Genomic DNA, 110966 nt, shown 5'->3' with positions numbered 1-110966 from the left:
AAAGGCACCATAAGGAGTGAGAGAGTGACAAGAGTAGACACGGAGCTTGGGAGGGGCAGCAAAGCATGAGAGGAAGAGAGATTTTCAGCGAGCAAACTTGCCATGGTGGGAGGGGGAGAGAGACTGGAGTGAGATCCTGCGAGACAAGAGACGCATCATGGGGAGGGCGGAGCGAAATTGGAGACGAAGGGGCAGGGAGATTGACGTGCAGATAGCTGTGAGGCAGAGAGACACAAGTGAGCCATGTGAAGAAAGATAGCTCCTGTGTCTGAAAGTAAGATGGGAGGGGAGACGAGTGAAAGGAAAGCAGCAGGGAGGGAGCAGCAGCGCAGGTGCTGTCTCTGTCTTATAATCAGCGCGTTCTGACGTAAGAACGCGCCGTTTATAAGGATATAATTTACAGTCTGGCCCATAGGGAATTAGCTGGTCTGTAGATTATATCCAAATAATCCACACTTTATAAAAATTATTTTCTTTTTTTTTCTGTAATAATAAAAAAGTACCTTGTACTTGACTTGAAGATATAATTAATCCTTATTGGAAGCATATCCAGCCTATAGGGTTTATTTAATGTTTATATGATTTTCTAGTAGACTTAAGGTATGAAGATCCAAATTATGGAAACATCTGTTATCCGGAAAACCCCAGGTCCCGAGCATTCTAGATAACAGGTCCCATACCTGCAGTTTACTTCAAATGATAAAGTATAGAGAGAAGTATACAGTTTGGCAGCTTGGACATTATGCACAAGTCTGTGATGCAGAATACTGAAAATTAAAGGGTTAGTAGCATTTGAAGAACAGCAATAGGCTGGCATTTCTCACTGACATTAATTTCACCACTCTAAATTTTTACAACCAAAACCTGTTTTCATTTTTTCTGAATAGAAAGATGAATCATAAAAAATAGCAATTACAATACTTTTGTAGTCTTACAGAGCATTTGTTTTTGGATGGGGGCAGTGTAGGGTTGTCTCCTGTTTGGTTTTGACCTGAACAGTTCAGTTGAGGGCCTTATCTTTCCGTTTGGTTTTCAGCGTTATGAAACCTAAACAATAATTTGGCCAATAAGGGCAGAGACACATGCTCAGATTCGGGGAGATTTAGACAGCCCGTGATAAATCTCCTCTTCTTTTCGGCGACTAATCTCCCCAAACTGCCTCCCGCCGGCTAGAATTTAAATCGCCGGAGGGATGGCACTCAGATCGCTTCATTTTACGAAGTTGCCCAAAGTTTCCTCGTGAGGCAACTTCGAAAAACTAAGCACACCCATTGCCATCCCCTTGGCGATTTACATTCTAGCCATCGAGAGGCAGTTTGGGGAGATTAGTCGCCGCGAACAAGAGGAGATTTGTCGCTGGGTGACCAATCTCCCCGAATCTGAACGTGTGTCTCTGCCCTTAATGAAAAACATTTAAATACTAAGATACTCACCTCAACATGGCTTAGTTATTATCAAGTGCAGTTATTTCTTATTATTACAGATACAAAAAAAGCAAATCAATCAAAAACAAGCATTTTAAAATAAATGAGCTTTGCTGTATTTCAGAGCTTTCTGGATAACTGATTTCTGTATAATAGATCTCACACCTGTAATTAAAGGATTTGGCTTACTCATCAAGCAGAATATAGAGAGATAGGGTTGCTGCTTTGTGGTTTTTGAACTGGATATCAAACCTTTTTTACCCTCAAAGCTTTCTGGTTTAAAACACTGTGAAAACTGGATAGAAATTCAGCCAGTTGCAATGACCTCACCCTTGTGTTTTGCCTACCTCTGATGTCGTCATGCCCGCCCCCACATCACTACCCCACCCCCAATACTATCTGCCCCACCCCCTGTGTTTGGGTTTAGCCAACAGCAAAGGTGGCAACCCATTTCAAAGCTAAAAGGTCAGAAGTCGTCAAATAATTAAAAAACTACAAAAAATACCTGCTTTATTAAGCACATCCTCCATTGCTCCCAAGTTTGCCTGGCAATTATTTTATTCCTTTTTTATGCTCTCACAAAACAATACGATCATTTTCAGAACAGTCTACAAGAACTTTCCCCCACTTTCTCAGCTATTTAGTAATTACAAAGGTAGTGGGTAATTTTTACCAGCAATTAAAGCCATACAAGTCATCTATTCATCAGTGGTCATTTTACATTATAAAGCTTTTTTCCCCCTATTTGAGGTGTCTGGAATAGAGTTGGTAAAATCTTGACCTACACACACAATAAAAGCTTTTGCTGTAGGATTTATTCAACAGACTGTAAAGCTGCAAGCTCTGCTGTGCCAAAGTCATACTGCATAGGATACCCTTTGGCCTTCTATAGAAGGCACCCTCTTATGCTAGCAATGCTTCATAGCAACTGAATGAAAAGGGCTGTTGCTAAACACTACAACAAGTAGCTACTTCCAAGATGAACATACTGCACTTGGGTATCTCCAGGGCCACCAACAGAATTATCTGGCCCTGTATGACTAATTTCCCCCCTACAAGTTAAATGAAACCATTGGTGGCCAGGGCCCCCTACAAGTAAAATAAAACCATAGATAGCCAGGCTCCCCCACAACTTAAAAAAAAACATTGGTGGCTAGCCCCCCCAATTTAAAAAATATTAAGGCCAGGCCCCCCAACAAATAAAACAAAAAACATCACTGGCCAGGGCCCCCATCACAAGTAAAAAAAATGGTGACCTGCCCCACATAAAAACATTCTTTTAAAGTTAAAAAAATGAGTGCCCAGGGGATTTAAAAAAAGCCCATTGGTGTTCAGTGGAACTTACCTTTCTTCTTCCTAAGCTCCTCTCGTTGGCGGCTTGGCCAAATGTTCCTGGGTGCCAAATAAGGACTGTTATTGGCTGTTTGGTAGCCAATGTGGACTGGCAGACTACAGGAGGCTCTGTTTGGCAGTACACTTCTTTTTTATGCAACCAAAACTTCTCTAAGCCAGTAATTCAAACATAAGCACCTGCTTTGAGGCCACTGGGAGCAACATCCAAAGGGCTGGCGAGCAACATGTAGCTGACAAACCACTGGTTCGGGACCACTGCTCTATACCAATAAATAAAAACAAACAGAGTTGTATAGGGCTGCTCACTGGTTTGGTAAAGGAGAAAAAAACAGCACATTATAAGCCATGTTAGCTGGAGTACAGCTGGAGTACAGCTGGAGGAAAAATACCCCACTGGATGCTTAAAGAACTGCAACTAGAGGAAGGGTCCAGGACTACATTCAAGACCAACATGGTTGAACACTTTGGCCAAGACTTTTAAAAAATATAGAAATCTCATCCCTTGCTGTACCCAAAGTGGGTATGTTTGAGGAGGTTGGGGTAGCTTATCTGTATGTTAGCCATACCTTTGAGAAGTCGTTTTGGGTTAGGACTCTCCCCTGTTACATTAGAGTCGGACAGTAGGCATTGCTGCCCCGTCTCCCCTTCTTTTTGCCCTAACCATTGAGCCCCTGGCAATCTCAATACAAGCTGATGGGAATATTATAACAAACAAGGCTCACCAATAATTTTTATTAAAGGGCACCTATCACAGCCAAAATCAAACACATATTAACAATCTGACCAGTACAAGCTAAACACGTTTAATCAAACTACATAAATAGTTTTTTGAAAAAACTGCAGGTTTTAAGAAAATCCCTAACTTTGTCAAATGGGTTCTTTCACTGAGGGAGGCCATATTGAGACTCTAACAGAGACTCTAATGTGCAAATTTCAGGAGCATGCTCAGATTGTAACACTGCTTTGAGTATTCTACCCAGAATGCCTTGTTTTAGTAAACTCCTCCACTAGAAGTATCCACTAGAAGTGCTGCCACCTGCTAACTTCCAGCAGGTGGCAGCACTACTGTACAGCAGCTAACACACAGGTTTGGCTGATTTGAAAATAGCTTAGAAGGGTCGATAAGCAAACAAGGAATTTGAACTGAGCATGTGCGAGATTTCAGAGCTACAGTTAGCTGGGAAGATATAGGTAGGAGGAGCCAGTGAAATCCAAGATGGCTGCCTCAGCTAGAACTGCAGTGGAGATAGGGGAGATCTTGCAAAAGGAATAGTGAGCTGATCATTTACATTATACAAACAATTCTAACTGTTTTAAAAATCGGATTTCTTGGACTTTCACATTGTGTATTTACTTAGTAAATGATTTTGGTCATGATTGGTGCCCTTTAAACCATTAAGTGGGAGTGCAATGAGGCTGTGACCACAAATAATAGCAATAGAATTTTTAATGAACTGGCCAGACCAGGGATGACTGACGTTATTGGCCAGCTTAAATATATTGCAATATATGGACAAACAAACCATGTTTTGTTTAAAGGGTAAGGCAATTTGTAGTAGCTTAATGGCTCAATGTCTTAAATATATTGATAATGGATTTACTGCAAAGGACCTCTTCTATTTGTTTGATGGGAATGTTGGGTTCCACTTACGGGATATATAAGAAGTTATCAATTTATGTAAATGACATGTTATGATAAATGCATTATTTTCCCTATTGATGGGTGGGGATAGAAATTAAATTCTCCCCTTGACAGCACCGAAGCTGCACCAAATCCGCCGAAGTCCCGAAGCGGTGAAAAGACCCTAAACCATGAAAGGAGTCAAAGTTGAAGTCCCAAAGCTGCAAAAAGACATGAAGCCACAAAAGAGTCCGGGACTGAAGCCGCAAAAGGAGCCGAAGTTTAAGTCCTGAAGCCACGAGTTCAGTTCTATTGAACACCAATGGGTTTTTTCATTTTATTAAACCCCTAGCCACCAATGTATAATGTTAATACTGCCACAAATGTTTTTGTAAAAAATATTCTCTGGGGCCCCAATGTTTCGTTTTAACTTGCAAGGGGGGGGGGGCCTGGCAGCAATTTGTTTTTTAACTTATGAGGTGGCCTGCCCACCAATGATTTTTAAAAAACTTTTATGGGGGGCCCTGGCGCCAATGTTTTTTTTAACTTATAGGTAGCCCTGGTCACCAATTATTTTTTTTTAATTTGTAGGGGGCCGCTGACCACCAATGTTTTTTTTTTACTTATAAGGGGGCCCTGACCATCAATGGCTTTTTATAGCTTGTGTATGGTGGGGTTTACCGTTGATGTCTGTGAGATCTTTTAACTGTGGGGTGGGTGGGTGGGATCTGGGATGGGGCTTGGGGCGGGTGGGCCCAGAAAATGTTGTTGTATGGGGCCCATGATTTCTAATGGCGGCCTTATATACATACAGAACTTCACTGTAACTTTTGATTAAACCTTGATGTCTTTAACAGACAATAGATATAAACAGAGACAGCATGGTCAGTACAAATTGTTCCAATTATATCTAACCAATTAAACCTAACTTTGCTCACCCTGATCTTTTGGTACCCAGTATATGCCATACTTAACTGCATAAAGCCAATAAAAGCTAATTGAGGATTTCACTATGTTGCTACATGTGTATGTAATGGGTTATTGATTATTGTCCTCATTCAACAATATTTGCATCTGGGACATATCTGTTCTCTACACTTCCCATTGGATTTTAGGGGTGCAGGGCTGGAGTAAGACAGCCTGTCCTTATCTCTGGCATCATGTTAATGGGATGCTTTTTATCAGGGACTGGGCATATTGAATAAATAAACAAAGAATGTATGGAAGAATACAGGGAAATAGGAAAAATTAATCTTAGGGGAAAGTTCATATTTTAGAAAGTCCCAAACACAAGACCAAAGTAACAGTAAAGCTGGTCAAGAACAAAAAGGTGAATGGTCTTTGTGCTACTACCAGGAATTACTTCAGCACAAGAGTGTAAAGCTTTAGCTATAGGTGCATCAAAAAAAAAAAAATTGCGGAGATGCATGTTTCATCCCCATAGGTTGCAGGCTTTATCAATGTGTTTATGCTCCTTTTCTACAAGTTCAACTGAACAGGGGATATAGTTCAGAGTACAATTATTTTCGTTTCTTTGAAGTATACATTATTCTTGTGTAGGATTTGTTAAACTCCGAGGACCAGTTGTTGGCCACATACAAGCAGTGTATGTAGGACATAGTTCAAGCAAATGTTCAATTTTGAGTTCTTGGCCAGTATAGGTGTATGCAGTACAGTGCAATACTCTTTATAAATTTACTGCCAACGTTTCATCATTCTGTATATCCCATTTTAAGCAGAGCATTAGAGCTGCCAAAGAGGCAGAGCAGCAGGTAACATAACCCAGCATACGTGTTATGGGCAAGCAGTAATCGCCAGTCCCAAACCAATAAAATGTGCACCTGCTATATATGACCACTAGGGTCTGGTGCTTCCTAAGAAGGTGTTGCATTATGGTCCTTTTATACTAGCACTGTAGGGTCTACGATCAAGGCAATACAAGGGCTAAAAAGAGATCATAATAAAGAGATCATGAGCTCTGTATAAACAAGTATCCTTCTCCTAGCTGCAGTCCGAGTTGCAGGCTTGCAGATAAAAAATAGTTCAGTATACTGGGGATTTATCTGGGAATGATAAATAATTAAGCGACTTCTCCTACGATTGTGCTAAAAGAATATAAACAGTTGATGGAGATTCTACACTTTCACTATTGGCAATGTTTACTTTAAGAAACAGTAACCATAGATATTAACCATAGATACAGGTACTTACCAGAAGATGCTTGGGGTTCAGTCAGATTTGGGGTATGTTTGGTTACAACTTGAAAAACCATTAGTTGTAAAATGTCCAGATATTCTAAATGGTATCATTCCAGATTTGAACTTTGCCACATCATTACATGACATCAATTCCACTTTAGAGACATGTTCATTTTTAGCTTATTAGTAGAAGCAAGTACGGTAAGTCTCATCTTTTATGGCAGCTACTGTATTGCAGCCTTCATATGGATGCGCAATTGCAATGTATAAAGCTAACAATGAAATCCCCTTTATAAATGAATAATACATTCTGTATATTCAAATCTGACTTCTTACGTTCTAGCTCAGTTGTGCTCTTTCTCGGTATCCTCCCTTCTCCTCTTCCGAAGTTGTGGAGAATTGTCTTTTACTTGATTTTTTACTAAACATCCACAATTCGCCCTTTAGTAAATGTGCCCCAATGTGTGAGCAGAGATTCTATGCACTATGCTCGTGACCTGGGGTTTTCATAATATGCCTCCTGCTAATCTCACAGTGTTGTCCATCAAATTAACACCAAATTAAACATTGGGTTATACCCTGTGATGGTTTAGGGAATCATGGTAAAATCCATTTGGAAAGTGATTGATAAGCACCAACGGAATGCAGTTTTCTTCTCTACATATGCAGTTTTCTTCTCTGCAAAAGTTCATAAAACTGTCTTGCCAAACAGACTTTTGCTTGGTCTTCTTTGCAAGTTGTGTGCATAAGGGAAGTCCAGCCAGTGGCCCTTCAGCTTTTTAACTGTAAGAACCACTGAGAACCAAGGTGCTTGAAGCATAATACACAACTTTGGGGCCGCTGTTTGCATGCCTCTGCTGTGGTCAGCAAACCCAACTTAACACAATATCCCCATGCCCAATTGTAGTACTTTCTGGAATAAGTGGCCTGGCTCCACCCCATCTTTAATGCAGATTAGTTACCATTATCCGAATATTTCTATCACTGGGTGAATTCCTCTTCACCAACTCAAATTTGAATTTGATGTGAGATTTATCACATCTCAACCCTGGAAACAATTCATACATTTCAACCCAGGAAACAGTTCTAATTCGAATATTCGCCACCTAAAACCTGCCGAGTTCATGAACAAGTCAATGGAAGATTCGTTGAGCCATTTGAAGATATTAATTGCCTTCCTGACATTCGAGTTATTTTTCAGAGGAAAACTTGATTTGAATTTCAAATTTGTTATTTTCGATCGAATATTAGACATTTGAGTTTTTTTCATAAATAACTTAAAAATTCAACCTTTGATAAATCTGCCTCCTAATATCACAATGGGTCTTTCTGTAATTTGGATCTTCATACCTTAAATCTAATAGAAAATCATGTAAACATTAAATAAACCCAATAGGCTGGTTCTGCTTTCAATAAAGATTAATTATATCTTAGTTGGGATCAAGTACAAGGAACTGTTTTATTATTACAGAGAAAAGGGAAATCATTTTAAAAAATATGATTATTTGGATAAAATGGAGTCTACGGCAGATGAACATCCCATAATTCAGAGCTTTCGGATAACGATTTCCGGATAATGGATCCCATACCTATATTGGGTTTATTTCATGTTTAAATGTTTTTTAGCAGGCTTAAAAGTATGTTGATCCAAATGACACCATGTAACTATACCAGGTAAAAAAAAAAAGGTCCCCAAGTATAGATTCTATACCTGTAGTTGTAAGTCTGTTGCTATCGTAAACAGACACAAAAACGCAATTCAGGCGTTTAAGTTTGAGACATTTCTGCTTGTGCCAATAAATGACTTGTGGATCCAGAGTCCAGTTTGACTAAAATGTTATACTTAAGTAATTAAATGCAAAATAGTCTTATAACTTATTTATTTATCAGATAATAGTACTTCTACACCACTGAACAAAATGCATCCACAATAGAGACACCGGTGGGAGGAGAACAGCTGTATATTTATACTCTCATCATTGGCACATTTTTCTAAAGGCACAAAAAAGGATGAACACATAGGAAGCCTTGTACTTACTGTCTATGGCAGATATCAAATACAGAGCTTCTGTGCACCTCTGCTTGCCTTATTAACCTTCAAAGGGTCTAATTTTACAAGAAAACCTGAAAGAAAGAGTTTATACATGGAGTTTTTGCATATTTATCACACTTTATCAAAAAATGTTTACACGCCAAAGCATGGTGGTGTGGTGTATTATCCCACCATTATTTACACAGCATAATAAATATGCCCCTTAGTGCTTGCAGGAAAACAATGCACCATTTTGTTGGTAGTGTGCCTATAGCTCAGCACTAGGTACTGTATATTCAACTGGAAGGGCAGCCTTAATATAATGCTAACTATTCATATCCTGGACCAAATCTATGCAACTGTGGTATGAAGAGCAAGGGATTGCCCTAGTTGTAAAGAGTAATGCTTGCAAGCTACAAATCAAAGTACAATTCAGACAAAGAAAACTTGCCAATTTATCTCAATTTTGTGCACTTTGCATATTACCCATCATGACATTTGCCCTATGATTCTTGGAAACATCTGCCTTGCCAGATACCTCAATAGATAACTAAAAGCAGAGACAAAGATGATGGTGTGGGAATCTGCTACCTTGGCCCAGTAGTTTATATATTGTAAAGAGGTGTGCTTAGTCATTGTAGGCGCAACACCCAGTAATTTTAACTTTAGTTCTCATTTTACTATAACTTATACTATTCTCACAAGCAGTAACTGGGAAGGCTATTAAGTTGCCTTTTTCTTTTACCCAAATATAGCCATAAAATAATCAAGAAAGACAACAACAAAAAAGTAACAGAAGTTTATTCATGTAAATGTAGCCGTGACATCTACTGTTGTCACAATACCCCAGATGTGATGCGGATACAATGTACCTAACATAATATGCCTCCTGCTAATCTCACAGTGTTCTCCATCAAATTAACACCAAATTAAACATTGGGTTATACCCTGTGATGGTTGAGGGAATCATGGTAAAATCCATTTGGAAAGTGATTGATAAGCACCAACCGAATGCAGTTTTCTTCTCTACATATTGCAAAAGTTCATAACACTGTCTTGCCAAACAGACTTTTGCTTAGTCTTCTTTGCAAGTTGTGTGCATAAGGGAAGTCCAGCCAGTGGCCCTTCATCTTTTTAACTGCAAGAACCACTAACACCTGAGAGCCAAGTAGCTTGAAGCATAATCCATAACTTTGGGGCCACTGTTTGCATGCCTCTGCTGTGGTCAGCAAACCCAACTTAACACAATATCCCCATGGCCAATTTTAGTACTTTCTGGGATAATGCAGATTAGTTACCATTATCCAAATATTTCTATCACTGGGTGAATTCCTCTTCATAAAACTAGGGGCAGATTTATTTAGGTTCCATTGGTAATTCACCAACTCAAATTTGAATTTGATGTGAGATTTATCACATCTCAACCCTGGAAATTCATACATTTCAACCCTGGAAACAGTTCTAATTCGAATATTCGCCACCTAAAACCTGCAGAGTTCATGAACAAGTCAATGGAAGATTCGTTGAGCCATTTGGAGATGTTAATTGCCTTCCTGACATTCGAGTTATTTTTCAGAGGAAAACTTGATTTGAATTTTCGGGTCGTTTGTATTCAATCGAATATTAGACATTTGAGTTTTTTCATAAATAACAAAAATTCAACCTTTGATAAATCTGCCTCTTAATATCACAGCAATATGTCTCTGGTGTGTGTTAATGGGCAGCACCAATACAATAAAGATGAAGCTTTTTATTTATAAACAGTGATCCTATTATAGCACTACATGGCCAAAGGTATCCAGATAACTGCCTGACCAACATATTTATCCAAGAGATATGAATATGAAGTTGTTCCTCTCTTTGTTGTTGTTATAAGAACCTGTGTTCTTTTGGGCTTTCCAAGAAAGGGTAGTGCATTGTCGGTAGAATCTGCTTCCACTGTCACAAAGAAGCACAGTATTGGCAAGAATGTCTTTGACCTGTAGCTTTAAGGTTTGCTTTCAATTGAACCACCAGCCCAACTCAATAAGTACAAGCAGCCCAAGCTCTTTATCCATCCTCTTCCAAACGGAACTATTGAAACTACAGATTCAAACAGGTAGCATTCTCCTGGCACCTGTGATACCCAAACTTGTGTGACTTCCAGATGCTTAAGCATGATCCATGACTCCAGAGAAGCATTTTAACTGGGGTTATGTCAAGATTGCAGCTATTGGAGGATTCTGACCATCCAATGAAACACTTGTTGAGATCCAAAGGAAAGGAAATCAACATAGAGTGTTTAACTAAAGACTTGGGGGCAGATTCACTAACTGGTCACCAGTGACCACTTCGCACCCATCGCTACACTTCACCAGACGAAAATTCGCTCAGACAACGATAATTCACTAAAATGCAGAGTTTTGTCGTGGGTGCTGAACGCTGGCGATTTTTCGCTAGCATTACTTCGGCAATGCGAGCAATTCAAAGCGAAGATGTGCTAGCGTTCATTTCTGCCTAGTGCAACTTCGCTAGAGGTCTTGCGCTCAGGTTAATTTGCATATGGCAGGAAATTTAAAGTTGAATGTACGTCTTTATGTTATATGTTGCTGCAAATACATTACATTTCCACTGTTAATTACACAGGTCCAGGGACCCTTATTAAAGAAAATAGAGTTGTTATAATGCCCTACACATGAACCCACTGTATAGTTAATTCTCCATATGTTAGAAAATGTATTGGGGAAACCGGTTACCCAAAAAAACTTTTTTTTAGGACTTTTGCAGCCTATCACTCTGGAAAATGGAAAAGACGCCAGCATTTTTTGAACTTTGATGCTTTTTTCACTCGCAGAATATGATGTAAGTAACAGAAGATTAAGGAAGATCTATGTACTCCATTGCACTTCGCCTGGTCTGAGCTGGCGAAGGCAAGTCTAGCGAAAGAGGTAACGTTCAGTAAAATCTGCATTTTAGTGAGTTTGTGGATTAATGTCCAAGCGCTAGCGCCTATCTCTGTCGCTAGCAAATTGGCGCCTGCGCCCATTAGTAAATCGCCGATGTCCCTGCGTCACCAGCATTTGCTGCTTTGCCCCCAATTTTTATGCACTGTATGCTTTAGTACATGGTTGTCCTGTGGAATAACACTTCCCGACTGAGGGGTTTTGGCCTCCTAGATGTTTGTTCTTCACAATTCATTCATCATTTAGCCAGGCCAGCTCTAGAAGAGCAGAACTGACTTTATAGAAAGGAAGCATCTCCTGATAGTACCACAATGAAAGTCACTGAGCTCTTTACAAACGACACATTCTGTTTGTTGCTGACAATTACGAGGAAACATCCGTGTTAGTAGCGAGTGTCTCTTAAATAGCAATTTACACTAATTTAAAGGGATGTCTGCATACTTTTGGCCATATAGAGTACACGTGATGGCAACGCGCCTCTTAGATTTGTGATCTTGGCGCTCAGTAAAGAATGATTACAATATGTCATGTATACATAGTAAACATATTTATACTTAGTCCACCAATCTAAACATAGAATTGTCAGATTATTGCTTTGCATGTTTAACAGCTAATTGATATGCAAACCAACAGTGCTTCATGAAAGTTGTGCTGCATACCTTTGGAAGGTCTTACATAAGTGGAAACTCTTTCAATGTCATTTGTGGGGTAAATGCTGCAGTTAAGCATTCTGTAATGACTGAAGTTCCGAGTCTGAAACAAATTATAACACTCAGATGCCAAAGAGGCAGCAGAACTCTCTCTGCAAGTACGTTTTGTTTTCTTTCCTGCTGTGTCCTGTTAAATGCTAAATGAAAGTATATATTAAGAAATTTAATATTTATTTTTTTCTTCCAAGCATATTGAAGGTGAGAAGTGTTGAGCATAATGGCTATGATAATTTTCCTCTTCCTGGCTTCTTGTTTCCAGTTGGGTCTTCACCCTTACTGCTCATTGTGATTTCTCAGGAATACCCAGTGCCAGTGAGCTCTATGTTGGAGAGGTTCTATACTGAATAGACGTGTGCTTTTCAAGTCTGCGTTCGACTCCGTATGTGCAATTGTTATTGTAAGAGGATGCAACAGTGAAGGTTATTCTGCAGCTATAAAATAAACACAAAAATCAAATTATAATAACAAAAAAAGCCAGACAGACAACACTCATCAAAATAAGAAATGTAATAACCCACGTTCTGTGACCATATAAAACACCTGTACCATGTGCAGACTGATTTCTGATTTCCCCCAATGTAAAAGTAAAATGTTGTTATTTCTATCCTTGAAAGACACCTGAGGAAGTCATTATTTTGGAAATTTTATTTTGATTTGTAAAGCTGCACTCTGTCTTTCTACATAAGCATTGTGGTTTTTTATTTAGATTTAATTTATTTTTTTATATACATTGCAAGACCTTTTGTGTTTTGTCATCTCCCACAGAACTCTGACATCCTTGTGGCTGCTTTTATTCTGGGGTCACCTTTGCACAGGTGCTTTATTAAGTTTTATACAGATTTTTTTCTGTGTTAATAGATCATAATCTTAATGACACTAATTCAGGTTTGGACTGGGATTCAAAACAGGCCCTGGCATTTCAACTACCCAGAGGCCCAAATCGCCCCTCCATCAGCTCACCAAATAGTGACGGTCTATGGCATCTAAAAGCAGCCCCTCTGGCATTTACCAATACCCACAGATTGCCAGTCCCTGCCTGCACTAATTAAACAATTACTAAATACTCATTTTTGCCACCAAACTCCAATTTGCCATTTGAACCACCATAAATTGCACTTTCAAGGTAAGTTGCAAAAGAAAGAAAAGAGGATCACCATTTTATACCTATCAGTTTCTTAACTTACCATCTCCCCAGCCTTCAGAAACCCCAGCCAAATCGTAATGCTTTTTCCGTAGCTCCCCCAGCTTCTCTCGCTCCTTTTGAAGTTCATTTTCAAGTTCCAGGACCCGCACCTGGCAAAAATACCATAAAAACTATAAGATAACAAGATAATGAGTAATCATGCAACTTACTACCAGCGGAAGCAACTATGTCCTTGCAAGAAGTGTAACTGGCTACTATTTTGCAAAACTATTTCCTTCAATGACCACCTACACTGTACCAAAAATGGTAAAGTTGTTTAAGAACCATCCAAATCTTTATTAGAGTTGCATGTAAAGAAAGGGTCAATACTATAGTTTCTGATTCTCATTGCTGGTCTTCCAACCAATTCCTTGATCTTGCAGAGCAATTTCAACCAGTTCTAGAGTATGACAGCTTCCTCTGTGCAGAATGTGTATTTACAGTGGTACACAGAGGACACAGTTCATGTTCATCTGTAAGTATCCATGTCAAGGTATTCACAAGAGCAGAAAAACTACATTAACTGAGTGAAAGCTCCCTACTGTCATTACCTGAGAATCCATCTCCTGTCGTTTAATCTGTGTCAGAGTCATGCTGGAGAAGTCCATAGTGTCTGTTGAGGGAAGTATTGTAAGTGTGGAATATTATATTTAGCTAATATGAGGACTATTACTATAGACTCATTAAACAACTTGCCTTTTTCCTCAATCTGAGACATAACACACTTCGTAGAAGCCACAACTCCGGCTGCATTTTGATTAACGACTTTGGAGGCCAGTTGGAGTCTAGAAAGGTTCCCACTGTTCTTCTCAGCTTTTACCTGCAGGCAACAATGATGGTTTCATAATGAAATCTACTGGTGACAAAATATGAACTAAACAGAAAACCTCCATGGTGTTCATAAGGGGCCCTGCTATGTAACTCTGGAAGGCTCCTGTGACATGGCTGAAAAGAATAACCAATGCTGATTCAATAAGGATTATTCATGTTATGCTGACATACCACTGCGTTAAAGAAAGAGCATCACAGCTATCATGTTCTTCCTAATCATACTGCGAAAGAATGGTAAATAGTCTTTTGATTTACTGGTACCAAATAGCAATTTGTGACCAATTAAAATGGTATTTGTGCTAATGCTCAGGCCTTCACAAATGTTTCCTTACATAGCATCTGTTAGCATTTTGGAATGTATTAATTACACATCACCCTTTTGCCCACCCTCTGCATGCTTTATATCTGCCTCTTCTCTCTCCCAGTGGTATTAAAGTTCTGCATTTGGCAAATAGCAATCTCAAGCATTTGTTCTGACTCTACCATTCTAACATTTATTGATTTGCTTAGAACTAAATTTGTTCATTTGCTTAAAACTAAATTTCCTTCTACTGCTTCCTGTGCAGCAGTGAAATTGTGGCTACTCTGGGCAAAGCAAAGCAAGATATTGCATGTACAGTCATTTGAAATAGTTTGGGAACCCCTCTCAGCCTGCATAATACTTTACTCCACTTTCAACAAAAACAGTGGTATGTCTTTCATTTCCCAGGAGTACTGGTTGTTTTCTGAACAAAGATTTTCAGTGAAGCAGTATTCAGTTGTATGAAATTAAATCAAATGTGGAAAACTGGCTGTGCAAAAATGTTGCTAATTTGAATGCATGTAACTGCTTCATATGACTGTATGTTCCTGTTCCTTCTATATCCTGTGGTAAAACCATAGGAAATGGAAATTGTCATTTGATCTAATCAGTTATACCTTGGAAGCTGCCACCAACTGGGCTGTACTTGCTGCAATTTCATGAGAACAGACAATGAGGTCTTCAAACTTTCCTTGGCCCTGGACCACAAGGTCTGCTGCATCTCTGTAAAGTTGCAAAAGATGAAGAGTACAAAATAAGAGTCAACGAGTTCTGATTAGAACATTTTTTTACTCAAACATTGAGCATGACATAAAATATGAGCAGACGTCTCCTGTAGTGTCATTATACATACTATGCTGGAAGTCACCCGTAAGAGGAAGCTAATTGGCCACTATTTCCCTAGCTACCTATATATACTAAGCCTGTGAGCCTCTCCACTTTATTGTTAGTAACATCTTTGCAAGCTAAAGAGACATAAAATCCAGACAGCTCAGAAAAGATGTTGCTCTTTAGGAACATGTAGAACAGAAATATTTGACCTTGACCTAAATAGAAATCAAAACCTAAACATGGTATGGGTATCCTCCATCCTAAAGTTAAAAAAAACCATGGAATTAGAATTATTATTATTTATTAACATAGGTACAAATGTGCACCGGTGTAACAACCCATAGGGGGTTATTTATCAATCCGAATTGATCTCAATATTTTCTGCTTCAAACTCCAATCAAATCCCCTCAGGGAAAATCAGATTTACACGCTTTTTTCTGATTTTTCATCTGCTTTTCACGTTTTTTTTTGGGGATTTTTCACTTGAAAACTTCAGGGTATTGCACGAAACCCAGTGCACATCAAAAAAATCATTGGGACGTCTCCCATTTACTTATATGCAACCTCGACAGGTCTGAGATGCGTACTCAGGGTTTAATAAATTCCGAAAAATTTGTGATTTTTTTTAAAAGTCCGATTTTATAAAAAAAAAAATCAAATTTTTTTTGTGATTTTTGCATTCAGAGTTTAGTAAATAACCTTTTTAGAGTCCAGACACCCTGATTAGTTAATTGCAATGTCTTATTATGCAGATGGTTCAGTTGAGTTTATACTTTGAAAGCAGAAATACTTACACCATAACTGTAGCTCCCCAGCCCACAGCTTTTGATGCTGAGATCAGCCCTTCTGTCCAGCGAGAATTCTTAGCATAAAATTCCTTTTGAGATGCTGCACCCTGCAGGACAATCTGCTTATTATTGTCACTTCATGAAATAGTTTTTTGTTAAGCTACCTAGTCTCTTTCTTCAGTTATCCACATTGCCTGTTTCTGGATTTACCAATTAAAAATGTACTCCAAATAAGAAGTGAAACATATCATCTAAATTCTTTTATTAGGCAGTACAAAACTGTTATCATGACAAGATATCCCTGCAAATTTTCTATCCTGAACTGATATTTTGTACAAAAGCAGTAACAATAATCACAGCTCCTTTTTCCCCACAAATGTGGTGCGAATAACAAAGTTGATCTTACCCTTCCACTTTCAACAATCTCTTTCTGTAGGTCTTTAGATGCCAATATCAAAGCTTGTATCCCCTGCATGAGATCTGTGCATGATCCCAGAATCCTACATGAGGGGGAAAAATATAAAACAGTTCTATATACAGTACGCCGGCTGTTCATGCAAACTTGAATACACTTTATATTAGGGATGCACAGAATCCAGGATTCGGTTTGGGATCCAGGCAGGATTCAGCCTTTTTCAGCAGGATTCGGGCAAATCCTTCTGTCTGGCCAACCCGAATCTGAATTTGCATTTGCAAATTAGGGAATGGGGAGGGAAATCATGTGACTTTTTGTCACAAAACAAGGAAGTAAAAAATGTTTTCCCATTCCCAATTTTTTTTCCTAAATTAGGATTTGGTTTGGTATTCGGCCGAATCTTTCGCAAAAGAATTCAGGGGTTCGCCTGAATCCAAAATATTGGAGATATATATATATCTCCATAGTCCGCGCACGCTATCTTAGTGCTAATCAATGTCGGGTGCTGTGCTGTGGTTGAAAAATTCACAGAAACAGAGGATAGCACTCACACCGATTCTCCTTTTCTCCAAAAAATTTATTTGAGTACCAAAAAGTTACATCTGGTTTACATCGACGTTTCGGTTGTGTTCTTCGGTCGATGTAAACCAGATGTAACTTTTTGTGCTCAAATAAATTTTTGTGAGAAAAGGAGAATCGGTGTGCGTGCTATCCTCTGTTCCTGTATATATAATATATATATATATATATATATATATATATATATATATATATATATATATATATATATATATATATATATAATCTTATTGAGAAATCCGACGTATATGCAAAACTTTGGACCGTGCACCCAGATTTAATTGAAAGATTCCGGATTAGAGTGCGGCTGCCACAAGTTGACTATATACATATATGAGCTATCAGAATATGACAATTTCATGGGATATCGACCCTGCAGCTGAGCACTTCAGCAAGTAAAGTCATAAGTTGAGTCAGAACTTTGAATCTTTAATTACACTCTTCTAACCCACTAAAACTGGTGCAAACTGGTCATTAACTTGAGTAACAAAACTAAATGCAATTATATTGTCAGCCTACATTGCAACAGCTAAAAGTCAAAACAGATGTGGCTGATATATATAACATACACACACTTCATCAAAAGTCCTGTTCTTACCTTTCATTTACTTGTAATTTTACTCCAGTATCATCAGTTCGGGATTTAGTTAACATTTCCTGTGAATCAAGTGAAAAAAAACACAATCAAGTCTCTGGTATAGTAGCGGTACCCTACAGCTGCCAGTACAGGTATGGGACCAGTTATCTAGAATGCTTCCAGGTAAGGGGTATTTTCATAATTTGGATTTCTATACCTTAAGGGGCAGATTTATCATGGGTCGAATTTCTAATTCATGGTAGTTTGTAAAAACTCCCAAAAACTCATATGAACGCGAAATTCGGAGAAAAAAATGATCAAAATTTTTTTAAAAAAATCAAATTTTTCAAATTCGGGTGAATGGGATTGACCCGCAAATTCGAATTTGAATCGAATTCGATTCAAGTTTTTTCTCAAAAAAAGGCTGCAAACATCTCCAAATTAATTCCAGGACGTCCCCCATAGGCTAAAACAGCAATTCAGCAGGTTTAAGGTGGCGAATAGTCGAATTCAAATTCTTAAAGGGCAAGTACATGATAAATTCCAAAAATCGAATTCGAATTTTTTTTAAAAACTCAAATCGAATTTGAACTATTCCCTAGTCGAATTCCACTTAAATTTTAACAGCCTCTGGGTTTAATAATAATAATTTAATCATGAAAAAATCTTTTTTCGTTTTTTCCCCTAAGAAAAAATTGTGTTTTTCCCTTTAAAACTCCGACCAAAAATGGACTTTAATAAATAACCCTCTACATACTTCACACTGTGGTTATACACTCGAAGTCAATATATTGTGTGCCATGTATGTCCCACTGGTGCTCCGTCCTCAGACCATCTATTCCATTAAGTACCATCAACGTGGGGGACAATTGCAGGATTACTGCTAATGTGCACGTTTATTGCAATTCACAGTGTGGATTGCAATAAACTTGCACATTAGCAGTAATCCTGTATTTAACCCCCTACATACTGTAAACTCAATAGGATTATTTTGCCTCTTATAAGGATTGATTATATCCTAATTAGGATAAGGTACAATTTTATTATTGTAGAAAAAAGGCATTTTTTAAATTCTGAGCTCTCTGGAAAACATGTTTCGTATAAAACTTGCTTTAATGGAAGGTTAACCCTCAGTTAAGTTCTATCATAATCACTGCCTTTAGCAAACAATGAAAGCGTATCTGTTTAGGCACCATTAAGATATAAGGCCAGATGGTGGTTACTGTTTAAATATAATGAAATGTAAGTGTTACACTGCACACCCGGAATCTACTCACTCTGCAGTAGTGGTTCTCCATTGACCCGGCAAGGTCCTTTAGCAACAGCAGCTTTTTGTTCACGGATGCGCACACACACAAATTTCTGCATTGGGGAAAGTGCCCCTTTTTTATTTATTTATATCACCAACATCAACGTTTCGGGGGGTACAACCACCCTTCATAAGGATCCTGATGAAGGGAGGTTGTACCCATGTAGGTGATATAAATCAATAAAGAGCACGCACTTTCCCCAATGCAGAAATTTGTGAGTGTGCGGATCCATGAACAAAAAGCTGCTACTGTTTAAATATGGTAGACAGCACAGATGGTGACAGATGTTCCTGCGCTGGCATATAGACGGTTAGGGACAGATTTATCAAGGATCAAAAAACTTCGAAATTCGAATTCAAAAAGACCAACCGAAATGAAGTCAAAGTTTTTTTTGGTCTAAATGGTCCGTTTTCCATCATACGAATCGAAGGAATATCGCATTTGATCAAATTCAATTCTAAGTTTTTCCCCAAAAAAAACCTTCGATGGTTCAAAGTCCACCAATTGACTCCAAATAGGTTCGACATCGAATTTTTAAAGAGACAGTACATGATAAATTTCGATATTCGAATTGCTTTCAAATTCAAATTGAATTTGGACTATTCCCTAGTCGAAGTACATAAAAAATAGCTCGAAATTCGAATTTTTTTCATTCGAAACTTTACCTGGACCTTTGATAAGTCTGCCCCTAAGTGTTCCATTAGTCTTATTTTAGATAGGGGCTTAATTAATTAAGAAACATTGCCCTTTCTGAAGGAAAGCTTTTATTGACAACTTATAGAATTGACTGACTGGCTCCTTCGTGTGGCCATTGAACTGAGAACATGAACAAGTGAAAGCACACTTAATAAGCTAAAGGAAACTTGTAGAATCGTATATCTCACTTCAATCCTAGTGGCAGCTGTCTCTACGGCTGCTGCAGTGGCAGCCATTTCTTTCTCTACAAGATCTCCCAGCTTTTCTTCTCTGATATCCAGCGAAGGAGGTCGCAGCTCCTACAAAAAATAGGAAGAAGACATTAGATTCTGAATTACTATTTAGCTTGCAGACAATGGGTTGATACCGGACTTAAAAGTTTAAAAGACAGTATACTCTCTATCCACGTTTGAGAGCTGCTTCATTCAAGGGTACACCATGGAACCGTTCTGCCCTTTCATGTCGATTTGGCAACTGGATAGAATTCTATGAAAAATATTTCATACATTACGTACTGTTTAGATAACTATGTATGGCAGTTCCCACTTAAAGAAGAAGGAAAGTCTAAATCACTGTGTGTGAGCACAACGGACCGATCCTCTTCTTTTTAAAGTAACAGTAACACCAGAAAATGTTTTAAAGTAATGGAAATATCATGTAGTGTTGCCCTGCATTGGTAAAACTGATCTGTTTGCTTCAGAAACACTACTATAGTTCATATAAACAAGCTGCTGTGTAGCAATGGCGTAAATTGAAAAAAGGCTATATGGCACAGGTTAAATAGTGGATAACAGATAACATTATGTTCTACAGAGCTTATCTGCTGTGTAACCTGAGCCTTTTCTCCTTTGAATGGCTGCCCCCATTGCTACACAGCAGCTTATTTATATAAACAATAGTAGTATTTCTGAGCGGTTTTACCAGTGCAGGGCAACACTGCATTATTTTTCTATTACTGTATTAAAACACTTTAATTTTTTGATGTTACTGATCCTTTAGTCCAATACCTCTAGGCATGAGCAGTAGAGTAAAATAGCTAGCTTTTTTGCTGAAATTCAGCTTTTAACATGTGCACACATGCAAACAAAGAATAAATGCAAAGAGGAAAGCTCTGTCTTGGTTGCACAGGCATGTCCTGGGAAAGTGCAGTTTTCTGCTAACAAGAGAACTGGGAATCAGGTATGTCATTACAACTACTGCTTAACATCTGACATTCCCCAGAGATGGTGAACTATTTGTGGCAGCATTTGCATATTCAATTATATGGTCAATCATAAGCACATATGTAAATATGGCAAGGGAACTGCTCTCCCTAATGTTAGCAACTATACAGTACCTTAAACTACAGACCTACCTATATTAAAACCATTTTACAATAAGTCAAGGGACCACCCATGTCACAAATAGTGAATTTTTTTATGGTTGGAGTGAGGGTGGGGTTAGTAATTTTCCTTCTGAAGAAGCGTGGCGCCCCACGTGAAAGGTGTTAAGGATCAGCAGCAATTTTAATTGTACAATTGTCAATTTCATGTTATTTTGTGAGTATGCCCAGTTGCTGGGGCACATTAATTTTAAATAAATACATCTGCACTATCATATATTTCTTCTTTTTATGAACATTGCGTGAATACTCAAGGACATCTTGGAGTCAGCACCAGTTTTCTTGATGTGTACATACTTCTGTTGAGTAGGCAATTTCACCAGAGGTGGGCTGATTTACCATCAGCACATGGCACTTTTTAAACAAGTTTCAAGTAATTAACACAGCACAGTGTGTTGCACTTGGCACTTTAATATACAAATTTAAGGTACTGCACCATAGTATCCATTCTGGTGCTTCCCTACAGAGATTTGTTTTGCAAATAAATAAGAATCTCTGTGCAGCACGCTGTATGGCAATATATTTCATTAAAGGAGAAGGAAAGGTTAAAACTAAGTAAGCCTTATCAGAAAGGTCCATCTAAATATACCAGTAAACCCCCAAAGTAATGCTGCTCTGAGTCCCCTGTCAAAAGAAATACTGCATTTCTTTCCTTCTATTGTGTACTCATGGGCTTCTGTATCAGACTTCCTGTTTTCAGTTTAAACCTCATTGCCCTGGGCAAAAGCATGCTCAGTTTGCTCCTCTCCCCCCACCCCTCCCTTCTCTACTGTAATCTGAGCCCAGAGCAGGGAGAGACTCAGGCAGGAAGTGATGTCACACCATGTTAATACTGCAGCTCCTATCCTAAACAAACAGAGATCTTCTAGAGCTTTTTACTCAGGTATGGTAAAATATTCTACAGAATAAATGTAGCATTTTAGCTTGCACTATTGCAGCTAATCTATTGGCAATAAAATGCCTCTGTAGCTTTCCTTCTCCTTTAAGCAAAATAATAACTTGCTAATGAATGGAGTATAAAATGATATTCATAACCAATTACTAATACCATAGCAAACAGGAGTCAGGGTCTGACCCTGTTGCCCAGATATAGCTAATAAGCACTGAAAAATGAATTGCTGCTCTGCAGGGGATAATGCAGAAATTCCCAGAGAAGACTAGAGAGAAATGTAATTGCGATCAAGATCTCTGGACCAGAACAGAATTGGGGAAAGTCTTCAGAGGGCTTTACTGTAATTACTTTTTTTTTATAATTGTACACATTTCTTCTTAAAATGAAACTACAACAGACATTCTACAACAGATTCCCTCCTCAGGGAAAACCTGGGATTGACTATAAAAGGATTAATGATTTGATCTCCTGCTTCCTCACTGGGGATACACATATTCATGTAACCTATATTAGTATGACTTGGGGTTGCCTATAGTAATGAATATATGGGGGGGCCTTATTTATCAAAATCTGAATTTTTCAGATTTTTTTGTTTATTAAAAAAACATCTGACCAAACTAGAATCCACGAGTGGACCTTATTTATTATTAAAAATTCCAGAAAAGCTTGAATTTTTCTGATTTTCGCCCACAAAAGTCCAAAATAGATTTTCAGGCTATTTCCAGCACAGAGCATAGGAACTTCCAAATAAGATAGGAACCTCTCCCATTGACTTATATACAACCTCCCTAGGTCTGAGAAGCCTGATTTTCAGATTCTGACTTTTTCCATCCCCAAGGTATAATAAATCTCGAAAAAATTTGTTTTTTTCCCACAAAAAATTCTGATTTTATAGTAAAAAAAATTGAATTTTTTGAGTTTTTGGCATTCGGACTTTAATAAATAACCCCCTTAATGTTGGGCTGCTGGAATATAATCCAATAATAATAAAACAGTACCACCAAATATATACAGTACTAAAATGATACTCAGTGGCTAATAAAAACATCTAAAGAAACAGTGCTGCTATTTTTCCTATGAGTGTGGACACAAAGCAATCTTTACTGATTTCTCAGGTATGCCTTCCAACAAGGACCATTCCTATGTGAAGTAACATCAGACAATCTACAATGTGTTGCATGAGAGCATACAAGGAAAGTGAACTCCAGGAAGTGAAGACATCTGCATGCTGTTCAGATATAAAGTACCCTGAGACAGTGAGTTTCTTACAGAAGAAGCAGGGTAAACAGTTGCCTCTCCCAGCCACATTTCTGCATGAGAATTCTATCACATAAAATAGCCCCATATTTAAAACAAATAAACACACACTATAGGGGTGCAAATTATATGGATATATCACACCAGAACAAAATTTCAATTGTGATGTTGGAAAAACAGGAATTGTCTGATGAGCTGCTTTAACCCATGACACTTTGTAATTTTTCCTACCTATAAATACATTTTAAAACAGTACATACAATGGGGCAGATTTACTAAAGGGCAAAGTGGCCGTCGGTAGCGAGAATTCACTAGAAATCGAATCTGCAGGGACATCCCCAATTTACTAACAGGCGTAGAGGACAATTCTCTAGTGAAAGAGACCGTTGCTAGCGTAGTTTTGCGCCCTATCGGCAGGTGAATTTTTGCTCAGGCAAAGGATAGTTACTCCGCAAATCTTACAGAACATTAACTCTTTCGCAAGAGTTTCTATCACCACCTTAGACCTGGCAAACTGATAAAATGAAACTATATCCTCCTCAATTTTATGTCAGTGACATCATATCCTGTATGCCGGAAAGTCATAAAAGTTCTAAAAAAATAGTGTTTTTTCACATTTTAAAGCGGGATTGGCTTCAAAAGTACTAACTATTAAACATTTTTGTGTTAATATTTTTTTCCAACCATTTGAGGGGCATGCCACATTTGTTTTAGGATGGACTCATGTCTTTTGTCTTTATTTTGCTTCTTTGGACATTTGTAATACTACAGAATGTGGCCACTTCAAGCATTTGCACCAACATCTCTTATATATGACCTGCAAGTACCTGCCCTAATCAAACTGACCTAAGCGTAAGAGTACTAACGAAGTTTCGCTAGGCAGAAATGAACGCTAGCAAAAGTTCACTATGAAATGCTCACACTGACGAATGAAAGCTAGCTAAACTTCGCCAGCGTTCGGCTACAGAGACGCAACTTCGCATTTTAATGAAGAAACTGCTTGAAGTTGCGCAGTTTGCAAGAACATTTTGTACCTTTCACGAATGTTTATGATATGTGAGAGGAAAGTTGATTTTGAAAAGCCAAAAGAAGCAATTTCTGTTTTCAGTTTTCATATTAAACATTTGCACAGTGGGGGGGAGTTTACATTTGGCAGTAATTTATGCTTAATGTGGAGTACTGAGCAAAATTACTTTCATCTGCTGCTACACAACTGCCCATGTACTATGAAATCTAAAGTTCTCCAGTATATGGAATGTTCCTTGTGCTTTAGCATAGAGCATGGTTATGCAACCTTATTAAACATGACCAGTGCCATCTACTGCTTCCTGAATACGTGTGCTCTGACAGGTATGGTGGAATTTCTCAGCTTACATACAGCGGATTTTGGTGCAAAAGTGAATACTTTAGCATGTGTGTGTGTGTGTGTCCCCTGGCAGGCTAAACCTATTCCTGACAGCAAACACACATTTAGCAGCAGAATGCAGCCAAAACAACCTATCTGCAATTTAACTTGCTCCCATGGGATTTGTTCAGCCTGCACTTTGCACTTTGTGTTACATTCACAAGCAGGTGGTAAGTACAAGGCCCCACTGCATTTTGATGCTTCAAGAGAAAGCCCAAGTACCACCCACACACCTGCCATTTATAAATACATTGATGATGTGCTGTATTTATGGGAGGGTACTGGACTTAGTTATCTTTGATCTAACCCTATGGTTGCTAATCGTGGGGGCAGGGTGCAAAGTGCAAAGAACATGGCATCTGTCTGTGAAGGTTCTCATTCATGCAGATTATGGTATATCTAGACAGAATAATAAGACAAATCAACTGTACTTGCTGTATTTTCTTTTTCCTTGAAGACGTTTCGCTAGTCACCTGACTGGCTTTCTCAATTCAAATTGACCTGTACAAAATTATTTGTGGTTCTATACCCTGGGCAGCATAATCTGTTTAGTAAACCCAGCACGGGGTCAGAGACCACATGGAGGTAAGAAACAAGGAATATATAAGAAAATAGAAAAAACAAGTTTGAACAGATACGGGGGAGGTCTTTGACCCGTGCTAGTTTAATAAAACATTGTATGCTGATTGGCGTAAGAATTCAGGTGATATATAACCACAAATGTTTTTGTTACAGGTCATTCTGAATTGAAAAAGCCAGTCGGATGACTAGCAAAACGTCTTCAAGGAAAAAGAAAATATAGCAACTCCAGCTGATTTGAGTTATTACTATAGATATAAAATGGAATCCGTTTTCCATGATATTCATTGCTTTGCGACCAAACCCATAGAATGGAAACCTCTGATTCTAAGTGTGAAAAAATAAAGCTGGTTTTATACAGTTCAACTTACAAGGCACAGGTATTATGATTCATAAGGTATATAGCATTATGTTTCTGTAGCAGGAGCTTAACATATTAATAAAAGCCTACCTGAGCAATCTCAGTTATATGTTTCAATGCTGCAGTTACTCTACTGCAGTCAACCTTTCCTTCGGTCTCATTCTTTCGAAGGCTGGAGAGGTAGCTAAGAGCTTCTGTACCACATGTCCGGCAGCCGTCACTCAACCCTGAAGGGAAATAGACTCATATGAAATAGAAGTGCTAATCTGCCTTTTAAACTGGAGTAAAAAAACAAGTAGTTTATGAAGGCAGATGGTGCTACATGGTATATGGAGCATTTTACACCCAGAAATACATTTACATAGGTAAGCATTGAAATCAGGAAAGCATGTCAGTAAAAGCTTATAGTCATTAACAAAACACCATAGGTGACATTGCCCTAAAAAAGAACTCAGTACTAGGGGTAGACAGAAGAGGCATGTGCCTAGGGAGCAATGGTGGTAGTGGGGTGCTAGGCATGTAATGGCCCCCTCTGCCTGCTCGTTGGTAATTCTCAGTGAATCTATGCATGCGCTAACAAACACTCTGGTATTCCCTTGAAGCAAATGTGAGCATGATGATCACGCTCGTTCACACATGCACACTGGGGAAAGGCATGGTGGTCCAGGCAGGCTTAGACCAGGGCTGAAATAATGAAGGGTCAAAGGCCTAGAGGCCCTAGACAAAGCAAAACAAGAAAATGCCATAGACAGTCACTATTTATTGGGAAAGGAATATTAGAGGAATAAAAAATAGATTTTATTCCTCTAGAACTTGACATGTGCTCCAGTTGTTCAATATACAGTATATAAATTATCTACAGTATGTAATGGCTATTTTCTATTAATCTCTTTTTTTTTTTTTGAAAAGTTTTTGAAAAGTTGGAAAGCCAAAGGGATCACTTTAGACCCCAATGTAAAATGATGGACTTATATATGAAAGCTAATTGTTTTGACTGCTTCTCTCTACAATAAAACTGGGATTTTATTTATCCTGCTACCTGATTTAAATGAATGAAAAATGGGCTGCCTTATGGCAGATGCTGCTGAGGTGAAGCAGACACTGTTCAAACATTCTGAAGGATGCCAAGTATCTGCAGACTGTCTCCTTCTAAGAGCAATGTGACACATAATGTGCAATAGTGTTATATCATGAAACCTCAAGTGGTGCATATTACTCCAGGAATAGACATTATTGATACTAGACAAATCTACACATGGCCGCTTAATAATTGTTTTCTTTATATGTGTATTTGGTGAATAGGCATATACCCTTATGACAAATGAGTGAAGTTGCCTTATTTATGTGCATGAGGCAGAAAATTATATACAATAAAGACATAAAAATAGGCATGCTGACAGGGCTGATCCTTGGTTATGGCAGCGAGAGAGCATTTACTTTGGGCCCCCAGCCTCAGAGGAGCCCTTTGATGGCCGCATGAATTATTACATCCTGTACATTAGGTTGCTCTATTTTGCCGGCTGTTAAACCACAACCTGCAGATATTCTCCAGCATCTGCAAGCAAAATGTACATTCCGCTATTTTACATTACTCACTGTCGAATGTTGTTGTCTGAGCTCCCTGAATAATGACATGACTTATCCGATGTGCAAACTGAACAAGAGGTAGAAGTAACAAGCTTATATCTGCATGAAAGGAAACAGAAAGCAGAGGAATATGGTTACGTTGTTTCTACCATTATAATGCCACTTATATATATAAATCTGCCTCTGTAATAAACAGCAAGTTGGTGTACAAATTGTATGCAGCAATGTAATGCTAAAGTTCCATATCCTAAGGACAAATGGTTTTACCTTGTGTGAGCTAAATAACAATGATTCCTGTAGTGTAATGAAAATGGTATTTAGGTCTGTTAGCCTTATTACTAATACGAATTTTAATTTAAATTTTATCTAAAATAGTGAACACTCTGTGCTTGAATCTTGTCACTTCTGGAGCTTGGTGTTAAAATGACTGCGTTCGATTCTTTAGACCCAAGTGCACTGCAGCGATTGACAAAGGCTGCTTTGGGAAATCACTTGCGTCAACAGGTGAACTGGACCTATTTCAGAACAGGAGGCAGGATGCATTGAGCACTGCTGAAATCAACTATATGTGCAAAGAGCACCTTTTGACACAAGTTCCTTGCGATGCGTTACTTTTGGGAAACTGCATTTAGAGGCCATACATGACCATTTGTGTGTTTTCTCCATTACTGGTAAAAAAATGTAGTGTTGTAGCTATTATACTTCTACATTTATTTTGGACCACAATTACCATTTTCCTGCCACTGAGATACTTGAAGCTTGAGTATAATAATCATGGAACAATGTAGCTGACTTATTTTATTCTCACGTATATTTCCATCCTTCTACCTTCCCACCAGATGGCTCAGCTTCTACTGTGAACAACAATATCCAGCATATCCTATCACCTGACAGCTAGACCTGTAGTTAAAAAAGATATATGTTTGCTGCCTCCGTTCTGCTAGGACTTATTAGCTGCTTTTATGTACCTGAAGGGTCTGCCATATGAGATTTCCAGGCTTCCTCCATTTTTTCTGTACTTTGCACTGCTGCCAGGGTTCTTGTGATGAGAAAATCTGCATTAAAAAAGGATAAAAAATATGGAGAGACATAATTTAGCAACTGTTATAATGAATTCCACACAGCACATAAAATACAGTTAGGGCAGTTAAAATGTATAGATAACAGATTATGGCTATCATTATCTCTAGATAACAGTCTCTGTTTTCTATGAATGCATGGCTTGCAGTAACAGTACCTTTAGAGGAGCAGAATGGCCTTAGAATTATTATTATGATTAACATGTGTTTATTAAAGCAGCAACATATTTTGCAGCACTGTACAACACAAGGGTGTATACATCATACATGCAAATAGTAATGGATACAGAAGATGGCCTTGCTGAATAAATATTACAGTCTAAAAATTATGGTAAAAATTATGTTTATAAAAGCAGAATAATACTTTCAGTTTACTGGGCTGCACTAGTGAGGTATGCTTACCTGTAGATATAGTTCCACTTGAATATTGGGGTTCATCTAATTGTCTCATCGATTCCTGAATAATGGACTCAGCTTCCTGCAGCACACGATCAATAACACTCTCCTTCAGCTCCATAACCCTTACCTGACCCTCCTGTAAGGCAGACATGTACGGTGGACATACAGTCTTAAAATATTACATTATATATTATAATAAAAATAACCATTACATTTCATATTGAATAGAAAATGTGCCTTATCAATTCTATCTTAGTGCTATGCCGGCAATTTGCCTTTCTCCTGGCCTCCCAAATGCAGAATCTTATTCATGCATGTGCAGTAAAGCAAACCCAGCACGTGGCTAACATAACGTCACTCTTGAGGGAAACAGGCTTTAACTATCTTTAAAATAATGAGATGAAAAACCCATAATATATAAGAAAGCAGAGACAATAAGGGTTGCTTATTTAGCAAGAGCACTAATGAGCACTAATGAGTGCAAGACTACAACCCTTACTACATATGTAGAGAGCACTTCTCTCTGAGTTCTGAATGACATGCGAGTTTGGGGATGTGCAGAAGAGACCTGCAGCAATTCATCTAGGCTGGAAGGCAGCATGCATAATGCAAGGAAATAGCAGCTTTTTTACAAATTGCACTTCGATTTTGTAAATGATCGCTAATAATTAGTTATGGGTGAATCTATGCCGTTTTGCCGAATTACTTGCGAAACACAATGAAGTCAATGGGCATCAAAACAATTTTGACGCAATCATCATTTTTTATACACACGACTTTTTTGTCCAAATGCATTAAAGTAAAAAAAATTTTGCTGGTGGCAAAACGCAGAAATTCACTGCAAATGTGTGCCTGGTGAATTTATTTGCCCATCACTACTAATAAAAAGTAATGATCTTGAAACATACTGTAATTTGATTAATAAGTGCAAGCATGATCATGAAATACAGCCTGCATTCATGTATTTCTTAACTACATACATCTCTATTATACATCTCCTTATCTAAGTTCTCAGGCCCGCATGTTGTCCAGCTAATCAAAACTAACCACACAGTTTCACTTATGTAAATGTAATGAGATGCACTTAATAATCAATAAACTCTGAACAGTCTTTGCTAAAGAATTGTGACAAGCTTGATAATGATTTACTTGCTTAGAGGCTTCTATGCTTGCTTTCAGAAGATGGACTTCTTGTTTTCTGTACTCCAGTGCCCCTTGTAGCTGATCCATCTCTTGTATTTGCTCGTGTGCCTATTTAGAGTAGAACCTTGTATTAGTCACACATTAGTCACAGCAAAATAATTCTATAACTTTAGCCTTTACAACCAATGAGTGTTCTTTAAATTGTTCTCTTGCAAAAATACATAAGGAAAGAAACTATACCTACAACTGAGCAGAGTATTCCTTCCTTCAACAATGGCACTTCTGCATGTGAGAGGATACTGCCTATTGTTGACCTCTGATGATGTATGTATAGAAGTGTGTATAAAGTGTCTGATATTTTCGTGAATAAAAGTTTTTTGATTATGATTCCTTACAAAAAAACTTTTCATTGTGGCTGCTTCTAAAGGACAGATTTTAATGAAGAACTAAAGGTAAAAGCACTAAGTAAGCCAGATTCGGGTAACTGGAATCAGTTGGGAGTCTACCAAATTGGTAACCCCCTGTGATTACCTTTACCTTAAGTTTAAAACATTGGAAGATGTTTCCTTCCCATTTTTCCCATTCAAACAACATGTACAGAGCAAAGGACCACCATACCCTATATATGGCCATCCATATAATTCCAATTCATCCTGTATAGACTTTAAACATCTCAACCCCACAAAAATCTCCTCTAGCTAAAAGGAATAAGTAGTACACATTGAAGATGCAACCTCCTCTCATCCACCATTGTGCTACAACAAGGAGATCTGTCAAAGCCGTAGGGGGATTTCTTTAAGCCAGGCTAATGAATTTACTTTATATTAGGATAATTTGCTGCACCATTAATTATGCCATTTTGTATTTCTAAGCAGTCATGCATGCTCATTTTCCCATAGTTAGTTACATAGACTTACAACTGACCATTTTGCTGTCACTGGAAGAGTGAATCATTTCCCCATCCAGATCTAATTCATATTAATATGCATGATATGCAGAGATTTAGAGAAACTGTTTATCTTTCACATTAGTCCCGGTCCAATTGAAGCTTATAACCAATGGTCCCTACATATATAGAACATACATTAGGCTAGTTAGTATTAAAAACAACATTGCATCATCTACTTATAAGATGTCTGAAGCAAGAAAATTCATGCTTATATTCACTTTTGTAATTGTTTCATCTTTTCTATTTTACTGGACAAATCGAAGATGTCAAAAACACAAATAATGTTACTTGGCAAAGAAACTTTATATGAGTTCCCCCCCTACCTTGAATTTCACAGGGGGAAAATGGTGTGGGAAAGGATATGTCAGTTATCCGCACTCACCTTCCTCTGAGTGTGTTCATTCACCCGCTGGTAAGAATCTTCTAGTTCTTTTTTGGAATGTTCCATGTCAACAAGGGCTTCGCGTGCCATGGTCACTTGCTTTGTTACTTCAGCATTCTAGTAATGAAAGAAACAAATAAGGAAACATCCTGGATTAATAGATTTTGGATATATATGAGAGGTATCGTGTTATGCCAAAAAGATCATAGCTTGAAAAAAAACATGGCCAGATTCCACTGTGATGTGCCCAGCGAAACAAGCAAATTTGTGCATCAATGATGCAGTAAAAATGCACATTGCAGCCTATATTCTCCATTTTGTTTCTGTGCCTACTACTAGAAATTACCTCAGCAAATGTGCACATTCCCTAAGCTATCCATGCTTCACAAATACAAGAACATTTTCTACATAAGCCCAGCAGAATGAGGTCCTGTCAAAAACAGGGTACACAAATATCACAAGAACGTGTAGGAGAATCAGAGAATTGGTCATGAGCCAGAATAATTTTAAAATCAGGGCACAGTTAAAGCAAATGTTAAATTATTCAGTCCTTGGCTAGTATATTTGTGTGTAATTCAGTGCAATACAAAGTACCTTCCTCAGGAGTTCTGCATGGCTCTGCACAAGTTCAGCATATTTCTCCTTCAGTTTTGTGTAGCGCTGCTCATTAGCAATAGACTTTCCTGTAATGTACAAGAAGTGAAAGTCACATATTTTATTCCTCAGTTACTGTTCATACACACTTCTCTACCAATGCCACCTGACAATTATTTTATTACATATTTGTTACAGTTTATATTGGTTGCATTTTTATATTTTACACAATACAGTGTATTTGCTTCACTTCTGCAACGCTTTTTAATTTTTTATTGCTAAAGCTATGAACTTTTCCCACCTTATTACACATCAGCAAGACCCCTTAGGTATTAGGGCCCCTTTCAGTATTAACGTTTAAGCAGAGAAGGCAGTAAGTTTAATAATATAGGTTACTACTACTACTTTGCTGAAGTTTCAGTAAATATAATTTAGTGGCCTCTTACGCTCTATCTCAGTCAAACTCTTTTGTGCTTTCTCTGTATCCTCTCTTTTCCTTTTTAGATCCTCCAACTCTGTGCGCAGAAATTCATTCTCATCCACTGCCTGTTCTCTGAGGTGCTTCTGCTCAGCTAATTCTGCCTCCAGCTCTTGAATCCGCCCTTTAAGGTTAGTGACCAAGCGATGGTTCTGAAACAGATATCAACTTCCAAAAATCAATTTTTTTCTTTATAAACTCTTTTCAGGACATGACCCCTGCAGATATGAGCTTTAATGCATTTGCACACCTGTTTATTACTAAATCTTTCCTGGTTATATCTGCTTGGTAATAATTCTTGACGTTTGTTATACAGGTATGGGATCCGTTATCCAGAAAGCTCCAAATTACAGGAAGGGCATCTCTTATAGACTCCATTTTATCCAAATAATCAAAATTTCTAAAAATGACTTTCGCTTTCTCTGTAGTAATAAAATAGTACCTTGTACTTAATCCAGACTAAAATATAAGCTAAACAACTCAGAAACCACAAATAATAAAAAATGAAAACCAATTGCAAATTGTATCAGAATATCACTCTCTACATCAAACTAAAAGTTAACTCAGTGGTGAACAACCCCTTTAAGGGTCACTGATTGTACAGATAAGGGACATGTTATCCAGAATGCTTGGGACCTGGGGTTTTCTTCATAAGGGGTCTTTCTGTAATGTGGTTCTCCATGCCTTAAATCTACTTAAATATCATTTAAACATTCAATTATACCCAATAGGCTGGTATTGCCTCCAACAATGATCAATTGTAATAAAATAGTACCTTGTACTTAATCCAGACTGGATTAAGTACAAGGTACTATTTTATTACAATTGATCATTGTTGGAGGCAATACCAGCCTATTGGGTATAATTGAATGTTTGGACTATTTTAGTCTGGATTAAGTACAAGGTACTATTTTATTACAATTGATCATTGTTGGAGGCAATACCAGCCTATTGGGTATAATTGAATGTTTAAATGATATTTAAGTAGATTTAAGGCATGGAGAACCACATTACAGAAAGACCCCTTATGAAGAAAACCCCAGGTCCCAAGCATTCTGGATAACATGTCCCTTATCTGTACAATCAGTGACCCTTAAAGGGGTTGTTCACCACTGAGTTAACTTTTAGTTTGATGTAGAGAGTGATATTCTGATACAATTTGCAATTGGTTTTCATTTTTTATTATTTGTGGTTTCTGAGTTGTTTAGCTTATTATTCACCAACTATCCAGTTTGAAATGTCATCTGTTCACCTTTGAGTTAACTTTTAGTATGATGTAGAGAGTGAAATTCAGATACAATTTGCAATTGGTTTTCATTTTTTATTATTTGTGGTTTTTGAGTTGTTTAGCTTATTATTCACCAATTATCCAGTTTGCAATTTCATCAATCTGGTTGCTAGGGTCCAAATTATCATAGCTACCGTGCATTGATTTGAATAAGAGATTGAAATATGAATAGGAGAGGCTTTTTAGATGGGATCAGTGACCACAATTTCAAAGCTGGAAAGAGTCAGAAGATGAAGAAGACAAATAATTGAAAAAAACTATATATGTACACACAAAGTTTTCTACTCCAGAAAGAAAAAGTTAAATCCCCATGGTTTTCATTAATTTGCACACAACAGTACAGAAGACACTTTTCCTACAATACAATGTACCACCCTGCATGTGATCTTATTTAGTAAAGTGGCTTACCTCTGATTTGAAGTTTCCCAGTTCATCTCTTAGCATTGCAATTTCTTTGTACAGCTGTTCTATAAGGTGGTCTCTGTGAAACACAACAGCTGGTTAGGGACTAATAGGCAGAATTTCAGATCTACAGATGCAATGCATCAATAAAGAATTACATCATGGAATTTTACGGTGGTTGCCAGTACCTCAGAAGTACAATGAGGCCAGACAGTTGCAGCCATCAGGGCCTACCCATGTGTCAGCTGTAATTATATGTCTTTGTGTATCCATATGCTTTTTTCCCCAACAGCTGTCCATATATGTGGCTGCATACACGGGAGTATTGATGCTTATCTGATTTCATTTAACTTAACATCATAAACATCCAGACAGGGGCCATGGAGGGACATTTGTCAATCATCAGAGCACACATGGTTGCTTCCAATCATACAGTAAACCACCTTGTGTAGAACACCTCCTTTGTTGGAACCATGAATACATGACCAAATACAATTTTTGTTTCATTAGTTTAACTAGGTTTTCTTCATCTACTTCATCTACTTTTAGGACTTGTTTGAAAATCAGATGATGTTTTAGGTCACATTCATATAAAAATATGGAAAATGTTAGGGTTAGGGTTAAAGCTTTCAAGCCCCACTGCATTGGTGTGCAGAGAACATTAGCTGATTTTATGAATACATGTCTGAGTTTAGGCATTCTCCATAAAGAACAAAAACAACAGTACAGTTTTGAGGGGGTTGATGCATATTTTGCAGTAGAAAAATCTAATTGGCAAAAATGTAAGTCCTAATTCACTTCAGAAATTCACCAATAATGGAAAAATGACATAAACCAAAAGCCACATTTTCCTCATGGAACTGAATCTGGGCCATTGTATTCAATTTAAAAAGTTTTGCGTGCAGTTTGGCTGATTTGGGAAATGTGAGGGATCATTTACCGTATATACTCGTGTATAAGCCGACCCGTGTATAAGCCGAGGTACCTAATTTACCTAAGAAAACTGGAAAAATGTATTGACTCGTGTATAAGCCTAGGTCATTTAAGCCTGGTGAGATTGTCATTGTTATTACTTTTTTGTTTGCTCTTTCAAATAGTAATAATGGAAAAGCTATTAGAACTAAACCATTATTAATTTCAGTTCAAATATCATTATCAATGACTTTGTCATTAAACTGCAAAGTGGGTGCTTTATATCTTACAGCCACTTACTTAGCTATAATGATGATCAGCAATTAAATGAAATAATGAAACTGGAAATCACTTTTGGGTATTGCTAGGAATGTGTGAATAGCCTGTGATTATATTGATTTCGGATGTGCAAATCAGGCCAGTTTGCCAGCAAATCATGCTAAAAGCAGATCTAGCTTGAGTGACACAAAATTGGCAAAAATGTCATGATTAGCAAAACAGCGACAACTGATGCAATTTCAAAACTGTGGGCATCTACTTTTCACTAATTACCGTAATTAATGATCCCTCTGTCACTGGAAAGTCTCACACAGTTTGCTATTAGTGATGGGCGCGTCCTTCCCTGCCTGTCTGTGACTGACTGTGTCGCCGCCCGGAGCAGGTCCAGGAGCTCCGGGCGGCGCGTCCTTCCCTGCCGGCGTTCGCTCCCAAAATGGCGGCGCCCATGGCCGCCACGTATTATATGTATTATACTTTGAGCCTAAATGGCCGCTAAATGGCCGCCACGTATTATATGTATTATACTTTGAGCCTATGGTGAGTTAAGAACTGGTCCCAGCAAGCAGATATAGACTATTATGGTTTCCTTTGAGTCTGTGGAATCTGGTATGTCTGTGCAAAAATAAAATTATTTTATATTTATTTCTGGATAGCATTTATGCAACTTTTTTCCATAAACCCAACTGAATGAGGTCATAAAAAAATGAAAAGTAAAACTTCAATACACACAGATGTTCATTTTACACATCAAAATGGCGGCGCCCATGGCCGCCACGTGGGTAGCGGCCGGCGCCGCTACCCACGTGGCGGCCATGGGCGCCGCCATTTTGGGAGCGAACGCCGGCAGGGAAGGACGCGCCGCCCGGAGCTCCTGGACCTGCTCCGGGCGGCGACACAGTCAGTCACAGACAGTCCTGCTGGGGCCGCGGAAGGAGGTATGACCCGCGTATAAGCCGAGTTTGAGTTTTTCAGCACATTTTGGGTGCTGAAAAACTCGGCTTATACGCGAGTATATACGGTAAGTGTTGCCTGTTGTGTACAAGTTGAATTCATGAGCAATTGAAGTACACACGTATGTCATACCAGTGCTTCATCCATTTCTTTTATAGGTGCAATTTAGTTACCAAGGAACTTGAGGAACTTGGCTATCCCGACATATTTTGCGCTGAGATGCCAATAAATATCACAAATAATAATAGCATATTTATCTTTCGGTGTGTGCCACTTACGGTTTGCATATGGTCTTGATACTCATAAAAGCATATATAAAGTATCACAATAATAAACGTGGACTCATTGAGCTTCTGATATTTGGTGCAAAATTCTATTGTGGCTTGCAAACTTACACTGGAATTCTAGGAACACATGCTGATTTTTGCACTTTACACTCCTTTAGTAAACAAGACCTATGATGTGTGCCAGATTAATCCAGTATTTGGCTGTCAAGACAAACAAATAAGGACAGAATAATAAGCAGTGGGGGGCACTGAGACATATGGGGCAAATTCACTAAGGCGCGAAGCGCCGAACGCTAGCGTTAATTCGCTAGCATTTGGCATTTTCGCTACTGCGCAAATTCACTAACGAACGCTGGCGTAGTTTCGCTAGTGTTACTTCGCAACCTTACGCAAATCTTCGCTAGCGACGAAACTACGCAAATTCACTAACTTGCGCAGTGTAGTGAACGCTACCTTTTACGCTAGACTTCCTTCGCCACCTCAGACCTGGTGAAGCGCAATAGAGTAGATAAGGATTGTTTCAAAAAAAGTCAAAATTTTTTCTAAGTCCCAAAAAACGCTGGCGTGTTTTCTACATGATGGCTGATAGGCTGAAAAAGATCTAAAATTTTTTGGGGCTCCCCTTCCTCCCCCCTACATTTCCTGACTCATGGCAACTTACCTAGACAGTGGGCACATGTGTAGGGCAAAATAAAATTTTTATTTGCAGATTTGAAGGTTTTCTAGGCATTTGTAGTGCAGATACGTGTTCCTCCATTGAAATTTGAATTTCGCGCCGTATGCAAATTAGCCTTTGCTAGCGCAACTTCGCGCCTGGCGCAACTTCGCATCTTAGTGAATTTGCCCCATAGAGAGGAATTTTTGGGATGTGTAAAATGAACATCTGTGTGTATTGAAGTTTTACTTTTCATTTTTTTATGACCTCATTCAGTTGGGTTTATGGAAAAAAGTTGCATAAATGCTATCCAGAAATAAATATAAAATAATTTTATTTTTGCACAGACATACCAGATTCCACAGACTCAAAGGAAACCATAATAGTCTATATCTGCTTGCTGGGACCAGTTCTTAACTCACCATAGGCTCAAAGTATAATACAACCCCTTCTTCACATTGTTCCATTGTGAATGATGAGATTCTGGAACATGAAGTCTCTCTACTTTCCAGAGAATCTATGCACCACCCATTAATGAAGAGGGACCTTACGTCCCAGAATCCTTACTTCATAATGGAACAAGGTGAGGAAGGGGTTGCATTACACTGCAAGCTAAAGGGGAGTGGAAGATTGGTCCATTGATGCAGTTTCAGGTACATCTGTGTAAAAAATATATTTATTTTTTGAAATTTTTAAAATAAATATAACTGAATGAGCGCATATAAAATGGGTATATTTAAAACTGCAAGTAGATTGGACAGATATGTGTGTGTGCATAAACACTAGACATGTCAGAATCTAAAAATATATATAAAACTGGTAGCATTTAACTGTTCTTGTTTATTTGGACAAACAGCAACAGTAAATTAGCTATAATATTTTTTTGTATTTTAATATACATACTTGTCATCCCTGCGCATGCCATTCTGGTTGCTGAAGTTAAAAGGGTCACTGCTGAAAGAGCTGCCAAATATATCATCAAATGTATTTTCAGACAGACTCTGGAACAAAAACAGAAAACAGTTTGAAGGGTTTTCCATGTTAGGCTAAGGCCACACTAGGCGATAGCGCCGCGATTTGACTCGCGGCGACTTTTCGCCGCGACTTTTAAGCCGCAATCGCTGGGGAAACTTTTGCGCTGGCGTCTATGGGGAATCGCGAAAAATCGCCAGCGTAAAAACACACGCGGCGATCTTTTTTCTATTGTCGCTCGAAATCGCCTAGCGAGGCAATTTCGAGCGACAGTAGAGAAAAGATCGCCGCGTGTGTTTTTACGCTGGCGATTTTTCGCGATTCCCCATAGACGCCAGCGCTATCGCCTAGTGTGGCCTTAGCCTTAGGCATAAACATGCAACTACTACTTCCTGAGAATGAGCAGAGGCAAAGGAATTCACATGGCTAATGAAAACATGCACAAAAGCTTACAAAAAAAAAAAAGCTTCCAGCTCCTCTCTAGAGCACATCAGGAGAGCCACCATCCAAATTCATCCATGGCTTCAGAAAATCCACCACAGGCTGCTGAAAATTAGAGTGAAGCATACCCACTTAATTATAGGAATACTAAACAATACAAATAGGTCTCACACCCCTTTCTAAAGACTATTAGCTCTTTTTTGAGCAAAGCCTTTCCCCTACTGACTTTGAACACTTTAGTTACATAGTTAAATCAGGTTGAAAAAAGACAAAGTCCATTAAGTTCAACCCCTCCGAATGAAACCCAGCATCCATACATACATCCATACATACATACGCTGACAATGACCCCTCCATACCTTCACATAAATTATATATTCCCATATCTATACTAACTATAAAATTTAGTATCACAATGGGCTTTGATATGTCTTTCCAAGAAACTATACGAATGCAACAGTAAGATGTCATTTGGGCAGAGTTACTAAAGGGCGAATTGTCGCCAGTGACCGTTTCGCACCAATCGCTGCACTTCACCAAGAGCAAATGCGCTCAGACTATGCTAATTCACTAAAATGCAGAGTTTCTTCATGGGCGCTGAGTGTAATGTGAGCATTTGATAGTAAAGATGTGCTAGCTTTCATTACTACCTAGAGAAACTTCGCTAGGGATCTTACGCTCAAGTCAATTTGCATAGTGCAGGAAATTTGAAGTTGTATGGACGTCTTTATATTAAATGTTGGTGCCTATACTTACAAATTCCACTTTTTAAAACACATGTCCAGGGAACCTTAATAAAGACAATAGAGTTATTCTAATGCCCTACACATGTGGCCACTGTAAAATTAATGTCCCATGTGTTTGCTAATGTATGGGGGAAACCGGTTACCCAAAAAAAAATTTCAGTTAGGTCTTTTGCAGGCTTTTAGGCTGAAAAAAGGAAAAGACGCCAGTGTTTTTTGGACTTTGATGCATTTTCAGCTCACAGAATATAATGTGACAGAAGATTGAGGAAGATCTAGCTATTTTAATGCACTTCGTCTGTTCTGAGGTGGTGAAGGCAACTCTGGCGAAATAGGAAACATTCAGTAAAAATCCGCATTTTATTGAATTTGAAGAGTAGCATCTGTTAACCAAAGCGAAAAGTTGCCTGATGATAGAGTGTGAATGACCATAGCGACGGTCTGTTCACTAGAGAATTGGCGCCTGCGTCTGTAAATTGGCGATGTCCCTGCGGGTGCCAATGCTGGCGAAAAGTCACTAGCGTTAGCCACTTCGTCCTTTAGTAAATCGACCCCATTGTTTGTAGATGTTAGCTGTTATGTATTGTTTTTGTATCCCCTTAAGCTGGCCATGGACGCAAAGATCTGATCATACAAATTGAGGATTCATACGATTTTCGGACCGTGTGTGAAGAGTCCTGACATTTTTCGTCTGGCGGAGATCAGTCGTTTGGTCGATCGGACAGGTTACAAGATTTCTGTCGGCTGCAGGTAATATCTCTGCATGTATTGCTGATCTTACGATTATCAGAGGGAGACTGTCACCAGCTTTTGTCGGACATAACTTTCATACGATTGCTGTCAGGGGGAGAACATCGGCTGATCTGTTCTTTTGTACTTTTTGATCGGAATGGTTAGTGGCAGGTCGGGAGATGGGAAAGTCCGATCGTATGTCTATGGCCAGCTTTAGTGACCCACGATGTCTGACAGCCTAAACATGTACTTTCACCAAACCTACTGTTTCCATGTAACCTTTCTGTTCACTACTCAACTAATTTTTCATTCTGATATCACTTGTCAGAGTGCTCGAAATAAACAAGCAAATCAAAATGCATGCCCTTGTCACAAAACCTGAAATAGTCTGTTCATATTTTGACAGGAAGCAAGTATATCAGCAAGTATATTGTCCCATGTTAGCCAGAAATGATCTGGTGCAAAGTGCAGAGTGCAGCATCAGGAGGGGAGCAGGTCATAAGGACAGGAAATGTTTTAAAAATTAGACACAAATACCAACTGGCTACAAACATTGTCTTACTGTACATTCTCCTCTGACAATGAACTTACTGGAAACACTATGGGGTTCTAGGGGCTTAGCTCTCCTGAACGGTGATTCTCTAAGTGCCAGTCTCATACAGGCCTGATGGCATGATGGGTGATCGTGGCTTTCATTGGGAAATGTAATAAAATGTGCAAAGTTTCCTGCTTGTCTAATCACCTATAGTAACCAATCATCAGAGAGTTCTTAATAGTTGTCTGTTTAAAAGCAAATACCTGTTTTTTTGTTTTGCTACGGCCTATTGCACCTGTGCAAATGTTTTTTATTACATAAGAGGGTTGGCCTCAGTATTATCAGTTTTATCGGTACGGTGTAGCTTAAGGCTTTCATCAACATCCTAACCACTGATATTTTTATGTAAGGAGTATAGTGGTATCCATTCCATCAATAATATTTAACATATACACTTATAAGGGATATACTAAGCAACTGTATATACCTAACAAGGTGTTTCTATGTTGTCCATCTTTGTGAGTTTCCACTAGAGGACTGACAGTTTCCTCCCACACTATAACAAAATATACGGGCAGGTTAACTTGTTCCCCAAGACATGGCCCACCACTGTGTTTGGGTTGTATAAATGAAATGCTTACCTTAAATTATAGTCTCCAGAAAGGCAGGGACTGACTGCATAATGTGTTAAAGCTATAAATAAAATAAATAATAACGATTCTCACCTGATGTGATAATGTATCCATCCCTACAAGATCTTCTGTCTCTATTAGGCTCTCACTGTCAGGAGGTGAGTTTTCACTTGGTATCAGAACCACAGGACTAATGTGCTCAGACAGTGCTGAAGCCCGCAAAAAGTTTGGCGGATTCTAAGAAATAATATCGAATTGTATCAACCAGACGGATGTAATTATCACATCTACAACTTATAACTCTGCCTATAGTAAAACAATATGTGTGTATGTCAAACCTTGAAAGTCAAATGAGATCGACAAAAGCTAGAAAACCTTTAATCTTATGCAATGGACTTATTGTACCAGACTAGTGGCACAGCGGTCTTATCACATATATGATTAACATCTTCAGAGTTGTTTCCAGTACTGCCCCATTCTTCTGATTTTGCTAGATCCTCTCCCTGAAGTCGGCAACACTTCACATGCTATGCTACATAGGTTGCTATAGAGAAGTTATGCATCGGCACATTTGCATTCAAAGTGGCAAACGTGCCAAGTTATTCCCTTTATTTATATTTCATGGCTAAATGATATCATGGTCTTACATGGCTAGATTGTGCTAGAAGGTTTCTATATATTATATACATTATATATTGCTGCCCAGTAATCTTTGGGTTGGATCAATATAAGCCAATGCCTAAAATAGTCATATTTAGATAAATCAGTTCATGCAAATAAACTGGATACAACTCCAGAGGTCTACTGCTGGCTATCGTGTAACTTTATAATAAAAAGACATATTTTTCTCTTTCAGTCTGAGGAAGTTTTAGCATGGAAAACAAAATCTATATCTAGATTCTTACCTCTGGTAGTTTGGGAATCTGTAAAAGGCGTTTGAAATATTGCAGGTTACTTGAACGGTAAAACAAATCTTTTAATCTGAATAGTGAGAGGAAAAATATTTATTATTAAAATGTCCTTTTGTGCTCTCATTGGAAATACATCAGCAAAAGGAAAAAGAAAATCAGTAGGCATAACATAACTCATGTAAATTATTGTTTAAAAATTATTGAAATTAACACAGTGATGTGAGACTGTGCTTGGTTATTTGTGGAGGGGCAATTCTGTATGTTTTGCAGCCCACTGAGCAGAAAATTATGTATATGGAAAAATGCAAAAAGACCTCTAGTGTCAGTGCTAAAATACAGAGCCAGAAACTTAACTTATCCGTGCTACAGACAGTTAAGTCATCTGAGGAAATCTGTTTGTCTTCTTGTCACTTTTTGTTTTTTTATTGTGTGTTGTGTGCCTGGTGTCTAGTAAGTCAGCACCACTACTGCAGGGCTGTGAATATAGTGAAAGTACAACTGTAATCTATACATTACTAAATAATAGTCTAGGCAAATTAAAGTGAACTGTGATAAAGGCATCTGTGTTAAACCATGTTATATATAAGGAGTACCAACTAGATTAAACCCCCCAAGAGTGGCCTGTAGCCATGTGACTGACAATAGTTGAGTATTTGCCCTTTTTTCACAATCAAAGTTGAAATATGTACAAACTGGTAAATATCTGGGTCTTAAAATAGTCCAGCAAAAACAAAAAACGTTTTTTGTGGGGGAAGGGTCTGGTGCAAACTGTCCCCCCAGACAGCAACCTCCTACCCATGGTTCACTCACTTTCTGCCAACTGCCTCAAGTTTAAGGTAGCAACAGGGCCTGGGGAGTGGAGACTACGGGGTCTGCTGTATTCTAGTTACACCAATGGGTCATAATATTAAAATAGTTATGAGCAGTAGGACAACAAAAGTCATTCTACATTGTGGTTGTTATACTGCTAGCATAAAAGAATGATATTCTTTAAAGGTCACCAATAGTATATTATCTTTTCCTACCCTGGCAAAATATGGCCTTGGATACCAGCACTCAACTGATTTAAGCCATTATTTTTTTCACTTCATTAACTTTCAACTTACAGTACATAGTAAGTAACCATCCTTATCACTCCCAGATGCTGAAAAGTGCTGCATGTTTAAGCATATTAATCAAGTGCCCCAAGCTAACATGCACATGCCAGATGCACCATTTTGCACAGGGGAAAGCTGCATAGAATCTGCATTTAAAGTGGCTTGGGGAACCGTCACCCAAAAAAATTATTCCAAATCCTATTTTATCATGTTAGTCACTTTAATTACACTGTATAAATTATTAGAATCTTGTTTCCATTGGTCTGAGAATTCATAACTATAGCAATCAGGCAGGAGCCATTTTGTGGTCATTAAGGCAAGCCTTCCTTCATCTCAAAATCTTGTTTGTGCACCAGAATGGGAGACCTGATGTCCATCCCCATGCCCTGACTACACAATTAAATGGTTAAGAGAACTGAGGGAATGTGGCGAGAGCAGTGACAACTAGGAAGTGCATAAAACATAGAGTAGGGCAGACAATATTTGATAGCTGAGATTTTTAAATGAGTTTACAACAGCTATGAACACGTTAATAAAAAAAAAGAATTTGGATTTCTTGTTTGATTTGAAAAGCTCTTTAATTATACAGCTTTTTATGTCTGGGTGACAAGTCTACTTTAAGTTAATTACTTTTAAAAGCACAGTACTGTCTCCAAGAACTGGACTGCAAGTGTCCACAGTGTTTAACTTGAATTGAGTACCAAAAGGTTGCAATTTAATCAAGCGTTTCAGTTTCCTTCCTTGTGATTAACAATTCACCCCCACTAGCAGGATTAGCCATTACTTACTTCTGGAACTGTTCCATGAAGCGATCTCGATGTCCCTGTAAGGTGTCTGTTGGAAGGCCTACAAATTGAAAAATGTCATTAAGATATTTAGTCCCATGCATACTTCCTTAATGGCAGCATTTATTTTAATTTCGGCTGCGAATGCAATTGTTAACTTGCATGTTTAAAGGAAAAAAAATTCACAGAAGTCACAGTGAGTGCTTAGAGTGATAACTACCAAATGATAAAGTTGTATTACTATAACTTTAAAAAAGGCCTGCATTATTTTTTTCCAAAATCCAACTAACCCAGTTATGGATAGGAACGTCAGTATTATTTAAATTAGGTGCATACATAGAAACCTTTCTTTGTGGTTCACAATTTATGTGAGCAGGCGCCCTAACTTGTATGTGGATGAACAAAATGACAAATTAAGGGATGATTTATTACGTCTGAATTCAAATTTTTGCAGTGATTACAACTTTTTGTGCTAAAACTCCTGAATTCAAATTATGCAAATACTTTTATACACAGAATTTATGAAGCACAAAAACTTGAATATGAAACTTTGATATTTAAAAGCAGCAGAGTTCAGGTAAGTCAATGGAAGTTGTCTATGGCAAATTTAAAGGTTTTTTTTTTTTCAGTGCAAGTTTTTTGAAATTGTGGATCTATTAAAAGCAATAAATAGTGCAAAAATTCTAGGTAATCAATTTTTTTTCACAAATATATTCAAACTAATTTTCTCTATATGGATTTTTTAATAAATAGGTAAACCTTTGAATTTGATAAAAGTTTAAATTTATTCAACATGACGCAAATTCAGATTCTGATAAACAGGCCCTCCCATAAAATAATTATTTGCACCATACTGTATATCTCCTGCATTTTGCCCTTCGAAAATTCCTCTGGTACCCAAGGGGCCAATTCTACTTAAGTCTGAACATTAGACCACACAGAAAGCAGACTACATGGCCTAAATACCCTGATTTGTTTTATAGACACAAGCTGAGATATAGTTAATGCCGAAGAAGTTAATATTGATTATAAAGATGTCTGAAAATTACCGGAAGGAATTTGCTTGTTGGTAAAAGTGAACAAAAGCCGCAAAGGCTGTGATTTATTCGCCATGGAGAACGTAGGGTAACACAGGGGAAAAAACCACACCAATGACCGTACTACCCAATTGCCTAGAGGCTCAAATCTCGGAACTTGGGTGAAGAACATCACATAAACCTGGTCAATAAGTCGCTCAGCGGAACATAAAAATAGTGCCGGGTACACCTGCTACCCATAGGCTTGTGGGGTACTCCTGCTACCCCATAGGTATACGGGTGCCACTCTGGGGGACAGGGAGAACTAGTAAGAAGAGAAAAGAAGAGAAAAAAAAGAGAAAAAAGAGAAAAAGGAATAAAACAAGAAAAGGGTAAAAGCAATGTCTGTGTATGCAGACAGAATACTGTGTAAGATGTTCGGTAGAGAGTGGTACAGTTAGTGCAGACCCGAGGGCCTGTTCCGAAAGAGTCAATACATAGCAAATATATACAATTATAGCTAATAAGTCTATATATATAGGGGCACTAGACCCCAACCTAACAGGCCCAGGATATAAGCTATGGGTTTTATCAACATGCTATAACAGCACTATCCAAGACCGGGAGGGGAGACCTGAAAGTAAATGATTATATAAAGCAACCAAGAGGAAGCGTTTCATTAAGTCCACGAGGGGCTACTGTGTCCAATTTGAAAATCCATCGTGCTTCCATCCTTAGTAGTGCTAAGTCTCTGTCGCCACCTCTGTCCAGGGTGGGTTGATGGTCAATGGCCATGCATCTAAGAGTCGGTAGTGAGTGACCTTTGACTAAAAAGTGTTTCGCCACTGGTTGCTGTGCTTTTCCTTCCTTCAAGGCTTTGCTGATAGCAGATCTGTGATTTGCAATCCGTTCTTTTAGAGTGGTGCTGGTCTTTCTTACATAGTACAAACCACACGGACAAGTTATGAAGTACACTACAAAAGAAGATGAACAGCTCAGGCGGTGTAGAATCTTGTATCTTTTTCCTGTGTGTGGATGGGGAAAATCAGGGCCAGTAAGCAGGCTGCGGCATGTCAAGCAATTCGGGCATTTAAAACACCCCAGTTTCTTTTGGCCAGTTAACCAGTTAGACTCAGTGCGGGAAGCACGAAAAAAGTCTGTACGAACAAGCAGGTCTCTGAGGTTCCTATCACGTCTATATCCCACCATGGGTTTGGGCATGTGGTGGAAAGTCAGTGAGTCGTCCATGTTAAGCATGGGCCAGTGGTTGTTAATAATTGTATTTAGGTTTAGGGATGATTTGGAATACATAGTAGAGAAAACTAATGGTGCATCCTTTTCTTTTTTAGTGTTTTTTACCGTCAGAAGGTCAGCCTGTGTAAATTTCAGTGCTCGTTCGAGTTGTTGGCATAGTAGATGCTCAGAGTATCCTCTCTGTAGGAATCGCTCAAACATTTCTCTTAGCTGGGTTATGGCAGTGGTTCGTGAACTGTTGTTTCTTATTACTCTGAGAAACTGTGAGTAGGGAATACCCCTAATCGTAGCCGGGGGATGGTTGCTGCTTGCTTGTAGAATAGAATTGCGGTCAGTGGGTTTTCTGAACAATCGGGTACCGATATTGAAGTTTTCTAGGTAGATATTTAGGTCAAGAAAGTCAATATTGTTGTTACTGCAGTTTATCGTGAGTTTGATAGGAGAATCAAGGCTGTTAAGGTGCTGGTGGAAGCAGTGCAGTTCTTCCTCTGTTCCAGTCCAGATCAGGAAGAGATCGTCTATATAACGGAAATAGGTCAGTATAGAATTCCCCAAGAGTGGATAGATGTAAGATGTTTCAAATTCAAACATAAATAAGTTGGCATATGAGGGTGCGAGGGGGCTACCCATAGCTGTCCCTGCCAACTGTAGATAGAATGATTTCTCAAATCTGAAAAAATTCCTTGTAAGAGTCAATTCCAATAGTTGGAGGAGGAATTCAATGGGGGGTGTGTGTGGTGGGTCAGACAATAGGGCTTTGCGGCATGCCCAAATTCCTTGCGTGTGTGGTATCACAGTGTATAAGCTCTTAACGTCCATTGTCACCAGCAAGCTTGTGGGGGGAAGATCATGTAGCTCAGAAAGACGTTTAATCACATGCCTAGAGTCCTGTGTGTATGAGTCCATATTGTGGACAAATGGTTGTAAGAAGTGGTCAATGTAAGTAGCTACAGGGTGAAATAGAGACCCTATAGCCGAAATAATAGGTCTTCAATTTAAGTACACATATACTCTCCCCTGGAGAGATTTCCCTGTTGTCTAAAGGCCTCTCCTATATCCCAAGCAACAAACATAATACTTTGGACACACTGATTGATGTCCACAAATTCCAACGTAAACTAAAGCTCAGAGAATACTTCAAGGACTCCCCTTCTCAACCGCCAACACCCTTCAAAAACAAAAGCTCCTTCGAGCCACCAAATACCCCGGCCCCCATCAAAACCTTCGGCAACATACTCAACAGGGAAGTCAGAAATATGAAGGACTCCTCTCCTGCCACTAATAACTTGTCCCAATCCGAGCGTAACGCCATTAAAACATTGAAGGATGATACTGACTTGGTCATACGCCCTGCGGACAAGGGGGGTGCCATTGTCCTTTTGGACTACACATTTTACAGAAAAGAACTTCTTGAGCAACTGGCAGACAACAACACGTACAAACTTCTTGATGGGGATCCCACTGTTAAATTCAAAAAGGAACTGGACTCCCTACTTATATTGGCCAAAGAGGCGGGATTGTTGGATCAGAACACATATCGCTTCCTGACCACACCATTTCCCCGGACTCCCATTATATACACCTTACCGAAGATCCACAAGTCCCTTTCCTCCCCACCAGGAAGAACTATTATTTCGGCTATAGGGTCTCTATTTCACCCTGTAGCTACTTACATTGACCACTTCTTACAACCATTTGTCCACAATATGGACTCATACACACAGGACTCTAGGCATGTGATTAGACGTCTTTCTGAGCTACTTGATCTTCCCCCCACAAGCTTGCTGGTGACAATGGACGTTAAGAGCTTATACACTGTGATACCACACACGCAAGGAATTTGGGCATGCCGCAAAGCCCTATTGTCTGACCCACCACACACACCCCCCATTGAATTCCTCCTCCAACTATTGGAATTGACTCTTACAAGGAATTTTTTCAGATTTGAGAAATCATTCTATCTACAGTTGGCAGGGACAGCTATGGGTAGCCCCCTCGCACCCTCATATGCCAACTTATTTATGTTTGAATTTGAAACATCTTACATCTATCCACTCTTGGGGAATTCTATACTGACCTATTTCCGTTATATAGACGATCTCTTCCTGATCTGGACTGGAACAGAGGAAGAACTGCACTGCTTCCACCAGCACCTTAACAGCCTTGATTCTCCTATCAAACTCACGATAAACTGCAGTAACAACAATATTGACTTTCTTGACCTAAATATCTACCTAGAAAACTCCAATATCGGTACCCGATTGTTCAGAAAACCCACTGACCGCAATTCTATTCTACAAGCAAGCAGCAACCATCCCCCGGCTACGATTAGGGGTATTCCCTACTCACAGTTTCTCCGAGTAATAAGAAACAACAGTTCACGAACCACTGCCATAACCCAGCTAAGAGAAATGTTCGAGCGATTCCTACAGAGAGGATACTCTGAGCATCTACTATGCCAACAACTCGAACGAGCACTGAAATTTACACAGGCTGACCTTCTGACGGTAAAAAACACTAAAAAAGAAAAGGATGCACCATTGGTTTTCTCTACTATGTATTCCAAATCATCCCTAAACCTAAATACAATTATTAACAACCACTGGCCCATGCTTAACATGGACGACTCACTGACTTTCCACCACATGCCCAAACCCATGGTGGGATATAGACGTGATAGGAACCTCAGAGACCTGCTTGTTCGTACAGACTTTTTTCGTGCTTCCCGCACTGAGTCTAACTGGTTAACTGGCCAAAAGAAACTGGGGTGTTTTAAATGCCCGAATTGCTTGACATGCCGCAGCCTGCTTACTGGCCCTGATTTTCCCCATCCACACACAGGAAAAAGATACAAGATTCTACACCGCCTGAGCTGTTCATCTTCTTTTGTAGTGTACTTCATAACTTGTCCGTGTGGTTTGTACTATGTAGGAAAGACCAGCACCACTCTAAAAGAACGGATTGCAAATCACAGATCTGCTATCAGCAAAGCCTTGAAGGAAGGAAAAGCACAGCAACCAGTGGCGAAACACTTTTTAGTCAAAGGTCACTCACTACCGACTCTTAGATGCATGGCCATTGACCATCAACCCACCCTGGACAGAGGTGGCGACAGAGACTTAGCACTACTAAGGATGGAAGCACGATGGATTTTCAAATTGGACACAGTAGCCCCTCGTGGACTTAATGAAACGCTTCCTCTTGGTTGCTTTATATAATCATTTACTTTCAGGTCTCCCCTCCCGGTCTTGGATAGTGCTGTTATAGCATGTTGATAAAACCCATAGCTTATATCCTGGGCCTGTTAGGTTGGGGTCTAGTGCCCCTATATATATAGACTTATTAGCTATAATTGTATATATTTGCTATGTATTGACTCTTTCGGAACAGGCCCTCGGGTCTGCACTAACTGTACCACTCTCTACCGAACATCTTACACAGTATTCTGTCTGCATACACAGACATTGCTTTTACCCTTTTCTTGTTTTATTCCTTTTTCTCTTTTTTCTCTTTTTTTCTCTTCTTTTCTCTTCTTACTAGTTCTCCCTGTCCCCCAGAGTGGCACCCGTATACCTATGGGGTAGCAGGAGTACCCCACAAGCCTATGGGTAGCAGGTGTACCCGGCACTATTTTTATGTTCCGCTGAGCGACTTATTGACCAGGTTTATGTGATGTGCGTCACCCAAGTTCCGAGATTTGAGCCTCTAGGCAATTGGGCAGTACGGTCATTGGTGCGGTTTTTCCCCCTGTGTTACCCTACGTTCTCCATGGCGAAACCATCCCACACCGTGGGTGCTCTGTACTAACGGTGCACGGGTGATCTTGCCGCCTCAGCTATCCCTCTGCATTTTCAACCACAAGTGAGAGCGCTATGTAAACCGAGTCTAGCCCTCAGCGCTATGCGCAGAGGTACTGATATAGGCTCCGTGCGTGTCTGATCCAATTCTGTATGCAGCTTGGGTAAACAGCTGGGGTTGCGTAGCAACCAGGACGCATAGCCCACGTGATCCGCCTGGCGCTGCAGCGCCGCTGTCTCACCGCAATAGGAACGGAGGACGGGTGCGCCCTCGTTTTCTGGTCTCTTTCTCCTCCAAGTTTGCCGCAAGAGGTGCGCATTCAGGTAAGGGTGGTTGCTGGTGGGACAGGGAGTCTACTCTGGTCTTCTCTTTGTTCTATACTCACCTCACTTCTCACTTTTTCTTGTCACTGGGTTGCTAAGGCCCCTTAGCAACGGATATTTGGCGCCATTTTGGGTATTTAAAATGGCAGTCTGTGTTTGGCACTCTCACCCTGACGAAGATACCTGTGTGGTATCGAAACGTTGGTCCACTTTAATAAACCTTTATGATTGACATCTACTGACCCAAGCGTGATTGATTCTGGAGTGCCGTCACTGGAGGGATTCTATATATATATATATATATATATATATATATATATATATATATATATATATATATATATATATATATATATATGTTACAGCTTTTAAATATGAGACACAGTAGTATTTCAAAGCTGGGACAAGCAATATTGGTCCTGCTGTTATTGTGTCGTTTAATTCATTTGTTGAATTAACTTGCTTTTACAGCTGACTTGATTTTACATTAGTCTATCTTGACAGCAGTGGCACACAAATAAATGTACTATTTATTAGGTCAAGTAAAGCTTGACCTGATTTATGTACCCATCCAGTCCACGAGCAAGGCTGCTTCTCTTTTTTCCAGTTCTAGTTGTTAGTGAGGGTGGTTTAATTAGTTTTTTTTCTAGTTATATGGAGGTAATATCCAGGCAGGGACCAGAACTACTGCTCAAATAAGCGAGGTCTGTGGGATGCCCCTACTAATCATTTTTATTTATTATGTAGAGCTACAGCTTAGACACTTAGCAGTTGGTACTTTTTGTCTTGGCAGTCTGTTCTACAGAGTCTTGAGCTGAATACTTGTTATATGGTACTAAGACATAGCTACTGTATGTATGAGAATTATACAAATTATAGCCAGCTGTAATACTTGGTGATAACTCTGTTATGGTATAGGCATAGGAACACATACAATTTTTTGAGAATGGTTATAACTATCATCGCAGAATTACAGGAAAGGCCATTTATAGCTGGGATTAAAGTTATTCTGTTGGCAAAATGCAACTCTTAATAAATACATATTTTTTGCAGTTTTCAACACTTTGCCTCTGCCTATAATAGTATTCTTGCTCAAACTGGCATAAACAGACCTTATGCCAATTATTGGATCATAATATGAGCCTATATAAGCACAACCAGCCAGATATCTGGCTACAGGTGTTTGCCCCCATACAAGGCCCAAGAAGCTACACACTAAGTCTGAAGGTACGGAGTTGACAGCTAATATTGACCTGTGTCACTGTTAAGTGTGACTGCACAGATGTACCAACTGTAGCTCAATCACATCTGACCATTACTTTAGAACATTAAATAAAATAATAGTCTCTATACTCACAGGAGTGCAGTTTAAAGAGCAGCTTGACAGTGTAGTCATACAAATGGCTGCAATCCAGGATGACTTGTATTAGAGGTGACAGTCGGCACTGGCCAGCAGCAGTAACAGAGACCGAGCGTGACATGTCCAGAGATTTAAATACTGTGAGAACAACAAGATCAGAGAACACATGAGCTATGTACATAAGTACCCTTTTTTGTCAGAAGTAAATAGTTACCCACCACAATTAGGGAGTTCATTTTCTTATTTATATTAAACCTAGGCCTCTTGCAGTGTATAATGTTTTACTAAATTTGTAACAAAACTTGCCCTTTCTGACACACAATTATATTAGTGCAAAAAAGTCAGAAGTTTAGCACTATAAGCAACTCCAAAGAATTACACCCCATTTTATACTTACTGGAGAAGGGCTTTTGAACTGTAAATGCAGGTTAAACAGGCATACACAAATAAACTATGCTGACTAACAAATAGAATTTATTACAACAGCAATATAAATAAATGGGCTTCTGGCCAACAATACTTATAAAGTGCCTTTTATGCACCTAAGCTATTGATTTGCCTTCAGGTCACGGCATATAAGCCTGTGTTCAAATTACTATATTTCAACAGCCCTGCACATGGCTTTCTAGCAACCAGATGTCGATTTTTTTTGTATTATTGTGCACTGGTGTTCAGTAATTTTAGGCCCTATATATACACTATACATACTTCGTTTTCACATTCAACAAACATCAGCCTGGTCACTAGATAAATTATTCCAATACCAGGAAAAAAAATAACACTAGTTTAAAGTTGTTTTATAACAGAATTTATTAACTTCTCCGCAATGCCAATCCCTGCCTAATCACAGCGTTAACTCATTTATTTAATCCCTCCCTCTCAACTGGAATCTTTCCTTTTCAACTAAAACATGCTCTTGTCACTCCCCCATTCTGAAAAAAACCCTCTCTTGATCATTCCAATCTCGATAACTTCCAACCTATCTCTCTACCTTTCATCTCAAAACTACTTGAACACCTAGGGGTAGATTCACTAATGGGAGAATTTTCGCTAGCGTCAACTTCGCACAGCTCGCACAAGTTCGCCAGGTGCAAATGCGCTACGACTACGCCAATTCATTAATATGCGGAGTTTGTCCTGGACTCCGAACGCTGGGGACTTTTTGCTAGAGTTACTTCAGCAGTGCGAGCATTTCTTAGCGAAGATGCGCCACCGTTTGTATGTGCCTAGCGAAATTCCGCTAGTGATCTTGAGCTCAGGTCAATTTGCATATGGAGGGTAATTTAAACTTGTATGGAGGTCTGAGGTGGAGAAGTCAACTCTGGCGAAAGCAGTAACGGGAAAATCCACACTTTACTGAATTTCCGAATAAACGACCTTTCGTCAAAGTGAAAAGTCGCCTGACGATAGAGTGTGAACTAACGATATTGGCTGTCTCTTTCGCTATCGAATTGACGCCTGTGCCTATTAGTGAATTGGCGATGTCCCTATGGGTGGCAACACTGGCGAATTGCCGCTAGCGTTAGCCACTTCGTCCTTTAGTGAATCTACCCCCTAGTCTAGAACCGACTAACGCTATTCCTCTCTGACAATAACCTGCTGGGCAACAACACTCCACTGAGACTACCCTAACTAATGACCTCTTAACAGCTAAAGCCAACAACCACTTCTCACTACTTATACTGCTTGATCTCTCAGCTGCATTTGACACTGTGGATCATCCTCTCCTCCTCCAGTCATAGTAAGTTAGATTGAAAAAAAGATCAAGTTCAACCTTTGAACTCTATTTTAACCTAACTGCTAGTTCATTCGATTGCCCTTCGCGTCAAGGCCCTGGTTCTCTTCTTACCTCACATATGTTTACTTCAGTGTCTCCTGCAATGGAGTACAGTGAAGTTCTCCCCTACCTCCATCTGTTGGAGTTCCTCAAAGCTCTGTCCTGGGCCCCTTATTATTCTCTCTATATACTTCCTCCCTCTGTAACTAATCAACTCATATGGTTTCCAATACCACCTTTATGCTGACGATACTCAGATCTTTCTCTCCTCTCCTGAACCCAGAGCTCTTAACTCGGATCTCTTCCTGCCTGTCTGCTATATCTACTTGGATGTCTCAACGCTACCATAAATTAAACCTCTCTAAAACAGAAATGGTTCTCTTTCCCTCAATTAACATCTGTAATATCCCAGAAGTATCTATCATACTTTTCCACTATCACCCTGTCTCCCCAGGCCCGGTGCCTTGTGATTATCCTAGATTCTACTCTGTCCTTCACTCCTCATATCCAACCACTTATTAAATCATGTCAATTTCACCTAAGGAACATATCCAAGATGCGGTCATTTCTCACCAAAGATGCCACCAAAATTCTTATTCACCCTGTCATCATATCAGTTCTAGACTACTGTACCTCTCTATTAATTGGCCTTTCCCACCAGAAAATGTCACCTCTCCAGCCCATAATGAAAAGTGTGGCCAGGCTTATACACCTCAGCAACCACTCCACCTCTGTCATGCCGCTCTGTCAATCTCTGCACTGGCTTCCACTAACTTTCAGAATAAAATTCAAACTAATGACCCTGACATTTAAAGCAGTTCATAACTCTGCCTCACCTAACCCAACTGCTTACTAAGCTCCTCTACTAACCTACTCCTCATCTCTTCTCTCATTACCTCTCACATGCCAACATTCAAGACTTTGCATGGGTTGCACCCCACCTATGGAATTCTCTCCCTTGGTCTGTCCTAGTCTCTCCCAAACTTTCTGCTTTCAAAATATCTCTTAAAACACACTTATTCAGAGAAACATACCCTCAACTCCTTAGATTGTAAGCTCTTTTGCACAGGGCATTCTTCGCCTTTTGTATCAGTTACTGGTTTGCTATGTATGTAATTCTGTATGTTCTTTATATAATTCTGTGTGTTGTTTGTTTATATATACATTTATTTTACAGCTCTGTGAAATATGTTGTTGCTCTAAAAAATACATGTTAATAATATACGAAATGCTAATTGTAAGGTGAACTTTTCCTTTAAAAGGAGGTTAATTAAAAGCCAATTTTTGTAAAATTGCTCAGAGTTCACAGCACAGCACATTTTTCTTGCTTCTGGTCAGCTGGGTTAAATTTATATCTGATCACTGATGATTAGCAAGAGAACTGTAAAGGCAAGCATCCGTAGATGCTTCCTGCATCAAACACTCAGCCCTCTGGCAGCCAGTCGGCCACCACAGCAGTAAAGCATTGCTGTTCAGAATCATGAATAGTAATACTGTTCATGAAAACTGTTCATGAACGGGATTTTGGAAGACTAAAGCGACACATAGGTTTTACCACCAGTTTAGCCCTTTGCAGAGGCAGAGATGTATCGCTGGCAATTAATCTCCTGATGTGCCATTGCTCTAACCATGTGTACTTTCAATTTGCTTCATTAGCTCCAGTTTTCCAACTAATGCCCTACTTTGATAAACAGCCTACTGATTTCTTTTCATCAGTAAGACTATGCACAGAAAATGTAACTGTACAAAGCACTGACAAGCAAAGCAGAAGCAGCGCTGGTTACCACAGAAATGTGGTTATTTCCTTAACCTGACCATTGTAGTTATTTTAAAACCTATTTCAGGAAGCTATTTTCTAAACTTTCATTTTGCATTGCTTGCCCTTAATTATTCTGCAAACTTTGAAATTGTATTTCATGTAAATCTAAACCAGCTGACTAGAAGCGAGAAAACTGTGCTGAGAAGAGAACTAAAAACAGACATAAATGTTTTTTTCAGTTCATAATAAAGAAAAAAAAATGCCCCTCACCTGTGTGAAATAAATTAAGCTCCCACTCCATGTAATCGAAAATTTCCACTGTTAACTGAAAACTGTAGGAAAAGAGATAAACACAGAGTAGGTTGTTTAATTGTACACATTATGAATGGAAAGAAGTTTACATTCATTTAAAAATGCACTGAATTACCAGTGACCTGCAATGAACACAAATTGTGTATAGACACTACCTCTTCACTGATGTTCAAATAAGTGACAACATCAGATTTGTGTCTTGACTGTCACATTAGTTTTATGAAGACAAAATTGACGGTTCGGGATGCACCGAAAGCCAGGATTTGGTTCGGGATACAGCCTTTTTCACCAGGATTCGGCCGAATCCTTCTGACCGGCCTAACCGAATGCGAATCCTAATTTGCATATGCAGGGACTGGGAGGGAAATCTCGTGACTTTTTGTCACAAAACAAGGAAGTAAAAATGTTTCCCCCTTCCCACCCATAATTTGCATATGCAAATTAGGATTCAGATTCGGTTCGGTCCAACATAGTGGATTCGGTGCATCCCTATTTAAAACACCCCAGTGTTCACACCTAAACTGTTCCCTAAGATAACCAGAGAGGCTAGCAGGTTATTCTTGCTTGAAAATGCGCCAATGTGTAAGTTCAAGAGAGACCCAACAGAGGCCAGTTGCGTGGGATGTAAAGTATCTACTGATACTGTTAGAAGAGGGGTTGCTGAAAGTCCCCTTTTATAATAGCCAGGGGACAAGCAAACATTTAAGCATTTCACCTCTTAAAATGTTCTTAATTATGAAAGGTACAGGGCTATACTGTGAGAGTATCTGACCACACTCCAATGATAACTGGCCCTGTCTCCACTCACTAAGCAACACTGACTGCTTCTGTAGAATTTCTTGAAAGTTTTCAGAGCAAGGGAAATCTTGCAACAACAATTTAATTCTACTTATATAATGTTTCTGTCAGATGTGGTAGGAAACGACATAGTACAGGAATTTGAATATGTGCACATAAACAGAATAGGTGGGGCAAGCTGTTTGTTTTTTTCTATATCTATTACATTACATAAGCACATGAATAAAATGTAAAAAAAAAGCTTTGTGGTATTTGAGTTAAGATGAAGGACGTTTTTATTTGTGGTTGTTCAAATCTGAAATTGCTCCAGTGCTAAAATCATCTGCAGTAGAACATCACACAGCATTTAAAGTAAATGCAAACCAGCCTCGCATAACTCATTATATGCCAGAATCCTTTTAAGCCAAAAGCCCTGTGTTGTGCCATACCTGCTGACTGTAATCGGAAAACATATATTCATAAGCCCAACATTTGTAAATACTTCCCCCCGGAATATTCTTTTTTACAACTTGGTAAGCAAAAATGAGTTTCCCAAGTTATAAAATGTAGCTGATTTGCATTCTTAAATAGAACAACAGTAATTGTGGTTTACTTTTGAGAAATAACGGAGAAAAAAACAAATATATATATATATTGGACAACTCTTTACCTAAGTGGCACATGAATAAAGGTCACTTGATGTAATGTAGGATGCTTTGGCACATTATATTAAAGGGATACTGTCATGGGAAAAATGTTTTTTTCAAAATGAATCAGTTATAGTGCTGCTCCAGCAGAATTCTGCACTGAAATCCATTTCTCAAAAGAGCAAACAGATTTTTTTATATTCAATTTTGAAATCTGACATGGAGCTAGCCATATTGTCAATTTCCCAACTGCCCCAAGTCATGTGACTTGTGCTCTGATAAACTTCAATCACTCTTTACTGCTGTACTGCAAGTTAGAGTGATATCACCCCCTCCTTTTTCCCCCCCAGCAGCCAAACAAAAGAACAATGGGAAGGTAACCAGATAGCAGCTGCCTGGCAGATCTAAGAACAGCACTCAATAGTAAAAACCCATGTCCCACTGAGACACATTCAGTTACATTGAGAAGGAAAAACAGCAGCCTGCCAGAAAGCATTTCTCTCTTAAAGTGCAGGCACAAGTCACATGACTGGGGGCAGCTGGGAAATTGACAAAATGTCTAGCCCCATGTCAGATTTTAAAATTGAATATAAAAAAATCTGTTTGCTCTTTTGAGAAATGGATTTCAGTGCAGTATCTGCTGGAGCAGCACTATTAACTGATGCGTTTTGGGAAAAAAAAGTTTTCCCATGACAGTATCCCTTTAAGATTCTAGTCCAGCAGCACACTGAGTTAGTGAAAAAAACACTGCTTTATTGTGCCACAATAAATACCCCTTTAGTAGTTAGGTGATGCACTTGGGGAGGCTGTGCAGAGCCACCAATGTGTTTAAAACAAGGTACTTTCTTAAATAAGACTAATAAAAGCAGACAAAATGATTGGCAACCTAACTTTATGAAGAAGAAGTAGCACCCAGGTATCAGCAATCAGTTCTGGAAGCCCTTCCCTAGTAAAACAGTGACTTTACAAACATACACAGGTTTGTTGGCAAAATATCATCCAAACAAGCATTCCAACGAAATCACTAACCACAATTTACTTTTAGGGTCATTCTTGCTACTGGATGTTACGGTGAATGAAGCTATGCTTAGATGTGCACTTACAAATTGTTTACATCATTCTCTCCAGCTTCATCCAGTTGCCGGTCAGTCATCTGAAGATTTCCAGGGAATCGTGGATTCTAAGGGCGGAAAACATTAAAACTACTAATTTGCTGTGTGTACAAATAGTGTGCGGGTCATGTTAACAGCATCACCTGAATGTTAAAGAAATTGCAGTTTTATACAGTGGAAGCCACTGCAATATTTTAATTTCTCACATACCCCTCTTACCTTTGTATGGAACTCCATCTTAATGATCAGAAGTTTGAGATAGATGCTGCACAGCTGCCCATATCCTTCACTAAGGTGGCCCTTAAAATTAAAGAATCAGTCCAGTATTTAGGAGAAATATGTTCACAGTTTACAGGCAAACTATACACTAACAATAAGGTCAAATTTTCTGTAAGACATATCTACAAAGATACATATGTGTACTGTATGTATTCTGCACAAAGAGCATTATTTAATTACAGGTGTTATACATAATATTCCATTATGGTTAGTTGGTTCAGATCTTTTATCTTCTCCTTGCCGTTGTGTAAAAGGGATTTATCCTACAACAACCAATATGTGGATACAGTATAGGTTTGATTGGAGCCAGTGAACTGGCTCACTGAGGATGAAACCAAGGAGACTGATATATGGAACTTGTGGTGAAAGAACATAAACTTAACAAAGAGTACAGTTAAAAATGCTGTATTGTATATAGTGAACCTTCAGTAACAACCCAAAGTTTCAGCAGCCCTTTAACTATAGTGATCAATGAAAGGTGACAACAGCTTCCCATCTTTTGATCTTGTTAAGCTATTTTTGGCCTGCTGGTGACACTGAACATACTCAATGTGCTCTGAAAAGCTTATTGGCTAACACCTATATTATATCTATAATAAAGGCTGATGCTACAGAGCTGATCAATTCTGATTCCTGCCTTGAAAAATATTTGCATTGAAGTACTCCATTGCTATGAAATAATTCAATGAATATGGTTGCATAGAGGGGCTTCCTGACAATCTTTTGAGTGGGTTTATCAAAAAAATAAAAAGATTGGCACCTAAAACCTGCAGAGCTTTTTGGATGCTGAAACCATATGTGAGTTTATGAACTTGTGAATGGTTTTAGGAACCAAATCTTTAAGTCTGGAGGATGAAAATTAATAAATCAGCCGCTGACTGTATTAAAGATGATTCTAAAGCAATCCCAAACAGTACAACTAGTAGATAATTAAAATTACATGAAACTTACCCACATTCGGCTCATATCAATAAGTTCATTTTTATAATGAAGAGAATCCCTTAGAACCTGTAGAAAAGGCCAATGTTATATCATTTGTAGAATTCAAGAGTTTAAACAAAGATTTTTAGTTAACTCACAAAATATTTGATAACCATATTGAATACAAGAAAATATATAAAAACTTTTGGTACATCGTATTCAAAGTCATACTGTTTAAAAGTTTCTTTTTCACTATTCACTGTATTGTGTTGTTCTGTGCACATTGTTAGTTTGCTATTCCACTGCACAGAATATAGTTTTCTTTATGATCAGTGTATAACTACTGTGCTATTAAATACTGTACAAGTTGGCCAATGTGAAAGATCAACACCTCTCCTACCATCCAATCTTGTTGGTCAGGAAACAAATAGATTTAAATATCCATTTGTTTGTCCATATCACTGAACAGGCAGGATTATTGTAATGGAGCCAGCAGCCACCTCTATTCTGAAAACCCACATTTTAGTTGCAGGTGTCCGCTGCAGAAGCATATACACACACCACAAGGCAACTCAGATACTACATTAACAGACATTAAGAGGATTATTTATCAAAGTCTGAAAATTTCTCACTATTTTGTTGAAACCACTCTGACCAATATACCCAGTGACTTTTTTTATCAATAAATTCTCATGAAAAATCTGGTGCTGGAAAAGATTCGATAAAATAGTAAAATTATCCAAATCGTATGTTTTTTTGGGTATTTAACGCTCAAAATCTTTTTGGTATTATTGCCTGAAAACCATGAGATCTTTGTATTATTGTACGAAACCCAGCACGGATCAGAATACCTTCCAATTGTAAACAGGACATCTGCCGATAACTTCTACATGACCTCGGCAGGTCTGAGTTTTTATTTCTCTGGAAAAATAGTGTTTTCCCCTTTAAAAGTCCGACCAGAAAAAATCTGACTTTAGTAAATAACCCCCTAAATGTTATTGTAATAGTAAAATTGATGACGGTACTAGATTACTTGGGTTAATATGTGTTCCTTATCTGTACTTACACTGGGATGGCCATCTCTCAGAAGCTTGTGAAAAACATGGCAGAATTTCCAGCACAGGACTGCATTACTGGACAAAGGCAGGCGGTTCACCGCCACCCAGAAAGTCTGTGCCCCCTTCTCATGGTGTGTTCCCAAGATGCAAGGTGAACATACAGGGTTAAGGACAAAGTAATCACACAAACCGAAAAACAATGACACATAGATGATGCTTAACTCTGTGATACTAACAGATGCAAATAACTGGTGCCATGACCAAGAATTAATGTGATGCAAATCAGGCTCAAAACCAATTTCACACATTTCTCATGCTCCAGTAACAAACATCTAAAATCCATGATTTATTTAACAAAGAAAATGCATTGAAGTCAAAATAATGTATATTCCAATGCACTACTGTCTTCCACAACAAAGTATGGGTCAGCAGTATTATCAACGCAAGCTACATACAGACTATCCATTGCATAGCTTTTTTTTAGTTACCTGTCAGATAAACAATGAATCTGGAAGGTTTATTTTTTCTCCATGCTTGTATAGGTTCCCTCCTAAACTCCTACCTTGATCATAGTGTGTAAATATGAAAGGGAACTTAGATTGTAAGCTCCTCTGGGGCATAGCTTCAACTGAATGATGTATAATATCTGTTGTGGCATAGTCTCACCTGAATGATGTATAATATCTGTTGTGGCATGGTTTCACCTGAATGATGTATAATATCTGTTGGCACTATAAATAGATAATGGTTGAAAATAAATAGTAAAATGTAAACCTATTTTTCTAATACATCCTGATAGGTCACCAGTGTATCCCTATAGGGACAAAAATCCTAACTTGTCCCTCCCACTGTTATTCTACTACCTCCCCTCTATAAACAAACAAGCCTGCTGCTGAACCTTAATGGCAGTCCTATTACTCCACATATTTTTCTTTTGTCATACCATCCTCCCACGTTTTTTAATCGTACACCTGAGCTGTGGATTGATACATCCCCTGCTTGCTTCTTTTCTAAGGATATTTCTTGCATGTTTTTCCTTTACAGCTGCCTCTTGAGTGTTGATGGCTTTGTTTATGCTCACAGTCTGAAAGAGGAAAGAGTAAAGTGGAGTGAGAGACTGGCTGCCACACAATAAACCCACCAACATATTTTCCTCCCAGTGGGACCCTAACTCTATTATTTGCCATTGTTTATGTGCACATTTTGGACCAAGACTTCCGAGAATGTGCCCAAAACAAAGGCCATCCTATATATGTTGTACTAATACATTAAAGCTGCAACACTTTTGTCAGCTGTGTGTGAAAATCTTATGAAATCATATGTAAAATAGTATGTGTAAGGGAAGAAAGCAATTTAAAATCCTATAAATTAAAGGAACAATGTCCTCTTTTAGTACTGTTAGTACTGTTTTGGTACTTTAGTACTGTTTTTAGTACTGTTGAACAGTGCCAAAGATTATTTTGCCATTGTATAAATATCTGTTAATATCATAACAATAAGTAGCTACTAAGTATTTCAACTTTTACACTGGAATTCTGGGTAAAATCTGTATTGTGTTAAAAACCATGGTGATTTGCATCTGAAAAATGCACTTTACACCCATCTGTAAATCGTGCTTCTACTGTCAACATTAAAACCTATGTGCCAGATAAACCTCCCATAAAGGAGTAATTAATGATGTTATTCCTAATATGTTCTTGTTAGAACTTGAAGTATAGCAAACAGACTGTGCTTTTTATCCACACAGAAATGAAAGGGATAAAAATGATATTTATATTGAGAAAAATGTGTGCCCACACATGCAATTATCTTTCAAACAGCCTTTAATTGACTAATTTCACTGATGGAAAACACATTTAATGCACAAAGTAAAAGTCAATTACAGCAAAATAAATACTGAAATACTCTCATTCAAAAGCACAAAAAGCTGTGAATCTCCCCCACATTAAAAGTCATACAGACACTACCTCTTCCCCCAGTTCTGTTCACTGGAGGAATTCCAACCCACAGTCACTAAATCAGGATGCTATCCCAAATGGCCCTATGGCTCATCTTGGGAATGAGCAAAATATTTCTATTTGCACTCCATACAAATACACTCTTAAAGGAAGACTAAACCCTAAAAATTAATATGGCTAAAAATGCCATATTTCATATACTGAATTTATTGCACCAGACTAAAGTTTCAGCTTCCCAATACAGCAAAGATCCAGGACTTCAAACTTGGGCTCACCATCTTGGAAAGTGTCTTTGGCACTCACCTGCTCAGTGGGCTCTGAGCAGCTGTTGAGAAGCTAAGCTTAGGGGTCGTCACAAATTATCTAGAAGAAAATGAGGTTTGTCTGTAATATAAGATGATGCTACAGGGCTGATTATTAAATTCTGATGCTAATTGCACTGGTTTCTGTGCTGCCATGTAGTAATGATCTGTATTAATTACTAATCAGTCTTATATTGTGACATTTCTATTCTATGTGTACTGTACATTGTGAGTGGGTCCCTAAGCTAAGTAAGTGACAGCAGAACACTTACTCGGTTCGGCCAGGCAGAAGGATTCGGCCGAATCCTGCTGAAAAAGGCCGAATCCTGGCCGAATCCCGAACCGAATCCTGGATTCGGTGCATCCCTAGTTCTGGCAAATGCCACAGGGTCTGCTATAAGGTGCCATAGAAAGTCACTATTTAGTGGGCTGGGTGGGCCTCTGTGTGGGCTGGTTCAGCCTCTGTGTACCTGAAATGCCAGGGCCTATTTTGACTCTCAGTCCAGACCTGGTTCAGGCCAACAAAATGCAGGCCTCCTCTAGCAATTGGTCATCACTGATGTCACCTTACAGAGACAACCAATTGCCAGAAGAGACAACAGAGATGGACAGGTTGGAAGCAGATATAAAAGTAATGACAGCTCGCCAATTTGGGATAGGGTCAAAAGAGGACATTTTAAGAGTCGGACACTGGATTACTTTTTGTCAACCTGTGCATTAATAATGTGTATGGTCAAAGGAATATCCATTGATCTGTGCCGCTTGAAAATTTCATCTGCCCATGCATCACGTTGCCAGGTACATGAAGAATTGGCAGATGAGCTGTTGCTCCTCTTCCACTTCTTGTACTTCCAATTATTTACAAACTCTAAAAAATTATTTGGCTCCTGATGCAAAATACCCCAGTGTACAGAACTTAAATTGCTTCACTGGGTAGGAACTAATGAATGATGAACAATTCTCTGTACTATATATAACCTACTGTATATATAAATAAAGGACACAGAGCAATTCATCAGTATCCCTATTGGTACCTTTATAACACAAGCCCTTGATAGGGATTCTCTTACTCTCTGACTCTCTTCGTTTGCTACTGTGCTGGTGGGTATCACCTACTTACTGACACCAATAACACAGTGGAATTTTGAGTGCTAATTATAAACATGTGGCTCATGGGTAAAAAAGGTTGCGGACCTCTGCTCTAGAAGAAGTACAATTACCTTTACACTGGCAAGGCCTTATCACTAGATCCGCCAAAACATTGAAGGTATTGTATATTAAACAATTGTTTAATATACAATATACAAGTTGTGAACTATTCTATTTTTAATTACTTTTCTTACACCCAGTCTAGAACTTATTCCTTTATGTAACACCAGCCAGATTGTTGCCTTCTGTCATGTATTTTTCATCTCTTTCCTGTCATGTTTCTTTCATATCTTTCCTGCTAGACTGTGTTACTAAATGCATCACATTTTTATATTATTAAAATCACATAATGGTTGCACTATGCCTGGTCTTACTCTGATAAATGTACCAATCTACAACAAAACACAGTCAATGAAACATCCCTGCAAACCACTAAAAATCGCCTTTCTGATTCTGTGCCTTTAATAAATTACAGAATAACAAATTTCCTTAGTTGCAAAAGGAATCTACAAAAGAAAATATTAGTTTCAAACATCAAAGCAATCATTTAAAGGTATTGTTCGCCTTTGAACACTTTTTCCACTTCAGATAGTTTCAGATTGTTCACCAGAAATAAAGACTTTTTCCCAATTACTTTCTATTTGTGACTGTTTTTCTATTATTGAAGTGTAAATTTTTCACCTACTAAAGCTTCTCTGGGGTTCGTCGACGCTTTAACGTCTAAGTTGATACATTTAGTTGATACATTTGTTATCTTTGTGTTGAGTTTAGGCAGCAATTAGAATTGATACAATAAGCTAATATTCCACATATACTGCTAAGAAATTAATCAACTAATTGTAGCCACTAAATGGAGCAAATTGTAACAGTTCAGATGATCCTGGATCGCTGAGCTGCCAGACTTAAATGCTAAAGCCAAGAACAATCAACTTTAAACTGAAATTTTGTGAAAATAAAAGAGGGAAAGCAATTGAAAACAGTCTGTTTATGGTGAACTAACTGATAACAACTGAAGGTGTTTGGAAGCTGAACAACCCCTTTAAAGGAGACATATAGGATACATTTTAAAAAAAAAACTTATTTTCTAGGCAATTATAAGTAATATACGGTGTGGCTATTTCTTGGTGCTAAAAATTTATATTATCTTTAAAAATAGCCCCTTTATTATAGCCCCCTATAGCTGTTCACTGGTCCCTGTCCCAGATTTAAATGAGGAGTGGGAGTGTCCTAACAATGCCTGTAGAAGCATAGTAGGGGGCAGCCAATTACAGCCCTGAATTCACACAAACACAGACAGGCTTCAGTTCCCTATCAGGTCCTGCTAGCTGCTGATTGGTTCCCATCCTACAGTGCAGTGTGCCGAGTGCTACTGGGTCCCCTGCACAGCCAGACAATTCAGGGCGCAGGAAGTGGAAGAGAAGTGAGGGATTATTAGGGTTTTTGCAGACATATTCAATAAATCAGCCTGAAACAATACTTTTTTTTAAGCACAATTCTTCCATATCTAAATGAGTATAACGAGCTGGTGCATTCTTAGTTTTTACACAAAATGTTTCCTTTAATGTGCCAATATAGATATCCCCACACAGGAGCACTTTGCCTATTTTGCGATCCTGAGAGTCTGGCCGACAGGAGGTAAGGGTGTGTGCGTGTTTAGGGGCTCTATTTTTAGAATGCAATGTGAGAGTCCCTGAGCCAGACAGGAAACACCACTCCTTAATCTGAGAACAACTCGGATCTGTTCATGTAGCTGGATATTTAAATTATGCCTTTAACCAAAAAAAAAATGCTGCTTACAAATGTCACTTTGTATACAAGTATCAACTCTCACAAAAAGTAAGGGGTGGTTACCCACATCTAAATGGCAAAAATTATACAAGGGTTGCAGATGGCATAGACAAATCTTCATTGCTTTATGGCATGGGTAGGCAACCCGCGGCTCCGGAGCCTCATGCGGCTCTTCATCCTGCTTGCTGCGGCTCTGTCTTGCGGCTTTGACTGTCACGTCGTCTATACAGCCTTCGCACTTGCTGACGGCTTCTTGAGTGTGCGACTGTGGTAAGACAACGGTTAGCTTACCACGGTCGCACACTCTGGAAGCCGCCAGCAGGAGCGAGGGCTGTATAGACGTCCCAGGAGTGACAGGCAAGACCAAGCCACAGCAAGATGATTCATCATGGTCCTTAAAGTGGTCACACACTCAAGACAAGAGAGGGAAGATCAGCATGGAGCTTCAGAAACAGAAGTCACATTAAACAGATGAGAACATACATTAGAAATATGCACAGCTTCTCACTTAAAACACTTATTTGTGCATATTAACCACAGCAAAATTGCAGAGGAGACTCCTCTGATGAAGCGCCCAATAGCTCGAAACGCGCAAGGAGGGTGTGGCTAACACAAGGTAGGCAGACCGGGGGGGGGGGGGGAGACACTGCACTGTGTTAACATGCAATTTTGCTGTGGTTAAAATGCCTAAATAAATAATAAAAAAAGCTGTGCATATTTCTAATTTATGTATTATAATTGAAGTGTACCTTTGCACAGCTCTTATTACACAGATAGCATCTGCCCCAAAATCTTTAATTAAACAGATGAGAACACTAGCATTTAACAGGGCTATTCAGTGTTTAATTTATTTCAAAGCAGGCCTACACAAACATACACACTGCACTTCTGTTTGTTGTATTCTGTTGTAACAGTTAAAATTAAAAAAAGGTTAAAACTTTTAAAAGTTTATAAGCTGTGTTAAGTTTTGCAGCTCCAGACTATTTTTCATTAGTGGAATTGGGGGCAAAATGGCTCCTTTGATAGTAAAGGTTGCTGACCCCTGCTTTATGGGATGTCTCAGTCTGCAGTCTGAACAAATCCGGGTCCCAATATGCCAATACGGTTTATGCCACACATCACTTTGCTGCACCACAGAAGTATGTTGCATGTATCATCCAAAAATGTATCTGTATGTGTATTTTAGTGAGATGCTGGTGTGTGTGCCATTTCTGGGGAAGAAAACTGCAACATCTCCTGTTATATTGACAAATAACAAGTGGTATTTTTTGGCATCATACCAATTAAAGACTACTTTCTTTTACGTGTCTGTGTGGAGGATTGGTCCTTGAGTGCCTGCTCATACTACTAATACAGTTTGAATCCATTCCCTCAGCTGAAGGTTCAGGGCAGTGCACCTGAACCTCCTCCTACACTCCTTGAGACCTGTTCTGTCTTTATTGCATAAAAGTAATATGCTCTATTTAATAGTAGTACAGGTATAGAACCTATTAACCAGAATGCTCAGGACCTGGGGTTTTCTGTATAACAGATCTTTCTGTAATTTGGATCTTCACACATTAAGAATACTAGAAATCATGTAAACATTAAATAAAACCCAATAGGCTTGTTTTGCTTCCAATGAGAATTAATTATATCTTAGTTTGGATCAAGTACAAGCTTCTGTTTTGTTATTACAGAGAAAAAGGAAATCATTTTTAAAAATTTTGATTATTTTATGATAATGGAGTCTATGGGAGATGACCTTTCCGTAATTCAGAACTTTCTGGATAACAGGTTTCCAGAAAACAAATCCCCTTACCTGTACATATAATATTTACTACTTCAATGTCACAAATTTGCCTTACTTTTTTCCAATGGCCTGCACATTTTCAGGTTGTTGGCACAATGTGGTCTAATACAAAGTAATTCCCATCAAACCATACTACTTAAACAATTCCCACAGAGAAAAAAGGCGTATGAATTATTAATACGGATATGGCTAGAGGTACACATGCTGGATGCTTATTATAAAGAAAACCATCTTGAGTTATTTTACAGGACTAAGCCTCGGAGACAAATAATAGCTGGGCACTGCTGTTAAAGAGGTCATTATCACTGGGATCATCACACTGCAAAAACCCTTTTACTATACCAAGAGAAGCTTCATAGGGAATCAGGACACACAGAGCTGAATTTCTAACAACACTAGATAAATCCGATAGTTACAGACACAGTTCACTCATTCCAGCAATTAGATTATTCTGCCATAATCTCATTACTGAGACTAAGATTGACTTTGCACTGTTTTCCAGTGGGTTTTTACTAGACAACTGAATATCAAGCAGAACAATTATGAAACTATGGCAGATTACTAGAATTAAAAGAAAACCCATACTAAACAGTTAAACTGAAAAACTACTTTTAAAGCAAAACTTTTATTTATATCTTGAGTCTCCAGAATTCTGGGTCTCATTTTTAGTGGCATTGCAAAGACCCTGCAAAAGCTAGGGACTATGGGTAAACTGCCACACTCGTAAAAATCCAGCTGTAAAACAGATGGAGGGTTCAAAATTTAAGATAGGATCTTTCAGATATCTGCAAAGCTTACTCTTGGTTTATTTCTATTTTTCAACAACTGTACAATGGAGTTTTTAGAACATAAACCCCCAAATGTAATAAAAGGCACTAAGTTTGCCCTGAAGCAGTAACCCATAGCAACCAATAAGATTTTAAACAGGTGACCAGTAAATGCTACCTGCTGATTGGTTGCTATGGGTTACTGCCCATGGGCAAACTTAGTGCCTTTTATTATATACTGTAACTACCCCAAATCTCACATTTCATCAAATCCTCCTATTTAAATACCTGTAGAATTCTGTGAGTTGCATTTGCACGGCAACATTATAATCCACAGTACCAGAATGACAAGTTTAGTGTACACCTACTTTATAAAAAGCATGTAGCAAAAAACAACACACATATTACGGATGCACTGAATCCAGGATTCTGCCTTTTTCAGGCTTTTGTTGTGTGATTTTTCATCACACAACAAGTATGTAGAAAAATTTTCTGTGCACACAGTTTTCTTTCATCCCTTGTGTCCCTAATTTGCATATGCAAATTCAGATTTGGTTCGGTATTCGGCCAAATCCTAAAATAGTGGATTTGGTGCATCCCTAAATCATATACAGTAAGAATTATACTTTAAACTGTTTCTGATACCTGTACTGTTTCTGAAATAATCAAGTCTTTACTATGTCAATTGCAGCAATCTGTCTGTCTAGGCGCATGGCTCTATACAAGCGTAATTCTCATTTGCAAACTGAGGAGACGGGTAGAGGAACAGGTTGAAGGGATGCTGTTTTTTGGAAACAATAATTCGGGATTGAACAGGAGTTGTGTTAGCTCATTAGATGCACTGTAGGAAGAATGCAATACAGACCTGCTAACAAGCAGTGAGCTGTTTTACAAAATTGTTTGGTGGTGCCAAAAGTTACAAGTGATTGGGATTAGGCAACTTGAAGGTGCCTCTGAGAGGACATAGTGGTAGGGACCACTTATTGGCACACTAAACTTTGTTCATAGTTACTGATTCGCATTATTGACAAAAGGAATTGTCAATTTATTGCATCCATTATTTATTACCCATACTCACAATACTCACAATACTGTTTTTGTCACACAATAACCTCATACTAAAGGTGATATATTTATAGAGGGTTTGAAGGTCTGGTAATTTAATACCAGATCGATTCACATTTAGCCATGTGTATCCAAAAAAAAAAGAGGGCAACATTTCGGGCCGTTCTGGACACTTTGTCAAGCCAGAAAGGGTCCAGAAGGGCCCGAAAATGTTGCCCTCTTTTTTTCAGTTACACAAATAAAGCACCTATTTCATCGAGCAAGATTCTGGTGTGCTTCTGGATTATTCTCTACATGAAATGTATTTGAGTCACAATGGATTTCACACATTAATTGAATTGATTAATTTTTCTGTTTTTGGTTTTCCCTTTCTTTCACATAATTTATTCATATTTACAAATACAGTATTGGATTGTGCGACTCAACTTCTCTGGCAGTTCCTTTCTTTAGGAAATTTTTTAAACAAAAAACTCCTTTAAGCTTAGGGGTAATTAATAGCAGTCTAACATAGCAACTTTCATTTTTAATTAAATGTAAAAGTTATTTAAACAGTGGGCACATGCATTAGGTTATTTTGTGATTTTCATGCTGACATGACCTTGCTGTCATTAATGTCAAAAACTATATTTATGGCTAAAGTTTATTTCACTGTGGGGCAGACTATATCCCCTGGGTAGAAGAGCAAATGCACTACAGGTTGTAAGAGGATAAAAATAGAGTCAGAGGGAGCAGGCCATCCCTCTCCTTACTACATGTACTTTAGGATAAGGTGCAATTGTGGCCCATGTCCTTCGCTGCTTCCTAACTTGTGCATATAAATGACTCTCCGGTAAGGTGATGGTTAGGAGATGGGAGTGTGGATGCCAACAAGCCTCCCCTTCCCTCCACTCATGAATAGAGCACTGTCAAAAGCAAGAAGCAATGTATTCAACAGGATGATGTCTATGCTCCAAAACAAAGACACATTTGTATATAACTAAGCTCACCTGCTTTTTACTCCTTACATTTCTTTTTGTATTTACAGTGATGTGTACTCACTCACACTGTTTGCCCAGCTATACTGTAATTCTCAGCAGCCAACTACATTGCTTTATGTCTACTTTGATGTCCAACACCATTACTCAACATCGACCTAAATGGCTTTGTATGTAGTCACTTTTTTCCAGGCAACATTACTCATCACCCAATCACACTGCCGTGTCCAGCTGCTTGGCTTTTTTTTGCTCAACTACATTACTCAGTTCTGTGTCTGGTCACATTATGCTTTCTCCAGCTATATTAATCATTTCCTAGTTTCACTGCTGTGTCCATTTACACAAAGGGTTGGGGAACATACATTAGTGTTGGAAACATGACTGAATTATGAAATATGCCTCTAAATAAAAGAATTAATTTACTTTCCCCTGGGAACCCCAGGTAATGCTGCACTCTTCTTCTGCTATATTCTTCGGATTCGGCCAAATCCTTGTGCCTGGTCGAACCGAATCCTTAAAATCATGTGACTTTTCGTCACAAAACAAGGAAGTAAAACATTTTTTAGCCAGACGGCTTTCTTTTCCCCTCCCCCTCACTGATTTGCATATGCAAATTAGGGTCCGGATTCCGTTTGGTATTCGGCTGAATTTTTCACAAAGGATTCAGGGGGTTCGGCCAAATTCAAAATAGTGGATTCGGTGCATCCCTAATTGTTACAGAGAAAAAGGAAATTATTTTTAAAAATGTATATTATTTGATTAAAATGGACTCTATGGGAGATGACCTTTGTGTAATTCAGAGTTTTCTAGATAATGGGTTTCTGAATATACACTTGATAAAGAGCAAGAGCTCGAAACATGTCGTGTTCGTGAATAAAGGCACCGTTTGCAGCAGATTCGCCTACGCTTGTTTGTATCCACACCTACATTGCTTGGCTTTTGGATGGAAGCAAGGTGTTGTGATACTGGAAAAGTGATCTAAGGGCAGTATTTTACCAGTATATCTGCTTATCTTGAATATCAGATCCTATACCTGCAAAGATTAGTGTGTGCTTTTCTTTCAGACATATGATATACAAGAGATTTTTTATATGAAGAAAACAACCTCAAAAGGATGAACATTTTGGTAACTGTAGTTGTATTTACCAGTACAGAGCTGGTCAACGTCATGAATTGGCAGAACAATAGATGGCCATGGTTACCATTAATATTAAACAAACAGAGTTTCAGGAGCCAGCCTAATTACTAGGCAAAGGAGATCAGCAATGCCATATGATGTAGTATGAGACAGTAGCATAGTTTTAATTGATTAGGACAATAGGTAATTTCAGAAAAAGTCACCAATTAGACTAGTAGTATCAGTGGGTACAATTTTTACTCAGTTAACTTATTGGCCATCACAATGTCCATTTAATTTTTTTTAAAATGGTTGACCAATATACTTGTATAATGTAAGCCCACAGAAACCCACTGGATGAGGAGTGGATCAAATCCATAAATGTGGTCCTTGATATTCGACGAGACATCAGTCTTTCTGAGAAGTCCCATATTGGGGTTGCTGTAGGTTGACATAGACAGGATTAGGATGCTAAAGAGGGGGTCTGTTTGGGCCTCTGTGTATTTAAAATGCCAGGGCTTATTTTGAATCCCAGTCCAGTGAAGCAATATCTTCTTTACCTTGGTACTGACTCTTACCTTTGTTGCCTTGTGAGTTTCATTGCAGACTTTAGTTTGCTTTAACCTGCCTATGCCATATTTGCTTTATTTTCCTGCCTACCTACCAGCTTTATTATATATCAGTCCTGCCTCAGTCTCTGCTTTGCTTCCACATTGTTCCCTTTTTCAAAAACTAAGACTAGTGGCACCTTCTTGATATCAGACAAAGCCATCCTGTCAATCGTATTCCTGTGTGTACAGTAAGTTTAACTATGGGCTTGTAAACAGAGCTAAAACACTGGCATATCCAACAAAAAGAATTGTGGGGTTTCTTTGTATTTGTGATCCTCCAATATGCCAAGGAGTGTGTTCTCTCATATGTTTGCTCTGCACTGGGAGGCAACAAAGCATATGCACACCATAACCAAATCCAGGTTTGCATTCATGTTACGGCAGAAAGTTGCAAATCATTGCAATCTGGAATCTAAGTGTAGCCAAATACCACATCATGCAGGAATGGCAAGGCACAATGTAGCCCTGTATATAAAATAACATGCAGGAAAGGGGCATGCCATGACATCTTGCTCAGGGAAAAGCAGCATACACAGACAGGCATAAATCTTTGTGCTATGCAGTCATAACAGGAGTCCATAGAAATAGGTAAGGTGATACTAAAAGATTTATATCATATCCCTGCAGCTGTTGTATATGGCTAAGAGAAGGACAGATGTAACATACAATTTCCCAAGCCATAGCACCATTTAACAGCTTTCATCTACATATTCTATTAATGGAAGGAAGTCACACTACTAGACAGTCTACCCAGCAACCTATGTTGCTGCAAAGGAATAGATGCTAAAACCACAGTTAATTCACATAGTAATTAGTATAAGAGCTCCATAACATATCTTCATGTAAAGGTGGGAATACAGTTAACAACATGCATAATTTTCTATATTAGGCAATGATTTTAATCCTTATTTCCAGGACAGTACATAAATAAGCAGTGCAGTTGTTTATTTTAAATGTTGCACATTTTTTCACCTCCCATCCCGTAAAGCCAAACGAAGAATGTACAATATGCGTGTCTTTCCTTCAATGAAAACTTTGAGCGACCGGGAAATGTTTCCCCACCAGTGATTTACTTTATTGTCAGTGGGAAAGCATTTTATGGAGATTTGATGCTTACAGAAGCACAAATTTCAGAGCAGGAGACATATTTCCCTGTGAGCCATTAGTCTAACAAGATGGAGACTCTATTATGTTTAAAAAAAATATGACTCACTCCTACCAAAGCAATGGACAACCCAACAGCCCAGTGTAGAGGACAGTTTGCCACACCGCACAGAACACTGAGCAGACATGGAGGTGTGGGGTTGTTTGTTTGTTTGTTTTAAAAAAGCACAATTTAAAGATCCTGTAACATCTAAAAGCTAAGACTTTCCATTAAAATAAGTGGCAACAAATGAACAATTTCTTGGCAAACAAATGTCCTCTTGCCTTTAAAGGAAAAGGAAAGGTCTATTTAAATACACCAGTAAACCCTCAAAGTAATGCTGCTCTGAGTCCTCTCCCCCTCCCTTTCCCATCTTCCTCCTCCCCTACCTGCTGTAATCTGAGCCCAGAGCTATGAGTGAGCAGAGAGACATTCAGGCAGGACGTAATGTCACAACAAGCTAATATGGCAGCTGCTATCCTAAACAAACAGAAAGAACGTCTAGAGCTGTTTACTCAGGTATGGTAAAGCATTCTGCAGAATAAATATAGTGTTATAGCTTGCACTATTGTGGCTAATCTATTGGCAATAAACTGTTTCGGTAGCTTTCCTTCTCCTTTGAAAAAGGGTTTTCATTTTGTATTCTGCAGACAAATAGCTTTGGGCTCCTGTTTACAGTGCCTTCCTGTGTAAGAACCAAGCCCACTGCATGTTGTGCATCTTATTTGTTATCTGCTTTGTATCCATGAACCTTTCTGCCCTATTAAGGCCATGACACACAGGAAGGTCTATTGCCTGTGTTAAAAAAACTGTACCACGGCGAAAAATCTCACTGAAAATGCCTTGCTGTTGAATACAGCAATAATCGCTGTAAGTAAATTTCATTACTTGTGGCAATTTGGCTTAATCTTGGAAAAATGCGAGAGCAGGCGTTTTCCCATGATAAGCCGGCTACGAATCTCTCCATGTGTCATTGCCCTTAAACTTGGATGGCTGCCCCTATGGCTAAACAGAGACAGTAAATTTAATTGCATACAATATAACCAATGAAGGGTAACAGTACATTATATAGTAGTATATTAAATTACATATAAAACACTTTGATTTGTAGCTATTACTGTTACTTTTAGAGTTCTTTTTTATGAGAGAGGCAGACATAATGGTTTACATATCTTTATACTCATGTAATTCTGAATAATGTTTATTTTTTATTTAGCCTGCAATTACAACGCAAAAAAAGTTTTTTAAATACCTCACTGATCCTTGTGATCCATCAAGGCAAATTAGAGCACTGTCATTAAAGATTGGGATTGTTCCTTATTTGCTGAGGATTTTTCTCAGTGAAACATACGTCATAATAATTAATGTTATTTGTAGCCTCATTGCATTAATCAAATATAACAGTCCTACAAGGCCAATCCATGAATCTCTGTGTGGAAGACACAGGCACTCTATTTTACATTAGTACTGCAATACATGTGGCTAGCATGTTATTTACAAGGGGGAAGGAAAGAATAATAAGCAAAAGCAAATCAATAATATCAATAACAAACAAATCTCAATGAAAAGGTACTTTAATTGGTATATTAAAACAGTTCTTTCATTTCTGGTGAATATTTTACTGTATTTCTGCAGCCAATGAAAATGTTTTTCAGTAAGACAAAACTGGCAAAATTTGTTACTGCAAGTAATCAGGGATTTTTCATCAAGAAGAGATTTTAATACAATAGAACCCCTATTTTATGTTTCCCCAAGGTGGAGTAAATTCAGAGAAAACATAAAATCAAGGGAAAACACAACCTGATTGTATAGGACCACAAGAAAAACTGCATGAATTCCAGGAAACCGTAAAATCCAGGTACATAAAATCGGGGAGGACCACAAGAAAAACTGCATGAATTCCAGGAAACCATAAAATCGGGGTTCTACTATGTCGAGGGAGGTGGAGCAGGAGAGGTGACAAGTATTGAGTTCTTCCTTGGTCAGCTGGTGACATAGTTTGGGTGTATGTTGTTTACATGGGAGGACACAGTATGCACCCCAAACTATGTCCCCTACATAAACAGCCTGTACCCCAACCTATGTCCCCCACGTAAACATTATGCACCCCAACCTATGTCCTCACATAAACAGTATGCATCCCAACCTATGTCCTCACATATAAACAGTGTGCACCCCCAACCGATGTTCTTACATAAACAGTATGTACCCCAGCCTTTGTCCCCCACATAAACATGCACCCCAACCTATGTCTCCCGCGTAAACAATATGCACCCCAACCTATGTCCCCCATGTAAACAATATACACCCCATCTATGTCCCTCACATAAACAGTGCTGGGCCTTGGGCTGTCTGTGCCAAAGGCAGGACTCACTGCTTGTCACATCTTCTGTCCCACCAGCCTTCACATTAAATTCCCACCCAAACCCTATTCCCCTGTTACCCATGGGTGGGGAGTCACAGGAGGGAGCAGTGACAAGAAGACAATGGTCAGAACATTGGGTAGGCAGGCAGAAGAGGCACATGTCAAGTGCCCCTTCATTATTGTGCCTTAGGCACATATCTCTTTTGTCTACCCCTATTTCCAGCCCTGCATGTAAACAATAGCCCCATCCCTGTTAGGGCAGAGACACAAGCTCAGATTCGTGGACATTAGTCACCCAGCGACTAATAACCCTGAACTGCCTTCTGCCAGCTACAATGTAAATCACCGACGGGATGGCAATCGATCCACTTCATTTTCCAAAGACGCTTCACGAGGAAACTTCAGATGACTTCGGAAAACAAAGCGCTCCGAGTGCCATCCCGCTGGCGGGAGGCAGTTTGGGGAAATATTAATCGCCCCAAAGAAGAGACGATTTATCGCTGTGCGACTAGATCTCCCCAAATCTGAGCGTGTGTCTCTGCCCTAAAAGTTCAGTAACCTACTTCAAGTGCACACTAATTAAGGTACAATATCCAGGTGTGTGACCTAGGGTTTTCTGGATAATGGATCTATATCTATAGATCTATACCATAAGTCTAATTAAAAAAAACATTAAATTAAACAAATAAGACTTGTGCTACCAATATGGATTCATACTAGTTAGGATTGTATTGTTTTATTATAGAGGAAGATAAAATAATAAAATAACTTGTAAAAAATTACAATTATTTGCTTAAAAGGACTCTACGGGAATTATATATGGGTTTCCTATACCTATACAGGTATGGGATCCGTTATCTGGAAACCCGTTATCCAGAAAGCTCAGAATTACAGGATGGCTGTCTCCCATAGACTACATTTTATATAAATAATCCCAATTTTTAAAAATGATTCCCAATTTCTCTGTAATAATATAACAGTACCTTGTACTTAGATCCAAAGATCCCTTATCCAGAATACCCCAGGTCCCGAGCATTCTGGATAATGGATCCAATAATTTTGGATGTAGAAAATGATGCACAACTTTAGATACCAAACATGCATTGCAATTTTTTGTCTTGATGCTTTAGCCAATTTCTAGGATGAATTTATTTCGTTATAATGCACAACAGCTATGAATATCTTAAATCCTTATAAACGGTGAGTTCTGATGTCATCAGTTATAAATGGTGAGTTCTGATGTCATTTCTGTCACATGACTCACTGAAACTTTTGTATTATAATAAATAAAGTACCCCCAGTTGTAAAAACCTCGGAGTTTCATGACCTGTATAAAAACACTCGGCATTCAGCCTCGTATTTTTATATGGTCATGAAACTCCTCGGTAACTTATAATATCCTTATATTTTACAAGAGGGGGTACTTTATTCACTATATAATTATTCAGTTATAAATCGCCAGCATATTCTTCTGCACCATGCAGAGTTGATGCATCATTCATATTATCCCTTGCCACAGCAGAGCAAATAACCAAGCAAATACCCTTGAGGATATCACTGTATGTGTCTGAATTTGCTGTATCATTTTTGACATATGATGAGTAAAATTATCCAACTTGACAAATACCGCAAGAATGAAAAATAACCAGAAGTCAGAAAAATAAAAAGTCACGATTCCTTGTTTCTAGGGGAGTAATGCACCCCTTGAAGCTTCTCTCTAGTACACACAGTAATCCTGTCTGCTGTGACAGAATGGCTGGGTCCTAAATTCAGGCCACCACTAAATTAGACTAGGGACACAATGCAACCTATCATGTATTTATAAAGGGCCAACATATTCTGCATCACTATACAACAAAATGGTGTACACATTAAAAACACAAATCATATACAAAGAGCAACACACAAGAAGGTAGAGGGCCCTGCTCATAAGCGGTAGTAGTACTCCAATGCCTTCTAGAGAACCACAACTTTAAATATGTACACATGTGTCTCTGTATAATTCCAGTACAATCTCTAGACTACAGGAAAGAGCTGCCAGGATAATAATACTGTCTCCACTGTGTCACCTTTAATATAGGTTCACTTTTACTGCCTCTACGCAAAGGCTGTTTTAGTTTGCAACTGTTTTGCAACCAAATGAATAATTTACCCTTAAGCCAATACAAAATGGCAATATGTTTTATAATAGAACACCCACAGTAGATTTAGTGTGTATATGTGTGTATAGTATATGTGTATATATATATATATATATATATATATATATATATATATATATAAAAACACATCTTATCTAGTGGGCAAAAAGCATTAGATGTCTACAGTACATGCCTCAAATTGCACAGATACTACTGAAACAAAACATGCTTCACTGAAAGGAATGTAAACAAGACATGCAAAAGGATATTTCCATTTCTCATCTCTTCTTCGAACATTTACCTTTAAAGTGGACCCGTCACCCAGACATAAAAATCTGTATAATAAAAGTCCTTCTTAAATTAAATATGAAATCCAATTTAATTTTTTTATTAAAGCATTCATAGCTGTTGTAAACTCATTTAAAAATATCAGCTGTCAATCAAGTATTGCCTACCCCGCCTCAATGCCTAGGCATAGAGGCGGGGCAAGCAATTACTTTCACTTTCCATTCAGCACTTCCTAGATGTCACCGCTCTCCCTACATTCCCCCAGCTCTCTTAACGATTTAATTGTGTAACCAGGGCATGGGGATGGACTTCAGGTCCCCCATTCTGGTGCACAAACAAGATTCTGAGATGATACAAGGCTTGCCTTAATAACAGTGTCCACAAAATGAGTTCCCAGACTGATGGAAACAAGATTCAAATAATTTATACAGTGTAATTAAAGTTAATTTTGCTTGACTAACATGATAAAATAGGATTTGGATAATTTTGTTTGGGTGACGGGTCCCCTTTAAAGTAGAGCCACAGACAGGAAAGCTAATTTATATTCTAAATGACTTCTTGCTACATTTTGCAAGGTCCCCTGTGGCTGATCAGGCAACAATATATATATTTATAATTTTTTTTAAATACATATATATCAGATGATCAGTGAGGTTCATATCATTGTGAAGCTCTTTGGCAGTAGTAGGATAAACATGTCTAATTCATCTTTCCTAGTGGCAAGCATTGCTCAAATTTACATTTAACAAACTTATTTTAAAGACTCACCCAGGTCCATTTACTGAGGTTATAAAATGGATCCAATTATAATTAGTTCTAATGCTAATGGTGGCCCACTAGCTTTGCGAGTCTAAAAGGGTGTATGTTAAGAGGAATCACAGGGTTTGTTTTTGGTCACACTCACCATTTTCCCAGCATCCATGATTTCTGAAAATTTCCTTGGAAGTTGGTAAGAAACCCCTTAGGCAAAGAATCTCCTGTTGATGCAGACTTGAGTGCCCAAAATATTACTGATTGGTTAACAAGGTGATTGAAGCAACATGGTGACCCTGTACCCCACACAATGGACATAAAAAATACAAAGAAGAGGAACACCTTGAATTAAGAACAACTGTAGCAGTGGCTAAAGTCTAAGGACAGTTATAAATTGATAGGACTGACTTGGAGACAGTCTGGAGAGATAGTCTTTGGCATGTAGGCAACAAAAACAAACCTGAACAGGCAGGCTCGGCAAAAAGAAGACACACAAAGTAGAATGAGCAGGTATAGAACAGCATATTAGGATGGGCAGGTTTGGAAAACAGAAGAATGGGTAGGTTAGGACATACAAAAATGTAGCCAGAATGGACAGACAGACCTAGACAGGTTAGTTGGCACAGGCAGAAGTTGGCAGGAGGTAGCTTGGACACAGACAAGGGCTGGCTGTCATCGATACACAGAAGACGGGAGGCAGGCTGGACAGACAGACCAGGGAAGGCTAGTTGGGAGTTGGGACAGACAGAAGTGGGCAGGTAGGTTGGACAGACAGACCAGGGAAGGCTAGTTGGGACAGACAGAAGTGGGCAGGAAAGCTGGACAGACAGACCTGGGCAGGCAGATTTAGGCACACATGCAAAAGAAGAATTAAGAAGTGACAGGGGTAGACAGACAACATGTTAACAGATTTCCAGAGACCACAGGGTACTCACTGGCTGTGTTTATCCCAAATCCATAGAATGCCAGTGCAATGGGCAGGCTGGAAGGCAGTGATGTTGAGTGGGGGTGGGCACAGATTGGTGCGGACACAGAGCCCAGGGCCAGCCACACAAAAGCATTCCAGCAACAAGACACAGACAGATGGCACAGAGAGCAGCCCTCACCCAGATAAGCCAGGGAGAGGGAGGAGACAGTGTGTGTTTAGGCTACAGGGACCAATGCAGGACAGACACACTCAGAGCATTACTGGCTACAAGCAGACTCTACTAGAGAGAGAGAGAGAGCTATGCACACTAGCTAGCATGCAATAACACACTACTTGCACAACAAACAGGGCAGGGATGGAGAAGCAGAGAAAGGGCAGAGTACAGTTAGGGTTACCAGATGTTTGCGAAAATCCAGATTTTTCCTTCTTTTCAAAGACATGAAAGTGGCTGGAATTTCTCTACTATTCAAGCAAGTGTGTAAATTTGCCCTCAGTCCCTAACTTCTGCAGCTTTCCACCCCTCCCCTTTCTCCATCAATCACTGTATTTTCCCTGAGTGAGCTCCTGCAGCTTTCTGTACCGCCCCCCCCCCATCCTCTGGTGCCTGTTACTGTCTGTTCCGCCTTCTCCATTTACACTGCTGAGGCATCAGTAGCTCTTCAATAGGTTCAGCCTCTGTGCTGTACCCAAGCGCACTCTGATTGGCTGGAGGATGCTCCATAAGCAGTATGTTCACAGGCGCGGGAATATGTAGTGGACAGCTGGCACTATTTAGCCATTTGTTTTTATGTTTTTTTATTGAAAACTTTACAACAAAATATGAACATAAGTTAAAGTAGGAGGAGGGAGATCAAAGTTGAGCATAAATATAGATTTTCGTACAATGATTGGCAGTTATGGTATAAAAAAGGTAAATGTTACTATCTCAGGGAGAAAAGCAGGGAACAGTAACCATATTTCCACTAATGTGTTCCCTGATCAGGCCTTGGGGTAAATTTGCTTAGTGGCAAAAATTCGCCAGCGACGGTTTCGAAGTTGCGTCCAGGGCGCTGAAAGCTGGCAAATTTTCAACAGCGTTACTTCGGCAGTCAAAGCGTTCAATTATGCCTAGCGCAACTTCGTTAGAGGTCTTCGCTCAGGTTAATTTGCATACGGCGGGAAATGGACGTAAATGTTGCAGCAAATACATTACATTACACAAGTCCAGGGAACCTTAATAAAGAAAATAGAGTTGTTATAATGCCCTACACATCAGCCCACTGTATAGTTAATGTTCCATATGTTAGAAACTGTATGGGGGAACCCGGTTATTTTCAAGGACTTTGCGGTCTATCACTCTGAAAAAAGGAAAAGACGCCAGCGTTTTTTGGGACTTAGAAATTTTTTCCACTAAAAATATGATGCAAGTAACAGAAGATCTATGCCCTTCAATGCACCTCGTCTGAGCTGGCGAAGGCAAGTCTGGCGAAAGAGGTAACGTTCAGTAAAATCCACATCTTAGTGAATTTGTGGAGAAACGTCCATTTGCCAGAGCGAAAATTCGTCTGGCGATAGAGTGCAAATGACCGCTAGCGTCTTTCACTAGCAAAGTTATGTCTGCGCCCGTTAGTAAATTGGCGAAGTGTCTGAAAGTGGTAACGCTAGCGAATCGTCGCCAGCATTAATCACTTCTTCCTATAGTAAATCTGCCCCCTGGACTGGGACTCAAAATACATATGTTACTTTCAGTTACACAGAGGCTCATTAAACAGCCATTGTGGCATCTTACAGCAGCTCCTCTGGCATTTTAAAAACCCACAAATTGCCAGTCAGCATTGATGCTCCCCCCACCCCTTGTACATAGGCAATCCACCTCCCACAGGAGTAAACCTGTTGGTCTTATTGGGAAGGAAGATTCACAGCAATCCTTGAAGATAAGGGTAGGACTACATGTATGCTTTGGTGCGATCCGATGCGCTGCAACAAAACGCCGGCGTCAAATCTCATGCGACGGAAATAAGGTAAGTAATGGAAATGTCGGATGAAGTCGCATTGGGCATCCGACGCGACACGACTGTTGGATGCAGGCGCAGCATCATCCGACAATGCATTCACTTACCTTATTTCTGTTGCATGCGACACAGGCGTTTAGTTGCATCGTGTCGGATTGCGCCGAAAACATCCATGTAGTCCTACCCTTAGACTAGGGATATAGGGATAGAGCATGGCATCACAGTGACACATCAGAGTAGCCCCCACCAGGACACTTACCCCCCCATCAATAAAAATCTTTATCATCCTTTAGGATTCTTCATCTTCATCTGACATTCACCTGACATGTTGCATTAAAATGTGTGCCCATTGAACAGGTACTTCTCCTGTGTCCAAGTTGACTGATGTACCAACCAAATTATGAAGTGAAATATATAATTTCAAAGTATATTGCATAAATACTCTGTAACAGATAGTTTACTGCTCTAATGGCATGTGTTTTGTTTTATGTTATATGTGTTTCTAAAACAATAAAATTATACCTTTAGCCGCCTATCTATCCCCTGGCATCACAAGGGCAAAGCAGGAAGTTAGGGTTCTGCCAATCAAAAGAAACCAATAGAAAAAGAAATAGCAAGAAAGGAAGATTAAAATAAATACAAATATGTTTGAGGAAAGTTAAACCTGCTGTTGTGATTGCAGTTGCAATGTTCTTTCACTAGGACTCAATTATACTTGTTGGCAGGGCTCTCCAACAAGGGCCATGGTGACAAGAAGGCTAATACTTGTGTTCCCCCATGTTGATTTGTTTTAAGCAACAGGGTAATTTTCCCTTTTTATTTTGCACAGACGGTGTTTGGTTGTATGGCAGCTCCCTCAAAGTACCAATAGCAATGGATGCAAAGCCATAAGAGCTGCCAGTGTGCCATATTGGTGGGTCATATTTAGGCAGGACTTTCAGGGATAGTACGAAGTTCAGGAAAATTTTAGGGTTGAAGATGAGGGTGTTCAGGCCTCCTGGAAGGATAAACAGAAGGAGACATGGCAACAATGGGGAGTCAGCCCACTGGTTAATGAGATGGCGGGAGTTGCCAAGGGTTACATGGGATGGTTTGAGAAGAGAGGGCAGTGAAAGGTCACACAAGCTAAAGAGCTGGGGCCATTTTGGAAGTGCAGCTGACCTGAAAGGACCCCCCTCCCTTCCTCCCTCCCTCTGTAAGGCAGGTTATAGATCTGTGAAGGATAGGAGTTTGGGGTACAGGTTTGTCACAGCAAAATGATTGGCAGTGGCTCAAAAGAAGATAATGGGGAGGTTTACCACGGTTTGGGAACTCTAATTGGTATTGGCACTTCCCTCCCAAGTGGTGGTCTCATGCATCGCAGGGATGACAGAAAGAGGTGGTCTCAGGAATCGCAGGGATGAGAGCAAGAGATTGAGAGAGGCACTTGTCAAGTCAGTGTAGTGGCAGCAGAAAAATTGCCATTGGGCAAGTGCTTTACATGGGCCATTCGCCAAAGGAGAATAAGTTGCTAGGAAGTTCTCTGTTACTGAAGTAACAGAAGTTGTACCCAGGGCCGCTCCTGCCATGAGCGGCACAGGGATAGCACATGGATAGCACAGCAATTCCCAGGCAGGCAGCGTATAGTGCACACGCAGGTAGCATAAGGCAGGCAGAGTATGACACAGGAAAACAGAGTAACAAATAGTTAATTAGATTATGTCACACACAGGTAGACTGAGTATGGCACACACAGGTAAGCAGAGCATGTCACACACAGGTATGGAACAAACAGGTAAGCTGAGTATGGTAGAATATGGCACACAGGCAGAATAGGGCAGGAGATAGGGGAAACCTATCAGGACCACTCAAGATCATGCAGTTCTACATACAGTGACACTTAGGGGCAAATTCACTAAAGGGCAAATTGTTGCCAGAGAACGCTTCGCCACACTTCAAAAAACTATGCTAATCCACTAAAATGCAAAGTTGCATCCTGGGCGCCAAATGCTGGCGACTTTTCACTAGCATTACTTCGGCAGTGCGAGCGTTTCAAATCGAAATGTCGCTATTGATCACTTCTGCCTAGCAAAACTTCGTTAGTCCTCATACGCTTAGGTCAAGTTGAATAGGGTGGGTACATATAGGTCCTATGAACGTCTTTATTAGAGCTTGAAGTGGCCACTTTTTATTACAAATGTCCAAGGAACCTGAATAAAGACCATAGAGATCCTATAATGCCCTACACATGAGCCCATCCTAAAATGAATGTTCCATGTCTGGGGAAAAATGTGTAATGCTACTTTGGGCTAAGCAGACCAAAAGCAGTTAATGTCCAGCTAGTGATAGAAGCATGGGTTACATTGCGACTCAAGACTTCAGGTCAGGGCCTTCCCTGAGTGGAAGATTCCGATAAGGGTGTAGTGCAACTACAACTCAGAAATAGAAAATGATTGGACGCCAGGAGGTTCTTATGGTGAAACAAAAGAGTGATAGTTTATTGTTACAACAACAATGACCCCAGGTTTACTTACATCAGATGAGGTATAGGCAGATGTAACATCATATGCTAGAATAGGTTGGATGACACAGCTGAGGAATGTGACTCCCATAAGGCATTGTAGTCAAGCAGTAATAAGGAATCACAGGCTGATGTATCTTGAAGTGGTCCGGATCCCACACAGTGGAGTGGTCAGGGAGAAGGACACTCCCTGCTACAGATCCTAGGTGGAGCACAAAGCTGCTCTTGTTATCTGAGCTCTCTATCTCACTCTCCTAAAGAGTCTAACAGATATAACCTAGTCTAGCTAACCTCGTTCATGGGGTTCCCTGGTCCCAGACTTAATCACTAAAGGTGCTGGTCCCTTTAGGGCAATGGCTTTACTTGGCCTTGGTGTACCCAGGCTCAATGGGAACATCCAGTAGGTAAGGACACCAGCAGCCAAAGAGGAAGATCCACCCCTTTCCAAGCACTATATGGTGTGGTATAAGTGTGGTAGGAAGTGGTCATTACACCTCTTGGCCAATAACACTGGTTATGCAAATATAACTAGATACATGGGCTTTTGTCCAGCAACTAGGGAAAAGGAGGAAGGGTAGGTATTTAAAGCTATAGGAGCCTATGAATCCTATAGGTCCCTACAAATGTTAACACAAAAAATTTTAATAGTTAGGACTTTTGCAGGCAATGCCTCTTAAAAAAAGGACAAGTCGACAGAGTTTTTACAACTTTAATGCATTTCTGGCAGACATGATATGATGTAACTGACATAAGATTGGGATTGGATTTCTGGAAAATTGACGCTAGCGTTGGCCACTTCACCCTTTTGTGAATCTGCCCCAATGCTGGTGCCTTTCCAGCAGTTTGAAGTTTGAGCAATGAGGTCTCTTACAGTTTGTGTTACAGAAATGTGACCAGTACAGGGGGGATTACAGTTGTGAACAGTACAGGGGGATTAAAGATGTGAACAATACAGGAGTTTACAGCCTGAATGTTAGTTGTGAACAATGCAGGGGGCAGTTGATCTCAGTACTGATATACAGTATATAGTAGAATTAAGTCAAAGGCAACTGGACATTTAGTTTCTCTTAAAAACATTTCACCACTCATCCGAGTGTTTCTCATATCATATTGCAACAAATTGTTGAGCTCCAAAAAAATCTAAAAACACAGGACAGGTTGAACTATATAATTCCAAGTGGTACATTTTACCAATTTATGAGCTTATTATCCATCAGTAATTAAACACAGACGGGCTCTCATTTACAAACATTAGTGCAAGAAGCAAATTACAAAAATAGTTCTCTTTTTTTGCAGCTGCCCTTGCATATTGCATCTTAAGGCCTATTCCTTTTCACTAGAATAGATAGCTAACATTGCACATTAGTCTGTTTGCAGCATCGCTGTGTTCAGTACAATTCCATACTGGAGGAAATTATGGCACAAAGACCAACTTCTTCTTTCTTCAAATTTCCCCAGGCAAACACATGCGCAGTAGAACGAAATAGCTGACTTTTTAGTTTAAGTTTGGATTTTCGTCCTACTACGCAGGCGCAACCACGCAAAGAAAGCGGAAGCAGGAAGAAGATCTCTCTGTGGTGCTCACTGGTATAACCCGGGGCTGGTGCAGTTTTCTGCTGATAGGGGCACTGGCCCGGGGTTTCAGGTAAGTCAATACAATCACTTGGGGTGCCTAACAACCCACATGTTTATAAGGACATGTTTATAATGCCTTGTTCATGTTTATTGCTATGCAGCACTGCTGACGCTAGAAGGCACCCTCTACAGCAGTCCAGAGAGTATCCTAGAATTCTATGGTTATGACATTTTCCATGTGGAGCCGGCTAGGCAGTTCTACGGCCTGTTGAATAAAGCCTACAACCAAAACCTTCTGTGTGTGTTGGTAAAGATTCTACACTCCGCACTTGGGGTTTCCTGGATAACGGATCTTTCTATAATTTGGATATTCATACCTTTAAGGGGTTGTTCACCTTCGATCTAACTTTTATTATGATATAGAGAATTATATTCTGAGACAATTTGCAATTAGTTTTATTTTTTTATTACTTGTGGTTTTTGTGATATTCAGCTTTTTATTCAACAGCTCTCCAATTTGCAATTTCAGCAATCTGGTTGCTATGGTCCAAATTACCCTAGCAACCATGCACTGATTTGAATAAGAGACTGGACTATGAATAGGACAGGCCCTGAAAAGAAAGAAGAGTAATAAAAAGTAGCAATAAAAACAAATTTGTAGCCTTCCAGGGCATTTGCTTTTTAGATGGGGTCAGTGACTCCCATTTGAAAGCTGGAAAGTGTCAGAAGAAAAAGGCTAATCATTTTAAAACTATTAAAAATAATTAGCCATTCTATAACATACTAAAAGTTAAGTCTACTAGAAAATCATGTAAACATTAAATAAAGACCTTTTACGACCCTGTTAACTTCAAGCTAACCAGTTCAGATATAGTAATGGATGAAGGAATAAAACGTAACTTTTAATCTAGGTTGTTTTTAAAAAAAAACATACACACACCAACACAAACGATACAAGATAAGACTTCATTATGAAGTGATGAAGTCCAGGACCGTGCCCCTAAAAAACACACATTATTAAAAGCCAGGCATAAGGTAGAAAGGTGGGCTACCAACCCTGGTGGAGCATAAAGTGTTAGGGTATTGAGACAGCTTTGCTCACTTAGGGCTCTTACACATGAGCGTTTTTACCTGCGCTCCCCTGCGTTCCGTTTTTCGGCGTTCAGCCGCAGGGGAGCGCAGGAATAGACGCATTTAATTATTTCAAATGGGGCTGTACTCACACAGGCGCATGTAGGCGCCGAACGCAGGTTGAGACGCAACATGCTGCATTTTTCCTGCGTTCGGCGCCTACATGCACCTGTGTGAGTACAGCCCCATTTGAAATAATTAAATGGGTCTATTCCTGCGCTCCCCTGCGGCTGAACGCCGAAAAACGGAACGCAGGGGAGCGCAGGTAAAAACGCTCATGTGTAAGAGCCCTTACAAACACCTAGAATCCAAGCCTGAATGTCACTTAAGGTGCAAATTATGGTGAATATTGCTTTATTGTCTAAGATATACATCTGTACGCCTGAATCAACATAATTTTGATATATCTACAACCTTGTTATGAGCTAAGAGGGGTCTTGCCCAAATGGTGTACCTTAATGGGAGGTTTGAACCAAAAATTTCCTGAAGTCACTTTATTAAATGCATCAAAATAATGTTCCCACCTATACTCATATGTTGCACTGGGCAGTGTATTATGAATGCATAAAAACTTTTTTACCCTGGGGGGGAGAGGACAACACAAATAATTGAGCAAAGTTAATTATATGACAGAATAGCAAATAGAAATGGTAGGTAAAAATCACTTTAGCGCCACTAAAAAAGGCTCATTTATTGTTTACATATACAAGAAGCAAAAAATGATCTCCAGTCTCTTTAAAGGGATACTGTCATGGGGAAAATACATTTTTCAAAATGAATCAGTTAATAGTGCTGCTCCAGAAGAATTCTGCACTGAAATCCATTTCTCAAAAGAGCAAACAGATTTTTTTATATTCAATTTTGAAATCTGACATGGGGCTAGACATATTGTCAATTTCCCAGCTGCCTCAAGTCATGTGACTTGTGCTCTGTTAAACTTCAATCACTCTTTACTGCTGTACTGCAAGTTGGAGTGATATCACCCCTCTCCCTCCCCCCCCCCAGCAGCCAAACAAAAGAACAATGGGAAGGTAACCAGATAGCAGCTCTCTAACACAAGATAACAGCTGCCTGGTAGATCTAAGAACAACACTCAATAGTAAAAACCCATGTCTCACTGAGACACATTCACTTACATTGAGAAGGATAAACAGCACTCTGCCAGAAAGCATTTCTCTCCTAAAGTGCAGGCACAAGTCACATGACCAGGGGCAGCTGGGAAATTGACAAAATGTCTAGCCCCATGTCAGATTTCAAAATTGAATATAAAAAAATCTGTTTGCTCTTTTGAGAAATGGATTTCAGTGCAGAATTCTGCTGGAGTAGCACTATTAACTTTTTGTCAGCTGCACATGGGATACTAAGGCTGTGTGTGTCTGTGTATAGAGGTGGTTGTGTTGTGAGGAGGGTGCAAGCTTTTTTTTCTCTTTACCCATTCACTTGCAGCTGCATTCATCTCCAGGACAAGTCTTCTGTATTCCGAGGAACATTCTGTGAGCAAGAGGTCCGCCATGATGGCATTATGAGGCTGCGAATGAAGAAGATAAGCACAAAAAACTGATAGATGGTGATGACAGCACAACTACAGAGAAAGATATACATTGTTATTGCAGGATGCTGCCTTAGCTCTACTGATGAATAATTAAGGAACATTTGATGAGCCGTATTTAGTCTGTCCAGTGGGACCATTAAGAGGCTCTTAGTCTGGCTGTCTTCATCCATTTCATGGGGAGCATGTTTTTCCTTTCATTCCTAAAGGGGCCGTCAATGCTTAGTTTTTCCAGTCCCATCAACAAGTTGATTAGCTCCTTAAAATAGCGAACGTATCGCTCACCCATAAGCCCACTGACTTGTTACTGCTCTTTTGTGTTCAATTCAAGCAATTTATTTCTGTTAGGCTTTAAATTTAATGGATTACTGCACCAGAGCAACATTATGATCCTGACTGAATTATACTCAATAGCTGTATTTCTTTCATTAATAAACCAAGAAACCATAAATCTGGTTTTATGTAATTCATATCATATTTCTCTATTCTCTGTGTGTTTACTTTTGCCAACCCCCCAAAAAAATGTTCTCAACACAAGTATGTTATCACAGAGCCCATCTTAGCCAGGAAATTCTAATATCATTGTGTGTGGGCAATGTCAGAGGGGAGTTGATTGCTTGCAATTCAAACACATACACAGGATAATGTACAATACTTTGTAGTCATATTAGCAGTCATAGATCTGAACTGTGATCATATTTTTCATAGAATGTATGACTTTGTTCAAGTGGGCATGAATTCGTTTTAACCAAGTTACCTTAAACAGAATACACAATTATACCAAATTCCTCATTGTAATAGCACAAAGCTGATTAACCCCCTTTTTTCACCAGTTACCGCATAGATTAATACCTGCCATTGCAGTGCCAGATGCCTATTTAACGAAAACTCAGGAGCAAGTGCGTACACTAACTTTTGCTTTGCAATGATGAGCGATGGAATATTCCCAGCGAATGATTTTACATTGCAAGCAGCAAAGTAAATATTCACAAAAACAACATTTTTGAACAACTCTTGCGATTTTAATTACATTCCCCATTTAGCAAGTTTACTAACAAACTACTAGATGTAACAAAACTGACCATAAAATGGAGTACACACAGGTGCAGTCACAAACGAAGGCCTGATCAATGGCAGATGTGAAGTACAGGGTTCTGTGTGCTGCGCCAGTTACAAAATGCACTCCAGCACAATAGCAACTCTAAAACATCTTTAAAGTAATGGAAAAAATGCATCACAGTCTCTCTCTCTCCCACACCCCTTAGGCTCACAGAGTCATGCAACTCATCTTTTAGGGCAGAGACACAATTTCGGGAGATTAGTTCTTATGTGTGACCTTGATCAGACCTTTTACAGAGAATTATTCCTTTGTCTTTCTGTTTGGCAGAAGGCCTCTGACTAACATCAAAAATTTAAGCTCAGTGTTGCATATGGGCTGGTAGGTTTCTGGAGCTGAGTTAGGAGTATAAAGGTAATCAGAAACTGAATATTCCTGCACTACAGTCTAAGGGGGTTATTTACTAAACTCTGAATGCAAAAATTACAAAAAATTCATGATTTTTTTTTTTATAAAATCTCACAAATTTTTCGGAATTTATTAAACCCAGAGGATGGAAAAGTCAGAATCTGAAAATCCGGCATCTCAGACCTGTGGAGGGTGCATATAAGTCAATGGGAGAAGTCCCAATAATTTTTTGATGTGCGCTGGGTGCTACCTCAAAGTTTTCATAGTTTTCGGGCAAAATTAGGAGTTTTCGGTGAAAAATCTGAAAAAATCTTAAAAATCGGAAGAAAGATCTTAAAGAATCGTAAAAATCGGATTTTTCACAATTTTTCCGGCAAAAATTTTTTCGGAAATTTTATTAATAAATAAGCCCAAAAAACCAGTGCGGTTTTGGTTGGAGTTTTTTCAGAAAATATTGCGATAAATTCAGACTTTGATAAATAACCCCCTTAGTGCTCAGGTACTTCTATTCCACCTAGTTAAGCTGTTAGATCTTTGATTAAAGAAAACATTTTGAACATTGTTCCAAATATCACACTATACCCAACCGAACATTTCAAATGCATTTATACTACAGGTATGGGATTTGTTATCCAGAATGCTCGGGAACTGGGCCTTTCCAGATAAGAGGTCTTTCTGTAATTTGGAGCTTCATGTCTAAAAAAAAAAAGGTCTACTAAAAAATCATGTAAACATTAAATAAGCTGATTTTGCTTCCAATAAGAATTAATAATATCTTCGTTGGGATCAAGTACAAGCTACTGTTTTATTATTACAGAGAAAAAGGAATCATTTAAAAAATTTTGCATTATTTGATTATAATGGAGTCTATGGGAGACGGCCTTTCTGTAATTTGGAGCTGTCTGGATAACAGGTTTCCGGATAACGGATCCCATATTTGAACAGAGCTTCTGTAAAAAATGGTTTATGCATCCCTTCCAGTAATACAAATAGAAGCACAGTTTAGATAAGGCCAGTTCTTTCAGTGCAAATAACAAATATCTCAAACTCCAATAAGCATATATACTAAAGGTGGTACATGAGCCAATCCTGTATACCATCCAACCAAACAGTCCATGGGTTGAAAGGACAGATAGTACACAAGAGACCATACACGGTATGCACACTTTTCTCTTTTTCTGTTAGCTCAGTCTGCAGATCAGCAGGAGATGAAGAGGACCTGCAGATCTCCTTCACTTCCTCATATGGCAATTCACTGCTCCATAGCCAACATGGTGCATCACAAATGAAGCTTTAAAATCTGCCTGATTGACAAACAAGCAGCAATACATATCCATATTACATAGAAATTAATTGTGATCACTAGGCCACCATACAGATGGTATTGTAGGGACAGAACATATAAGTACATTCCAGCAGGAGTCACATGTACCTTCATTTTAATTCCACTTCACAAAAAGCAAGAAAAGAAAAGACACTAACTCCATTCCCTCCAGATTTTTGGTGGGGTGGCTGGGGCCCCCTGGATGAGGTCCTCATCTGACGTTTCCCAAACTTCGGCAGCAACATAGTGTGTAGCAGTTTTTTTTCAGTTTTTTAATTATTTTGCTTTTGTTCAGAAGCTCGCGTGTTTGAAATTTCACCAGCTATCTGTCTGCTAGGGTCCATTTTACTCACCAGGCAGTGGTTTTAATGGGAGGCTGGAAGATGAATAGGAGAAGGCCTGAACAGAAACATTTATAATAAAAATTCACAGTAAAATTGTAGGCTCACAAATTGTAAGAAATAAAAAGGAGACCAATTGAAAAGTTGCAAAGAATACTTCACTTTATAGCATACTTTAAAGTTACATTGAAGATGAACTTTAAATGAGACCTGGTACTGCCCACAGGTTGTAGTCATAAATGTGAGTGATGATCAGAATGTAGCATTCCAAGTCCTGTCCCAGTCTCTCTGCCCCTAGCCTTATTATTGTGTCAGATTGTTCCTGCTTAGTGGAGCTGCAATTTTTCCCCAACCTATAAGGTTTAAGGGGCTGATTCACTAAGGGTCGAATATCGAGGGTTAATTAACCCTCGATATTCGACTGGGAATTGAAGTCGAAGGATTTAGCGCAAATAGTGCGATCGTACGATCGAAGGATTATTCCTTCGATCGAACGATTAAATCCTTCGGATCGAACGATTCGAAGGATTTAAATCCAACGATCGAAGGAATATCCTTCGATCAAAAAAAGTTAGCCAAGCCTATGGGGACCTTCCCCATAGGCTAACATTGACTTCGGTAGCTTTTAGATGGCGAACTAGGGGGTTGAAGTTTTTTTTAAAGAGACATTACTTAGACTATCGAATGGTCGAACGATTTTTAGTTCGAATCCTTCAATTCGAAGTCTTAGTCGAAGGTCCAAGTAGCCCATTCAATGGTCGAAGTAGCCCAAAAAAAACTTAGAAATTCAAAGTTTTTTACCTTCGAATCCTTCACTCGAAGTTAGTGAATCGGCCCCTAAGTGTTCCCCTATTATCAGCTGTTAGATCCCAGCACTTTCTTTTGCATAATATTGTGTACAATGGTCCATATTAAGGGCTATAGCATAAGGAATGGATATAATACAATATAGATCTGGAAAATGCATTATATGCACCATTTTTAAATTAAATAAACAGGCTATATCTGCACGATTAACATTTCGACATAGTGACACGAATCAAAATTTTTCTGTTAGATTTTCACACTATGGTGGGCAGTGTCATCTAACTTGCTAACTACCAAGGAATTACAAGAACTGGTACAAGCTTTTGTCTCATATTATTTTGCTCTTCATTTTTTAAGTGATCCCATGATCATTGAAGATACTTATCATAATAGTTGGTGAATTTATTTAAATATCAACTACAGGTGTGGGATCCAGAAAGATCTGAATTATATGAAGGCTGTCTCCCATAGACTCCATGTTATCAAAATGATAAAATATGATTTCCCTTTTTCCCTGTAATAATAAAATAGTATATTGTACATGATGCAAACTTGGATATAATTAATCCTTATTGGAAGCAGAACCAGACTATTGGGTTTACTTAGGGGCAGATTTACTAAGGTTCGAGTGAATTGTCGAAGTACAAAAAGTTCAAATTTCAAAGTAATTTTTTGAATATTTCGACCATCGAATAGGATACAACGACTTCGAATTTACTTCGACTTCGATTCGAAGTAAAAATTGTTCGACTATTCGATAATTGAAGTACTGTCTCTTTAAAAAACAACTTTGACTTCAATACTTCGCCAACTTAAACCTGCCGAAGTGTTATGTTAGCCTATGGGGACCTCCCAGAGCAATTTTCTAAATTTTTTACATTCTGAGGAAAATCGTACGATCGTACGATAAAATCATTCAAATCGTACATTTCGAAGTACGATCGTACTATGATCGGAATACGAACGTACGATGAATAAAATCCTCCGACTTCAAATTCAAATGTCGGAGGATTCTATTCGATGGTCGAATTTCGAAGTATTTTCTACTTTGAAATTCGACCCTTGATAAATCTGCCCCTTTATGTTTGCATGGTTTTCTACTATACAATGTATAAATTACAGAAAGATCTGCTATCAGTAGGGATGTACCGAATCTACTATTTTGGATTTGGCCGAATCCCCGAATCCATCTTGGAAGATTCGGCCGAATACCGAACCGAATCTTAATACTAATTTGCATATGCAAATTAAGGGTGGGAAAGGAAAAAGTGGAAAAAAGTTGGTTTGTTTCATATTTTGTAACAAAAAGTCACGTGAAATCCCGCCCTCCCCACAATTTGCATATGCAAATTAGGATTCGGTTCGGCCAGGCACAAGGATTCGGCCAAATTTGAATCCTGCTGAGAAAGGCCGAATCTTGACCGATTCTGGAATTCGGTGCATCCCTAGTTATCAGGAAAGCTCCAGGTCCCAAGCAATCTGGATAACAAGTCCCATACCTGTATTTAAGACTGATGAGTGGAAGTATATTCACTAATATGGCCACACGGAGCCTCAAGCACATTGACCAGCTATCAGCACCAACCAAAAATAAAAATGGTTTGCAGGCTTAAGTGGGACAAATCTTTTCTAAGAGGAAATGTAAATTTGATTTTAAAGTTTGATACAACCAAGTAAAACTTTCAAAGCCTGTTAATTAGAGCATTTTTAGCAAAATACTAAAACAGTCCTTAAAAGTAAAGATTGATAATTGCAAAAAAAATTGTCTAGACAACTAAGCAACTTTCTTTATTGGTGATTAAGAAACAAACAGCATCAATAATTCATTATAGGTATAACTGAGTAATAGGGTACAGTATGAAAAGCAACATTTTACTGAAGATTCGCAGCAGGACATGCAGCAGTACTGTCCTCACTTGAGGCCCAGGAAGTTACGGTTGGAAGGAGCTTGATGTCTCCATTTTTAATGGGTTTGATTGTAAAAGTACATCAAGGTGGATAGGATACTTTTAACTGCTATAGAGAAATAATCTGCACCATTTCCAGTGCTTCTTTATGGCTAAAATATTCACCTAATCACACCTAATAAAACAAGTGCTTTATTGTGATCTATTAAGTATTGGTACATTTTACCTGCAAGAGAGGAAAGAAAATGAAAGCTGCCTTTACTTGCGCTTTTAGAAATCTGTAGCATCAACAAACTCCACTTTGTGTTTAAAGTAAGGGAAAGAGAAAACAAACTTACCTACCTTATGTATTAGATGTAGTACAATTTCCTTTCTACCACCTCCTTTGTAAAGTACCTGAATGTTTAATGTACAAAACTGACCCAGACCATGTTACCAATGAAGACAATTCCTGAGATTCACCTGGTGTATTAGAGGGAGCCTCCAGAATTTTATAGGCTTATTATTTATTTACCTTTATTGATTTTATGCCATAAAGGTCTAACATTTCTTTCTTGGTTTATTTGGTGTGTTGCACACAGTTGTCTGACAGAGGCCGCAAACCCTGATGTGTCTAAGAGTATAGTGGTCCCTGTGGAAATCACCTATTTTCAATACAGTATGTTAGAATCATCACCTTTTCAAAGCTTTGCAGGCTTTTGATAGTTCTATAATATTTTGCTCTGGGGCCCAGTAACATCTAATTTTGCAACTTCATAACTTCACACTTCCTCCATGTGTGACTAGCTTTTTGTTAAAAATAAGTAAACAAAACAGTTAATTCATTGTAATGAAAACACATTGTAGAGGTATAATTTACACTCATGTCTTACAGTGCATATCTGGAATCTTTGATTCCATTGTGGTCATAGATAGACTAATAAAAGCTGCTGACTCCATCACTCCAGACTGAATCAACAGATAATAAGCCAGTCTATGGTGCCCACCAACAGGCCTGTCTGACCGACATCTGGTCAAATATCAATTGGCAGGATTGAAAATTGTCTCCGTTATGCCCAGTGTATAATCCGATCATTGGTCCTTTGGCCAATAATCAGACCCACTCAATTTGGCTCTGTGAATGGGTGGCCAAATCAGGCCCAGGTCCACTTTCTGGCATTTGCTTATGTGTAGATTTGGCAGTATATGGCCAGCTTTAGTTGTTTGGAAATGTACTGAAAAGAGGCTTTATCCAGATGGCTTGCATAAAGGGTACTGACTACAACTCCAAAAATTCCAGGTAAGCTAGAAAGTTACTACATAACAGAATTTATTTATTAATGCATTTACCAAAAAAAAAGCAGTTTAAGCTAAAGGACTGCTGGTTAGAAATTTGCATTTTGTTATGCATAGGATGGCAATATGAAGCAGATTTTATAGTTTTATTCTTTTATGGCTTCTGTGTTGCTTCAGGCATCTCCAGGGCATTAATGATATTCTTGACCCATTCATCTTCTGGATTTGCACATATCTTCCGATTCTTCCGGGTGACAAGACTAAAAAAAAAATAGCTTTTTATTATTCTTTCTTTCTTTAAAGCGTGCAAAGTGCAAAAAGGCTGCAATCTGAAATTTTCGGCACTTTGTCGAATAGCTCCCTTTCATAATGCAGGGACTGATAGCTAGCCCTTTAAATAGAGGACTACCTGTATTAGGCAGTACTCTTAACAAGAGGGGCAGAGATAGAGGCATTTAAGTGTCACTCTTCTACCCCCACTCATCCCCAACTCCATTTACTGCCTGTCCTAAGGCAGGTAGAAAAGACAGGGCTTTGCTGTACCTACTGGCACTACATACAGCAGATTGCAGTTTACCCTGGGGTGCAAGAGCTTCATAAGTGAGCATTCTCTTGCACCCCTTTAGCTCTCTAGCACTTGTGCCCCAATCAAGTTAATGAACCCTTTTATGTAGTGTTCCTCAAATTCCCAACATAAATATGGAGTAGATTTTATTGATTAATCAGATAAAAATTATGCATTCAGTGGGGCAAAGGGTGCGACTGTGTGTGCCAGATAAGGCTGGGTGAGTGTGTGTGTTTGTTGCAAATATTAATACATGATAGAATAATGTTTGCTACTTAGTTCTCTATGGTATCTATAGTAGGTTAGCAATGACAAAAAGCTAGCAAGAATCCTCTGTACCTGGCAGTTACTGTACCACACGGGAGCCTTTTGCTTTTTAAGAAGCTACCTGCAGAGTCTGTATTTGTTGATACAGTTATATGACGGAATATGGAAAAAAAATATTGGACTCCAAATCTACATAAAAAGAAGGCAAAGGAATGTTCAAAACTGATTGAAAAATTCATAAAAATGTTTTTACTCTTTGGTCTAGTTGTACTAGATATTGAGTGAGGGTTTGGAATACATTGATCTTTATCTAAATAATTTAGCTGCCAAAATTAAATTATTGATCTGTGCATGATCTGTGCATGGGGGCCACTACATTGGCCATGGTTTGATTAATAACATGATGTCATTCAAAATGTAAAAGTGGTTCACTAGCAAACTGGTATATGCTGGGTAACACCGCACTATAATTCTGATTGTCCTGCCCATAGTCCTGAATGGTGCAATTTATTATGGTGTATATGCTTCATCATTCAACTGATTTACTCTGGTGAAAGAATTAGGGACTTGTTAAACTGTAATCCAGCTTGTACTTTGCCATTCTGGATGTTGCTTTTATCCAAAGTTGAATTTGTAAAACTGTACTTACACAACTGCAAATTTGGAGCAGCGGCTGCTGGTGTAGAAGTAATCTGTCATGTGTTTGAAAGGGATTGGCTTCTTCATATAATCAAAACAGCAGGAGACAACATCTGAACCAACTGCAAAAGAAGAGGCCACATAAAAATTTGAATCATATTTGGGTTTTATATCAATGGATAGTAATAAACAAAAAGACTAGAAACCCTGGCATATTGGGATGTTATGTATTGTCGATATTATGCACACCTGTAAAATGCTTTTGTATAATTTACAGAATTTTCAAATGACCCAAACTATAAATTATATACTTTTAAAAAGTACATTCTGACTTCAAAATGCACCAAATTTAACTTAAAGAGACAGTACTTATCAGGAGGTATAATTAATTTATACCAATACTGCGCCAATGCACTATTGACAAAAAAAAGGGGGGGGCTGCTTCCTTGAATATCACCGTTCACACCAGCTTAAAACGACACAGGAAATCTGAAATAGAATGCAAAAGGAAGCGCACACATAGAGTAGAATTGTCTCAATTAAGATAAGCAATTAAGCCCCTAGAGCCACAGAGTGTTTGAAAATGGTGCCTGGAGAGCTATATTGCAGAAGATCCACCAGTGTGATATTCTTCAAGATTCCCCCTTTCGGGTATATACTCACAAGATTTATTGGATTTTTGATGCATATAGTAATGTTCGTTCTTCACCTTATAAGTTTTCTCCAGTCATCCACCAAGTAGTATAATGAAGATATAAGCAAAATATAGTATAATATTGCTTTAATAAATGTTAAAAATCACCATAAAACAAACAATTTTCTACTCACAAGGATCGCCAGATCATAAAGCACGTAGTACCCAAAGCAAAATAAAAGTCCAGAGTTCTCTGGGTCCAGGAAGGTTTTTCCTGTTGAGTCTGAGGAAGCGGTCAAGAGAGACTGTGGAACGCGTTGGATATTGGAGCAGTTTGATTTATTCATTGATCACGGATATTGGAGCAGTTTGATTTATTCATTGATCACAGACTCAACAGGAGAAACCTTCCTGGACCCAGAGACTCTGGACTTTTATTTTGCTTTGGGTACTACGTGCTTTATGATCTGGCGATCCTTGTGAGTAGAAAATCATCTGTTTTATGGTGATTTTTAACATTTATTAAAGCAATATTATACTATATTTTGCTTATATCTTCATTATACTACTTGGTGGATGACTGGAGAAAACTTATAAGGTGAAGAACGAACATTACTATATGCATTAAAAATCCAAGAAATCTTGTGAGTATATACCCGAAAGGGGGAATCTTGAAGAATATCACACTGGTGGATCTTCTGCAATATAGCTCTCCAGGCACCATTTTCAAACACTCTGTGGCTCTAGGGGCTTAATTGCTTATCTTAATTGAGACAATAATACTCTATGTGTGCGCTTCCTTTTGCATTTTATTTCAGATTTCCTGAGTACCTATCAGGATTCTGCGTCTCCAATTGCATCTACTGTGAACAGTTACAGGGGAAAGTGCTAACAACACTTTATATGGAATTGCTTGTTGACTCTTACTATCTTTACTTTATTAAATTACAGTAAGGTTTATCACATGAAAACTCTGTTGAAGTCTAAAGGGGGAAAACTCGAGTTCAACTAGGAGAAAAGTTTTTTCTTCTTGTATTGAATTTCGTTCATGAGTTTTCATATGATAATCCAAGAGATAACTTTTCTCACTGAATTTAATCTGACTGATTGTGTCTAGCATAATGACACTTTATAATTAAATTCCACATTTTCTGTTCAAGACGGTATAGTTGGATGGATCTACAGTGCGAGGGAAGGATTACTTCAATCTGTGAAGTTACCCCACCCAGCATCAGAGTTTGTTAATACACTCATTACAGAACAGCAGCTCTGGGCTGAATCTCCTCTCCTTTATATTGAAAATTATTTGACTCCTACTCCCCTTTCAGTCACCCTCTTTAAGGAAATGTAAAGTATGTAAAGTTCCACTATTTCCACAGATATTTTATCATATAACATAAGACGCCCTTCCAAAATGCCCTAAAAGTACTATATAGAAATCCTATGGCTCAGATGAAGCTATCAAGAATGAATTGATATGACAGATTTATCATGGACACCCACTATCCCCTTTAGTTAGTGGGACTGTTTACTTGCTTAACTAGGAACAAATTGGAATGTAGCATTTTAAAATTAACAGGCACAACCAATAAAACAAACCTTTATAGAGATTACTGGTCACAGTAAACAAACCATTGACAAGTCTATAAAACATATTTCATATTTTCAATAATTTCCCTCATACATTATAAATATAACAATTATTACTACCCAACTCAAATTTCCATCTCACTGACTTAGAAAGTCACTAAATCATATGCCTAGCTTATAAAGCCAACTACCCTCTAAAATGACATAGACTAACTAGAGAACTGAATGATCCAAATTATTTTTATCTTGGCCTGGATGTAGAGCATGTAGCATATAATAATGTTCACAATATATCGAACTAAAATACTCAGTTTTATTTGGGGTAATAACTTAGAAATATTAAAAAAATCTATATTATATTAACCCCATATTTAAATAAGCTTAGGAGTCCCCAATTTTCTTATGCATTACAGAGCAGTTAGGGCAGCACATATGATAAAATGGCACGTCCCACCGGAACCCTACTTTGTCTTTGCTTTGAAAATTCATCGATGTTCCTTTTAAAAGCCTCAATGCTCCTTTTGGTTTCTCCTCCTAAGATAAAGAAAATCACCATCACTGACTCAGTTACCAAACGTATCTTCCGCTTATGGCTATCAAATTAGAAATCCTAATAGGGCAGCACATATGATAAAATGGCACGTCCCACCAGGAACCCTACTTTGTGTTGGCTTTGAAAATTCATCGATGTTCCTTTTAAAAGCCTCAGTGCGCCTTTTGGTTTCTCCTCCTAAGATAAAGAAAATCACCATCACTGACTCAGTTACCAAACGTATCTTCCGCTTATGGCTATCAAATTAGAAATCCTTATACACATAAGACCAATAGTTCTACACATCCAATTACTGCCAATCCTCCAGGATCACAAACCAAAATATTTAGTTGATGGCTTACTAATATTTTGACCAAACTATATGAGATGCTCACTCCTACCACATAGAGCAGCAGCACCACAAGCTTATATATATATATATATATGGTTTCCTTATTGCAACTGACCATGCTTCAGCTCCAAGAAACACTAAAAAATATTCATAAAGCAACTCAACCTTCTGGGCCTGCAGGATCAAAATCTATCAATAAACACAGTGATTCAATCAAATAGTAAGTGGAATAAATGACCATGGGTAGGATGTAGGGGAGGTGGATTCATTCTGTGGACTAAGCATTAGTAATTATTTATAAAATTAAACTTTCCGTTATTATGGAACAACTTACAAAACTGCAATCTAATTTAAACATTAACAGTTAATGCAAAAGTGGGTTTACCTTTTAAACTTAATAGCCAGTTTGTCCTGTTTGGCTACACACACTTGTAGCTGAATTGGTCAGTGCAGACATTGATGAGGCCAGTGAGATTATTATTGTATTTGGCCAGAGATCAGAAAAACATGCACTGGTGGTATAATAAATGGCTGAATAAATTTGCCAACATGCATCATAATCTACATGATTTTAATAATTAACTGAACATTTGTGTCCAACATAGTGCCCAATAAGTCACTGACTGATTAGGAAAGACCTGCACAGATTGTAACTATACCTAGTAGTGGGATCCTCATCCTTACAGATTGCATGTTTATATTTCAGACTTAAATGCCATATAAATGAGAAATATCAACTCCAAATAAAGATCCATTGAAAATGCAATTAACATAATACGCAGTAAGCAATAGCTTACAATCTTAAGAAAACCTAAAGAAAATCTGAAATATGGCAGCTAAGGTAAAAGTATCATGAATACAAGATTTATTAATACAAATGCCTTTGTGACAAAACTTTATTCACATATGGTGTACCAATCATCAATCATCAAGGGGCCTATATACGAACATTCCATTTTTTTCACAAATCTCTAAAAAAAATCTCTCTTTTATAATTTCTATAAAATTTGAGATATATTAAGTCATAAACCAAGAAAAACTCTAATACAAAGCTGAGCCAAGAAAAATCTGTCGGGGTCCTATAGAAGTCAGTGGGAGCTGCCTTTCATCCCACTGGACAATTTTTAATCAGTTTCAGTGGTTTTTCTGATTTTGTTCGCTAGGAATTGTCAGAAAAACTCTGTTTAGATGTTTTTGAGGTATTCAATTTTTTTCTTTTTTGGAACATTCAGTGCTTATCATTTGTGCTTTTTAAATCTGGATCAGTTTCAATAAATTCCATGGCATTAGTGGTTTGAGAGAAATAGAGTTTATTCGTGGTTTCAAAAACCTCAAAAATACTAAAGTGTGAATGCTGCTAAATGGGCCTCCCAGTGTTGTGTACTTTTTATAATGTTAGTGAAAAAGCCAAATAAGTGAACCCCTAAGTGAATATATTTACTTACCCCCGCGCGAAAAAAAGAAGAAGCGCTCCGTTGTGCTCAATGGAATAACCCCGGGCAGGTGCAGTTTTCTGCTGATAGGAGCAACGGCCCAGGGTTTCAGGTAAGTAAATACATTCACTTGGAGGTGCCTAACATTTGGCACCCCCAAGAGACTGTGACCAAAACTAATAGCTCTGCATGGTAGGGAATAGTTTGTGTTGTTTTTAGGGTACTTTAAGTTGTCTCTCACAGTTTGGTTATCTGTTAAGTAAAATATTGTTATTCAGACTATAAAAAACTGCTTTGACTTGGCATGTCAGGCATGCAGGGCTCCCTATGTGTGTTGTGTGTGCTTCAGTTAAGGGCCTGTAATTACATGTCAACAGTGGTGTAACTACTGCGGGTTCAATCTCACCTGGGCCCGCATAGTGTCGGACTGGGACACCAGGGGCCCACCAAAAAGCCTTAGACCAGGGGCCCACCAAAAACGTCAGACTAGGTGTCCACTCTCAGTACTATTTTCTTCCTTTCCTCACTCAACCTCTATTCTCCTAGTCTCTTTTCTGTACATACTATAATCTATTATTCCATCTATTAAGCCTTTTTATTAAGCCCACTGACACCTGGGCCCCCCAGGAGTTTTCCGACACTGGGCCACAGGGGCCCTTTTTGCCTGCCAGAGCCACAGAAAAGTTCATTTTCATGCAGGAGGGCCTGATAACTTTTGCTCACAACTCACAAGCATGTGAAGCACATTGCGGACATGTTTGGCAGGAGGGGGGCCATCCTGCACTCGGGCCCAGGATTCTTTAGTTACGCTGCTGCAAGCCAATATCTCTCCCCCAACGGCAATGTGGCTGTACAATTGTTGTGCCAATTGTGTGCTATTCCAGCATCATTGAGACAGGCACAATTACACTAGATTTCTGGGAAGGCTTTGGTAAAAATTATTAATTTTTTTTTGGTACCCTGGCATTTATGTGAATTAATTAAATTAATTAATTAAATAATGCTTCTTCTAATAAATTTGTCTAATAAATAATAAGGCGCAACATTCCTTGCAAGTGTACAACTTCAAATTACATACTAAGATGGAAATAGATTGCTAGGAATTTCTATTGCTACCCAGATCAAATGGTCCTTCATCTGCACTGCAAACAATCAAGTGTAGTGCAATGTTGCCTTGGATTAGAAGTTATTAAATGCTACTGTATATCTCTCTATGGATTTTCTGTGCTTCATGCCAAGCTTTAAAGGAAATTGTAATACAGTGAGCAAAAAGAGCTTCTCAGCTTACATAACGCAAGTGGCAGAGGAGTATACAGTGTGTGTACATAAACAGACATACCTGGTGCGGACTCAGCTTCATTATAAAAAGCCACAAAGATAAAAACTGTAAGAGTAATCAGTGCTGCCTTCATGTCTGCCTTTGTTGTAGAAGGAATAATACTGTATCTTGAAATTGCTGTAAACTGACACAGAACCTCTTATTTTATATCAGCAGCTCATGTGAGCTTTTTTTTTTTTTTTGCAGGAAACAATATCTGAAGGTAGCCGTGGGCTTAGGGGGGAAAGATGGTGGGAAAGGTGTGAAAAAGCTTCTGCTGTGGTGTCACAGGTTTGCTTGCTTTATACATAAAAATAAATGCAGAAAGCAGGATGTGGTGGACACTAAACAAATGTTTAGAACTCTCTCTGATGTTGCAAAGATTCAGTGGAACAATTTTTTTACATTTTAGCTGGCACCAGAAATGCACATGATCAATTAGTATCTAAAACAAGAAAATATACTGATATAGTATGTCTGCAGACAGTTATGTTAGGGGAACTAAAGTTCTGTTTATGGCATTCATGGTACTCACATACTAGTAGGAAGGTAAATGCTTTGCCAGCCTTTATGTCAGGTGGTCCTCAGGAGAGTTTTGGCCACCTTTAAGTTGGGCCTGGTTTAGTTGGCAGGGATAACGTTTACCATTCCAATCTAACGTATTTCCCTGGCACTTACGTAACTAATTTTTAGAAGGGGAATAGGGTTATGTAATAAAAGACACTACGTTTGCCCAGGAGCAGCCCCCTGGCCACCTGTTTAAAAGTAAAAAATCTTATGGGTTACTGCTTCTGGGCAAACTTAGTGCATTTTATGACATTTGGGGGTAAGTCACCCCCATTAGGTGTAAGAGGTGGTGTGCTGGAGAGCCTACTGAGGTAAGTGCTAGAAAGTTTTGTAGTAGCGTGCTCTAGGATTGAAAAACAGGATCAAGATAGTTAGTTGAGCAGTCAGAGTCTCCAAAGAGAACTTCAGTTTCACAAACAGTTTCAAGACTTTCATCCAACTATCAATTTGAAAATGAGCTACTCCCCCACTCAAATCCACTTTCTGGACACAACCACCTCAAAACACTCAAAGCAGACTTCATCAACATGGGGCTACAACCCCATGATTGTAGATAAGTACATAAATGCAGCCACCAGGATTCCCAGAAGTCACCTTCTACAGTATAAACAAAAACCTAAAATAAATCGAGTTCCCCTAGTGGTCACATACAATCCACAACTAAGTACCCTCAGAAAAATAGCCAGAGAGCTACAAGGTACACTTCATAAGGATGAGAGGCTCAAAAGCATATTCCCAGACCCACCACTCCTAGCATTCAGACAGCCTCCCAACCTAAAGTCACTAATAACAAGAAGTGCCTTATTGCAACCCACCAAAATGGAACATACCCGTCGCAAAAAACAATGCAAAACCTGCCCACACATCCTGAATTTAGACAAAATACCAATTCTGGACACATTAGAGGAATACAGCATCCATGGTCATTACAACTGTTCTACTTCCAACGTGGTGTACTTAATACAATGCACTAAATGCATAACAGGGGGACTGTCTATAGGAGACACTGGGCAAAGTCTGAGAAAGAGAAATACACACCACCGATTCACTATAACCAATAAAAAACGGGACACACCAATAGGAAAACATTTCAATAGCCCTTATCACTCCATAAAGGATTTAAGAATTTTGGGGGCAAATTCACCAACCTCCGAAAATTTGCCAGCAATGGCTTCGCTCCCAGCACAACACTTCGACAACGCTAATTCACTAAAACCCGAAGCACTGGTGAAGTTGCGCTACCGTTACTATACCAAGCAAAGTGAAGTTGCGCTAGCGTTGCCTAATTTGCATCCGCCGGGAAGTTAAAGTTCAGTGGACGTATATGTTGCAGCAAATACATTACACTACACAAGCCCGGGAAACCTTAATAAAAGAAAATAGAGTTGTTATATTGCCCTACACATGAGCCCACTGTATAGTTTATGTGCCATATGTTAGGAAAAGTAGGGGGACGCCGGTTACCCCAAAAAAAAATTATGCTCTTTTTTAGCCTATCACGCTGAAAAAGGAAAAGACGCTAGCGTTTTTTGGAACCAAAAAAAATGTTCAACTATTTTTTCAGGAAGTCCTATCTACTTTATTGCACTTCGCCTGTTCTGAGGTGGCGAAGGCAAGTCTGGCGCAAGTGGTAACGTTCAGTAAAATCTGAATCTTAGTGAATTTGTGCATTTACGTCCATTGCCATGCCAGAGCGCAAATTCGCCAGGCGTTAGGGAGCAAAGTACCGCTAGACTATATCTCTATATCGCTAGCAAAAGTTACGCCAGTGACCGTTAGTAAATTGGTGAAGTAACGAAATGGCGTTTGCCCCTTGGTTCTTAAGGGCAATTTTAAAACAGATAATGAAAGAAAAGTATGGGAATACAAATTAATGGAAACTTTCAATTCTCTGAAGAAGGGACTAAACCTGGGACTTGGATTAAGGGCTTATTATGTGGACTAAGAAAGGACTGCACCAGGTCAGAAATACCAACATGTCTGGATATGGACTTCCTTTGATTCTACCCTCCAATAATTCAAATCTTAATTTATACTCTTTGAACCACTTTATCTTGTATCATATCTGCTTGTCTCTTGCAGATCTTCTCGTAAATGACTTTGACACCTTACACATGGATTGATATTGATAATCAGCTTCAAAAAGGAACTAAAATGTTCTGAAAGCTTGCTATGATTATATTAGTTAGCCAATAAAGGTATCACCTTTATACCACTTTTGTCATTTTTTATTTCAAAAGAGTTGCCCTGTAACATTTTTACTGGCTAACATGGTACAGCAACTTATCCCACATTGTTACCATCAGTATAAGGACTCAAACATATTCAGGAGTAGGAGATTCCAGGACTAATACACCACTGTGAGTATTGCTAAGCTGAGATTGAAGCAAAGAACCCAAAAGCAGGTATTTTTGAGCCAGCTCCAACACTTAAGGGCAGATTTATCAAAGGTCGAAGTGAAAATTCAAATTAAAAAAATTCGAATTTCGAGCTAATTTTTGTGTACTTCGTCTAGGGAATAGTCCAAATTCGATTAGAATTTTAAAAAAATATGAAAATTCGAATTTTGAAATTTATCACGTGCCGTCTCTTTAAAAATTCGACCATTTGCCACCTAAAACCTGCCGAATTGCTGTTTTAACCTATGTGGGACCTCCTAAAACCTATTTGGAGTCAATTGGTGGACTTTGAAAAATCAAAGTTTTTTGGGGGAAAAACTTTGAATCGTACTATTTGAATGTGCTATTACTTCAATCGTACGATTTCAATTCAGAATCCCCTTAGGGGCAGATTTACAAAGGTCAAGGTGAATTTAAATTTAAAAAATTCGAATTTTGAGCTATTTTTTGTGTACTTTGACTAGGGAATAGTACAAATTCAATTAGAATTTGAAAAAAATTTGAAATATCGAAATTTATCATGTACTGTCTCTTTAAAAATTAGACTTCAACCATTCGCCATCTGAAACCTGCTGAATTGCTGTATTAGCCTATGGGGGACCTCCTAGAACCTATTTGGAGTCAATTGAAGTTTTCGGATTCGTTCGAATGCGCTATTACTTCGATTTGTACAATTCAAATTCATCCGAATACGGACCTATTCGGCCAAAAAAAAAAACTTTGACTTAATTTTGGCTGGTCTTTTTAAATTCGAATTTCAAAGTTTTTCAAATTTTGAAAATTTGACCCTTGATAAATATGCCCCTTAAGTGCAAACTGTACTTTTCAGTGCAGATAAACATAGCTTCAGAAAAAACAGATCCGCTTCTCTCAGCCTGCAGAAAAAAAATGCTCCATGTGCTTTTGGGCTAAGGTCACTATTCCATACATCCTAATAGATCTCTCTGCAACATTTGACCACCCACTCCTCCAAGACATTTTCTACTCAGTCAGCATTTGTGAAACTGCTCTTTTATGCCCTATGCCTTATCATTCTCATTGTACCTTTATAGTTACTTTCTCTAACTCTACCTCCACCTTATTCCCTCTTACTGTTAAAGTTTCTACTTTTTACTATGTAACTCTTGTTTGTTAAATGAAATTGTTATTATTATATTATTAATATTAATTATTATTATAAATTAAATCACAAAATAAATATGTGACCTTTGAGATGACCCTACAAATAAATGTTTTCTTTATATAGGTATGGGACCTGTTAGCCAGAATGCTCTGGACCTGGGGCTTTATGGATAACAGTTCTGTAATTTGGATCTTCATGCCTTAAAGGGATACGGTCATGGGAAAACATGTTTTTTTTTCAAAATGCATCAGTAAATAGTGCTGCTCCAGCAGACTTTTGCACTGAAATCCATTTTTCAAAAGATCAAACTGATTTTTTTATTTTCAATTTTGAAATCTGACATGGGGCTAGACATATTGTCAGTTTCCCAGTTGCCCCAGTCATGTGACTTGTGCCTGCACTTTAGGATGGAACTACTTTCTGGCAGGCTGTTATTTCTCCTACTTAATGTAACTGAATCAGTCTCAGTGGGACTTGGCTTTTACTACTGAGTGTTGTTTTTAGAGCAACCAGGGAGCTATTATCTGTGTCAGGGAGCTGCTATCTGGTTACCTTCCCATTGTTCTTTTGTTTGGCTGCTGGGTGGTGGAAGGGAGGGGGTGATATTACTCCAACTTGGAGTACAGCAGTAAAGAGTGACTAAAGTTTATCAGAGCACAAGTCACATGACTGGGGGTAGCTGGAAAACTGACAATATGTCTAGCTAGCACCATGTCAGATTTCAAAATTGAAAATAAAAAAAAATCTGTTTGCTCTTTTGAAAAGTAGATTCAGTGCAGAATTCTGCTGCAACAGCACTATTAACTGATGAATTTTGACATGACAGTATCCCTTTAAATCTACTAGAAAATCATTTAAAAATTACTTAACCAAATAGGCTGGTTTTGCCTTCAATAAGGATTAATCATATCTTAGTTTGGATCAAGTACAAGGTCCTGTTTTAATATTACAGAGAAAAAGGTAATCATTCTTTAAAATTTGGATTATTTGGATAAAATGGAGTCTACCTGAGCCTTTCCGTAATTCTGAACTTTCTGGATAACAGGTTTCTGGATAACAGGTCCCATACCTATACATACTACTACCCTTCTCTGTGGAATGGCATGTTAATGCAGTCAAAACTATTAGCCTCAAATTGGAGTACCTTTTTTCACTCTGCTTATACCATGCTACGCAAACAGTGATGGCTACCCTCTAGTACGCATCAGTTATTAGTGCTGCTCCAGCAGAATTCTCACTGAAATCCGTTTCTCAAAACAGCAAACAGATTTTTTTATATTCAATTTTGAAATCTGACATGGGGCTAGACATATTGCCAGTTTCCCAGCCGCCCCAAGTCATGTGACTTATGCTCTGATAAACTTCAGTTACTCTCTACTGCTGCACTGCAAGTTGGAGGGTTTAATTCCTACCTCCCCCCCCAGCAGCCTAACAACAGAACAATGGAAAGGTAACCAGATAGCAGCTTCCTAACACAAGATAACAGCTGCCTGGTAGATCTAAAAACAACACTCAATAGTAAAATTCAGGTCCCACTGAGACACATTCAGTTACATTGAGTTGGAGAAGCAACAGCCTGCCAAAAAGCAGTTCCATCCTAAAGTGCTGGCTCTTTCTGAAAGCACATGACCAGGCAAAATGATCTGAGATGGCTGCCTACACAGCAATATTAAAATTCTAAAAAAAAATATACACTTGCTGGTTCAGGAATTTGATTTTATATAGAAGAGTGAATTATTTGCAGTGTAAACAGTGTAATTTACAAATAAAAACAACATCATAAAAATCATGACAGAATCCCTTTAAGCTACCTTGTTTAAAGTGACCATTTGTGGTGGCCAGGACCACCCGAATCTTAGATGTAACCCAGCAATCAAACTAGTACCCCAACACACATCTCTCCTCACCCACATCCAGAATATCTAAAATATAGTAACATCGTTCCTATCTCTTTAACATATCAATGAGCATTTATTTACATATCTACAAAAATGGCATAAACAACATAAACAAATAATGTTTTTTAATGTCAAAAATAACAAGGTCTTAAGGGGTTTATTAATGTCTGCATTTTTGCAAAGCATACATGAGCTTTTAGTGGTTTCCCAGTGTGCCGCATGCAAGTTACGCAATGTCCTTTCACACTGCAGGATGTGGTAAAATGTGTAGCTAGAACTATGCAAATGCACTTTTCTTAGTATTTTCACCACATTTATTTATTTCTATTTAGCCCATTCTAGACATTTGTCAGAAGCAATGTAAGCATGAATATTTTTTTCATGTGATCATATGATCATCATTACAATTTCCAACATTTACTTTTGGCCAACGCATTTAATGGTCAAGTGGTTAATATATTTTATTATAGTTATTGTATATAAATTTAAAAAATGCCAGCAGACTACAATGCAAACACTGTGATCATTTACCACAGGCAACCAAGTGGTAAAATATATTTTTGTGAGCAGCGCCCTCTAATCCTTTTGTGTACTTCTGTTACCTATGTTCAGTAATTTATTGTAAATCCGCTGCTAGTTAATAATATTACTCTGAAGCAATGTGTTAACTTGCTTGTACTTATCATTGGTGCATAGATTTCTACTATGACAAATAACATTTTCTAATATAAATATTGAAACAATTATTTTGTTCTAGAATTATGTAAAAATGTCTGTCTAAAAAATTCCCTTATGTGATATCATATGTCAACTTACAGTTACTTTCACTGCGTAGGTTCCCCTTTACATAAATGTTGTTGCAGTATGTTATAGGGATTTCTTCCCCCGAAGGCTTTGGGGTATTTTTATCAAAGAGTGAAGTTAGAGATCACCACAATCCGCTAGAGTAAAATACCGCCTCTCTCCATTCATTTCTATGGGATTTTTAAAGGCGTATTTATCAAAAGGTGACCTAAAGTAATGTAATTTTTAAGGGTTCAGATTTGGTTCAGCCAGGCAAACCTAAATCCTGCTGAAAAAGGCTCAGATTTGGCCAAATCCTGAATTGAGTCCAGGGGGCTGATTCACTAAAGGGGAGAATTGTCGCCAGCGACTGGTTCGCACACATATCGCACCACTTGGCCAGGCGCATCTTCGCTACCACTACGCTAATTCACTAACATGTGAAGTTGCGCCCTGGGCCCAAACGCTGGTGACTTTTCGCTAATGTTACTTCGGCAGTGAAAGCATTTCATAGCGAAGATGCTAGTGTTCGTTTGTGCCTAGTGAAGATTCGCTACTAATCTTGCGCTTAGGTCATTTTGCATATGGCGGGTAATTTAAAGTTGTATGGAGGTCTTTATTATAAATGTTGGTGCAAATGCTTGAAGTTACCACTTTTTCTTAAACATGTCCAGGGAACCTTAAAGGGATACTGTCATGGGAAAAACATTTTTTTTCAAAATGAATCAGTTAATAGTGCTGCTCCAGCAGAATTCTGCACTGAAATCCATTTCTCAAAAGAGCAAACAGATTTTTTTATATTCAATTTTGAAATCTGACATGGGGCTAGACATTTTGTCAATTTCCCAGCTGCCCCAAGTCATGTGACTTGTGCTCTGATAAACTTCAATCACTCTTTACTGCTGTACTGCAAGTTGGAGTGATATCACCCCTCCCTTTCCCCCCCAGCAGCCAAACAAAAGAACAATGGTAAGGTAACCAGATAGAAGCTCCCTAACACAAGATAACAGCTGCCTGGTAGATCAACACTCAATAGTAAAAACCCATGTCCCACTGAGACACATTCAGTTACATTGAGAAGAAAAAACAGCAGCCTGCCAGAAAGCATTTCTCTCCTAAAGTGCAGGCGTAAGTCAAATGACCAGGGGCAGCTGGGAAATTGACAAAATGTCTAGCTAGCCCCATGTCAGATTTCAAAATTGAATATAAAAAAAATCTGTTTGTTCTTTTGAGAAATGGATTTCAGTGCAGAATTCTGCTGAAGTAGCACTATTAACTGATGTGTTTTGAAAAAAACATGTTTTCCAATGACAGTATCCCTTTAATAAAGACAAGAGAGTTAATATAATGCCCTACACCTGAGCCCACTGTAAAATGAATGTTCCATGTGTTATGAAATGTCTGGAAAAAAAAAAAGTTTGTTAGGACTTTTGCAGGCAATCCCGCTTCAAAAAAGGAAAAGTCGCCAGCGTTTTTGTAACTTTAATGCATTTTCGGCACACAGGATATGATGTAAGTGACAGAAGATTGAGGAAGATCTAGCTTCTTTTTAGCACTTTGTCTGGTC

At 38.7% G+C, this 110966-nt stretch overlaps 2 protein-coding genes across 8 annotated transcripts; both read right to left on the bottom strand.

The window, feature by feature from the left end:
* Positions 1-11411: 11411 nt before the first annotated feature.
* Positions 11412-79967, bottom strand: hip1.S (huntingtin interacting protein 1 S homeolog). 5 transcript variants are annotated; one of them, XM_041583698.1, is made up of 31 exons: positions 79830-79967; positions 78658-78802; positions 61313-61376; positions 60301-60443; positions 59265-59321; positions 58254-58334; positions 58026-58102; positions 55457-55518; positions 51648-51788; positions 43903-43960; positions 42012-42087; positions 41200-41343; positions 37955-38052; positions 33974-34046; positions 32246-32429; positions 31800-31888; positions 31206-31322; positions 29881-29982; positions 28735-28867; positions 28222-28308; positions 27263-27352; positions 25757-25893; positions 19980-20090; positions 17807-17865; positions 16621-16714; positions 16221-16321; positions 15213-15318; positions 14160-14283; positions 14015-14076; positions 13465-13573; positions 11412-12711 (listed from the first exon to the last, which is right to left on the bottom strand). In XM_041583698.1, the coding sequence occupies exons 2-31, from the start codon at positions 78673-78675 to the stop codon at positions 12701-12703; spliced, it is 2808 nt and encodes a 935-aa protein (XP_041439632.1). In that variant the 5' UTR covers positions 78676-78802; positions 79830-79967; the 3' UTR covers positions 11412-12700. The 5 variants fall into 5 exon arrangements, 4 of the variants coding, with proteins under 4 accessions (XP_041439632.1, XP_018104620.1, XP_041439633.1 ...); XM_018249131.2 differs by lacking the exon at positions 79830-79967 and adding an exon at positions 79442-79805; XM_041583699.1 differs by lacking the exon at positions 79830-79967 and adding an exon at positions 79442-79805 and having other exon boundaries at positions 78658-78743.
* A 13923-nt stretch (positions 79968-93890) lies between these two features.
* Positions 93891-102812, bottom strand: ccl5.S (chemokine (C-C motif) ligand 5 S homeolog). Of its 3 annotated transcripts, XM_041583694.1 has the most exons (5): positions 102651-102812; positions 99656-99724; positions 99460-99528; positions 96781-96892; positions 93891-95559 (listed from the first exon to the last, which is right to left on the bottom strand). In XM_041583694.1, exons 1-5 carry the CDS (start codon positions 102721-102723, stop codon positions 95454-95456), a joined length of 429 nt encoding a protein of 142 aa, XP_041439628.1. In that variant the 5' UTR covers positions 102724-102812; the 3' UTR covers positions 93891-95453. The 3 variants fall into 3 exon arrangements, with proteins under 3 accessions (XP_041439628.1, XP_041439629.1, XP_041439630.1); XM_041583695.1 differs by lacking the exon at positions 99460-99528 and having other exon boundaries at positions 102651-102811; XM_041583696.1 differs by lacking the exon at positions 99656-99724 and having other exon boundaries at positions 102651-102811.
* Positions 102813-110966: the final 8154 nt, after the last annotated feature.

Source organism: Xenopus laevis, chromosome 2S, assembly GCF_017654675.1.
Source record: "Xenopus laevis strain J_2021 chromosome 2S, Xenopus_laevis_v10.1, whole genome shotgun sequence".
Lineage (NCBI taxonomy): Eukaryota > Metazoa > Chordata > Amphibia > Anura > Pipidae > Xenopus > Xenopus laevis.
Note: the sequence above shows the minus strand (reverse complement) of the source record. Positions and strands in the feature narration are given on the sequence as shown.

Coding starts and splice junctions, on each gene's coding strand:
- hip1.S (XM_041583698.1), bottom strand. Junction 34,047..37,954: donor GGCATGCGCAGGGATGACAA/GTATGTATATTA, acceptor TGTGTTTCACAG/AGACCACCTTATAGAACAGC. Junction 17,866..19,979: donor CAGCTGCCACTAGGATTGAA/GTGAGATATACG, acceptor CTTGATTCACAG/GAAATGTTAACTAAATCCCG.
- ccl5.S (XM_041583694.1), bottom strand. CDS start 102,723: ATGAAGGCAGCACTGATTACTCTTACAGTTTTTATCTTTGTGGCTTTT. Junction 96,893..99,459: donor ATTTTCAAAGCAAAGACAAA/GTAGGGTTCCGG, acceptor CTTCTTTTGCAG/TTGGTTCAGATGTTGTCTCC. Junction 95,560..96,780: donor TGCTCCAAATTTGCAGTTGT/GTAAGTACAGTT, acceptor TTTTTTTTTTAG/TCTTGTCACCCGGAAGAATC.